Source organism: Bubalus bubalis, chromosome 9 (genome assembly GCF_019923935.1).
Source record: "Bubalus bubalis isolate 160015118507 breed Murrah chromosome 9, NDDB_SH_1, whole genome shotgun sequence".
Taxonomy (NCBI): domain Eukaryota; kingdom Metazoa; phylum Chordata; class Mammalia; order Artiodactyla; family Bovidae; genus Bubalus; species Bubalus bubalis.
The window spans coordinates 99,861,108-99,979,671 of NC_059165.1; the positions used below are offsets into that span (position 1 = coordinate 99,861,108).

At 43.6% G+C, this 118,564-nt stretch overlaps 2 protein-coding genes and 2 pseudogenes across 10 annotated transcripts; 2 read left to right on the forward strand and 2 right to left on the reverse strand.

Annotated features, from left to right (window-relative positions):
- The first annotated feature begins 6,957 nt into the window (after positions 1–6,957).
- CLEC17A (C-type lectin domain containing 17A) lies at positions 6,958–27,306 on the forward strand. Its single transcript, XM_045161891.1, has 12 exons — positions 6,958–7,335; positions 7,475–7,549; positions 10,425–10,457; positions 10,540–10,590; positions 10,674–10,715; positions 11,246–11,327; positions 12,398–12,654; positions 12,836–12,898; positions 15,138–15,233; positions 15,462–15,613; positions 21,114–21,223; positions 26,637–27,306. Exons 1-12 carry the CDS (start codon positions 7,293–7,295, stop codon positions 26,770–26,772), a joined length of 1,140 nt encoding a protein of 379 aa, XP_045017826.1. The 5' UTR covers positions 6,958–7,292; the 3' UTR covers positions 26,773–27,306.
- A 9,558-nt stretch (positions 27,307–36,864) lies between these two features.
- Positions 36,865–38,546, reverse strand: LOC102398629 (annotated as a pseudogene).
- A 2,843-nt stretch (positions 38,547–41,389) lies between these two features.
- ADGRE3 (adhesion G protein-coupled receptor E3) lies at positions 41,390–101,487 on the reverse strand. Of its 9 annotated transcripts, XR_003111547.3 has the most exons (17): positions 101,208–101,483; positions 92,427–92,477; positions 90,249–90,371; positions 86,822–86,977; positions 83,174–83,211; positions 74,939–75,116; positions 69,175–69,291; positions 57,748–57,932; positions 53,585–53,752; positions 51,956–52,153; positions 51,451–51,686; positions 50,673–50,739; positions 50,166–50,257; positions 49,982–50,075; positions 47,109–47,277; positions 44,980–45,075; positions 41,390–41,591 (listed from the first exon to the last, which is right to left on the reverse strand). XR_003111547.3 is itself a non-coding variant. In XM_025293687.3 (16 exons), exons 1-16 carry the CDS (start codon positions 101,230–101,232, stop codon positions 41,583–41,585), a joined length of 1,908 nt encoding a protein of 635 aa, XP_025149472.3. In that variant the 5' UTR covers positions 101,233–101,475; the 3' UTR covers positions 41,390–41,582. The 9 variants fall into 9 exon arrangements, 4 of the variants coding, with proteins under 4 accessions (XP_025149472.3, XP_025149473.3, XP_044804182.2 ...); XM_025293687.3 differs by lacking the exon at positions 49,982–50,075 and having other exon boundaries at positions 101,208–101,475; XR_006553551.2 differs by lacking the exon at positions 86,822–86,977 and having other exon boundaries at positions 101,208–101,485.
- A 12,477-nt stretch (positions 101,488–113,964) lies between these two features.
- Positions 113,965–114,525, forward strand: LOC102403178 (annotated as a pseudogene).
- The last annotated feature ends 4,039 nt before the right edge of the window (positions 114,526–118,564 follow it).

A 118,564-nucleotide genomic window follows, 5' to 3' on the forward strand; every position in this document is an offset into this window, starting at 1 on the left:
CGGTCCGCTGGATGGGAGTTCGGAAGCTCTGGGTAATTCAGTTCCGGAGGAGGAGGCGAAATAAGTCAGCGTGTCCTAGACAGTCCCTGGGGAAGACCTCGCCTCAGTTTGATGGGTGCGTGAAAAGCGCTTCCTGCCAGGCACCGAGGAGACGCCCAAGACCGACCAGATGGGCGCCTGTAATTGTAGCCAAATAAGGGCAGAGCATCCGGTCCCATCGCTCCCCATCACTTCATGGCAAATAGACGGGGGAAAAGTGGAAACAGTGACAGATTTTACTTTCTTGGGCTCCAAAATCACTGTGGATGGTGACTGCAACCACAAAATTAAAAGACACTTGCTCCTTGGAAGAAAAGCTATGACAAACCTAGACAGCGTATTTAATGCAGAGACATCACTTTGTTGACAAAAATCCGTGTAGTCCAAGCTATTGTTTTTCCAGTAGTCATGTATGGTTGTGAGAATTGGACAATATAGAAGGCTGAACGCTGAAAAATTGATGCTTTCGAACTGTGGTGCTGGAGAAGACTCTTGAGGGTAACTTGGACAGCAAGGAAATCAAACCAGTCAGTCCTAAAGGAAATTAACCCTGAATATTCATTGGAAGGACTCATGCTGAAGCTGAAACTCCAATACTTAGGCCACCTGATTCGAAGAGCCAACTCAGTGGAAAAGACCCTGATTCTGGGAAAGATTGAGGGAGGGAGGAGAAGAGGGCGATGGAGGATGAGATGGTTGGATGGCATCACTGACTCAATGAGCATGGGTTTGAGCAAACTCCGGGAGACAGTGGAGGGACAGAGGAGCCTGGTGTGCTACAGTCCATGGGGTTGCAAAGAGTCAGACACAACTTAGGAACTGAACATCAACAACAGTTGTAGCATGAGCTGCCCTGGAATTCTGTTGCCTACGTGGAAGGAGGCTGGCTGGTAGTGGAGAAATCAGTGAGTCCGGAGGGGCCTGACTTTAGTCAGGGCTTGGTAGGCTGGACTGTCACTCATTCATTCAACAGTCATCTTATTGGACACCTAATGTGTGACAAGATGGTGATAACTGTTGAGGAAAAACATAATGAGTGGAGTGTATGGAAAAGGGCAGTCTTGGAACTTGAGTTTTATAAAGTCTCACTGAGAAGGAGACATTGGATCTCAGACTTCCAGTTTCTGCAGGACACCAGGAGCTTGCTGTCCTCAGGGCCTTTGCACAGACTTGAATGCTTTTTCTCCACATATTTACAGGGCCTTCCCCCCACCTCCTTCTGTGGATTTCAATTGCCAGGTGTTTCCTGATCAGCTTCTCTTCCCCTCCTTCTCACCACTTCCTCCTCCTCTTTCTCCTCCCCCTCCTCCCTTCTTCTTCTTTATAAACTGAGATATAATTGACATGGGCTTCCCAGGTGGTGAAGTGGTGAAGAATCTGCCTGCCATTGCTGGGGACACAGGAGACAGGGATTCGATCCCTGGCTTGGGAAGCTCACCTATAGAAGGAAATGGCAACCCACTCCAGTATTCTTGCCTGGGATAATCCCATGGACAGAGGAACCTGGTGTGCTACAGTCCATGGGGTTGCAAAGAGTCAGACACAACTTAGGAACTGAACATCAACAACAGTTGTAGCATGAGCTGCCCTGGAATTCTGTTGCCTACGTGGAAGGAGGCTGGCTGGTAGTGGAGAAATCAGTGAGTCCGGAGGGGCCTGACTTTAGTCAGGGCTTGGTAGGCTGGACGGTCACTCATTCATTCAACAGTCATCTTATTGGACACCTAATGTGTGACAAGATGGTGATAACTGTTGAGGAAAAACATAATGAGTGGAGTGTATGGAAAAGGGCAGTCTTGGAACTTGAGTTTTATAAAGTCTCACTGAGAAGGAGACATTGGATCTCAGACTTCCAGTTTCTGCAGGACACCAGGAGCTTGCTGTCCTCAGGGCCTTTGCACAGACTTGAATGCTTTTTCTCCACATATTTACAGGGCCTTCCCCCCACCTCCTTCTGTGGATTTCAATTGCCAGGTGTTTCCTGATCAGCTTCTCTTCCCCTCCTTCTCACCACTTCCTCCTCCTCTTTCTCCTCCCCCTCCTCCCTTCTTCTTCTTTATAAACTGAGATATAATTGACATGGGCTTCCCAGGTGGTGAAGTGGTGAAGAATCTGCCTGCCATTGCTGGGGACACAGGAGACAGGGATTCGATCCCTGGCTTGGGAAGCTCACCTATAGAAGGAAATGGCAACCCACTCCAGTATTCTTGCCTGGGATAATCCCATGGACAGAGGAGCCTGGTGGGCTATAGTCCGTAGGGTCTTAAAGAGTCCAACACAAATGAGCGATTGAGCATGCACATGTAACTGACATATGATAGTATATTAGTTTTTTGTATAAACATAATGATGTGATATTTGTATATACTGTGAAATGATCACTGCATAAAGTCTAATTAACATCCATCCATAACAGCACATAGCTACACTTCTTATTTTCTTGTAATGAGAACTTTTAAGAACTGCTTACTCAATGAAAGTGATATTATTTCAAGGCATGGATGTGCTATACTGTAATACACATATAGACACGTAAAAAATGTGGTTCTAAGAGTGCTAATTGTTCAGCAAGATTAGAAGGGCGTTACATCAGTAAATGATGTGCTGACCATTTTTTATTGCATGGAGAAATAAAGTGAAAAAAAATGTTAGTCACTCGTCATGCCTGACTCTTTGAGGCCCCATGGACTGTAGCCCACCAGGCTCCTCTGTCCATGGAATTTTCCAGGCAAGAATACTGGAGTGGGTAGCCATTCCCTTCTGCAGTGGATCTTCCTGTCACAGGGATCAAACCCAGGTCTCCTGCATTGCAGATGGATTCTTTATCTTCTGAGCCACCAGGGAAGCCCATTGCTTGTAGAAGTATATTTAAAAACTCATGTATAAAAATGTATTTGGGGGGCGGACTTTCCTGGTGGACCAGTGGTTAAGACTGCAAACTTCCAATGCGGGAGGCACAAGTTCGATCCCTGGTGAGGGAACTAAGATCCCACATGCCACATGGTGTGTCCAAAAACAAATAATCAAAAACCATGTTTTTTGAGTGTTCCTTGCTCATCCAGTTGTAAACAGTTTTACTTTAGTGAATGGATATGTAGATAATTCTGTAATGCATGTAGAGAAATGTCTAGAAATGCAGGTGAAAAAAGATGTTCCTATGAGTGTTACTTGAGGAAAAAAAGAAAAGAAAAAACATCTACTCTTTTACCAACTTTCAGATATACCCAGTCACCACCTTCTACTTCTTTCTTCTTCTCCTTTTTTCTGTGCCATGCACCTTGTGGGATCTTTGTTCCCTGACCAGGGATTGAACTTCGGCCATGGCAGTTGGAGTCCTAACCACTGGACTGCCAGGGAACGCCCCCAATTAAGAAGGAACACCTTAAACATGTGTATAATTCCCTACCTTTCCCTTAGCACTGCTTTAGTTATATCCCACATGTTTTTGTATGGTATGTTTCCACTTTTATTTAATTAAAGATATTTTCAAGTTTTGACTTTCTGTTTGACTCTGTGGGTGAGATTTAATTTCCACTTACTTGTGGATTTTCCAGTTCTTGTTCTGTGATTTCTAGTGTAGTTTGGTTGTGGTCCAAGACCATGTTTTGTGTGATCTATATTCTGTGATCTTCCTTACTATTGCCATGCGCCCCACCACTATGCACACTCGATTCCTCTTGCCTGCTTTATTTTTCTTCTTTTTTCTGCTTATGCCTATCTAACAACATTTCTAAGATATATTTTTTATTGAAGTATAGATGGTTCACAATATTATACAAACTTCAAGTGTGCAACATAGTGACTCAACATTTTTATAGATTATACTCCATTTAACAGAACTTCCCTGGTGGTCTAGTGGCTAAGAATTCGCCTACCAATGCCGGGGACATAGGTTCGATCCCTGGTCTGGTAAGATCCCACATGCCTCGGGGCCACTAAGCCCGAGTGCCACACTACTGAGCCTGAGCTCTAGAGCCCTTGAACTGCCGCTCCTGAGCCCAGGCGCTGGAACTTCTGAAGTCCGTGCGGCTAGAGCCTGTGCGTCACAAGAGAAGTCACCGCAATGAGAAGCCTGCGAACCATGAGGAAGAGTAGCCCCTGCTTGCTGTCATTAGAGAAAAGTTCAAGCAACAACAAAGATTCAGTGCAGCCAAAAAAAAAAAAAAAAAAAAAAAAAAAAGAGACAAAATACTGGCTGTATTTCCTGATGCTGTACAATATATACTTGTTGCTAATTTATTTTATTCATAGTAGTTTCTATCTCTTAATCACCTACCCCATCTTGACCCTCTTCTCTTCCCTCTCCCTGCTGGTGACCACTAGTTTGTTCTCGATACAAGATATCTTATTAATTTATTTTATTCATTATCTCTACTCCCAAGACTCTTGAGAGTCCCTTGGACTGCAAGGAGATCAAACCAATCAGTCCCCAAAGAAATCAACCCTGAATATTCATTGGAAGGACTGATGCTGAAGCTGAAACTCCAATACTTTGGCCACATGATTCGAAGAGATGAGTCACTGATTCATGACTCCCAGCATAAGTCAATGCGCTGATTCACTGACATGCTGGGAAGGGTTGAAGGCAGGAAGAGAAGGGGGTGGCAGAGGATGAGATGGTTGGATGGCATCACTGAAGGGAAGTTACATGGCTCGAAATAGCCTGGAGCTGAAACCCCCCTCCAGGTCCTCCCCACCATTCTAAGCAAAACAAAGACCTCTCTCACCCGAAGGAAGAAAAAAAAAAGGACATTAAGGTTGATTACACCCAGCTCCCAGCCAGTCCAGCCTCTGGCCGATGTCCAGAATTCCTTGCCCCAGCCCTTTAAGAGATAACTACTCCGAGCAACCTTGGAGAAGAACAGGCTCCCTTAAGACAGTAGCTTTCCACGTATATGCCTATATATACTTACTCTTTTCTTGGGTTAGTGCAACAGCTCACTAATCTGACTGCTGCCCCTTCTCGCCTCATTAAAGGTGATCTGTTCCCGTAAAGTGCCGGTCTCGTTCTTTTTCCGAACCTTGTCTTCTCTAACTCCCTTACCCTACATTTACCAACTCAATGGACATGAGTTTGAGCAAACTCTGGGAGATAGAGAAGGACAGGGAAGCCTGGCGTCCCACAGTCCATGGGGTTGCAAAGAGTCAGAACAACAACAACTCCTCCCAAGGGTAGGGATTTTTGTTGTTATTGTTGTTCACCAATGTCTCCCTAGTTCCTAGAAGAGAGCCTAATATGTAGTAGGTGGTCAGTACACATCTGTTGAATGGATAAATGAATGGATAAATGTTGAATGGATAAATGTTCCCAATTTCCATTGGACATATCAGGAGACCTTTGCTCAGAGAGATGTTGTTCTACTCCCCTGAAGTCACACAGCAAGAGGGACAGAGCTGGGTCAGCCTGAGCCCATGGCTTTACATTATACCCAGTTGATAGGACTGGATTTCACTACCAGTTCCTGCATAGCTTCTGTGTGTCAAGTCTCAAGGCAGGACCTTGGCTTGTATGTCTCCTCACATAGTGAGACCATCCAGCCTTCACCTTATTTACCTTCCCCAGGCTCACACTCCTTAAAGGATGCTCTTGATGGCCAGAGATTCTCGCTGTCCTCTTGGCTGGTGCCTCCAGCCATCCCTTCCTTACCCCTCCTCCCTGACCCCCCATATCCATCTGGAATCTGATACTCATTGCTCAGTGGGTATTTGCTGGGCAGACAGGGTCTTCCTTCTCAGGTGAACCTCCATTTCCCCATCCGTAGAATGGGAACAGCCCACCTACACCTCAGGTAGATGGGAGAGGTTCTGTGTGTGACATCATGGAAATGGGAAAGTCCAGCCCCTGGGGTGAGCTTTCTTTGGAGAGGGGGGCCGCTCGGCTGCCGCCCTCCCACCTCAAGTAGGGCTGGGGCCATCCCCCTGTGCATGTGCTGGTGAGGAGTTTCCGCTGGCGGAGACTGTGAATTGCTTATTCTGAGACCGTGAGGTGAGAAGTAAATTCCACCTCATTTAAGTCACCTTTTTGTTCTGAATCTCTGTTATGACCACCCAGCCCAATATTCTAACATGTACAAGGATGTGACCGACGGGGTTTCCTTGTTGTTTAAGCCAATCTGAGTTGCATTTCCTTTAACTTTTAGTGGAAAGCCCCTCAAAAGAGGAATTGGGGTCTTGCCCTCTGGGGTATGTAATATGCTATGCCTACTGAAACAAATCATCACAAATGTAGTGGTTTAAAACAATGAAAATGAATTCTTTTATAGTTCTGGAGGTCAGAAGTTCAAAATTGGTTCATGTGGCTGAGACCAAGGGGTCAGCAGGACCACTGTCTGTCTGAGGCTTCAGTGGGGACATCTTTTTCTTTCTTTTTTTTTTTTGCCTTTTTAAAAAAATTATTTATTTTTGGCTGTGTTGGGTCTTCATTGCTGTGCTGGGCTTTCTCTAGTTGTGGCAAATGGGGGGGGTACCCTAGTTGCTGTTCAAGGGTTTCTCTTGTTGCGGAGCATGGGCTCTAGGGCATGCTGGATCAGTAGTTGTGGTACACGGGCTTAGTTGCTCCACATCATGTAGGATCTTGGACCAGGGATCGAACCTGTGTCTCCTGCATTGGCAGGTGGATTCCACTGAGTCACCAGGGAAGCCCAGTCATGAAGTTTTGGGGGTTATGTCTTATGTAGCAATAGGGAGCCTAGAACTTCACTGTGGAATGTGGGAGTACTTAGCACCAATCACTTTAACAACTTGTTGCAAATGTCACTGCTTCCGGGAGGCCTTCCCTGATCACCTCTCTACTTTAGCCCCCATTCCATCCCTTTACCCTGTTTTATCTTATTTTAAAATAATACTTTGTTACTACTGGAAATAAAATGAAAAAACAAACTGTATCGCTTATTTCTGTATTTCTTTACAGGTGTATCGTCTTTCCTGTCTCAACTGATGTTCCGTGAAGAAAGGAGCTTCTCCATCTTTTTCACCCAGGGCTTGGTGCTCTGTGGGAACTCAAATGCAGGGGCTGTTGTCATTGTTACTTCTATGCATGAATTCAAACTGGGGGGAAATACAAGTGTGTGTGTGTGTGTGTGTGTGTGTGTGGTCAGGGGTGTTTCCCTCCAGATGGATTTGCATGTTCTTGACTATTAAAGAAAAAGAAAAAAGGAACTGAGAAAAGCCCCAGACACCTGAGCTGGGGACACAAGGAGCAGAAGCTGTCAGGCTCTGCCTGCTCCGTCAGGCTCCTGGCGCTAGCTGTAGCCATGTGCGCCCTGTATACTAATGCCGGGTGCCGAGACCTGCCGGGTAGGGCCCTGGCCAGGCGTGGAGTGGGGGCCGGGGGTGGTCAGGACCCAGGTTGCAGTGTCCCCACCTTGGGGCTGGAGACCAGGGTGTGAGGGACAGAGGAGAGGGTGGGCTGGGCTCTCACATGCCTTTCCTCTAGAAGGGTCCAGGGAAGAGGATGATGATGACTACGAGAACATGACGCCACCCTACAAGGACCTTCCTCCCAAGCCAGGTAAGAGGACCTCTCTGAGGCCGGCTGAAGAGATGAGCAGCCTGAGGGATGAAGGGTGGGGAGCAGACTCCCCAGGGGGAGTTAGCTGGGCATAGCAGACACACACAGTCAGCCTGCTCATGCTGGGCACTGCAATGGTGGGAGCGTCCATGCCTCCATCTTGAGGGTCTCTCAGTCTGACAGGGGAGGCAGTTCTGTGCACAGGGGCCTCCCTGGTGGCTCAGAGGGTAAAGAATCTGCCTGCAGTGCGGGAGACCTGGGTTCTATCCCTGGGCGAGGAAGATCCCCTGAAGAAGGGAATGGCAACCTACTCCAGTATTCTTGCCTGGAGAATTCCATGGACAGAGGAGCCTGGTGGGCTACAGTCCATGGGGTCGCTGAGCAACTAACACACACACACTCAGTTCTGTGTACAGTCTTGGGTGAGCAAGTCAGAGAGGGGAGGGAGTAGGAAATTGGGGAAATCCTAAGGGTAATTGAGGGCTCTGCCTGCATTAGTGGGAGGATTGGGGGTCAGACGAGGGTCATTGGAGTGAGACTTGAGTGAATAGGAGTTTGTTAAGGAAAGAAGCTCCCAAAAGAACTGGTGTATGCAAAGCTCTGAGACCTGAGTGACAGGGTTTTAGAAGCTGTGCAGGGATCAGTATTTCTCCAATCTCTTTCCATTCGCACCCAGGACCCAAATTAGACTTGAGTGATCCACGCCCGGCTGGGGATTCAACATGAATCTGATAAGTGTATATAAAAGTGGAGGCTTTAGGAATTCCCTGGCAGTCTGGTGGTAAGGACTTGGTGCTTTGGCCTGGGTTCAATTCCTGGTTGGGAAACTAAGATCCTGACAGCTACGCGTACGTGTGCTCAGTTGCTCAGTCGTGTCTGACTCTGTGCAACCCCACAGACTGTAGCCTGCCAGGCTCCTCTGTCCATGTATTTTCCCAGGCAAGAATACTGAGGAGGGTTGCCATTTCCTTCTCTAAGGTATCTTCCCAACTCAGGGATTGAACCTGCATCTCCTGCATTGGCAGATGAATTCTTTACTGATGAGCCACCAGGGAAGCCCTGAAGGCTACGTGGTGCAGCCAAAAAAAAAAAAAAAGAAGTGGAGGCTTTGAGGTTTCCCTGAACCAACTCCCACCAGGGCCCCTGAATGTCCTTGGATGGGGTTGAGGGGGGGCGCGGCTGGCATTCCAGGTGGATCCATGTCCCCGACTTATGAGTCCAGAGAGGAGTCAGCCTGGGAGATCCCAGAGCACCATGGGCTCAGTAGGAGTTGGGAGGTGCCCTGGGCTTGGCTCTTTACTGTCTGTCTTCAACTCCAGCCTGGTCCCAAGATGATTCCCAAGCCCAACTCCATGCCCCCCAACCCATACGTGTCTTTTTTTAAATTAAAAAATGCGTTTATTTGTTTTGGCTGTGCCACGTGGCATACGGGGTCTTAGTTCCCTGACCAGGGATTGAACCCTCACCCCCTGCAGTGGAAGTGCAGAATTGCAGTCAATGGACTGCCAGGGAAGTCCTTGTTTTCAGGGTCACCCCTTCCCCAGATTTAGACCCCATCATCTCCAAATTCAGGCCTGGTTCCGTCCCATCTCTATGTCGAGATCCAAAGCCGTCACCAGGCCCCACACAACTACAAACCAGCTTCAGCTTCTCTCCCATCCCCAAATGCAGCTACAACTGCATTCTTCCCCCAACCACATCCTGAATCATCACCCTACTCCCATGAGCCTTCTTTCAGCCCCATCCTCATTTCAATCCAAACCCTCATCTCAATCCTAACCTTTTTAATTTTTTAATTAATTTATTTGGCCAAGATGGGTCTTAGTTGAGGCATGTGGGTCTCTTCCTTTTGGTGCTCAGGCTCTAGAATCTGTGGGCTTAGCTGCCCCATGTGGGATCTCAGTTCCCTGACCAGGGATCTAACCTGTATCCCCTGCATTGGGAGGCAGATTCTCAACCACTGGACCTCCAGGGAAGACCCCTAACCTTAACAAAATTATTTATCTATTTGGCTGCAGTAGGTCTTAGTTGCAGCACATGGGATCTTGAGTTCCGGCATGTGACAGTTAGCTGTGGCATGCAGAATCTAGTTCCCGGACCAGGGATTGAACCTTGGGCCCCTGCATTGGGAGCATGGAGTCTTAGCTGTTGGACCAAGGAAGACCCCCAAGTTTAAGCTCACTCTATTCCCATATTCAACCTCACTTGTGTCTTTAACTTAAGAGTAATCAACTGTCCCAGTTTATCCAGGGATGAAAGATTTCCTGGAATCTGGGACTTCCAGCTTTAAAATTAGGAATGTCCTAGTAATTCAGGATGGCTGGTCATTGTATCTTTTTCTTTTTTTTTGGCTCCACCAGGTCTTAATTGTGGCACAGGGGATCTTTCTTTAGTTTCATCAAGCCAAATCTTTGTGGGTTCCCCTGGTGCCTCAGACAGTAAAGAATTCGCCTTCAATGTAGGAGACTCGAGTTCAATCTCTTGGTCAGGAAGATCCGCTGGGGAAGGGGATGGCTACCCACTCCAGTATTCTTGCCTGGAGAATTCCATGGACAGAAGAGCCTGGTGGGCTACAGTCCATGGGGTCTCAAGAGTCAGACACGACTGATCAACTAACACTTTCACCTTTTTCTTTCTTTTATGGGATCTATTTTCCTGACCAGGAATCGAACTCGGGCCCCCTGCATTGGGAGGACCACAAAGGAAGTCCCTGGTCACTGCATCTTAACCCTGTCCCCATCCCTAAGTCCAGAGCCATTCTCATGCACAACCCCATCCCTAACCCTCCACTGCAATCTCACTCCTGTTTGCATCACTGACTTCCACCCCATTCCCATCCTTGGACCAGCCCTGACTCTGAGCTTCTCTTCTCCAGGTTGGATGGCTCCACCAAGACCTCCCAGGGCAGGTGAGCTGGGGCTGGGGGTATCAGAGACCCAGTGCTGGCTTGGTCCTGCTCTGAGCCTGAGCAACCATTCCTCCCTCCTCAGGAAAGAAATCGGAGAGACCCCCACTTCCCTGTAAGCTCCCGAAGAACACGGGTGAGGATCCAGGGCCGGGAGCATCCTGTTCCCTTGGCTGAGATCCTGCTATGCCTGACTGCTGTCTTTCTGATCCCTTCCAGGCCTGAATGCCACCCCTGTCACCAGCTTGACTCCTCATCTGGGTAAGCCCATTACGATGTCCTAGAGGGGGACTTGGAAGTCCTTACTCCAGCCCCCAGTTCTGACCAGAGAACAGATCAGAGGGCTTCGGGGGGAGGCTGTTGATCTTGGAAGACAAAGTCTTTCAGCTGGGTCTTTTTTGCTGCCCAGGCTTTTCTCTAGTTGCGGCGAGCGGGCGCTACTCTCTAGTTGGGATGGGTGGGCTTCTCTTGTTGCCCTGGAGCATGGACTCCAGGGTGCGTGGGCTTCAGGAGCTGGCACACTCAAACTCAATAGTTGTGGCTCCTGGGCTCTAGAGCATGGGCTCAGTAGTTGTGGTGCACGAGGCATGTGGGATCTTCCCAGACCAGGGATAGAACCCATGTCCCCTGCATTGGCAGCCGGATTCTCAACCACTGTGCCACCAGGGAACTCCCCTCCATTCCCCAATTCTAACCAAAGAGCAAATCAGAGGGCTTCGGGGAGGTTGTTAATCTTGGAAGACAAAGTCTTTCAGTAACTTCTGAATAAACGTCTCTTGCCTTTCTCCTAGGCACTGATCCGATACATCCTGCATCCCAGCCGCCCATAGCCAGTAAGTACTTTGGGGATGTGCCTCTGTCTCCCCTCCCACGGTGGCCAGTGTGTGTGAGCTCTGGAGTAAGACCCTTGGAGAGAAACATTTCCTCTCTGAAGCGCCGCCTTTTTGAGTCTAGACCAGACCCATAGGGACCCAGGATGGCTATCAGGTACTCCTCAAGCCCTACCTCCTGTTTACATGTAAGTTAGGGGATGCAAGTGTCCATAGTTTGGGCCCCTGCAGAGCAACTTGGGTGGGGGGCTGCTGGAGCATAAAAGATGATACATCCTAAATGTTAAAGAGAAGAGCTGGGTACTATTTACAATAACCAGGACATGGAAGCAACCTAAATGTCCATCAACAGATGAATGGATAATGCAGGTGTGGTACATATATATCCTGGAATATTACTCAGCCATAAAAAGGAATGAAACTGGGTCATCTGTAGTGATGTGGATGGAGCTAGGGTCTGTCATACAGAGTGAAGTAAATCAGAAAGAGAAGGACAAATACTGCATATTAACACATATACATGGAATCTAGAAAAATGGTACAGATATATACAGGGCAAGAATAAAGACGCAGGCGTAGAAGATGGATATGTGGACACAGTGGAGGAAGGAGAGGGTGGGATGAATTGAGCGATAGCATTGCTGTGTATACACCACCCTGTGTAAAATAGACAGCTAGTGGGAAGCTGCTGTATAGCACAGGGAGCTCGGCCTGGTGCTCTGTGATGACCTAGAGGGGTGGGGATGGGGGGTGGGGGGGTCCTCAAGAGAAGGGAGATGTATACTGTACATATACTGATCTGTGTGTATAGCTGATTCACTTCACTGTACAGCAGAAACTAACACAACATTGTAAAGCAGTTATACCCCAATTAAAAAAAAGGATGAAAAAGAGAAGAACTGGGTCCAGGTTATGCACAACGTCTCTAAGCCTTCAGTTTACTTATTTGCAAAATGGGAACAATTAAACCTCTGTCATAAGGGTGAGGATTCAAGAAGATAGTAAGGGTGTGACAGAATGCTGGGCCCATAGGATGTATTCCACAAATGTTCCGGGCTTCTTCAGGGTTTGCTGTGTTTGACATTCTCTTGCTGACCCCACCTGATGATATAGTCATGACCCTAATCCTTTGCCCCCCTACACCCCATCCCCACTCTTGGAGAAAAGTTCAAGGGTCCTTTCCTCAATGACGTACCAGCGTCAGTGTCTCTGTCCCTGTCTTCACCCCGCAGCAACTCCAGTGCCCTGGATCAGTCAGAAGTTCGGAGGTCCTAGGTGTTACCAGGAGAGACTGATGGTGTGCCTGTGTCTGCTGGTGGTGGTGTCACTGCTCATGGGCTGCACCGGTCTGGTTGTGACCCTGATCAAGTGTGAGTAAGGCGAGAAAGGGGCTTGCAGAGAAACCGGGAAAGGGGTATGGGAGGACCTGGGGGCCACAGTCCATGGGGTTGCAAAAGAGTCGGACACGACTTAGTGACTAAATAAGAACAACAACAACAAATGGGAGGATATGTAGTCCAACCTGGCCTCAAGCTGGACTCCTTCTCATAGACCAGGAGGTGGTGGAAGAGCTGAGGATGTTGACCTTTCAGCAGATGGCATGGCGAGCGAACGGTGAGTGGTGTCAATCATCCCTTCAAGCCACGTTGAGCACCAACATGACTGTCAAATCCAGCTTCATCACCAACCCCAACCCCATGTTTGCCAGGCACTGTGCTAGGTCCCAGGGTGGGGGACAGGTGCATAGAGGGGTGAACACAACAGACAGAGTCCCTGTCCCTGTGGAGTGTGTGTGTGTGCATGTACATGCGTGTATATAGACCTCCACTGTTTCTCAGTATGGTGGCCAAGAGTCACTGTGGTTGTCAAGTGCTGGAAATGTGGTCATTTTTCTGGGGGGTGGTTGCAAAGAAACATGGATTTTATTTCCTCCCAGCGTTGTCACTTATAATCCCAGCAAATCTACAAGGAAGGAATTCAGAACAGTTCAGCATGGTATATCCACTCTTTATGGGGTGAGCTGGGGTCATTGGGTAGCTGGGCTGGGCTGGAAGGTCCCAGAAAGCTTCACTCACATGGCTGGTGCCTGGGGGCACCTCTATCCACATGCGTAACTTGAGCTTCCTCATAGCATGGTGGTGTTAGGGCCCAGCTTCAGAAATTACACAGCCACAGGTTCACTGCACTCTGTTGGTCAGAACTAGTCACAGGACCAGCCTAGATTCAGAAGGAGAGTAGGTAATCCTGCCACCCCTTGGGGGAAGGGCAAAGAATTTGCAGCCCTCTTTAACTCACCATAGCGAGGGCAGCCTTTCCACGCCTCCAGCTGAGGCTCAGACCCTGTTATGGTCTCTCCTTGCCTCTTGAATTTCTGTTTCGTGACATTTATCATAAGTTAGTTATGTGATGAACTGTCTGCTTCATCAGGAACCTTATGGCCAATGAGGGCAGGGAATGCAGTGAATCTGTTAGACTCAGGAAATGTGGAATTAACTAGGTAAGGAGTTGAGAGTCTCAGGCATGTGCAGAGGTCCTGTAGTAGGAGGCAACATTTAAGTACAAGGGAGGAGGATGGGTAGTTGAGAGAGAATGGTTGCTTAGCTGAGGGTTGTGGCTGTAAAAGTCAAGGGGTTGAAGAGAAGTAGGTAGAGTAGAAAGGTTTAGGAGGTAAAATTGACTGACCCTGGGGATGGGTGAGTGGGAATGGTGGTGGGTGAGAGGAAAGAGTGTCAAGGATAACATGTATGTTATCTGTCTGTCTGTCTACTATTATCTATCTGTCAATCATCTATCTATTATCTGTTTATCAATTGTCTATCATCTACTTATCTAGTTTTCTCTCATCAATTATTTCTTCATCAATCATCTATCTATCTATTGATGATGAAGAAATAGATAATTGACGATAGAAAACTAGATAGGTAGATGATAGACAATTGATAAATAGATAATAGATAGATGATCGACAGATAGATTATTGGAGAAGGAAATGGCAACCCACTCCAGTGTTCTTGCCTGGAGAATCCCAGGGATGGGGAAGCCTGGTGGGCTGCCATCCATTGGGTCGCACAGAGTCGGACACGACTGAAGCGACTTAGCAGCAGCATCTATCTATTACCTATTTATCAATCATCTATAGATCATCTATCTACCTACCTATTGAGTTATCTATCTAATATTTCTATTTTGTCTAATTGAAGCATCATCTGTTGATGGCCCTGGGGAGTATTGGCGGAGGGCCAATTTGTTGAGAGTAGTGGGAACACATTAGTTGTAGAAGAGGCCTTCACTATGATTGGTGATATCTGAAAGTTGCTCCATTCCACACTCCCTCACCCCACACTTCAGACCAAGCCACTCTTACACTCAGAAACCATCAGCTTCTCACTGCCCAGAGTCCAGTGCAAAACTTTTGGCTTGGCATTCAAGGACCCAGATACCAGACTTCATCCCACTTGGAGCTCAAGCTCCTGTGAGATTCTCCTTGACTTTTACTGCATGAGCCTTTCCCAACATGCTTGCCTCTGGATCTTTGCTTCCAAGGTGGCAAGGTGACCCCTGACTGTTGAGCCTCCTCACTAATACAGAACCACCATTTCCCTTTAAAACCCATCTGCTCCAGGAAGTCCACCATCTCTACTCTCCCTCAAGCCTCAGGAATTAATCTCTCCTCTGAGTAACTCTAGGACTCCTCTTGGGCACTGACCATGTTTTTTTGAGTTTCACCCACTAGAACATGGGTGTGGTGGGGAGCAAAACTCTTGCCTCTGTCTGGTGTGTCTGTAGTCAGTAATTGGTAGGTGGGTAGATGGGGGTTTGGGTCTCTAACCATTCAGCCCGTTCCTGCTAACAGTGACTGGCATGATGGGGTTAGCTGGCCTGAAGAAGGACATTGAGCGCATAAGAGCTGACACCAACAAGTCCGTGCTGGAACTTCGGGGCTTATTAGGTAAGTGGGACTTGGGGAACTTCCCTGAGTTGTGGGGGGGGGGTGCGTGGTGGAGCCGGTACAGAGCACAAATCCTTGGGAGTGATTCTCAGTGCAATCTATGTGCGTGGTTCCCTCCCAACCCCCTCTAGAGTTGAGCAGTGCCCAGCCTGAACACCTGTACATGGCATACCATGTACATTACTCTGGTTCTGGGGCCACTCTGACAGAATCCTATCCTGTCCCCAGACTGTACCAGGGTCACCTGCCCTGAAGGCTGGCTCCCTTTTCAGGGTAAGTGTTACTACTTCTCTCCAAGCACCAAGTCATGGGATGAAGCCCGGAAGTTCTGCCAGGAGAATTACTCTCACTTGGTCATCATCAGTAACTCTGATGAACAGGTGAGCTGTCCCTTCCACATCCTTGAGAACCAGCAGGGCCAGCCTGCCTCTGTCCTAGGATTTACACATCCTTCCCTGGCCTGAATGTAAAGAAACTGGAATTGCTTTTGAATCACTAGACCTTTTAGTATTGAGGTTACTGCTTGAGTTCAAATCTCGATTGTGCTGACTTATCTAATCTGAGCCTCAGTTTCCTCTCTAACATGGAGGTATAATAATGGCTATCTCTTTGGTAGCACTTTCTATTCTCTAGGCTGTATTCCAGATATTTTACACGCATTAACATAATTCTAACAACAGACCTATAAATTAGGTGAGAGTCAGGAGAGGTTATGCTATGTTAAAATGACAGCCAGTCCCTATAGCTCAATGGTGGAAGTGTATGAGGCAAAATTTCTACCTACATGCACTCACAAAGAAAGTCACATGGGCACTCTTACGTTTTAAGGTGATAGAAAGAGACAGTTTCATCTGTGTGTATGTACGAGGAGAATTGAAATAAGTGTAGATAACTTTAATGACTTAATACTACCAAAGCTGTGCATATCATTACCTATCAGCACTTCACAGAGGACAAAGCTGAGGCTTGTTTCACTCAAGCAGCTTGCTTGTTACAACTAGTAAATGTCAGAGCTGGGGTTGGAGCCCAGGAAGCTAGTTTTGTTCTTGACCATAAAACTCACAGCACTATTTGATTATTAGTGTTTGCCAGGTTTATTTTCCCCCATCCTTTTAATTTCAACCTATGTCATTATTTTAAGATTTCTTGTTGACAGCATATAGTGGGGTCTTATTTTTTTTTTAATTCAATCTTTGAATCTCTGGCTTTTAATTGGTATTATAAGATCATTTACAATTTTTTAAAAATTTGTTAATTAGAAGATAATTGCTTTACAATGTTGTGTTGGTTCTGTAGGGATCGAACCCAGGTCTCCCACATTGCAGGCGTATTCTTTACCAACTGAGCTATCAGAGCAGCCCAGATCAGTCATAACTATATGAATATATCCCTCCCTCTTGGGCCTTGCTCCCCCTTCCCATCCTACCCCTCTCGGTTGTCACAGAGCTCTAGGTTGGACTCCCTGTGTTACACAGCAACTTCTCACTAACTGTCTTACATGCGATAGTGTATATATGAAAATGCTACTTTCTCCGTTTGTCCTACCCTCTGCTCCCCAGCTGTGTCCACAGTCCATTCTCTACATTTATGTCTCCATTCCTTCCTTGCAAATAGGCTCATCAGTACCATTTTTCTAGAGTCCATATATATGCATTAATATACGATATTTATTTTTCTCTTTCTGACTTACTTCACTCTTTGTTCATCCACCTCACTGCAACTGACTCAAATTCATTCTTTTTATGGCTGAGTCATATTCTATTGTACATATGTACTACATTGTCTTTATCCATTTATCTACAATGTTGATGCAAGTGTAAACTGATACAACCACTATGGAGAATAGTATGGCAATTCCCAGGTGGCTCAGTGGTTTAAAAAAAAAAAAAAAATCCGCCTGCCAATGCAGGAGGCATAGGAGATGCAGGTTTGATCCCTGGGTCGGGAAGATCCCCTGGAGTAGGAAACGGTAACCTGCTCCAGTATTCTTGCCTGGGAAATCCCATGGACAGAGGAGCCTGGCAGGCTACAGTCCATGGGGTTGCAAAGAGTTGGACACGCCTGAGCATTCACACGCATGGCAATTCCTTAAAAAGCTAGGAATAAAACTACCATATGGGAACTTCTACCCACTCCAGTATTCTTGGGCTTCCCGGGTGGCTCAGCTGGTAAAGAATCTGACTGCAAAGAGGGAGACCTGGATTTGATCTCTGGGTTGGGAAGATCCCCTGGAGAAGGGAAAGGTTACCCACTCCAGTATTCTGGCCTGGAGAATTCCACGGACTGTATAGTCCATGGGGTCACAAAGAGTCAGACATGACTTGAGCGACTTTCACTTTCCTGGTGGTACAGTGGCTAAGCCTCCATGCTATCAATGGAGCGGGCCTGGGTTCAAGCCCTGGTCTGGGAACTGGATCCCGCATGCTGCAACTGGAGATTCCCACATGGCACAACTGCGATCTGGCACAGCCAAATAAATAAATAAAAATAGTAAATATTAAAAAAAAGAGAAAAAAGGGAAAACTGCCATATGACCCAGCAAAAGATCATTTAAATTTAATGTAATTATTGATTTGGTTAGATTTAGGCTACCATCTTATTTTTTCCCTCTATATCTTCTCTGTTTTAAAAAAATTCCTTCTGTTTCATAGCATCATTTGTATTGAGTAATTAATACAGGGTTTTTTTTTTTTGGAGATTAGATTAGATGATGTGAATGGGGCAGGTGTAAGTCATATTCCAACTAAACAACAGCTAAACTCAGATAGTTAAGAAATATAACTTTGCTTTAAATAACTCATTTCCTTCCTCTTTGCGCTCCTATCATACCAAGGTGGTGGAGATTTCATCTCAATCAGTTGGGATTATCTGTTTTTCTTCTGAATAGGGATGGCTTATATGGGGTCAAGGTGGAGGGGAGTGCATATCTGGTCCTCAATATCTTTGTTCCAAGCTGGTATCCACTGGGACATCCATTGGGTGAATGATCCTGGACAAATTACTTAACTGCTCTGTGCCTCAATTTTCCCATCTGTAAAATGGGGTTAACAATCCTTGCTTCAGTGAGTTACCATGAAGATCAAATGAGATAACCTGTGCAAAGTGTGTAGCTCACTTTTTTAGTCATTAAGTCATGTCCAACTCTTTTGTGACCCCATGGATTGTAGCCTACCAGGTTCCTTTGTCTATGGGATTTTCCAGGCAAGAATACTGGAGAGAGTTGCCATTTCCTTTTCCAGGGTATCTTCTTGACTTAGGGATTGAATCTGTGTTTCCTGCATTTGCAGGTGGATCCTTTACTGCTGAGCCACCTGGGAAGCTTGTGTAGCTCACTTATTAACTTGTTATTTCAATCAACATTTTTTGAACACCTCCTATGTGCTAGGTGTCATTGTTATCTTGTCACTAAGTCACGTCCAACTCTTTGTGACCTCATGGACTGCAGCACGCCAGGCTCCTCTGTCCTCCACTACCTCCCGGAGTTTACTCAAACTCATGTCCATTGAGTCGGTGATGCCATCCAACCATCGCGTCCTCTGCTGCCCCCTTCTCCCCTTGCCCTCAATCCGTCCCAGCATCAGGGTCTTTTTCAACGAGCTGGCTCTTCACATCAGGTGGCCAAAGTATTGGAGCTTCAGCTTCAGGGCACTATGATGATTTGATGGGCTGAGCAGCACTTTGCTCTTTCTGATTTCCTGATACTTCTCTGGGGTTTTACCCAAGAAACAAGGTCCATAGTCCCTCTACTTTTTAGAGTTTTCATATCCATCTGGGGTTTTGGCTATCACCTCGGGCTTTACCAGAGAATGAAATGCAGAGCCTTCTTCCTGGCACCCACCATGTCTACATTTCCATAGCTTCTTTCCCATTGCCATCTTTTGTCTTTACCTTTTAGGAAATCTTGGTCTTGAATAAGATTGAGTGAGTGAGATATGATTTGCATGGAGTAAAATGCACAGATCTTAAGTGTACATTCACTGAGTTTTGGCATATGTAGGCATCTGTGTAACTGTCAACCCAGCCAAGATTTAGAATGTTTCCACAGCCCAGGGAGTTCTCTCATGCCATCTTCCAGTCACCCCCACCCACCCCAGGAAACTACACATCTGGTTTCCTTACCATAGATCAGTTTACCTGGAGAGGATTGCTTTATTTTTCAATTTTTATTTATTTATTTTTGGCTATGTTGGTTCTCTTCAAAAAATTTATTGATTTATTTCAAACCTTAAATTTTTTATTTTGTATTGGGGTATAACCAATTAGCAATGGCATGATAATTTCAGGTGCAAGGAACAGTGAGAGGACTCAGCCATACGTATACATGTGTCCATTCTCCCCCAAACCCCTCTTCCATCCAGGCTGGCACATGACATCGAGTAGAGGTCCCTGTGCTATGCAATAGGTCCTTGTTGATTATCCACTTTAAATATAGCAAGGTGTACATCACCTTCCCAAACTCCTGAACCGTCACTTCCCTTTGGCAACCATGAGTTCCTTTTCTAAGTCTGTGCGTCTCTTGTTTTGTAAGTTCAGTTGTGTCATTTCTTTCCAGATTCCATGTATAAGAGATGTCATACGATCTTGCTCCTTTTCTGTCTGACTTCACTCAGTATGGCACTCTCTAGGTCCATCCACTTTGCTGCAAATGGCAGCATGTGGGGTTTCTCTGGTTCCATTGAGCAGGGGCCACTCTTCGTTGAGACGTTTGGGCTTCTCATCGCGGGAGCTTCTCTTGTTGTGGAGCACGGGCTCTGTGTGCATGGGTTTCTGTAGTTGCAGCATGCAGGCTCAGTAGTTGTGGCACAGGGGCTTTAGCTGCTCTGCGGCAGATGGGGCCTTCCTGGATCAGGGATCGAACTGTGTCCCTTATGTTGTCAGGTGGGTTCTTATCCACTGTACCATCAGGAACTCCAGGAGTTGCTTTAAATCATGATGTTTTCTTCTCATCTTTGATCCAAGTCCTTTCTTTCTTCCCAAAGGCCTGGGCTTATGAAATCCAAAGCTGGGAATCTCCTATTTCTCCCCTCCCCCACGTTCTTTTTCTGAAGCAATGAATTCCTTTTCTGCCTGGATGTCGCTTAGGACTGCAGGGGTTGGGAGTGTGAAAGTACCAGGAAATCCAAGATATCAGTTATTATTGTTAGAATTGTTCCTTAAATTATACGTTAAATGTTAAGATGTTGCAGTACTGTATGGAATACAGAAAAATAGTAGTGACAAACCTATTTGCAGGGCAAGAACAGAGATGGAGACATAGAGAATGGACTTGTGGTCACAGGGTGGGGAGGAGAGGGTGCGATGAACTGAGAACGTAGCATTGACATATATACACCCCCGTGTGTAAAATAGCTAGCTAGTGGGAAGCTGCTGTACAGCACAGGGAGCCCAGGGGGCTCAGCTCACTGCTCTGTGAAGGGTGGGATGGAGGTGGTGGGAGGGAGGCTCAAGAGGGAAGGGATATATGTATACATATAGTTGATTCACTTTGTTGTACAGGAGAAACTAACACAATGTTGAACATATTCTATACTCCCATGAAATAGGATGTCACAGGACTTGCAGCATGTCAGACACTGTTTTGAATTCTTTATGCATATTAATCCATTCAATCCTGTCAATAACTCTATAAGGAGGTAGCTACTATTATCCCATTTTACAGAGGTGGAAACTGAGGCACAGAGTGGCTCATAGGTTTTTCGAGAAAGCAGCATGACTATTCCCACTGCAGGTGCTCAAGTGGGAGGAAGGTTTTGATCTTGTTCTGTATGCCATGGAGATTTGGGATGGGTACTGGGGTGGCATTCACAAGCCCTGAATATATGTGAGACAAGCAGGGTATATGTAGAAGAACTGACGGCTGAATGATATTTGTACTTGCAGGACTTTGTGGCCAAGGCTCACGGATCTCCACGGGTGTACTGGCTGGGGCTGAATGACAGAAATGTCGAAGGGGACTGGAGGTGGCTGGATGGGTCACCCGTCACACTGAGGCAAGTATCCAGGGCTTATTGGGTCTCTCTTCCTTGTAGGTCTTTGTGAAGTCCAAACCAGCAGATTCTTTAGAATTCCAGGTTGAATAAAAAGGAATGAAATTGGGTCATTTGTAGAGATGTGGACGGACCTAGAGACTGTCATACAGAGTGAAGTAAGTCAGAAAGAGAAAAACAAATTCATATGTTAATGCATTTATGTGGAATCTGAAAAAATGAATATAGATTATCTTATTTACAGAGCAGAAATAGAGACACAAATGTAGAGAACAAATGTACGGATACCAAGGGGGAAAGGGGTCGTGGGATGAACTGGGAGATTGGGATTGATATTATGTATAACATCGATAACTAATGAGAACCTACTTCATAGTACAGGGAACTCAGTGCTCTGTGGTGACCTCATGGGAAAGAAATCCAAAAAAGGGGGGTATATGTATAGCTGATTTACTTTGCTATACAGCAGAAACTAACACAACATTGTAAAGCAACTACACTAAATAAAAATTGTGGTACATATACACAGTGGAATATTACTCAGCCATAAGAAAGGACATATCTGAGCCAGTCCTAATGAGGTGGACGAACCTAGAGTCTGTTATACTGAGTGAAGTAAGTCAGAAAGAGAAAACCAAATTTCATGTATCAATGCATATATATGGAATCTAGAGAGATGGAACTGATGAACCTATCTGCAGGGCGGCAATGGAGATGCAGACATAGCGAACAGACTTGAAGAGGCAGTGGGGGATGGAGAGGGTGGGTTGAACTGAGAGATCAGAGTAGAAACATATACATTACCGTATGTAAGATAGCTAGCCAGTGGGAATTTGCTCTGTGACTCAGGGAACTCAGACCTGGTGCCCTGTGACAACCTAGAGGAGTGGGATGGGGCGGGAGGTGGGAGGGAGGTTCAAGAGGGAGGGGACATATGTATGCCTGTGGCTTATTCATGCTGATATATGGCAGAGACCAACACAATATTGTAAAGCAATTATCTTCCAATTAAAAATAAATTAAAAAATTAAAACAGTAAACAAAAGCAATCACACACACACACACACACACACACACACACACACACACATCCCAGGCAGAGCTGGACAAGGGAAGCACAAGGGTGCTTTTTTTCTGATAGGGTTTCTGGTGCCTGAACATTTTTTTCCTCCTTAAAACATCTCAGCCTTTTAGCACAACTGCTCAAACATATCGAGTCCCCAGACCAATGGTTGAGGGGAAAAAAAGAGAGAAAAGATGCCATGGCTATAGGGCAAGAGGAAGAGGAAGATTATTTTTTTTAAAGATGCATGCTTTTTAATTTTATTTTAAAGATCTTTTATTTATTTATTTTTGGCTATGCCACATGGCATTTGGAGTCTTAGTTCCCCGGCCAAGGACCAAACCCGTGCTCCCTGCCGTGGAAGCTCAGAGTCTTGACCACTGGAGAAGTCCCAAGAGGAAGATTTTTGATTTGCCAAAAGAATGAGCAGGATCTCATTTGGGGAAGCATTCTTTGTATTAACTGATTTATTTAATTTTCTTAGTAATTCTATAAGGAAAGTACTGTTATCCTCTCCATTTAAAGACATGGAGACAGAGGCACAGACAGGTTACGTGATCGTCCCAAGGTCAGACACCTGGCAGGTGGTAGTGCCATACACCCGGGCTTCAGAGTCCATGCTGTCAGCCACCATGCTCTATCTTCTTAAGGAGAATATGTATTTGTACTTAATTTTATTTATTAAAATAATTTAATTGATTAACAAATTAATTTTTGGCTGTGCTGGATCTTTGTTGCTGCCTGTGGGATTTCTCTAGTTGTGGCAAGTGGGGGCTATTCTCTAGCTGCAGTCCGCCAGCTTCTTATTGTGCTGGCTTCTTTCGTTTCGGAGCACAGGCTCTGGGGGTGAGGGCTTCAGTAGTTGCGGCTCCTGGACTCTAGAACACAGGCTCAGTAGGCGTGGTGCACGGGCTTAGCTGCTCCCCAACATGTGGGATCTTTCTAGACCAGGGACCGAACCCATGTGTCCTTCACTGGCAAGCAGATTCTTTACCACTGAGCCACCAGGGAAAATTTGTATTTATTTATACTGTATGTATTAAATTTGTATTTATTTAAAATACAAATACAGCCATGTCTGTATTTGTATTTTAAGTAAATATTAACAAATTGTCCCCCATATGATTATACCAATTTATTCTCTCACCAGCTTGACTTACATTTTTTTTTTCCCCAAATGCTCATCAAACTTTTGGAATTTTGTTGTTTTAATCATAGGTGAAAAATGGAATACTAATGTAGTATTTTTTAAAATTAATTTTTATTGGAGTATAGTTGATTTACAATGTTGTGTTAGTTTCTGCTGTACAGCAAAGTGAATCAGTTATACATTTACGTATATTCACTCTTTTTAAGATTCTTTTCCCATATTGGTCATTATAGGGTACTGAGAGGCCAATGTAGTATTAATTTGCATTTCTGTTATGCTTGAGGTTGAATGTCTTTTCATATGTTTGATAGCCATATGTATTAACTTTTCTGTGAATTATCTATTCATATCTTTTGTGTATTTTAAATAAATATTTATTTATTGGTCTGTGTTGAGTCTTAGTTGTGGCACATGGGATCTTTCCTTGCAGCACATGGAAAGGTTTTTGTGTGTTTTTTATATTGGAGTTTTGGTCTTTTTCTTATTGATTTTGGGGAACTCTTTATATATTAGAGATATTAGTGTTTTGTCTGCGGGTTTTATTTTTTTATTGAAGATTCCTGGAGGGAGGTAGAATTCTGTAAATAGAGATGGCATGGGATGGTGTGTCACTGCAGGTCCTCAGCTCAGATCCCTTTTGGGGGCTGGTGCAGGCACCCCCCAGCAGGGGGCATTGGCTGCTAAAGGCTCACAGTTACGCTTTCTCCAGAGAGGTGACCTCAGCTGAATGGAAGCCTGTTCAGCTAGGAGGTTACTCCACTCCCACTGAAGTCATGCCACAGACAATGACAGGCTACGAGCTGCCTGGACCCCTTGTTTCAAGTTGGAAAAACTCTGTTGTGCTATTTAAATTCCAGAGCTCCCTGTGGGTTCAGGCTGAGTCTAGACCAGGCTAAACCCATATCCTTGCTCACTTCTATCCCCTGCCTCATCCTTCTTCTTTCCATCCCCCTCTCCTGAGAACACCCTTTAATAAATCCCATGCACCTGAATTGCCAAATTTGGCTCTGTGGACACAGTGGTGGTTGAGGGGAAGGGGAGGGTGGAACAAATTGTGAGATAAAAGCAGAACAAAACAAACCAGACAAATGACATGTATACACTGGCACGTGTAAAACAGATAGCTAGTGGGAACTTGCTATAAAGCACAGGAAGCTCTGCTGTGTGCCCTCTGATGACCTGAAAGAGTGGGACGGGGGATAGGGTGGGAGGAAGGTCCAAGAGGGAGGGGATATATGTATACATATAACTGGTTGACTTCACTGTACAGCAGAAACAACACAGCACTGTAAAGCAATCATACCCCAATTAAAAAAAAAAGGGAACATGACCTAAAACACTACATCACTTGGAAGGTTGAGAGGGATGTGGTTTAACAAAAGTGTTCTTTGGAAGAGAACAGAAACTGACCAGATGCAGGAAACTGATTCAGGAACCTGGAGAATTCCTGGTGAACAGGGACATGGGGCTGCGTTAGCACAGACAAGCTGCTGGGGTGACGGGGACAACACAACATTTTCATGTAATTCTGAAAGGCTGAAGGAATGATTCAGGTGGAAGAAAGAGCCCTGAGCCATGAAGGCTTTTCTTGTTCTTTTTTCTGGTATTTTTTTTTAAATTAATAGACTTTATTTTTCCTTTTATCATTATTTTTAAGTTGAAGTATAGTTGATAAACAGTATTATATGTCACAGGTGTACAACATAGTGATTTGCAATTATTAAAGTTATACTTCATTTAAAGTTATAAAATATTGGATATATTCCCTATGTTGTACAATATATCCTTAAAGCTTATTTTTAAATTTTATTATTTTAAAAATTGTTTACTTTTAAAAAGTAATTTTTATTTAATTTTAATGATTTTTTTTGGTGTGGATCATTTGTGAAGTCTTTATTGAACTTGTTACAATATTGCTTCTGTTTTGTGTTTTGGCCACTGAGGCATGTGGCCTCTTAGCTTCCTGACCAGGGATCGAACCCACACTCCCTGAATTGGAAGGTGAATTCTTAACCACTGGACTGCCAGGGAAGTCCCCAATAACTTTTATTTTATATTGGAGTATAGTTGCTTTACATTTGCTTTCCAGGTGTATCACAAAGTGGTTCAGTTATACATATAAGTATACCTATTCTTTTTAAAATTCTTTTCTCATTTAGATTATTACAGAATATTGAGGAGGGTTCCCTGTGCTACCAACAAGGACCTTGTACCTTATTTTATACTTAATACTTTCCACCACTTTCTCCCCTAACCCTATGTCTCCCCTCTCTCCTTTCCTCTCCCCACTGGTAACCGCTAGTTTGTTCTCTACATCTGTGAGTCTGCCTCTTTGTTGCTGTAGTCACTATTTTGTTGTATTTTTTAGTATTGTTTCTGTTTTTTTATGTTTTGGTTTTTTGGCTAAGAGGCATGTGGGATCTTAGTCCCTGACCAGGGATCAAACCTGCACCCCTTGCCATTGGGAGGCACAGTCTTATCCACTGGACCAGGAGGGAAGTCCCTATTTTGCTGTATTTTTTAGATTCCACATGTAAGTGATATCGTATAGTATTTGTCTTTCTCTGACTTACTTCACTTAGCATAATATCCTCCAAGTCCACCCGTGTGGTTGCAAATGGCAAAATTTCATTCTTTTTATGGCTGAGTAGTGCGTTATTTAGAAAATTGAGCAGAAGGTACAGAGCGCTGTTTCCCACATCCCTTTTCTCCTGCACACATTTTCCCCCCATTATTAACATCTTGCATTAGCATGGTTTTGTTACAATTGATGAACCAATATAGACACATTATTATGAACCTAAGTCCATAGGTCAGATTAAGGTTCACACTTAGTGCTGTAAAATTCTATGCTTGCTTAGTAGTGTCTGACTCTTTGGAACCCTCTGGACTGTAGCCCACCAGTCTCCTCTGTCCATGGCATTTTTCAGGCAAGAATACTGGAGTGGGTTGCCCATACCTCCTCCAAGGGATTTTCCTGACTCAGGGATCGAACCCATGTCTCCTGCAGCTCCTGCAGTGCAGGTGGATTCTTTACCTGCTGAACCATTGGACCTTCCCAAAATTCTATGGGTTTTGACAAACTCATGATGTCATGTATCTACCATCACAGTATTGTATAGAACTGCAGTTTCACTGCCTTGAAAAATCCGCTGTGCTCCATTTATTCACCTCACCCTATATCCACTTTCTCCTTTATCCAGCTTTTGGGACCCACAGGAGCCCAACAACCTCTATAATAATGAGAACTGTGCCAGCATGAACAAAGGTGGCACCTGGAATGACCTCTCCTGCGACAAAACTACGTATTGGATTTGTGAGCGGAAATGTTCCTGTTGAACCCAGAGTTGAGGCTGGGTGGAGGTCCATCCGTACACCATGCCCCTCGGCTCTTGGAGGTGAGAACCTCCTGCCCTTCTGATGTGAACGGTGGGAACTGACAGCACCCAAGGTGGAACCAGCAGCCTGGACGCAGCAAGGTCTCTGGGGTGTGAGTCAGATCATTTCTGGGGTGAGGACTTGGGGGCGTGTTCAGTTGCATTGTGTTAGTCTGTTCAGGCTGCTGTTACAAAATATTGTACACTGGATGGCTTATACATAACAGACATTTTTTTTTTCTCAAAGTTTTGGAAGCTGACAAGCCCAGGATCAAGGCTCAGGGAGATACAGTGTTTAGTGATGACCTGTTTCCTGGCTCACAGATGTCATCTTCTCACTGTGTCCTCACATGCTGGGAGGGGTGAGAACTCTCTGGGGTCCATTTTTATTTTTTAAAGACTTTTTATTTTGTATTGGGGTATAGCCGATTAACAATGCTGTGATAGTTTCAGGTGAACAGTGAAGGGACTCAGCCACACAGACACTTGTATCCATTCTCCCCCAAACTCCCCTCCCATCCAGGCTGCCACATAACATTGAGCAGAGTTCCCTGTGCTCTACAGTAGGTCCTTGTTGGTTATCCATTTTAAATAGAGCAAAGTGTACACGTCCATCCCAAACTCCCTAACTCTCCCTCCCCTGCATCCTTCCCCCCGGGCAGCCTTAAGGTCATTCTCTAAGTCTGTGAGTCTCTTCCTGTTCTGTAAGTTCATTTGCATCATTTCTTATTAGATTCTGCATACAAGGGCTGTCATATCATATTGAGGTCCCTTTTATAAAGACACTAATCCCTTTCATGAAGGCTCCACCCACCCCAAGACCTAATCACCCCTAAGGCCCTACATCCTAATAGGGCCTAATTGGGGTTTGGGATTTAACATGGAAGTTTTTTTTTGGGGGGGGGCGGGGTTGGTGGGACACAACTCAGTCCAGAGTAGATGAGCAGGAGGGACACCAGGTCTTAGTAATTGTCTCCCAGTTCTGGGATCTGGAGGGAACTCACTGGGTCCCTGATCATGGCTCTTAGGAAACCATATGGACTTCAGGAGCTCCAGGTCTGACATTATTTGTGCTGGGACTGAAAGCACTATGGCTCCTTTGGACCATGATCATAATGTGATGGGACTCGGACCCTTTGCTGTCTACCTGATGTGAACCAACTTCTGGGAAGCTGTGCCATGCTCAATGCTCAGTCGTGTCTTACTCTGCAACCCCATGGACTGTAGCCCACCAGAATACCCTGTCCATGGGATTCTCCAGGCAAGAGTACTGGACTGGTTTACCATTTCCCACTGGGAAGCATAAGGGCAATAATTCCTGACATGCAGCTGTTTCCATGTCCTGGATGAGGTTTGCCCAACCTAGTTGGTGGAATCAGACTTCTGCCAAGACTTGAGCTGTGGAACTTCTAGAAAGGCAGACCAGCTGAAAGTCAAAATTCCTCACCCAGGCCAGGCCATGACTTTGTGAGATCCTCAGGACAATAATGGAGACATCTTCCTACCCTCGTGTGCCTTTAGGTGGTTTGTGAAGCTCTTTGATGTAGTAATTCATTTTACTATGGATGGATCTTCTTGGACTATTATCTCTTAAAAAATTATTTATTTTTAATTGAAGGATAATTGCTTTATAATATTGTGTTGGTTTCTGCCATATATCAACATGAATCAGCCATAGGCATATATATTTCCCCTCCTTCACGGCCCTCCCTCCCACCTCCTACCTCATCCCACCCCTGGTGTCCCAGAGCACCAGCATCATACAGCAAATTCCTGCTGGCATATTTTACATATGGGAATATATATGTTTCCATGCTACTGTCTCCAATAGCTCTTGCAATGTTGTTGTGTAGTTGCTAAGTCATCTCTGACTCTTTGTGACCCTATGGATTGTAGGCCACCAGACTCCTCTGTCCATGGGATTTCCCAGGCAAGAATACTGGAGTGGGTTGCCATTTCCTTCTCCAGGGGATCTTCCCAATCCAGGGATTGAACCCGAATCTCCTGCATTGGCAGGTGGATTCTTTCCCACTGAGTCACCAGGGAAGCCCTCTTGCAGTGTTAGATCTTTTCAAAATATCAGTTCATTGTGTGGTCCTTGCCTACTGTGTCAGTTTGCTGGGACTGTCATAATAAAGTGTCATAAACTGACTTAAACAACAGAAATGTATTTTATTTTTAAAAATCTTTGGCTGCACTGGGTCTTCGTTGCTGAGTGTGGGCATCTCTCGTTGCAATGTACTAGCTCTAGAGTGTGCAGGCTCAGTCAGACTTAGTAGCCCAGAGGCATGTGGGATCTTAGTTCCCTGACCAGGGATTGAACCCGAGTCTCCTGCATTGGAAGGTGGATTCTTAACCACTGGACCACCAGGGAAGTTCCACAGTTGTGGAGCCTGGAAGTCTGAGATCAAGGTGTTGGCATGGTTGATTTCTGGTGAGCCCTCTCTCCATGGCTGGTCTGTGGCTGTCTTCTGTGTCTTCAGGAGGTCTTCCCTTTATAAATTCTGTGTCATAATCTCTTCTTCCTTTAAGGACCCCAGTCATACTGGATTAGAACACACCCTGATGACTTCTTTTAATTTGATTATCTCTTTGAACACTATCTCCAATGTCTTAACATTCTGACATGTCAGGGGTTGGGACTTTAACAAGTGAATTTGGAGTGACCCAATTCAGCCTGTGACACCTATTAAATTCCAGAGGTGCCCCTCCTAGTCACTGTGGCAATCAGCCCCCCTCCACCAGAGAGCTGGTACTACCCCCAGCTGAGCACAGCTCAATACATCAATCTCTTCAGATAGTCCCTGCATTGGGGTGGGTATAAACCAATCAATGTATTGATCAACAAGTGCCCTGAGTTAGCACAATCATTCCTGTTATGACTCAGAGCAAGTGATTAAGGCAAGCAGATTCTGAGCAGGGGAAGTAGTGGGTAGGGGATTGGCATTCACTTCACTTCCTATTCCCTCTGTACTTGTCTCCTCCCATTTCCACACCTGCCCCTAGCTCATCAGTATCAAAATTAATGCTCTACACAGCCCTTAGAGTTGGACCATTAAAAAGGCTGAGGGCCAAAGAATTGATACTTTCGAACTGTGATGCTGGAGAAGACTCTTGAGTCCCTTGGACTACAAGGAGATCAAACCAGTCAATCCTAAAGGAAATCAACCCTGAATATTCATTGGAAGGACTGTTGCTGAAGCTGAAGCTCCAATACTTTGGCCACCTGATACAAAAAGTGACTTATTGGAAAAGACCCCGATGTGGGGAAAGACTGAAGACAAAAGGAAAAGAGGGCGGGAGAGGATGAGATGGTTAGATAGCATCACCAACTCAGTGGACGTGAACTTGAACTCCAGGAGACAGTGGAGGACAGGGAAGCCTGGCGTGCTGCAGTCCATGGGGTTGTAAAGAGTCAGACACACCTTAGCGACTGAACAACAACAACAGCCCAGAGACTTCAGAGTGGGTGGGCATCCTGTTCTAAGCTCTCCACCCTGGGGACCATCGGCCCAAGCAACTGTTTACCTGGGGTCAGGGAAAGTTCGCCCATCTCAGAAGAGGAAGTTCCAGTTTCTTCCAAAACGTGTGTTGAGAAATGGGGAAGCAAGGGGGCTGTGGTCACTTTTCTGAGTCACACTGTGGGGGAGTGGTTCACAGTGGAACTATCTCCCTTCTGCATCTCTCACCATTGTCCAATTTCAGGTAGTGAGGAAAACATGAAGGAGGTCTTCTTTAACACTTTGGGTCCAGGGGACCAAAGGTTGGGCATTCTTGGTGGTTAAAAAAAAGCCACAATTAAAACAAAATTATTTATTTTAAAATTGAAGGATAATTGCTTTACAGAATTTTGTTGTTTTCTGTCAAACATCAACATGAATAAGCCATAGGTTTTAATTGGAGGCAGATTGCTTCATAGTATTGTGTTGGTTTCTGCCACACAAAAATGCAAACCAGCCATAAAAAAGCCATGATTTATCAAGCATATATTGTGCACTAGATAGATGCAGTAGCTTTCATTTAATCTTCATGATGGTTCTTTGAGTTTGGAAAAATCACCAGCCCTATTTTATAGCAGGGAAAACTGAGGCTCAGAGGGGCCTCATGGCTTGTCAATCATCATTTAGTGGATAAGGAGCAGAGCTGGGATTTGGATTCTGCGTTTCTTGTTGTTCAGTCACTCAGTCATGTCCGACTCTTTACAACCCCATATACTGCAGCATGCCAGGCTTTCTGTCCTTCAACTATGTCCCAGAGTTTGATCAAATTCATGTTCATTGAGTCTGTGATGCCATCTAACCGTCTCATCCTCTGTTGTCTCCTTCTCCTCCCGCCTTCAATCTTTCCCAGCATCAGGGTCTTTTCCAGTGAGTCAGATCTTCGAATCAGGTGGCCAAAGTATTGGAGCTTCAGCTTCAGCGTCAGTCCTTCCAATGAATATCCAGGGTTGATTTCTTTTAGGATTGACTGGTTTGATCTCCATGTAGTCAAAGAGACTCTCATGAGTCTTCTCTAGCACCATAGTTCGAAAGCATCAATTTTTCAGTGCTCAGCTTTCTTTATGGTCCAACTCTCACATCCATACATGACTACTGGAAAAACTATAGCTTTGACTAGACGGACCTTTGTTGGCAAAGCGATGTGCCTTGCATGGTTGATTTTTTTCTATATCACTTTCTGCCTTTCAAAGGGCTATCTACAAACCTGAATTATCCCTGAAAACTCTAACCTTGTAACTCTTGCCTCAGACTGCAGTTCTAGGAAAGGAACAATGTGATGTGGTAGAACAGACATCCTGGACTGGGGTAGAAGAAAAGGAACTGGGCTCTGGCTCTGTTGATGGTCCTCTGTGGCTCTCCTGGGGCTGTTACAATAATGCGGGTGAGGGGTGATGGGGACCTGGGAGCTAATGGCAAAGGCAGGAAGAACTCTACATCTGAAGATACAGCTAGTGGGATTGGCTGATGAACTGTATGCTCGGTGTGAGAGAAAGAGCAGGGTAAAGAATGACTCCAAGGTTTTCCGCTCAAATCATGGAAAAGAAGGAGTTATTGTTACTAGAGATGGGGAAGAAAAATGCTCATGCAAACAACACATTTACATTTAGGTGGTTTGTGAACTTCTGCCAGATTCTAAGAACTTCTCTTGGGTCAAGGGTAGAATCTTAAAAAAATTTTTTTTAATTTAGATATTTATTTATTTGGCTGTGCTGGATCTTTGTTGCTGTGAGGGCTCTTCTCTAGTTGCAGAGAGCGGGGCATACTCTCTAACTGTTGTGTGCTTTTCTCGTGGTGGTTTTTCTTGTTGTGGAGCATGGACTTTAGGGGGCTCAGGCTTCAGTAGTTGTGGCACATGGGCTCAGCAGTTTCAGCTCCCTGGATCTAGAGCACAGGCTTAGCTGCTCCAGGGCTTGTGGGATCTTCGAGGACCAGGGATGGAGCTTACATCTCCTGCATCAGTGGGGAGATTCTCTACCACTGAGCCACCAGGGAAACCCCAAGGATAGAATCCTGTGTGTAGCAGATGTGGTCACGTCCAGCTTACATCCTTGGTCCTCACATTTTCAGTGACTTCCGATGGCCAGCAGCTGCCACTGGAGTCCTCCTTATTTGGCAGATGGCAGGTGAGAAGTGTCAGGAGGAAAATGCTTCCTGGAACAACCCTCAACCAAAACCTTGAACTTGGTGTACACATGTCCCAGCTCCCTCACCTCTCAGGTGAGATGACTCTGAGATCCTTGTCCCAGTTATTGCCCAGCGGTCCCTGCTGGGATGAAGCTCCCACCTTGTACCTGCTGTCTTTTTTCCCCTGATCCACTTCTTTGCACCCCTGCTGGTATTTCCCAGGATCACCTCCAAAATAAACTACTTGCACTTGAATCCTTGTCTCAGAGTTTTCTCTCGGGGGAGCCCAAACTAAGACACCATGGGGAAGGAGAAAGATGAGTTTGCAACACGTTTCTGGTTTTCCTGGAACTGAGTGCTTTGTGGGATGCAGGACTTTCTGTGCCAGAGGTGGCAAAGTCCTGGGCAAGCTGGGATAGGTTGACCACCATCGTGTTTGGGAAGCCAAGAGAAGAGAGTGCTTCCAGAAGGAAAGGGGGGACTTCCCTGGTGGTCCAGTGGTCGGGAATCTGCCTGCCAATGCAGGGGACATGGGTTTGATCCCTGGTCTGGGAACTAGGATCCCACAAGCTGTGGGACAACTAAATCGGTGTGTCGCAACTACTGAGCCCAAGCTCTACAGCCCAAGAGGCACAATTAATTACTGAAGCCTGTGCACCTAGAGCCTGTGACCTGTACCAAGGGAAGCCACTGAAATGAGAAGCCCATGCACCGCAACGAGAGAGGAGCCCACACTCGTCACAACTAGAGAAAGCCTGTGGGCAGCAACAACAATCCGGCACAGCTGCAAACAAAAGCAAAAAAAAAAAAAAAAAAAAAAGAAAGGGGATAATGCATATATAAATAAATCATCATATTGTACATCTTAAATACATACAAATTTTATTTGTTAATTAAATCTCAATAAAGCTGGAAAAAAACCCCTAAAAATATTTGGTTGTCAAAAAAAAAAAAAAGAAATGAGGGTGAACAGAGTGAAATGTGACCCAAAGGTCAAGTTAGAAAAATTGAGAAGCAGTCAGTGGACTTGGTACTGAGGGAGCATTCGGGACACTGAGCCATTCTTGGATGTATTGGAAACAGAAATCTGACTACAGTGGGCTGAGCAGTGAGGGGGCAGGAGGAAGTGGGGACAGCAGTGTGTAAACAGTTTTTCTAGAATTTTGGCTACGAAGAGAACTAAAATGTTACTGTTAGCAGAGAGAACTTCTGGGGTAGAAGAGACCTGAACTTAGGTGCTCCATACTCTTCCAGCCCCTACCCCCACTTATTCCCATAGCAGATCTCCTGGGTCTTCAAGGCTGATTTTTTTCCCTTCATGGTTTTCATCTTTTGGCATTTTGCTCTGTTTTTTTCTTTCTTTCTTTTTTTTTTTTTTGAGATGCTTCTTCCACATGGTCTTTTAACTCATTAATTTGTCTCTTAACAGTGATCATCTTCTTTGATTCATCCAGTAAAATGACTCTTTTTATTTATTCTATTTATTTCCATAGAACATTTGGTGCTGAACTTGAATCTCTTTGCATTCTTCTTTTTTATCATTCTTTTTTTAAAAAATAATTTGATTCATTTATATATTTTATTTTTGCCTGTGCTGGGTCTTTGTTGCTGCTCAGACTTTTCTCTGGTCATGGGGAGCGGGGCCTACTCTCTAGTTGTGGTGCATGGGCTTCCATTGCAGAGGCTTCTCTCTGTGGAGTATGGGCCTAGGCTCTAGGGCACAGGCTCAGGAGTTGTGGTGCTCGGGCTTAGTTGCTCAGCGGCACGTGGGCCTCCCGGGTCAGGGATCAAACCTGTGTCTCCCTAATTGGCAGGTGGATTCTTTACCACTGAACTGCTGCTGCTGCTGTTGCTTCAGTCGTGTCCGACTCTGTGTGACCCATAGACGGCAGCCCACCAGGCTCCCCCGTCCCTGGGATTCTCCAGACAAGAACACTGGAGTGGGTTGCCATTTCCTTCTCCAGGGCATGAAAGTGAAACGTCAAAGTGAAGTTGCTCAGTCGTGTCTGACCCTCAGCGACCCCATGGACTGCAGCCTTCCAGGCTCCTCCGTCCATGGGATTTTCCAGGCAAGAGTACTGGAGTGGGGTGCCATTGCCTTCTCCACTGAACTACTAGGGAAGCCCTATTATTATTTTTTAAAGTTGTTGTCTGTCTACTCCAGCAGCTCAACTTTGCTGGGTGACAATTATGTTGACCATACTCTTTCCACCTGTTGAGTCTTTTCAAGGGCTGTCATTTTTCTTAGCGACTCAGACTTGGGAATTGAGAACTCTGAGTGGTGACAGTTTCCCAAGTGATGAAAGAAGATGGATTCTTCACCCAAGGGGGTCCATATGTGTACTAGGCAGGTGTGCAGAGGCACCTCCATGCTCCCCAATCTCCTTGCTTTCTTCTAGATTCAGGAGCAGAGCTCCTCTTGAAGTTCTTGTGATCCAGATGGATCAGAGATACAAACACACACACACACACACACACACACACACACACACAAATGATGCTGACCTTATCCAGGGGGTTCATGGACCCTGAGGAGTCAAACTCTTCATAGGATGAACTATGTCTAATTTTCACCCAGAGTTCTCTTCAGTTTATCTTGAAACTTTCCACCTGGTGCATGGGGGAGACATTTCAACCCCAGATTTCCCTTTGGGGCTTCCCCCCGAGATATCTCTCTCATGCCCACCCATCCGCTATGGGTCCCAGCAGATTTTGGGTTCAAAGAGGCAGATATATTAAGGTAGAGAGTGAAGGGGAACTGAGACAGGTGCAGGTGGCCATTTTCCTATAATTTGCCATCTTTCTCTCTTTATCATGGGGTCCAGCAAGCTATAGCCTGGGAAAGTGTGAGAGTGAAAACATTAATCACTCAGTCATGTCTGATTCTTTGTGACCCCATGGACTGTAGCCTCTGTCCATGGGATTCTCTAGGCAAGAGTACTGAAATTGGTTGCCATTCCCTTCTCCAGCAGAGAAGGCTATGGCACCCCACTCCAGTACTCTTGCCTGGAAAATCCCATGGACGGAGAAGCCTGGTAGGCTGCAGTCCATGGGGTCACTAAGAGTCAGGCACGACTGAAGCGACTTAGCAGCAGCAGCCCTTCTTCAGGGATCTTTCCGACTCAGGGATTGAACCCAGGTCTCCTGCATTTCAGGCAGATTTTTTACCGTCTGAGCCACCAGGGAAGCCCATAGCTTGGGATGGGGCTGTCAAATCCTTCCAGCAACCTGTTTTTATATGGCCGTTGAGCTAGAGAAAGTCTTTGCATTTCTAAAGAGATGTACACATATAACCCTTTATACATACATCACACAAATGGATCCGTGTCTGTCTATGCTATCATCTGGGCTCCCCCAGTGGCTCAGTGGTAAAGAACCCACCTGCAATGCAGGAAACGCAAGAGACACAGGTCTCTTCCCTGGGTCAAGAAGATCCCCTGGAGGAGGGCATGGCAACCCTCTCCAGTATTCTTGTCTAGAAAATTCCATGGACAGAGGAGCCTGGTGGGCTACAGTCCATAGGGTTGCAAAGAGTCAGACAAGACTGAAGCAACAGAGCACAAGTATATCATCTATCTATCACTGGATTTAGCCTGAAAAATCTAGAAAAAGTTTGCTCATCCATCTTTAGCATGAGCAAAGAGCATCTTTCCTCACCCGAGGAAGGTGAGGATGTGAGAAAGGTGAAAGACTCAGGAGAGAGGGGAGATAATCGGTGGAGAGAGGTTCCCAAAGAGGCATCAGGGGAACAAGGTCCAAAGCACAGAGGGGGAGGTTAGTTTTAAACAAGAGGAGGGACCCCTCTGCCATTGTGGAAGAAGAGAGGAGATGATGAGCATCAATGGGGGAAAGAATCAAAGATGAGTATGGATGTAGGTATATCTGTAAGAGATGTCAGAAGGCTGAGGGAGTTTCCATCAGCTGTTGTTTATTTTCTCTGAGAAGTAGGAAACGAGGTCTCTAACCTTATATAGAGAAAGGGGATGCAGATTGAAGAAAGAACTGAAAAACTGGAACTCCACACATGGGGAAGTTGACTAGGGATAGGAAGAGTGAGTTCCAGGTAGCCTGAGAAGTCTCGTTTAGCCCAGAAAGCACACATTTGTAATGGCTCCTAGATGAATGATTCTGGGATCTCACTGCTTTGATGGAGAGTGGAGAAGAAAAATGGTTGGTTCATAAGGAAAAATGCTTTAGGCTACAAGTAACAGATTACCTGACCCAAAGTGACTTAACAAAAGGAGTTCATTTGTCTTACATATTGAAAAGTTCAAGGGTTGGTTACAGTCATAACCTAACAACATCATAAGGCCCAACTTAATTCTGACTTTTCACTCTTCCATCCTTAGTATTTCCATGCTATCTCCTTTGTAAGCATCATATTATTATATGATAGCAGCTAAAACTAGGTAGTAATTGGCAAGCTCTCCTTGAATTTGTCTTTTTTTTGTAAACTCTGGCAGGGTTGTTATTTCATGACTGGAGAACGAGGAGACAACATTTGGTGACAAAGTTATAAAGGTAGTTGTTGGGGAAGGTGGTGGATGGGAAGGGAGGGCACAGCAGGTGCTCCTGGGGAGACTCAGCAGTCAGTGGTGACGGTGGCCAAGAGCTCCTGGATCTGCCAGGCACTGCAGGTCTTGCACAAGATGTGCCCATCCAGTGGTTAGCAGCCCTGACACTCACCCTCAGAGGACAGCAGCAGCCCACACTCCTCACACTTGTAACAGCCAATGTGAAAACTGAGATCCAGAGCTACGATTCGCAGGGTCTCCTCCTGACCTGGCTCAGGCATGATGGCCCCACCACATACTGAGCATCTTGGGGCAAACTTCCTGTGGAAGTCCTCTATGCAGTGGATCTGGCTCGTGGCATCCACAGTGAAAGGAATGCCGTCCAGGCCGCGGTGGCACACCATACAGGTGAAGCAGCCCGGATGGTAGGCCTTCCCCATAGCCCGCAGAATCTGGTCCAGGATGGGCTGGGAGCACGTGGAGCGCTTCTCCAGGGTGGCCACATAGCAGCTCTCACAATACACCCTCCTCTCCACGGCGTAGAAATGCTGGCCCCCGGAGCTGGGCCCCGCACGCAGAACACACAAAGCAGCCCACGTGGAAGACGCGATCCAGGGCCATGGCCCTGGCCCCCGTCCCCGACCACATCTTCTCCGCAGCCACCACAGCGGCCGAAGTACTCCCAGCTGGGCGGGTGGTTCATGTCGTGCACCAGCTTCTTGGTCAGCCTCTCAAGCTCCTCCTCGGGAAGCTGGCTCAGGGGGACCTGGGACCCATACCCGCCTCCTCTTGCGCCTGCAGGGCCGGAGACCCCCAGGGCCTCCTCCTTAACCCCCCGCCCTGGCTCGCGGTGGCTCCTGTAGCCAGCCCCCCAGACTTCACCTCGGCCTGGGAGAGGAAAATGGGGGCCCGGGGAGGGCCCGGAGGCCTGAGAGGCACCCCGCCTGGGAGGGCCGCAGCCTCTCAGGGGTTGTGCCACTTTCACTTGCACAGGGAAGGCAGGGCCTGCGAGGGTGCTGGCCGTAGCATAGGAGGCCGGAGTGGGGGACCCTGGGAGCGGCGGGGGAGGAAGCGCCCCTCCATTCGGCCTCAAGGGGCCTGACCCTGAGCGGTAGGCAGGGGGCTCAGGGGGCTCGTAAGCCTGCCGTTCAGGCTGCCGCGGGGCGTGACCTCGACCCCCGTCCAACTCAGCCAGCATGCTGGTCAGGGAGTCTATCTCAGCATCCAGACTTCCCGGGCGCAAGCCTCCCCTGTCTGGGAGGAGGCCCTGCGAGTGCTGGGGTGCTCCATGGCACCCCACCCAGGCCAGCCCCCGGTCCTCCGGTCCCCCGGGGGTTTGGTAACACTGCTCAGATGGGAGGGGGCAAAAATTGACCCAGGGGTGTGGCTGGAGCGCTGCTCCGTGGGCGGGGGAGGCCCCGAGGCCCCTCGGGGGAGCGCTCTCCCTGAGGGGCTCGAGCGGGCTCCGGCTGCTTGGGGGGAGCCAGGTGGTCCCGGACATGGTCTGGAAAGGGGGACTCCAGACAGCGGGTCGGGCCCCACGGAGCCCCGGAGCTCTGACTTGGATCCCTTCTTCCGTCCCACACCTTGCTTGGGACTCCAGGAAAGTGTCTTTGTTTTTTATCAAGGAGAAAAAATATGTTCCAGTAGGTGTCTCTTACATTTCAGTGGCTAGAATTGGTCCAAATGGTCCTAAACCAATTTCTAGCAAATGGGAAGATCACTATGGCTAGTTTATACTAGGGTTTCTCAACTTCATCACTGCTGATATTTAGGGATGGATAACTCTGCTGTGTATGTGAGTGCTGTCTAGCAGCTGTTTAGCAGCATCCCTGACATCTATTGCTTAGATGCCCGTATCATCCCCCCTTGCCCAAGTTACTGCAATCAAAAATGTCTCCAGACATTGCCATATGTCGCTAATGGTGGGGATAAATCATCTCCAGTTCAGAATCACTGGGCTGAAATCAATCTCTACTGACCCTTGGGACCAGATATGTTGCTGTCCTAAATATTAAAATAATCAAGGTTCTATTAAAAAGGAACATGTAATGATGGCAATGACTGCTGAGTAGATAATCCACAGTGCCTCCTATGATTGGATCAGTCCTGGATGCAGATGACACCATCCTTATGGCACAAAGTGAAGAGAAAATAGTCTCTTGATGAGGGTGAAAGAGGAGAGTGAAAAAGCTGACTTGAAACTCAGCACTAAAAAACTAAGACCATAGCATCTGGTCCCATTACTTCATGGCAAATAGAAGGGAAAAAAGTGGCAGTAGTGACAGATTTTATTTTCTTGTGCTCCAAAATCACTGCAGATGGTGACTGCACCCATGAAATTAAAAGATGTTTGCTTCTTGGAAGGAAAACTATGACAAAACTAGTTGTTGTTTAGTTGCCAAGTCGTATCCAACTCTTTGTGACCCCACGGACTGCAGCACACCAGGCCTCTCTGTCCCTCACTATCTCCCAGATTTTGCCCAAGTTCATGTCCATTGAATCGGTGATGCCATCCAACCATCTCACCCTCTGTTGTTCTCTTCTCCTTCTGCCTTCAATCTTTCCCAGCATCAGGGTCTTTTACATTAAGTGAGTTGACTGTTCGCATCAGGTGGCCAAAGTATTGGAGTTTCAGCTTCAGCAACAGTCCTTCCAACAAGTATTCACGGTTGATTTCCTTTTAGATGGACAAGGAGCTCTCAGTAGTTTTCTCCAGCACCACAGTTTGAAAACATCAATTCTTCAGTACTCTGCCTCCTTTATGGTCCAACTCTCACATCCATACATGACTACTGGAAAGACCATAGCCTTGACTATGTGGACCTTTGTCGGTAAAGTGAAGTCTTTGCTTTTTAGCAGTCTAGGTTTGTCACAGCTTTCCTTCCAAGAAGGAATTGTCTTCTAATTTCAAGGCTTCAGTCATTATCTGGAGTGGTTTTAGAGCCCCAGAAGAGGAAATCTGTCGCTGCTTCCACCTTCTCCCCTTCTATTTGCCATGAAGTGATGGGACAGGATGCCATGATTTAAGTTTTTAATATTGAGTTTTAAGTCAGCTTTCTCACTCCTTTTTCATCCTCATCAAGAGGCTCTTTAGTTCCTCTTTGCTTTCTGCTGATCGTGTGGTATCATCTGCATATCTAAGGTTATTGATATTTCTCCTGGCAATCTTGATTCCAGCTCTTAGCTCATCCAGCCTAGCATTTTGCATGATGTGTTCCTTGTATAAGTTTAAATAAACAAAATGACAGCATACAGCCTTGTCATACTCCTTTCTCAATTTTGAACCAGTCAGTTGTCCCATATAAGATTCTAACTGTTGCTTCTTGACCAGCATACAGGTTTCTCAGGAGACAGGTAAGATGGTCTGGTATTCCCATCTCTTTAACAGTTTTCCACAGTTTATTATGAGCTACACAGTCAAAGGCTTTTGCATAGTCAATGACACAGAGGTAGATGTTTTTCTGGAATTCCCTTGCTTTCTTTATGATCCAGCGAATGTTGGTAATTTGGTTACTCTGCCTTTTCTAAACCCAGCTTGTATATCTGAAAGTTCTTGGTTCATCTACTGCTGAGACCTAGCTTGAAGGATTTTGACCATAACTTTACTATCATGGGAAGTGAGTGCAATTGTCTGGTAGTTTGAACATTCTTTAGACAGTGTGTTAAAAAGCAGAGACATCACTTTACCGACAAAGGTACATATAGTCAAAGCTATGGTTTTTCCAGTAGTCATGTATGGATATGAGAGTTGGACCATAAAGAAAGCTGAGTGCTGAAAAATTGATGCTTTTGAACTATGGTGCTAGAGAAGACTCATGAGAGTCTCTTCGACTACATGGAGATCAAACCAGTCAATCCTAAAAGAAATCAACCCTGGATATTCATTGGAAGGACTGATGATGAAGCTCCAATACTTTGGCTACTTGATGTGAAGATCTGATTCATTGGAAAAGACCCTGATGCTGGGAAAGTTTGAAGACAAATGGAGAAGGGGATGACAGAGAATGAGATGGTTCAGTAGCATCACCAACTCAATGGACATGAATTTGAGCAAACTCCAGGAGACAGTGGAGGACAGAGGAGCCTGGAGTGCTGCAGTCATGGGGTTGCAAAGAGTCAGACACCACTTGGGGACTGAACAGCAAAACTAAGTACGGAATCAGAATGAGGAAGCAAAAGTGTTGAAAGTATGAGGGAGAATCATTCGACTTGGGTGATCGTGAGATTTAGCCTGGATAAGAAAGGAGGTAAAGGTGATAGTTCGGAAGAAGCTGATGGTTTGAGTTTAAAAAGCACGTTTAGGATAAGAGAAAGAACTTGAGAAAAAGGCCTTGACAAGGGCTCCCTCATTCACAAAAAGTCCATGGAGTATTTGCAGTGGTCATGATTTGGGTATCCAGGAATAAGCATTGATTGAAAACATAATAGTGAAGAGAAATCCAATTGAATGCACATTTATTGAGATTCCATTATGCAGAACAAACACTTCAGGAAGTAAAGGTCAAACTTTTCCTCTCCAGTAATGACATGTATAATGATTCTCCTTGTCTGCACCTTCATTCTTCGTGATACCAACCAGATCCACATGCATGACGTGTAGAGCTGAATGTTCTAGTTATAGTATCTTCTCTTCACTTGGCCTAGAAAACATCCACACCAAAGATATTAGATTAAAGCTAGATGTCAGGATAAAAAACAAAGAAATGAACAACAAAACAGACAGGAACAGTTGAAGTGGGTTAAAGCCAGAAAGCTCCATTCAGCAGGCAAGGATGGCTTGAAATCCTAGCATTTTGCACTTCTGAATGATGCTAAAGCTGAAACTCCAGTACTTTGGCCACCTCATGCGAAGAGTTGACACATTGGAAAAGACTCTGATGCTGGGAGGGATTGGGGGCAGGAGAAGGGGACGACAGAGGATGAGATGGCTGGATGGCATCACTGACTCAATGGACGTGAGTCTGAGTGAACTCCGGGAGTTGGTGATGGACAGGGAGGCCTGGCGTGCTGCGATTCATGGGGTCGCAAAGAGTCGGACACGACTGAGCGACTGATCTGATCTGATCTGATCTGATATTATAGTGGGAGGACTTCTGAAAAATCCAGGGTGAAGAATTCTTTTTAAAAATCTTTTACCCAGATTCACTTACTGTTTTTTTTTTTAATTTTAACTTTTCATTTTGTATTGGGGTATAGCTGATTAAAAGTGTTGTGATAGTTTCCAGAGAACAGTGAAGAGACTCAGCCACACATATACATGTATCCATTCTCCCCTAGATTCCCCTTCTACAGGATGAAGAATTCTTTTTTTGGAAAAAAGTGTGGCTATAGTATTCCACTCTAGAATTTCAGCCCCTGGGATGTTGGGTTTTTTGCCCATAAAGAAAGGCTAGACTCTAAGTTCCTTTAAGGCAGCTACTGTGTTGGTATTGTTGAATTTTGTATGTTCCCGGCTTACCATACTGTTGGACCTATTATAGAACTCAATAAATATTCTCTTTGCCACCTACAAGTTGTAGCTTGATTTAGAAGTTTCAGGCTCCACAGAGGAACAAATATCTCCCTACAGCTGCCCATGAAGATAGGAGTTCCTGGCACAGTTATTACAGGAAGTCTGAAGCTATGCCTTTCCTCCTGGTATTTATTGTTCATTCACAGAATTTTTTGTCTTCGAACAAGACTTTTCCCATAAGCAGTATTCCCTGGTTATACAATCGACCTTCCAATGCTATCAAGTTTGTGGGGAGCAGAGCTAGAAAGTTAACCCAAGATCAAGTTTGTCCATAAAGGACAAAGGGTTTTGTTAGCTTTTTACTCATACTCTGTGCATAAAAAAAGGAAAAACTTCAGAAATTCTTCTAATTAAAGCAATTGTATTTCTTAAATGTAGCTACATATAAAATATATCATAAATATATAATATGTAAACATATCATGTATCCTTTCTTTTTTAAAGATACACTCATTCAATTTCCACAGTGTTAAGCAATAATAATAATAATAAAAATGTTTCCTTATTCATTGTGGGAAACTAGTAGTTGGAGTGCTGGCAGCTTTGGGAATTCTTTTGGGTTATCTGGGAAAGATTTCAAAGGTCACAGCCAGTGGTTAGCACCTATAACAATTTTACTCTTATTGAGAATATTAAGCTTAATATTTTTTCTTATGACTTGATTGGCTCTATTCTCTGTAAGCTTAATATTTATAAAAAATTTTTCCAAAAAGAAATGTTCTGATCATTTGACATGCCTGCCCTAACACTTTTTCCTGGTTCCATTTTCTTCTTGGTCCTTTTGGAAAGGTTTAGAATGAATTCCCCTTCCCTTCCCCCAAGAAGGAATTTGGAGGTCACTGTTTCTTCAGTGACCTCAATATTTCCACTGCTGAAGAAAATTCCATATTTTCTCAAGAAATGTAGAAACAGTGTTTCAGAAATTTCTCAATTTTGGTTCGCTTAAAAGTAACACATTCTAAGGCTTTTTGGTTAGCAGATGTGGTAGGCATGTACATGGAAGACATAAAGCCAAATGAGATTGGGAGAATTTTTATGGATTGGAATCTTTGGAGCCTGTCTAGTGACATACCTTCTTACAAGTATGTCCTCTCATTTCTATAAAAGATCAGTTAGGGGACAACTGTGGAGAGAAGTCTCAGGTAGTACTTGGAGCGCATTCCTTGATGCTATCAATCCTGAGTTAGCTCAATGGAAGAACAGACAAAAACAACAACCAAGTTCTAGAGAGGTTTTCTTTCTAACAGGACCATTTCCTCTCCCAGGAAGGTCCCATTATTACATGCACTGCTCCTCTATATTATGTAGAACATCTGGGGTGGGCTTCCTCTTCTGGATCCCTTTCTGTAGTATCCACTACATCCATGGGTCTCAAGTCCACCTCTTTTTGAAACAGCCATATTTCGAGGGACGATGACCACTCTGCTATGTCTGTGATTGTAAGTCTCCCCCTAAAGGAGTCTACTTTAGATGGTAGTGGTGCTGGTGATATGTTTTACCCATACTTAAAAAAAAATTAATTTCTATTGGAATATAGTTCATTTACAATGTTGTGTTTATTTCTCTTGTTCAGCATAATGCATCAGTTATACATATATCCACTTAAAAAAAATTTGGCCATGCCACGTGGCATTCAGGATCTTAGTTCTCTGACCAGGGATCGAATCTGTGGCCTCTGCATTGGAAACACGGAATCTTAACCACTGGACCGCCAGGGAAGTCCCTGTATCCACTGTTTTAGATTCTATTCCCATAAATCATTACAGAGTATTGAGTAGAGTTCCTTGTGCTATACAGCAGGTTCTTATTAGTTATCTATTTTATTTATTTTTAAAGAAGCTTTTAGTTTTATATTGGGGCTTCCCAGGCAGCTCAGTGGTAAAGAATTCACCTGCCAAGCAGGAGACGCAGGTTCAGTCCTTGGGTTGGGAAGATCAACTGGAGAAGGAAAGGGCAATCCACTCCAGTATTCTTGCCTAGGAAATCCCATGGGCAGGGGAGCCTGGCAGTCTAGAGTTCAAGGGCCCACAAAGAGTCGGACATGACTTAGCCCCTAAACCACAACCACTATCATAGTTGATTGTCAATGCTGTGTTAGTTTCAGGGGTACAGCTAAGTGATTCAGTTGCATATACGAATGTATCTATTCTTTTTCAAATCATTTTCCCATTTAGGTTATTACATAACATCGATCAGAGTTCCCTGTATAATAAGTAGATCCTTGTTAGTTATCTGTTTTAAATACAGCAGTGTGTACATGTCAATCTCAAATTCCTTAACTATCCCATACTTGGAATGATGAGAATATATATTAATACAACAGCCAGGTTAGGCACTATTAGTGAGCAAGAAAGAAACAGTGAGAAACAATATGATGGGAATGAGGAATGCAAACCAAGTCATCAGGAAAAGGACTCCTCCCCACATTCGGCATGAAAGGGAGCTTGTTCTAAGACAAGGGAAAGGAAGTTCGGTGTATCAGGGTGTGGCACATTAGAATAAACCCCAAGTCTTACCTCACTGGGTTTTGAGTCAGCACCAAACCTGCTGGAAAGTGTGTAAGCCTCAGACTCAGATTTAGATTTGATGATCTCGCCAAACCACTTTTGGACCTGGAACATCGAAGAAAATACCAGGATTATTTTTGTTAATGTTGGAGAAGAGAAAAGTCAGTGAATTAGGAAGAGGATGGGAACATTATGAAAAACCTTTTCCTGCAAAATGTGATATATGCCTATAATGGAATGTAATTTAGCCTTAAAAAGGAATAAAATTGTGAAACAGGCTACAACATGGATAAACCTTGGAGACATTACACTGAGTGAAATATATGTGTTAAAAAACTGTTAGTCACTCATTTGTGTCTGACTCTTTGAGACCGCATGGACTGTAGCTCGCCAGTCTCCTCTGTCCACGGGATTTTCCAGGCAAGAATACTGGAGTAGGTAGCCATTTCCTTCTCCAGGGGATCTTCCCAACTCATGGGTTGAACCCAGGTCTTCTGCACTGAAGGCAGATTCTTTACCATTTGAGCCATCAGGAAATATATAAGCCAGACACCAAAGGACAACTACTGTATGATTCCACATGTTGAGAACCTGTAATAGTCAAATTAACTGGGACAGAAAGTAGAGTAGTGGTTACCAGGAGCTTGGCAGGGGAGAATACAGCATTATTGTTTAAGGGATATGAGGTTTCAGTTTGGGATGGTCAAAAAGTTCTAGAATGGATGGTGGTGATGGTTGCATGGCAATGTCAATGTACCTAATGCTACTGATCTGTACAATTAACAAGGTTAAAATGACAAATTTTGTTATGTATAATTTACCACAATAATTTTTTTCATATTATAGGATACACATTTGTCATAGAAAATTAACAAAATGTGCATATGCAAAGGAATAAGATAGAAGAAAACTGAGGAAGAAAATTCCTCAATCTAGCTCTCAGGGCTTCCCAGATGGCACTAGTGGTAAAGAATCTACCTGCCGATGCAGGAGACACTAGAGTCACGGGTTTGATTCCTGGATTGGGAAGATCCCCTGGAATAGGAAATGGCAACCTGCTCTAGTATTCTTGCCTGGAAAATCCTATGGACAGAAGAGCCTGGTAGGCTACAGTCCATGGGGTCCCAAAGAGTCAGACACAGCTGAACAACTGAACACGAACACGAACACCCAGAGGAGCTTCCCAGGTGGCTAAGTGGTAAAGAATCCACCTGTCAATGCAGGTTTGATACCTGGGTTGGGAGATCTGCTGGAGGAGTAGATAGCAACTCACTCCAGTATTCTTGCTGGGATAATCCCATGGACAGAGGAACTTGGTGGGCTACTGTCCATGGGGTTGCAAAGAGTCAGACACAACTGAAAAACTGAGCACACAGGTACACCCAAGAAACACCAGTAGATCTGTGCAAAAGTGAGACAGGGAAAGAAAGACAGCTAATAAAAGATGTATAATCCTTCATTCTGTGTTTCCACTGTGGACAGCTGGGGTTCAGTGTCACGGGGGTGGGTGGGGTTCTGGAGAGAGCATAGGACATACTTCAGGGTTATTCACCTCAGAGACAAGGGAGCTGGGGCATCCGTCTACTAGCACCCATCAGTCATTGGTTGAGGCTGCTTTCAAGGGTCACTATTCTCTGAAAATACCAGTTTTCCCTGCACATGAACCAGGCATGTCTTGTGGGCAGTAAGAAGCCCACTGGCACAGAGTCAGAGGTGTTTATAATAAACAACCATGGGCATGTAGAATAGAATGCCAAAGGGCTATGAGGGGGCCATCAGCAGCATCTGCTGGACTTCCCTGGTGGTACAGTGGATGGGAATCCACCTGCCCATACAGGGGACATCAGTTCAATTCCTGGTCTGGGAAGATTTCACGTGCCACGGAGCGACTGAGCCGACGTACTGCAACTACTAAAGCCCGAGCACCCTAGAGCCTGTGCTCCACAATGAGAGACGCCACCGTGATGAGGAACTCCTCCAGTGTAGAGTATGCTCAGCTCTCTGCAACTAGAGAAAGCCCGCACACACACATACACACAAAGCAGTGAAGACCCAATGCAGCCAAAAATAAATAGACTTAAAAAAATGAACAGACAGAACTAATTTATATATATACAAAGAAAGAGGCCACTGTTTACCTGCTGGCTGAGGAGACAGTACACCAGGAAGATGAAGACGCCCTGCAGGCTGTTGATGATGGTGAAGAGGTAGGCCATGACGTGGGCAGCCGGTCCCACCTGCAGGAGTCCCAGAAACCACGTGCATCCCAAGATGAAGAGCTGAGCTGTGGCTTTGAGTGTCAGCATCCTGGGTAGGAATAATTGATAATGTAAAGAAACCTGATAATGATTGTGACCATTCCTACAGCATAGTTGTTAATTGTGAGCAACTCTGGAGCTAGAATGCCTGTGTTTTAAATCCAAGCCAGCACTAACTAACTTTGTGACCTTGGGAAAGTTACTTTCTGGCTTTCTTTCCATCCCTCCAACCTTTTTTTTGGCCATATCATGCAGCTTGGGAGATCTTAGTTCCCTGACCAGGGGTCAAAGCTGGGCCATCGCAGTGAAAGCGATGAGTCCTAACCCCTGCACTGCAGGGGAATTTTCCTACTTTCCTGTAACTCAGTTCTCTAATATTTGTAATAGTCCTATTTCATAGGGTTGCTGAAAATATTGAGACTTAACATATGGGACATATTTAGGACAGCACGTAGAACAAAATTGTGCATGCAAAGTTGCTTCAGTCATGTCCGACTCTTTGTAACCCCATGGACTGTAGCCCATCAGGCTCCTCTGTCCATGGGATTCTCTAGGCAAGAGTATTGGAGTGGGTTACCATTTCCTATTCCAGGGGATCTTCCTGACGCAGGGATCCAATCCGCATCACCCGTGTCTCCTGCATTGGCAGGTGGGTTCTTTACCACTAGCGCCACCCAAATTAGTACCATACACATGCAGAACTTTCTAAAACTATAAAGTTCTTTGTCTCATTCTATCTGTATCACTTATAGATGGGGGAGGTCTTATAGTTTGTTATTCAAGCAGGAAGGCTTTTGAGATCAAAAGGGGTGCAATTCAGGGGAACTATATTCATTATCTTGTAACAATCTATAATAGAAAAGAATCTGAAAAAGAGTATATATATGTGTGTGTGTGTGTGTGTGTAACCAAATCACTTTGTGGTACACATGAAACTAACAGAACATTTTAAATTAACTATGCTTCACTAAAAAAGGGATGTTATTAAAACATATTGCTATTGCTAAGTCACTTCAGTCGTGTCTGACTCTGTGTGACCCCATAGACGGCAGCCCACCAGCCTTCCCCATCCCTGGGATTCTCCAGGCAAGAACACTGGAGTGGGTTGCCATTTCCTTCTCCAATGCATGAAAGTGAAAAGTGAAAGTGAAGCCACTCAGTCATGTTCGACCCTCAGCGACCCCATGGACTGCAGCCTTCCAGGCTCCTCCATCCATGGGATTTTCCAGGCAAGAGTACTGGAGTGGGGTGCCATTGCCTTCTCCGATTAAAACATAATGCATCAGCAAACACAAACTGGGACCATTCCAGGAAAAATGAGATGTAAGGTCACCTTATTTATATATCTATATATCTCTAATTTTAAAATATAGTATGTAACTGAGAAAAGCTAGTTGAGGAAAAATTTGTGTAGTGTGATGCTATTGTATGTATGCTCTGTTCTATAGAAAATGCACAGAAAAAGGCCTGGGAAAATATCAGATACATCATATCATACAGTTTCTTACCTCTGGATTTCCTGGTAGATAAAGTAGTAGGAAAATTGGGAGCAAGGGGCTGTCACTTTTAACTTTATATATTTTGAAAACTTTTGACAAATAATAAAAAAGTAACAAATGTGCTATTTTTGTGATTCCAATGAAAACCTCAGCAAACTACAAGTTCAAATTAAGACGGATGGCGCACACTATTTACAATAGCCAGGACATGGAAGCAACCTGTTGACAGATGGATAGATAAACAATTTGTGGTACATACATAACAAAGGTACAATGAAATATTACTCAGCAAGAAAAAGGAACAAATGAGAGTCAGCTGAACTGAAGTGGATGAACCTAGAGCCTGATATACAGAGTGAAGTAAGTCAGAAAGGGAAAAACAAATAAATAAATAAATATCGTATATTAAGGCATATATATAGAATCTAGAAAAATGGTGCTGATGAACCTATTTGCTGGGCAGGAATAGAGACAGAGACATACAGAATAGATTTGTGGACACAGCAGGGGAAGGAGAGGGTGGGACAAATGAGAGAGTAGCATTGAAACATATACATTACCATGGGTAAGATAGTTAATGGGAAGCTGTTGTATAGCACAGGGAGATCAGCTCAATGTGATGACCTAGAGGGGTGGGATGGGGGGGTTGAGGGAGGTTCAAGAGGGAGGGGATATATGTATATTCATGGCTGATTCACATTGCTGTACGGAAGAAAGCAACACAACACTGTAGAGCAATTGTCTCCACTTAAAAATAAATTAAAAAAAAGATGGATGCTGCAAAATAAAAAAAATACTCATAGTCCCCAATTTTTGGAAATAGTATTATACAAAATATATTTTAACCTAAATCTTTCCTGAACTATTGCCTCTTGTGTTTTGCAGCAGGGAAGTCCCTCCTCTTCTTTTTAGTGTTAGATCTCTTTCCTTTCTGAGATTCATCAAGGACACATGCCTGCCCAGTTAGAAACTACATTTCCCAGCCTCCTTTGCAGCTAGGTGTCACCACATGACCAAAGTCTAACCAATGGGGTATGAGTAAATATGGAACTTGGCAAATTGCATGTCACTTCCTTCCCATGGATGGAATATAACATCCAATGGGCTGGTGGAGCAACAAAAATAGAAAGAGCTTGAGTCCTGGATCACTCTGTGGAGCTCTGTTCTGTGGCATGAGAATAATATAAACTTCTATCTCACTTTTTTTTAATTTATTTTTTTTTAATTTTATAACATGTATAATATCTATCTCACTTTCTTTTTCTGAGTCCCAGCAATTGAATATAGCTTCTCATTGTGGCAGTGGAAGGCGGCAGTGATCCTAGAGGCTGACTGCGCATCTGTGTCTCTGTGGATATGTAGGAGGGACCAGTAAGAAGTGAGTAGAAGAAAAGGGTGTTAGAAAATACCATTTTATTTAGAAAATACCATAACTTACTTTACGTTCCGGATGGTTGACACTTCACTGTTGAGAGAGGAAAGTTTTCTTTTCAAAATCCAAAAGACCATGACAAAAAATACAAAATTCACCTGCAAGAGTGACACAGACCATGGAGAATACAAGTTAAAATGTACTGTGTCTATTCAATTTGTGGTAACATACTGTAGAGCACAATGTGGTCTTCTAAATGGGAGGGAAACCCAAAATGGAAGGGACATATATACATATATGTATGGCTGATTCCTTTTGCTGCACAGTAGAAGTTAACAAAACATTGTAAAGCAACTATACGGAAAAAAAATGGAAAAGCCATTAAACAAAATGTACCATGTCTGCTGTAAATTGCACACGACCCCTACCTCCCAGCACATGGGTTTGAATTGGTAGCAGGTGGAAAAATCAAACCATATAATTGAGAAAATGCGTGTCCCTGTTCTATCCTGCACCCAGCATGTCTGATGCTTCTGCTTAGGTCAGGAACACTGGAGCCACGTATTCACTCACACAGATAATGGCACAGACAGGTCCAAGGAAAGCCCAGATGAATTTCTGGTCCAGGTGAAGCCAGCATCTGGGAACAATGGGAAAAAGAACACGAAGGGAGATCAAAGAAAGCACATGAAATGGACACGAAATGACATCTTTTTCTAACAGAGAACCTTCCCAATGTTTCTTGAAAATGTCAGCTGATGACAATGCAGGCTTTGATTGTTCACTTCCATGTGTTACTGCTACATGAAACAGTTTACAAGCACAGACCTGTTGAATTTTAATACCAGTATTTCGAGGGTGGGAACCATGGAGATGACTATTATCCCTGTTTCACTAACCAGGGCACTGAGACTTGAGGGGGCTTTCCAGGTGGCCCCAGTGGTAAAGAATCCGCCTGCAATGCAGGATACATGGCAGGAGCCATGGGTTTGATCCCTGGGTTGGGAAGATCCCCTGAAGGAGAAAATGCCAACCCACTCCAGTATTGCTGCTTGGGAAATGCCACGGACAGAGGAGCCTGGCAGGCTACAGTTCATGGGATCACAGAGTTGGACATGACTTAGCAACTGAGCATGAGACTTGAGGACTTGAGGTCACAAATTATGGGAAGGATAAAGCTGGGACCTAACTGTAAAATTTTCCACGTCATCTTTCCCTGCCTCACTGGGAAAGAAGTTAGAGCCCTTACACTCAAAGGGAAAGTAGAGTGCATTTGTTGTGTTTATCCGAATCATTGCCAATAACACTGCCCTCAAATCTGTCCATGGCACAAGGTTAGAGTCAATCTTACCGATCAGGTGTTCCATAAAGATGAGGCCTGGAGGCTGCAGAAATGGCCACAATCACAGCTGGGACTCCATAGCCCACTGGGAACATAAGCCACTTCATGAGTCTGTTGATACTGGAGTAGTTGACCACTGTCAGGTTGCGTGCAGTGAGGAAGAGGTACAGACCCTCCAGCAGCATCCAGGTGAAGGAGGCCAGGTAGAGATAGTGTAAGGCACCTGCGATGATGGCGCACAGCACCTGGGGGAGGAGGAAGGTGTCACCAGGAGGGTCTGTTAGGGTGGAGCACGGCCCCAGGACCTCTCCTTAATACTGGCATTGAGTTCAGAAGCACTGCGATTAGATCATGGTCGTTGAAAGTAAAGGTGGTTGATAATGCCAGCACTGCTCACCTCGCCATGCATCCTCCCTCTAGGACCCTAGGCTATATTATTGAGGGGTCAGAGGCAGCATGGCCCCATGAATTCAGGATCCCCTGAGGCAGGCACATTCTGGGACAGTATAAGTACCTTGTTCTCAGTTCTGTCGATGGCTGTGAGGAAGAGCAGGTGGGCCACGAAGAGGCAGAGCGAGAGCTGCAGGTGGAGCGAGGTGCTGGTGTTCTGGATGGCTTTGCACAGCAGGAAGGTGAGGGCCGCCAGGAGGAGGCAGAGCAGGGAGAGGCTCAGCCCCACGTAGGTGATCACAGTCAGTGCGGGATCCTCCTCCTGGGACCCAGCAGAGAGGGGACCACAGTCATGCTTTCCTGCCCTGGGATTATATTCTCCCACCCCTTGGAATTTGGCATCCCAAAATAGGCAGACCACCTGTATCTCTGCAATGAAGGGAGGGGTGCAGACTTCCTGTGTGCTGTCACCCGGCCGATGTCATCAATATGTCCTCTGAACCCACCTTTAGGATATATGTCAATCTGACCTTTTCCCACCAACTCTGCAGCTGCCATCCAAATCCTGAGCACCATCATCTCTCTGCCGGGCTACTTCTGCTGAACCGCTGACCATTCTTGACTCAGGAGCCAGAGATACTTTCTAATAACATAAATCTGTAGCATCCCTGATGCATGTCCTCTATTGTCTCTCCACTGCAATTTGAATGAAATCTAAACTTCTGACTATGGCATTTGTGGTCTGACACTTTTCCTCTGCTCCCTTCTCTCCAAACCTGACTTTTCCCACTTCCCTCTCATTCACTCTATTCTTTCTAGAACCCACTGGGTTTGTGTGCTCTGTCTCATGGATTTGCCTATTCCAAATATTTATTTTTAAAGTTTATTTTATATTTGGCTGTGCTGGGTCTTCATTGCTGCTTGTGGGCTTTCTCTAGTTGTAGCGGGTGGGGGCGACTCTCTTGTTGCTGTGTGAGGGCTTCTTACTGCGGTGGCTTCCCTTGTTGCAGAGCACAGGCTCTAGGGCGAGTCGGCTTTAGTACTCGTGGCACGTGGGCTCAGTAGTTGCGGCTAGTAGGCTCCAGAGCACAAGCTCATGTGTTGTGGTGCACAAGCTCAGTTGCTCCTCAGCATGTGGGATCCTCCCAGACCAGGGATCAATCCCTGTATAAGAGTGTCTTATGCCCAAGGGTGTCCCTTGTATAAGGCAGATCCTTAACCACTGACCACCAGGGAAGGCCAGATTTGCCTATCCTAGACATGTCATGTAAGTGGAACCCTACAGTATATGGTCCTTTGTGTCTAACATCTTTCACTCAGTGTAGTATTTTTGAGATTCATCCACGTTGTAACACTGCTGACTTAATATTCAGATTTCAGCTTGAATAGCTCATTCTCCTCCGATCACTCTATCTAAAGCAGTATGCTTCTCCTATCACTCCAGACTTGATCTGTTAAACTTTTCTTTATAGCAGTGATGGCCACCCAGTAGTGTAGTAGTGTGAGTTGCTCAGCTGTGTCTGACTCTTTGTGATCCTGTGGACTGTAGCCTGCCAGACTCCTCTGTCCATAGGGTTTTCCAGGCAAGAATTGGAATGGGTCGCCATTTCCTTCTCTAGGGGATCTTCCCAACCCAGGGATCAAACCCACGTCTGTTACATCTCCTGCACTGGCAGGCAGGTTCTTTACCATAGGGCCACCTAGCAAGGCCTCAAAAAGGGTTAGCTAGAGGAATTCAATAGTTACATCCTACCTGGCCATGAAAGGCCATGAGAACAGCGAAACTGGACAGGTGAGTGGAGCTGCATATCGTGTGAGTCTTGTTCACTTGTCTCAGAGCACAGCCATCCTTGGACCAGCGGCCGCCCTCCTTTGTGTCTTTCCAGTAGACGCAGAAGGTCTTCTTGACCCTGGGCTTCACCTGAAAATAGAACAGGCTCCTCATGTCATTCCTTGGGAGGGACAACTCTGTGTGTCAGCCTTGGCTGGTGACACCATGGGTTAAAGAGGATCAGCTGATTTCTATTTTAAGTGAAGAAGATGACCACCATATACCTGCCCCCAGAATCCCAGTTCTACTGGGATTCCACATAACAGAAAACAAGCTCATCTCTCTCTCTGGGAGTCAGAATTTTGCAAGATGTTACTGGTTTCAGGACTTTGTCCTCCACCATGGGGGTCAAATAGAAAAAGACTATAAGACCCACCCAAATAGGAAAAGGAGTACGTCAAGGCTGTATATTGTCACCCTGCTTATTTAACTTATATGCAGAGTACATCATGAGAAATGCTGGACTGGAAGAAACACAAGCTGGAATCAAGATTGCCGGGAGAAATATCAATAACCTCAGATATGCAGATGACACCACCCTTATGGCAGAAAGTGATGAGGAACTAAAAAGCCTCTTGATGAAAGTGAAAGTGGAGGGTGAACAAGTTGGCTTAAAGCTCAACATTCAGAAAACGAAGATCATGGCATCCGGTCCCATCACTTCATGGAAAATAGATGGGGAAACAGTGGAAACAGTGTCAGACTTTATTTTTTTGGGCTCTAAAATCACTGCAGATGGTGACTGCAGCCATGAAATTAAAAGATGCTTACTCCTTGGAAGAAAAGTTATGACCAACCTAGATAGCATATTGAAAAGCAGAGACATTACTTTGCCAACAAAGGTCCGTCTAGTCAAGGCTATGGTTTTTCCTGTGGTCATGTATGGATGTGAGAGTTGGACTGTGAAGAAGGCTGAGCGCCGAAGAACTGATGCTTTTGAACTGTGATGTTGGAGAAGACTCTTGAGAGTCCCTTGGACTGCAAAGAGACCCAACCAGTCCATTCTGAAGGAGATCAGCCCTGGGATTTCTTTGGAAGGAATGATGCTAAAGCTGAAACTCCAGTACTTTGGCCACCTCATGTGAAGAGTTGACTCATTGGGAAAGACTCTGATGCTGGGAGGGATTGGGGGCAGGAGGAGAAGGGGACGACAGAGGGTGAGATGGCTGGATGGCATCACTGACTCAATGGACGTGAGTCTGAGTGAACTCCGGGAGCTGGTGATGGACAGGGAGGCCTGGCGTACTGCGATTCATGGGGTTGCAAAGAGTCGGACATGACTGAGCGGCTGAACTGAACTGAACTGCAAGTTTTCTTCCAAGTACTCTCTAAGTCAAATTTCCCTGATTTCTATATCAATTCTGCCTTGACCTCTTACAACACAGTAATTGCTCTTGCGATGACAGGGCTAGTGTAGGGAAGAGACATCACCAGGAGGGAGAAGAAAGTCAGCCTTAAGTTTCTCTCTCTCTTTTTTTGGTCTCAAGGATGTCCAGAGCATCATTTAATTGGGCCAAGGAGATGAGCTAGATGTTCTCCTGTTTGGGGGCCATATCTCCTTTGATAATCCACTGGACCATCCCTAGATGTCTCACTCCATGCCTGCTGTCCCATGCCCTACATCAAAAAATTCATACCTAGATTTCATGCATCAGATGGAGAAAACCTATGTTTCTTCATCTTCCCTCACTTCATTCTTGTTTTCTTAAAATGTAAAAAATATTATTTTTTCTAGTTTTATTGAGATTTGGTATATAGCATTGTATAAGTTTAAGGTATACAATGTAATGATTGATATATGTATCTACTGCAAAATAATTATTGCAATAAGGTAGTTAATGTCCATCACTTCACATAATTACAATTTGCATTTTGTGGTGAGAACTTTTAAAAGCTACTCTCTCAGCAACTTTCAAATATACAATACAGTATTGTTAAATTGGAGTCATCCTTCTTTCCATCACATCCCCAGAACTCATTCATCTATAACTGGAAGCTTGTAACCTTTGATCATTTTTACCTGTTTCTCCCACCTGCCATCCCTGGCAACCACCAATCTGTCCTTTGTTTCTGTGAGCTTGGTTTTCTCAGATTCCACGTATAGATGAGATCATTTGATATTTCTTTCTGTGTCTGACTTACTTCACTTAGCCATAATGCCCTCAAGGTTCATCTATGTTGTGAAACAGTGGCAGGATATCTTGCAACTCTTACTTTCTAAATGGAGTTGGCTATGTCTGGCTATTAACCCTCCTGCCTTTAAGAGTTTGGGCAGAGAATGCAAGAAGGCAATGGATTATATAAAAATTTTCCTTCTAATTGAAATATGTAGTCTTAGTAATTAATTGCATGTGTCTATGCAAGAATAAATACTATGTCTCAATTCAGATTTCACAGACGTAGGAGGTACGTGCAACTAAAATAATTCCATGTACTAAAATGACACTGCACAAGAGAAATATCATGTAAATCACTTATGTATTAATAATTTGAACATTTCTACCACATTAAAAAAGGAAAAGAAACAGATCAAATCAATTTTAGGAACCTATTTTATTTAGCCCTCTATATTCAAAATAGGGGTTTCCAGGTGTCACTAGTGGTAAAGAACCTGCCTGCCAACGCAGGAGACAAAAGAGACACAGGTTTGATCCCTGGGTCGGGAAGATCCCCTGAAGGAGGGCATGGCAACCCACTCCAGTATACTTGCCTGGAGAATCCCATTGACAGAGGAGCCTGGAGGGATACAGTCCATAGTGTCACAAACAGTCAGACATGACTGAAGTGACTTAGCATGCAAGTATGCATATTCAAAATAATATCATTTAGGAAGCAACAGTTAGAACTGGACATGGAACAACAGATTGGTTCCAAATAGGAAAAGGAGTATGTCAAAGCTGTATATTGTCACTCTGCTTATTTAACTTATATGCAGAGTATATCATGAGAAACGCTGGACTGGAAGAAACACAAGCTGGAATCAAGATTGCTGGGAGAAATATCAATAACCTCAGATATGCAGATGACACCACCCTTATGGCAGAAAGTGAAGAGGAACTAAAAAGCCTCTTGATGAAAGTGAAAGTGGAGGGTGAACAAGTTGGCTTAAAGCTCAACATTCAGAAAACAAAGATCATGGCATCCGGTCCCATCACTTCATGGAAAATAGATGGGGAAACAGTGGAAACAGTGTCAGACTTTATTTTTGGGGGCTCTAAAATAACTGCAGATGGTGACTGCAGCCATGAAATTAAAAGATGCTTACTCCTTGTAAGCAAAGTTATGACCAACCTAGACAGCATATTAAAAAGCAGAAACATTACTTTGCCAACAAAGGTCCATCTAGTCAGTGATTTTTCCCGTGGTCATGTATGGATGTGAGAGTTGGACTATAAAGAAAGCTGAACGCCGAAAAATTGATGCTTTTGAACTGTGGTGTTGGAGAAGACTCTTGAGAGTCCCTTGGACTGAAAGGAGATCCAACCAGTCCATCCTAAAGGTGATCAGTCCTGTGTGTTCATTGGAAGGACTGATGTTGAAGCTGATACTCCAATACTTCGGCCACCTGATGCAAAGAGCTGACTCATTTCAAAAGACCCTGATGCTGGGAAAGATTGAGGGCAGGAGGAGAGGGGGACAACAGAGGATGAGATGGTTGGATGGCATCACCGACTCAATGGACATGGGTTTGGGTGGACTCCGGGAGTTAGTGATGGACAGGGAGGCCTGCGTGCTGCGGTTAATGGGGTCGTAAAGAGTCGGACACAACTGAGCGACTGAACTGAACTGAATGTGTCAATATAAATCAATATATGTAATCACTATAAAATTATTGAGATGCTTAACACATTATTTTTCTTACAAAGTCTTCAAAGTCTGGAAATACTAATTCTAAATCTGGAAATGCTAACCCTTCAAAAATCTCAATTCAGACTCACATACTTCAAATGCTCAGTAACTCTAGTTGGCTCCTGGTTATGACACTGGACAGTGCAGGTCCAGAACCATTGACAGGGAGTATATGCAAATTGTTTGGTCTAACATCCATGAAACCCAAGCAAGTACAAATTGCAGCTTTGACTCACCTTCATGTGCTGAAAATTTAGAATCACAGGCTTGGAGAGAGGTGTGTTCTTTTTGGGTTCAATAGCAGCACTTACTACCTGTGAGTTCAGGTAAACTTGATCTTTCTCATTCATCTCTTCAAAAAAAGTTGCATTTATGATGTTTCCAAGAGAAGAGTATGAAATGAAGGCAACTGCACCAGTACCTGAGGAAACAGAATAATGGAGATTGGGATTGACATATACACACTCATGGTGCAGGCTCAGTCGCTCATCTGTGTCTGACTCTTTGTGACCCCATGGACTGTAGCCCACCAGGCTCCTCTGTCCATGGGATTTTCCAGGCAAGAATACTGGAGTGGGTTGCCATTTCCTTCTCCAGGGGATCTTCCTGACCTAGGGATTGAACCTGTGTCTCCTGCATTATAGGCAGGTTCTTTACCACTGAGCCACCAGGGAAGCCCTTGGTCATATTAATACATATATATTTAGTTTGTTGAATTCAATTAATGTGATGTTGAACATCACATTATATGTTATGCTGAAGAGGAAAAGTTAAATTTTGACATAACCTCCTGCTCCTTCTGCCTCTGTAACTCAGCTTGCCCCTTGCAAAGTCTAGGTCAAGTAGGTCACATAGTCTCAGAAAGTGGGGACTGGCAATACTAGGAGCTGGAGTTTGTCTCACTCACCCTTGTCCTGCTGTTTGCAGTTGCCCAGCCCCTGCAAACCTGCTTAATCATGCCTGTCCAGGTCAGGCATCCCCCTCCCCATCGTGACCAATGTTCCTGAGTACACGAAACCCCTTGGTTTAAACCAGCCTATTAACAGCTAGTGTTGCCCACTATAGTCTGTCTATAAAAACTCTGTAATCCGTTTGTTCGGGGCTCAGAGCTTGGAGTTTAACTCCTCTGGGCCCGCCAGCGTAATAAACCTGAACTCTCCAACTCTCCGAGTGTGGTGCTTGGTTTCTCGAGTACTGGTTTCTGCAACAATGCCACAATTTATTTCTTGTAAACATAAATGATGCAATTTTTATGAGAAAAGGACAAAAAAGAAAGTGAAATTTTAATAAAAATACACACCTAGAGATAACTGCTGTTTAAGTTATGGATTTTTTTTCTAGGTATATATATATCTGCATCCAAATACACCTCATGTCCAAGATTTGTTAATGGACAAAATGTTGCAAGGAAGAGCCCATTCTGACTCCAGGTTGGATCTGTTACTTTAACCTTTGCTTCCTGTTGCTTTTGTTCACTGCTTGTACATAATGGCCTGCCACAGGGAACCCTGCCCTACTGCCTGAATATTAAACTAAAGTGTCTTTGTTTAAGACCCTGTCCACCTGTGGATGGCTACACACATCCTCCAGGAGATATTTGCAAGATTAATGGACTTTGTAGGGCTTCCCTGATGACTCAGTGGTAAAAGACTCTGCCTGCATTGCAGGAGACATTGCTTCGATCCCTGGGTTGCGAAGATCCCCTGAAGGAGGAAATGGCAACCCACTCTGGTATTCTTGTCTGGGAAATCCCATGGATAGAGGAGCCTGCACTGAGCATACACACACGCAATGGGCTTTCTTCTTTGCTTCCTTACCCCCCACCCGACATCTCTATTCTATAAAGGAACCTGGAATCTAGACCCTGATAGTTATTTTGGGACATTAGTGTGCCATTTTCTCAATAAACCAGCTTTCAAATAAAGTGATTTTCCTTGTCTCAACACCTCATCTCTCAAATTTATTGGCTGGTTGTGTGGTAAGCAGAGCGAGCCTGGACTCAGTAACAATATGACCGAGTTTCCTTTTATGGAGAGCTGAGTATCAAGGATTATCTGATTCTATGGGGCGTTGAGATTCACCTTTTATGGACTTTCTATTGCCAAGCAATTTCACAACTCTGTAGGCATAGAAGATAACATGAAGAAACTTGATAGTAGTGGAAATGGCTCTTTCCCTAGACAAAGATGCATTTTGTCTGGTAGATATGTAGTTTTCTGTCATAGAAAATATAATTCTGAACATTACATTGTAGTATCGCCCTATAGAATATTAACCAGCTTTTGCGTGAGTTAGCATATCATTTCAGAATTTGTGACTGATTTATATAGCAATATGTTTGTGTACATGTGTATCTGCTCTTTGAATTGCCTCTGAGCATGTCTTAACATTTCATAGATTCCCTCATCAATTAATGAGCTGATGTAAATTTTTTCATGACTTTGAAAAAGTCTTTATTGAATTTGTTACAACATTGTTTCTGTTTTTTATGTTTTGGTCTTTTGGCCATCCCAAGGCATGTGGGATCTCAGCTCGCAGACCAGGGATGGAATCTGCACCCCCTGCATTGGAAGGCGAAGTCTTAACCGCTGGACCACCAGGGATGTCCTATGAGTTCATATGATCTTTGATGTACCTTCATTTATATTTGAAAATGGTATTTACCTTTTCATTATGTATCTCTTTGAAAATGGTATATAGATGTATACACATACACACACAAAAACACAAACGTATATACACGCACATAGGCACACTTACTCACATATATGAGGGTCAAAATAAAAGATTTCAGTGTCTCCTCTCATATTCTGAGGCATACAAAGTATTTCTGGACCTGAATCCTTTGTTGTATTGAATAGGGTAAGACTGGAGGAACAAGAGAAACTGGAAAAACTAAGAGAGGCTAAGCTGATTTACATAAGAAGGGATATAAATCTACCCTTAGGAGAAAAAGATATAAAGGCTGGGCTGTCTATGGCTGATTCCTGTTGATATTTGGTAGAAACCAATGCAATACTGTAAAGCAATTATACTTAAATTAAAAAAAAAATTGTGTTATTGTTGTTTTTCAGCCGCTAAGTGCTGTTTGACTCTCTGCGACCCCATGGACTACAGCACGCCAGGCTCCTCTGTCCTCCACTATCTGGAGGAGGAAATGGCAATCCACTCCAGTATTCCTGCCTGGAGAACTCCATGAACAGTATAACAATTGGGAGAGAGGGGCAGAGAAGAGGCAGGTGGAATTTTGAAGGAGAGGAAAGAGACTGGGTCAGCCATAAAGAGGAAAAGGAAAGTAAAGTTAACCCACTATATCTGCAGGTTCTGTATCCACAGATTCTATGAACCTCGGATTGAAAATATTTTTAAAAATCCCAGGGACTTCCCAGGGAATCCCAGGGTACTTCAGTTGCTAAGACTCTGTGTTCTCAAGGCAGGGAGCCCAGGTTCAATCCCTGATCAGGGAACTAGATCCCACGTGCCGCAACTAAGACCCAGTGCAGCCAAATAAATAAATAAACATAAAAAATTTGAGAAAGTCTCGGGAAGCAAAACTTGAATTTGCTTTGCATCCACAACTATTTTCTTAGCTTTTGCATTCTGTTAGGTATTATAAATAACCTAGAGATGATTTAAAATATAAGGGAGCATGTGCATAAGTTTATATGCACATCTATATCAAATACTACTGATAAACCATTTTATATAGGGACTTGAGCGTTCGTGGATTTTCATGTCTGGAGGGTCCAGGAACCAATCCTTCTTGGAGACTAAAGGACAGCTATAAAAGGGAATTGGGTAAGTCTTGTGTGATATCATTCCACTTCCTCTGCTGTGTCTTGAAGACTTCAGTAATGACTAACTTGTTTTGCAAGACCCTTAGAACTGGTTTTGTGTTTCTTTTGCATGAAACAAAATGTTGAGGCTGGATCCAAGGAAATCCATTTGTAGTTGGTACAAGTATTTCAATCTCTTTAGATAGAAATCTAATTATTTCTTTTCCATATATATTATATATATATAATAAAGTTATAGGAGGAGAAGGGGACGACAGAGAATGAGATGGTTGGATGGCATCATTGACTCAATGGACATGAATTTGAGCAAGCTCTGGGAGTCAGTGATGGATGGGGAAGCCTGGCGTGCTGTGCAGTCCATGGGGTTTCAAAGAGTTGGGCACGACTGAGCGACTGAACTGAACTGGTATATATTATATAGTATAAACCAGATATAGATAACATATAGGGAAATCATTACCTATGTGCTTACTCGCTCTGTTGTGTCCAACTCTTTGTGACCCTATGGACTGTAACCCTCCAGGCTGCTCTGTCCATGGGATTTCCCAGGCAAGAATACTGGCGTGGGTTGCCATTTCCTCCTCCAAGGGCTCTTCCCCACCCTGGGATTGAACCTGTGTCCCCTGCATTGCAGGCAGATTCTTTACCTGCTGAGCCATCAGGGAAGCCCTCTATCTATCTATCTGTTTATCTACTATCCAACTTTTTTTTTTTTTTCTACTGCCTACTGTGTCCAGACATTATTCTGGGGATACAGTGGGGGACAAAATAGCCTGAATTTCTCTTCTTATTGATCTTACTTTCTGGTGCAGGAAACAAACATAAACAAGCAAATAAAGGTGTTAGATAATCGTCGACTGAAGCCACCCACCTTGGCCAGGCATGATGATAACCACTTGGGTGAGTTGTCTCACAACAGGAGGTCCCAATGAGGAACTTGGTACTACCACCTGAAAACTAACTGGGAGAATTTGGGAGGGGCCAAAAGAGGGAGGAGACAACCATCCTCCCAGAATCCTTTGCACTGGAATCCGTCTTGGCTGAGAGATGCTCAGGCCACCAGGAAGGACCCTGACTCAGACTATGGGCCAAGGGTGATGACTGACCAGAGACAACCTAGAAACTAATTGCATTACCATACAACCTGAGACAGTGAGCCATGTGGCAAAGCAGTTTTCCTGCTGCTCTCTGCCTGGGGACCACTTTCCAATAAAGTCTCTTGCTGTCCAAGCACAGGTCTCCTTGGACAATTCATTTCCAAGTGTTGGGAGCCCACTCAACAAAGGTATATATCAAAGACACCTTGCTCTGATATAGGATTAGTGCTCAATTCTATGGAGAAAATTAAGTAAAGTAGGGGACAGTGAGGCTTCCAAGGTGGCCCTAATGGTAAAGAAGCTGCCTGCCAGTGCAGGAGATGAGGGTTTGATCCCTGGGTCAGGAAGATCCCCTGGAGGAGGACATGGCAATCTGCTCCATTATTCTTGCCTGGAAAATCCCATGAACAGAGGAGCCTGGTGGGCTACAGTCTATGGGGTTGCAAAGAGTCAGACATGATTGAAGCGACTTAGCACTCATGCCAGGGGACAGCAAGAGGTGGAGGATGCTGTTTTAGACAGTTTTCTGGCAGCAGGGTGAAAGGAAGGAGGATATCTGAGAGGAGAGTGCTCTAGGAGGAGAAAATAGCAGAGGAAAACCCCCCAGAGACATGACTGTGCCCATCAGCAAGGAGGCCAGTAGGGCTGAAGCAGAGTGAGTGAGGGGGCAGTGGGAGGAAGTGAGGGCATGGTGGGGGTTGACCTTGTAGGGCCTTGGGGAGAATTTTGCTTTTATTTTAAGCCAGTGGGAAAACTGTTGGAGGGTTTTAAGCAAGGGAATGGCATAATTTAACAGTTTGATAGGCTAAAAATATATATGCACATGATATGTTTATATTATACATTTATAATTTTATTACATATTAAGGCATGCACATAACTTACAGTAAGTCCCCTACATATAAACAAGTTCTGTTCGGAGAGCATGTTTGCAAGTCTGATTTGTTCCTAAGTCCAACAAGATTAGCCTAGCTACCCAACTAACACGATCAGCTGCATCATACTGTAATAAGTTTCTAATACTTTTCACATGAATAATACATAAAAAACAAACAGAAAATAAAAGAAACATTTTAAATCTTACAGTATAGTACCTCGAAAAGTAGAGTAGCACAGGACAATAGCTGACATGCGAGGGCTGGCATCGAGTGAACAGGCAAGAAGAGTTACTGACTAGAGGAGGGAGAGGAAGTGAGATGATGGAGCTGAAGGATCTTCAGCAATAGGAGCTGGAGGGCGAGCTGCAGTTTCACTCCTGCCTAATACTGATGGAATGCAGGTCCCACCTTGAAGATTTATATGTAGTGGACATTTTCTATATCAATAGTGTTATGGGCTGAATTGTGTTCCTCCCCAAAATTCATATGTTGAAGTCTTAATGGTACTTCCCAGTGTGACTGTATTCGAAGATAGGGCTTTCAAAGAGGTGATGAAGTTAAAATGAGAATGTTAGGGTGGGCCTTATCCAGCCTCCCTGGTGTCCATATAAGAGAAAATTTGGACGCATGAAAAGAGACTAGGGACCCATGCACACAGAGGAAAGGCCGTATGAGGACATAGTGTGAAGATGGCCATGTTCAAGCCAAGGAGAGAGGCCTCTGGAAAGACCAATCTTGCCAACATCTTCATCTTGTATCTCTAGCCTCTATAATTGTGTGAAAATAATTTTCTATTGTTTAAGCCACCAGTCTGGTATTTTATGACAGCCTAGCATATAACATGGGCTTCCCTGGTAGCTTAGCTGGTAAAGAATCCACCTGCAATGCAGGAGACCTGGGTTTGATCCCTGGGTTGGGAAGATTCCCTGGAGGAGGGCATGGCAACTCACTCCAGTATTCTTGCCTGGAGAATTCCCATGGACAGAGGAGTCTGGAGGGCTACAGTCCATGGGGGTCACAAAGAGCACAATTTAGCTACTGAACAACAATAAGAAACAAGCTGTGTGGTTCATCCTACTGGAATAAATCCCCTAGCAGGTGTCTCTAACCAGGTTTTTCTGGCTTCTCTGGAGGGATGAGAAGTAGGAGATTCACTTCTGCTTCTCTGAGTTGATGGCAGTTTCTGTTCTTTGTTTCAGAAAGAAACAAAGGTGGGTGGTTGGAAGGCATCAGCAGGTGATCAGTCTACCTGATCTGATGCTCGGAAATTGCTTGTTTTTGAGCTGAAATATTCTGGTGTAAGAGCAAATCACAAGTAGAAAAGAAAAGAATGGTTATTGAGGTTTCCAAGGTTGACCTCTGTGGCCAGGGTTTGCTCTCTGAGATAGTTTATAGGGAGAGGAATCATGTGATTCTGTGTCTTGGGTTACCTGTGACAGTACCAGTTCATACCTGGTGTCATGGTGTAACTTAATAGGATCCCTTCTGGTATTAAAATTATCCACCTTTTGGAGATAAATTATAAGGTTGCTTTAGACCAGAGGTTCTCAACTGCAGGCTATCCTGCCCTCTCACCTCAGCTGACACTGGGTGGTGTCCGGAGGAAGTTTTGGTTGTCACAACTGGGGAACTGCTATAGACGTCTAGTCTAAGGCCAGGGATGTTGTTCAACATCCTACTGGGCACAGGATGACTCCCTACAATGAAGAATGATCCAGTCCAAGACAGAACCCGAGGGACACAAAAATGTCCCTTTATGAGTTCGTCATGAATCCATCAATGCGTTCTTTTCTTTCTTTAGGAATGTTCAGTCCTCAACCTAGATGTGGATTTAATTCGATGACCATTTCTGTTCTCCAATTCTCTGCTGGTAAAGGACTGCACAGAGAAATAATTCATGGTTTTCACCCTGAAGGCTTGGTGGTTGTGTGTGTGTGTGGGGGAGGCGGAGTGGGGGAGGGGACATGTCGATGAACAGATGTTAACACATTAGATGCCAGGATAACGTAAGTTCAAAGTGCTGGAGGAGCACAGGAGAGGGAAAGCCTGACTCTAGTGCTGTGATGGAAATAGGCAGTCCTGGGAGGCTTCATGGAGGAGGAAAAAGTTGAGCTGTGTTGAAAGAATAAAAGTCCACCCTGTGGAGTGTTGGTTAACATTACTGGCAGAGGGACAGCCAGTGCAATGCTTCGAGATGAGACCGCAAGGGTCATTAGGAAAGATAAATAGTCTGCTGCTGGGCATGGCTATGGTGCTTCCCTGGTGGCTCAGTGGTAAAGAATCTGCCTGCCAACGCAGGAGACACAGATTTTAACCCTGGGCCTGGAAGATCCCCTGGAGGAGGAAATGGCAACCCACTCCAGTATTCTTGCCTAGGAAATTCCATGGACAGAGGAGGCTTGTGGGCTATAGTCTATAGGGTCACAGAGTCAGACACCACTGAGCATGCACAAATGCACGGGCATGTCTATGCCAAGTGCTCCCCGAGACACATGCATTTACATTATGAGGTGTGCAGTTCCTGTAGACAATTCAGCCTAGACAGTTGTTATGGACTGAGTTCTGTTCTCCTCAAATTCATATGTTCAGTTATGGTTTTCTCAGTGTGTATGTCCAATCATGGAATTGCTGGGTCAGATGGCAGTTCTACGTTTAGTTTTTTTAAGGAACCTCCGTACTGTTCTCCAGAGTGTCTGTACCAGTGTACATTACCGAAAACAGTGTAAGAGAGTTCCCTTTTCTCCACACCCTCTCCAGCATCTGTTGTTTGCAGATTTTTTGTATGGCCATTCTGGCCCGCGTGAGGTCATACCTCTTTGTAGATGAAACTAGAGCCTGTCATACAGAGTGAGGTAAGTCAGAAAGAGAAGACAGATATTGCATATTAAAGCATTTACATGAAGTCTAGAAAAATGGTACAGATGAACAGTTTTGCAGGGCAGGAATAGAGGCACAGAAATAGAGAATAGATGTGTGAACACAGAGTGAAGGAGAGGATGGGACAAATTGAGAGAATAGCACTGAAGCATATACATCAGCATATGTGTAACTAGTGGGAAGCTGCTGTATAGCACAGGGAGCTCAGCTCAGTGCTCTGTGATGACCAAGATGGGTGGGATGCGGGGTGGTGGGTGGGAGGCTTCAGAGGGAGGGGGCATATGTATACAGCTGGTTCATGATGTTGTACAGCAGAGACTAACACAACATTGTAAAGCAATTACATCCTGATAAAAAAATTAAAAAAAATTGTTGACTTCCTAATCCCTAGTACCCCAGAATGTGACCAAGGAACAAACTGGACTGCAGATATGTTTGGAAGCTTGCAGGCTCCCTCTTCACACTGTGAGTAATGGGGGAACCTGGTGAGCACGCAAGCATGAAATCACAGGGTTGGAATTTGGCTTCTATCTTCCTCCTGGCCCATCCTCCAGTGAAGGCAGATTCAAGTTCTCATCTTGGGGGAGGAGAGGAAGTGAGAAACTAATTGCCACATGAGACTTTCTCAGTTCAGCATGTGCTTAGTTGCCTGCATTTTATCATCTTTTCTTTGGAACTTTGGGCGATAGCACAGACCAGCTGTCTGTACAGACCCCACATTCATGTAATTGGATTTTAAGGCCCTCATTTATTGTGCTACAGCAATTGTAACATATGGCAGTTATAACAGAAGTCTTCCTGCCAAATGAAAAAAAATATTGGAGGTGTTCATGCAGGCAACCCAAAGTTTGGTTTCTCTTGAAAAATCAGACAGTCTGGCAATGCTGGGAGAGTTAATAGTAACAATTTCTCTTTCTACACAGGCTGTAGCAGATGCTGTAGGCAGCATAGCTTTATTCCTTTGGCACTTCTGTTTTTTTTTTTTTTTTTTTTTAACATGCTGATGGATTCTACTGCAAGCAGCTGTGACTCTCTGTCTGGGAGCTTTCCCTGGAGTGAACATGTTTGATCTGTACACAGGGCAGGCTGTAAAAGCTTAGACATTCACTTCTGCCTGCAACCCCCAGAAGGGCTCTTAACCAGTGATGGATCAGAGCAGGTGGATAAAGAGCTCAGCTCAGCTCCCTCTCCCTGTTATTATTATTTTAGTTTTGGAATTCGGGATCTTCATTGCAGCATGTGAGATCTAGTTCCATGACTAGGTATCGAACCCAGGTCTCCTGCATTAGTAGTGCAGAGTTGTAGCCACTGGGCCACAAGGGAAGCCCCCTTTATTATAAAAAAATTTTTTTTTTGGACCATGTCGAGTGGCATGTGGGATCTTAGTTCCCCGACCAGGGACTGAACCCCTGCCCCCTGCATTGGAAGTGCAGAATCTTAACCACTGGACCGCCAGGGAAGTCCTCTGGCTACTTCTCTTTGAATGGGGTAACTTAGTGGGATTGAACCCCAGTCACCACCAGCAGTAACCTGCTCACTAACATAATAATCCCTGTATGGGCTGCCCTCTCTTCCTTGTCTCACTTCCTGTTTTCCCTGTTGGGATGATTAATTTTATGTGTCAACTTGGATAGGCTTTAGGACCCAGATATTTGGTCAAAGACCAGTCTGGATATTGCTGTGAGGATATTTTTAGATGAGATTAAATTTAAATCAGTAGATTTTGAATAAAGCAGATTACAGTTCCTAATGTTGGTGGGCCTCATCTAATCAGTGGAAGGTGTTAAGAAAAAGACTGAGCTCCCCCTGAGGAAGAGACTGCCTTTGGACTCAGGAAGAAACAGCTTTTCCCTGGGTCTTTCAGCTTGCTGGCTAGATTTTAGATTTGCTGCCCTCCACAATCGCATGAGCGAAATTCTTCTTAAATCTCTCTCTGTCCCTGCCCATCTCTCTCTATCTCTGTTTCTCTTTCTCTACATATACACAGCCTATTGGTTCTGTTTCTCTGGAGAATCCCAATTAATACACTTACTGATTCTTTCTGGGATCATCTCCCATATAAAATCATCACTCTTGTTCCCCTTACACTTATCCATGCACTACTTCTAAGGGAACCCAAACTGAGAACCAGATAGAACAACCTCTAAATTACAAAGAAGTCTCTCTTTCATGCTGAAGAACAAAAACCCTCCATTTTAGGTAGGAATATGTCTTTTCTGTAATTAAAAAAAAAATTTTTTTTTTTAAGGAAAGACTCAAGTGAAATGGAGCAGAACCCTATAGTTCTTGTTTCCCAAGTCCTCAGCCCACCTTTTGTCTGTGGGAAAACTTTAGCCAAAAGTTAGTTCAATCAGAGAAGTGAGAACATAAAGAAACAAAGGAATATAGTTAAAGGAGATCAAATGATAATAGTTTAGTCAGTAAGCAAAGTCAAGGACCTTTAGTTCCTTCTCAAGGGCTATAGGTAATATTCTGAGCCATATCCTTTGAGCTGTCTTATAGATAGAGACCCCCACCAGGTGGAGAAATTAACTACATGATTACCAGACTGTAGCCATGACTTAAACTGTTGCTGTTCCAAGAACTGGCCTCAAGGAAATGGAAACAAACCAACCCTGGAACCAAGACTAACTGTGCTTAGAACGGACCACCAGTGACCAATTTCAAGATGACTGTCTGAGCTACTGTGCTGTTTCTGCATGTAGCCCTCTCTCTCTGTCTATAAAAGCTCTAGCCCCCGGGTTGTTGGGGTGGGGGCTGTTGGCCTTTGGACAGGTTTGGATGCTAGTGACCCTCCTCCCTGGTCACTAGCATCCAAAATAAAGCAAACTTTCCTTTCCACTAACCTAGCCTCTTTAATGACTTTTGAGCAGCAAGTAGCTGGACCTGGGTTCAGTAACATTAGGGTAACAGACCCATTAGAGAGAAGCCTTCTGGGGACATTTTCCTCACTACTCACACAGTGATGCTGCTCTGCATGTCTTAGGGATTCTGAAAGCAGCCACCCCATGTACCTTGTATGTTTCTCTGGATGACATCATTGCAATGGATTTCCATGGAGTTCACTTGGGCGTTCAAGCTTAAGATGACTCCCTTGGAGCAGTTGTCTGTAACAACTCGAGTTTCAACAGCTGGTAAGAAAAACAAAGGGCAAACTTGCCATTATTATAAGTTTTAAAAATGTGCGTAGTTACATGAACAGCTTAACTTTACTGAGGGTGTAGAATGTGCCAGGCACTGGGCTAAGAGCCTTACATTGATACATTGCCATCTTATAGCAGCCTCATGTAACACAATGAAGGACCTGTCAGAAAAGCAAACTGAAATTCAGAATTTAGGTAGGACTCTAACTCCTGTATACTTGCTGAGAAAATCTCATGACAGAGGAGCCTGGCAGGCTCCATGGGGGTGGCAAAGAATAGGAACTTAATAAACTCTGTGTTCTTTTTTTAAAGACTTCTTTTTTACTGTGGACCATTTTAAAATTCTTTATTGAATTTATTACACTATTGATTCTGTTTTTTATGTTTTTGTTTTTTGGCTGAGAGGCATGTAATATCTTAGTTTCCTGACCAGGGATTGAACCCACAGCCCCTGCATTGGAAGGTGAAGTCTTAACCACTGGACTGCCAAGAACGTCCCCTGAAACTGTATTCTTTTTTTTTTTTTTTTTTTAAGATTTTAAATTTTATTTTATTTTTAAACTTTACATAATCCGCCACAGGTATACATGTGTTCCCCATCCTGAACCCTCCTCCCTCCTCCCTTCCCATTCCATCCCTCAGGTGTGATTTAAAAAGCAAGAGAAACACAAATGATATTAGAAATATCAACTGAAGTGTAGCCACAGACTCTGCTGCTGCTGCTGCTAATTCACTTCAGTTGTGTTCGACTCTGTGCAACCCCATAGATGGCAGCCCACCAGGCTCCCCCGTCCCTGGGATTCTCCAGGTAAGAACACTGGAGTGGGCTGCCATTTCCTTCTCCAATGCATGAAAGTGAAAAGTAAAAGTGAAGCTGCTCAGTCGTGTCCGACTCTTCACGACCCCATGGACTGCAGCCCACCTGGCTCCTCCATTCATGGGATTTTCCAGGCAAGAGTACTGGAGTGGGGTGCCATTGCCTTCTCCGACTGAAACTGTATTCTTAATTAACATTCTTTAGCACATTGTCTTTGAAGCAATGATTCTGTTTCTAGGAATATATTCTTGGAAAACAATAATGACTAAGAGGGCAGAATTGGCTACGAGAAAGTCCATGGCAGTAAAGATGATAAAGGTGAAATGACCTAAAATTTAAGAAGAAATTGGTTAAATAATTTACGGTTTATCTCTGTAATGGGGAACCATGCTTCCAGTAAAAACGAAGTCACAGAATAACAAACCATAAGTTCATGAAAATATTTATCTTAAAAAGTAGAAGATATGAGACTGGTCGTGAGTTGGAAATTATTGAAGGTAGGTGAGGGGTGCAGTAGTCTTATTATGTCTCCTTTTGAGTGTGTTAAAAAAAGTTAAAGAAAGCAATTATAAAGAGCGGAAAGGTATGGCAATTGCCAGCCTCGGTTCTAAGTGCGCTGAGTGCAGCATCACGATCTCGTTTTGCAGGTGAGGTGATGAAAGCTCACTGAGGAAAGGGCGCTTTATATCATTAAACAATGGGGGGGCTGCCCTGGTAGCCCAGTGGTTAAGGCTGCACCCTTCCAATGCAGGGGCTGCAGGTTTGACCCCTGGTCAGGGAGCTAACATCCCACATGACTCCTGGCTTGGCCAAAAACCAAACCAAACCAAAAAATCAATTAGGAATTGGCCAAATCAGAAAATAAAAGAATTACTTGTAACGTGGTTTAATTTTAAATAAAAGTGTCCAGATTCTGGTTTCCTGAGAAGTTTAGGTACTGGATTTTATCTTATTAAAGACTATAAAACATGATTATTTTTATGAAGTATTTTATCATGAAAGTTGGTAAAATGAAATGATTAGTTAGGCACACACAAATACATTAGCATCTCTGAGCTGAATACTAATAAAAAGCACAGTAAACAGCATTTCTGGAGGCCAATATAGCGATATGTATCAAAAGTTCATAGAATGCTTTCTTTCTTTTGATCTAACAATTCCTCTTCTATGAATTTATCCTAAGAAAACATTTAACGAATAGATACAGATAAAACTTTAATGGTAGATTTGGGAGAATGGCATTGAAACATGTAAAATATCATGTATGAAATGAGTTGCCAGTCCAGGTTCGATGCACGATACTGGATGCTTGGGGCTGGTGCACTGGGACGACCCAGAGGGATGGAATGGGGAGGGAGGAGGGAGGAGGGTTCAGGATGGGGAACACATGTAAACCTGTGGCGGATTCATTTTGATATTTGGCAAATCTAATACAGTTATGTAAAGTTTAAAAATAAAATAAAATTAAAAAAAAAAAAAAAAAACTTTAATGGTCTTTGTCACAGGGTTGTTTTGTAACTACCCACATTTCTCAGAATAGGGAAATAAATTATCGTGTAAATAAATTATATGTACAATGCAACTATATAAACCATTGAAGACAATAACATAGCTGATGATATATATGACGTACATGGAAAGATGTTAGTCATGTAATGAGTGAGAAAGCAATTTGGCATGCATATGTAAGCGTAACATACATAACAAATACGTGTCTTTTCATCAGACATGTACCTACATGGGTATTGGATTGGAGCACTGAATTCTGGGCAGATTTGGCCGGTCTCAGTTTAGTTTTGTGTATGTGTTTTTTCCTAATTAAAAATTTAATACTTGGCTTTGCTATGGTATTTTATTTTTTATTTTCAAAAACAAAAATTAAATATATTTAAGGTGTCCAATATGAAGACTTGACACATGTGTGCATGTGTGTGTGTGCTCAGTTGCTCAGTTGTGTCTGACACATATATACATAGTTAAATGATTACTGCAGTCAAGCTAACTGACATATCTGCAGCACATGGATATATAATGACTACATATGACAGGTATAATAAAACTTTTTTGGGGGGATGGCTATGCCACGTGGCTCATGGGATCTTAGTTCCCCAACCAGTAACTGAACCCAGATCCAAGGCAGTGAAAGTGCTGAGCATCAACCACTGGACAGCTAGGGGATTCCTTAATAAAATTATTTCTGTTTTAGAAAGAATTCAGCATGTTTGTTTCACTGTTGCCAGAGCTCTGCTAGCAAAAGTGAAAGTCACTCAGTCATGTCCAACTATTTGTGACCCCATAGCCTATAGTTCCCCAGGGTCCTCTGTCCATGGAATTCTCCATGCAAGAATGCTGAAATGGGTTGCCATTCCCTTCTCCATGGGGTCTTCTGGACCTAGGAATTGAACCTGAGTCTCAGGCAGATTCTTTACTATCTGAATCACCAGAGAGTTGAGCAGCAAATTGAGGCCATGAGTCCAAATGACCATGACCCGAAGAGGTCTTTAAATAAAAGTTTGCTTTCAGTTCCTTAAAAAAAAGTATTTATATTTAAAAAATATGTAGTAAGATGTCCCTTCTGGGGTGGTTTAAGTCACATCACCATGACATGTGCTGTTAGGTTCCGTGAGCACTGAATCATTTAAAAAAAAAAAAAAACTACCTTTAAGCCAGAATCCTAGACTCAGGATTAGAAACCATTGACAATTTTTGTTTATTCATGTATTTATTTGGGCTTCCCAGGTGGCACTGGTGGTAAAGAACCCACCTGCCATGAGAGATGTGGATTTGATCCCTGGGTTGGGAAATTCCCCTGGAGGAGGGCATGGCAACCCACTCCAGTATTCTTGCCTGGAGAATCCCATGGACAGAGGAGCCTGGAGGGCTACAGTCCATAGGGTGACAAAGAGTCAGACATGACTGAAGTGACTTAGCATGCAGGTATTTATTTAATTCTAAATATTATCACAACAAACTGTGGAAAACTCTCCAAGAGTTGGGAATACCAGACCACCTGACCTGCGCCCTGAGAAACCTGTATGCAGGTCAAGAAGCAACGGTTAGAACTGGACATGGAACAACTGACTGGTTCCAAATTGGGAAAGGAGTATGACAAGGCTGTATATTGTCACCCTGCTTATATAACTTATATGCAGAGGACCTCATGAGAAATGCTGGGCTGGGTGAAGCACAAACTGGAATCATGATTGCCAGGAGAAATATCAATAACCTCAGATATGCAGATGACACCACCCTTATGGCAGAAACTGAAGAGGAACTAAAGAGCCTCTTGATGAAAGTGAAAGAGGAGAGTGAAAACACTGGCTTAAAACTCAGCATTCAAAAAACTAAGATCATGGCATCCAGTCCCATCAGTTCAGTTCAGTTCAGTTCAGTTGCTCAATTGTGTCTGACTCTTTGGGACCCCATGGATTGCAGCATGCCACTCCCATCCCCTCATGGTAAATAGATGGGGAAACAATAGAAACAGTGACAGACTAATTTTCTTGGGCTCCAAAATCACTGCAGATGGTGACTTCACCCATGAAATTAGAAGACGCTTGCTCCTTGGAAGAAAAGCTATGACAAATCTAGACAGCATATTAAAAAGCAGAGACATTATTTTGCCAACAAAGGTCCACCTAGTCAAAGCTATGGCTTTTCCAGTAGTCATGTATAGATGTGAGTGTGGACCTTAAAGAAAGTTGATTGCCGAAGAACTGATGCTTTTGAACTGTGGTGTTGGAGAAGACTCTCGAGAGTCCCTTAGACTGCAAGAAGATCAAACCAATAAGTCCTAAAGGAAATCAATCCTGAATATTCCTTGGAAGGACTGATGCTGAAGCTGAAGCTCAAATATTTTGGTCACCTGATTAAAACAGCTGACTCATAAGAAAAGACCCAGAGACTGGGAAAGATTTGAAGGCAGAAGGAGAAGGGGATGACAGAGGATGAGATGGTTCAATGGATTTCATTACTGACTCAATGGACATGAGTTTGAGCAAGCTCTGGGAGACGTTGAAGGACAGGGAAGCCTGGCATGCTGCTGTCCATGGGGTTGCAAAAACTGGGACATGACTGAGTGACTGAACAACAACAAAACATCATTTTTATTTAAAAAATTTTTTGGTCACACCAGGAGGCTTGTGGAATATTAGTTCCCGGACTTGCTCAGACCTCAGCAGTGAAAATGCCAAGTCCTAACCACTGGACCACTAGGGAATTCCCCCATTGGCAATTTTTAAAAATAGCTCTATGCAGGTGTAATTGATGTACAGCAAATCTCACATATTAAAGTGTACAACTGGATGGGTTTCATCGCATGTGTACCTCTGTAAAACCACCACCACAGTCAAGGTAGACAACATTTCTGTTACCACCAACAATTTATCCAGATTTTCTCACATCCCTTTTCCATCCCTTCATTGACTCTACCCTCTGTGTCACTAGAGATTAGTTTGCATTTTCTAGAATTTTATATAAATGGATGTGTTCATGTGCATTCAGTCATTTCGGTCATGTCCGACTCTTGGTGATCCTAAGAACTGTAGCCCCCCAGGCTCCTCTGTCCATGGGGATTCTCCAGGCAAGAATATTGGAGTGGGTTGCCATACCCGCCTCCAGGGGATCTTCTCGACTCAGGGATTGAACCCATGTCTCTTATGTCTCCTGCATTGGCAGGCGGGTTCTTTACCACTAGTGCCACCTGGGAAGCCCTATAAATGGGACAAACAAAGTCCTTATTTACTTCTCTCATTGCTTAACGCGGACCCCAGTTAGTAACCACCCCACTGTGTGTCTCAGGTTTTACTGTCTTCTTACCCACGGTGTTGTATTGGACTTTCTGGATTTTCTGGTCTGGGGCTTTCAAGGCAGTTTTTAGAACATCTGATTCCGTTTTCTGGAGAAAGGCTGTGACCGTGGATGTGACGTTTCTCCCCGCTCCCAATACGGTCTTATCGGTGAGATGAGATTCGATATTCTCAACAACCGATTGCATCTTTGAAGAGAGAAAGAATTAAGAAAAAATCCAATCGATAGGTTCCACATCCCAAGGGTCAGAAGAAAACCCAAGAAAGAAGGCGGTGGGGTCAGACGACTGGTTCAAATACTGACTCCACCTCTCACTGGCTGAGCAACCTTGGGAAAGTCACTCAGTCACTCTGTGCTTCAGGTTCTCCATTTAGGATGAGGATGGTACTAAGACCCCATAAAGTTTGGGGGAAGATTAAATGAACGAAGAGACATTTTATTTTTAGAACAGTGTTAGCCTGGTAAACACCACAGAAACGTTAGTTGCTCAGTTGTGTCTGACTCTTTGCGACCCATGAACTGTAGCCCACAAGGATCCTCTGTCCATGGGATTCTCCAAACAAGAATACTGGCGTGGGTTGCCATTTCCTTCTTCAGGGGATCTTCCTGACCCAGGGATTGAACCTGGGTCTCTTGCATTGCAGGCAGATTCTTTACCACTGAGCCACCAGGGAAGCTCAAACATCATTTAAGTGGTAGTTACTGTGAGCATCTTTCACCAACAGGGAAGTGGTAAGATTTCTAGAAATAGACCAGTGGTTCTCAACTGGGGGCAATGTTCATTCCCCAGATGGGAAGACATTTGGATTGTCACTACTGCGGAGTGCTATTTCTACTGATAATTAGGCCAGATATGTTACTCAACATCGTATAATGCATGTGACAACAGCCCCCACAGCAAAGAATGACCCAGTCTCAAATGTCAATAGGGCCAAAGTTGAGAAATCATTTAGTAGTATCATAGCTCAGAAGGAACTCTAACTGGCCTTTTTGTATCAAGAAATGTATTGTTTTTTAAAAGCTATATTAAACTCATTTTATCTATCTATCCATCTTACTGATTTACTGAAGTATAGTTGATTTACAATACTATATTAGTTTCAGCCATACAATATAGTGGTTCTATGAAAAATAGCAAAAAAGATGGGCCAGTGGCTGAAGAAGACTGAAGGGTCAAGGTGAAGTTTTAAAACTGTTGTTATAGAAAACAAATTCATGGTTACCATAGAGAGAAAGGGCAAGGAGGGATTAATTAGAAATTTGGGATTAACAGATACACATTACTATATATAAAATAGGTAAACAACAGAGACCTACAGTATAGCACAGGAATGTATATTCTCATATCTTGTAATAAATTATAATGGAAAAAATCTGAAAAAGATTATACATAACTGAATCACTTTGCTGTACACCTGAAAGAGTAAAATAACTGTACGTCAAATTGCGAGAGTATCACTGACATATATACCCTACCCCGTGTAAAATAGATGGCTAGTGGGAAGCTGCTGTGTAGCACAGGGAGCTCAGCTTGGTGCCCTGTGATGACCCAGAGGGGTTGGATGGGGGTGGTATGAGGGAAGCTCAAAAGGGAAGGGATATACGTATACTCATAGCTGATTCACGCTGTTGTACAGCAGAAACTAACACTACATTGTAAAGCAATTACACTCTAATTAAAAAAAAACTATTCTTCAATAAAAATTGTAGTATATGTGATTTGAAAAATTATTATTTTGATCTCTACATGCTTTTACTCAAAGTATAGTCCTCAGATAAGCAGTATCAGCATCACATGGGAGCTTATTAGGAATTCAGACTCTTAGGTCCCGGTCCACATATTCTGAATCCAAACCTGCACTTTAACAGGCTTCTAAGGGATTTGTGGTATGTTAAAGTACTAGGGTGGAGAAGGCAATGGCACCCACTCCAGTACTCTTGCCTGGAAAATCCCATGGATGGAGGAGCCTGGAGGGCTGCAGTCCATGGGGTCGCTAGGAGTTGGACATGACCGAGCGACTTCACTTTCACTTTTCCCTTTCATGCGTTGGAGAAGGAAATGGCAACCCACTCCAGTATTCTCGCCTTGAGAATCCCAGGGATGGGGGAGCCTGGTGGGCTGCTGTCTATGAGGTCGTACAGAGTCGGACACGACTGAAGCGACTTAGCAGCAGCAGCAGCAGCAAAGTACTAGGGGACTTTCCTGGTGGTAGGAATGCAGGAGACCCCAATTTGATTCCTGGGTGGGGAAGATCCCCTTGAGAAGATTGACTACCCTTTCCTGTATTCATAGGCTTCCCTAGTGGTTCAGACGGTAAACAATCTGCCTGTAATGTGGGATACCTGGGTTTGATCCCTGGGTTGGGAAGATCCCCTGGAGGAGGGCATGGCAACCCACTCCAGTATTCTTGCCTGGAGAATCCCCATGGACTGAGGAGCCTGGCAGGCTACAGTCCATGGGGTTGCAAAGAGTCAGACATGACTGAATTACTAAGCACAGCACACAAAGTACTAGACAGTAAGTCCCATAGGGATAGGAATTTTGTCTTCACGGCTATTTCCTAGCACCTAGAACAGTCCATGATGAATAGTGCTATGTGGCTTCAGTCGTTTCTGACTCTTTGCGACTCTATGGACTACAGCCCACCAGGCTCCTCTGTCCATGGGATTCTCCAGGCAAGAATATTACAGTGGGTTGCCATGCCCTCCTCCAGGGGATTTTCCTGACCCAGGGATTGAACCAGCATCTCCTGTCTCTCCTGCATTGCAGGCGGATTCTTTACCACTGTGCCACCTGGGAAGCCCCTTTGGTGAATAGCAGGGGCTCAGTAAGTGTTCATGGGTTAAATGAATGTTTTTAATAGGAAAATATCATGCTAAAGAGTTATAAGCAGAGTAATATGCAAAGAAGGATTGGAGGGATTTTCAGAATCAGGTTCAAATAAGCCTTTTTAATGGTCTACTCTTTCAGTCTAACCAGTGTTGGTGGAAATTCTGAGCTGAGTTTTCTAGTGAAAGGGCAGCCGCCTCCTCAGCCACACCTGATGTAAAACGCCTCTCTCTTTTCTAAACGGCAGCAGAAGTCTTCTTGGTTTAAACTCATTTGTACAGAGTAGGTGCCAGAGTATTGGGTCGTCAGAATTGCTGTTTTAGTGTCTGATCTAACGTGATGACTTTGTACCTGTCTTTCTTTGGCAATGCATTTTGTTTTTTTGAAGTGAAATTCACGTAAAATAAAATACATCCTTTTTTTAAAGTAGTTTTTTTTTTTTTTTTTTGCCACATAGGATGTGGGATCTTAGTTCTCCAACCAGGGATCAAACCCACACCCCCTGCAGTTGGAAGCATGGAGTCCTAACCACTGGACCACCAGGGAAGTTCCTCATCCTTTTAAAGTATACAAGTCAGTAATAATTTAGAATGTCCATAATGTTGTATAACATTTCCATCATTTCCAAATAAAACCCATTAAACAGTTACTTCCCATTCTCCACTCCCCCAGCCTCTGGAAAGCACAAATCTGCTTTCTGTTTCCCTGGATTTGCCTATTTTGGACATTTTATGTAAGTTATGTAAGTGGAATCATATACGGTGTAATCTTTTGTGTCTGACTTCTTTCACCGAGCATAATGTTTTTGAGATTCATTCATATTGTACTGGGAATCAGAACTTCATTTTTTATGGCTGAATAATATTCCACTGTATAGGTATACCACATTTTATTCATCCTGTCATCAATTAGTGGACATTTGGGCTGTTTCTGTCTTTTGGCTATTGTGAATAGGACTGTCAAGAGCATAGTTGTACAAGTATATATTTGGGTCCCTCTCTCTCTCTCTTTTTTTAAAAATTTATTTTATTGAAGTAGAGTTGATTTATAGTGTTGTATTAATTTCTGCTGTACAGCAAAGTGATTCAGTTTTGTATACACATTTTCATATTTTTTTCTTCATCACAGGATATTGAATGTAGCTTCCTGTGCTATAAGTAGGACCTTGTTGTTTATCTGGTCTATATATAATAGTTCACATCTGCTAATCCCAAACTCCCAATCCAATCCTCCCTGACCTCTCCCTCCTTGGCAATTACAAGTCTGTTCTCTATGTCTGTGAGCCTGTTTCTGTTTTGTAACTAAGTTCATTTGTGTCATATTTTAGATTTCACATACACAACATTGTATGGCATGTGTCTTTCACTTTCTGACTTACTTAGTATGATAATCTTGAGGTTCATCCATGTTGCTGCAAATGACATTATTTCAACCTTTGTTATGCCTGAATAATATCTCATTGGGCTTCCCAGGTGGTGCTAGTGGTAAAGAACCTGCTTACTAATGCAGGAGACATAAAAGACGAGGATTTAGTCCCTGGGTTGGGAAGATCCCCTGGAGGAGGGCATGGCAACCCATTCCAGTATTCTTGCCTGGAGAATCCCATGGACAGAGGAGCCTGGCAGGCTACAGTCCACTGAGTCACACAGAGTCGGACACAACTAAAGTGACTTAGTAATAGTCCATCATATACACGTACCACATCTTCTTTATCTATTCATCTGTCAATGGACATTTAGGTTGTTACCATGTCTTGGCTATTGTGAACAGTTCTGGTATGAATATAGGGATGCATGTATCTTTTTGAATTCTACTTTTGTCCAGGTATATGTTTGGGTCCCTGCTTTCAATTCTCTTGGGTATATTCCTAGAAGTAGAATTGTAGAAAGTGAAAGAAAGTGAAGTCGCTCAGTCGTATCTGACTCTATGCGACCCCATGGACTATAGGAGCCCACCAGGCTCCTCCGTCCATGGGATTTTCCAAGCAAGAATACTAGAGCGGGCTGCAGTTTCCTTCTCCAGGGGATCTTCCCGACCCAGGGATAGAACCTGGGTCTCCTGTATTGCAGACAGACGCTTTACCATCTGAGCCACCAGGGAAGCTCAGATAATTGTAGAGTCACCTGATAATTTTATGTTTAATTTTTTGAGGAACCTGACAGTGACTTTTATAACGAAATAAATATTACTTTTGATAACACGATTATTTGTTCATTACTGCAATGAACAGATGTTGAACTCCCAAGGCTGACTTGGTCTGATTCCCCTCCTCAAGAAGCTCCCTGTCTAGTGAGTGAGAGCACACCACTTAAATGTCATCAGTCTGGACGAGATAACAATAGATAACGTGGATGCAATGTGTACTCTGGACTCAGCACTGTGCTGAATACTATACATGTATTATCTCATTTAACCTGCTCATTATCCAAGGGTGCCATCACCACCCTCATCTTAAAGATGAGTAAATTGCTCTTAAAAAGTGTGATGGTTAATTTTATGTGTCAGCTAGACTGAGTCATGGGTTACCTAGATGTTTGGCCAAGCGTCATTCTGGGTCTGACATGAAATTAACATCTGAATGGATGGAGGAAGTAAGGCGGCTTGCCCTTCCTAATGTGGTTGGGGCTCATCCAGTCAGTTTGGAGGTCTGATTAGAACAAGAAGTCTGAGTAAGGGGGAATTTCCTCCTGCCTGACTGCCTGTGCCAGCCTTGAGCTGGGACATTGCTTTTTAGCTTTATTTTTTAAAAAAATATTTATTTTAATTGGACATTAATTTTTAAATTTTATTGGAGTGTGATTGCTTTAGAATGTTGTTAGTTGCTGCTGTGCAATGAAGTGAATCAGCTATTTCTAACATATATCCTTTCCTTCTTGAACCTCCCTCCGCCCACCCAACCTACCTGTAGGTTATCACAGAGCACCAAGCTGAGCTCCCTGTGCTGTACAGCAACTTCCCACTAGCTATCTATTTTACACATGGTAGTGTATTTATGCCAAACCTAATCTCCCAATTCATCCCACCCACCCCTTACCCCACTATGTCTGAACGTCTGTTCTCTACATTTGTGTCTCTATTCCTGCCCTGCAAATAGATTCATCGGTATCATTTTGTTTTTAAGATTCCACATATAATACATGAATATTTGTTTTGCTCTTTCTGACTTACTTCACTCTGTATGACTCTTTAAGCCCATCTGCATCTCTACAAAGACCCAATTTTGGGACATTGTTGTTTTCCTTCAAACTCACACTGAAACATCAGCTCTTCCTGGGTTGGTCTCAGATCTCTGGATTCAAATTGGAACTACATCATCAACTCTTCTGGGTCTCCAGCTTGTTGACTGCAGATTTTGGGACCTGTCAGCTAATTCTTTATAACAGCTCTCTTTATAGCTTATCTCCTATTGGTTCTGTTTCTCTGGAGAACCCTAATGCTGTGAGGTCATCATCTTGCCTAAGTCACTTGCCACTGTGGTATTAGGATTTGAAATCCCTACCATAAGAGCATAGTCTGGTGGGGACTTCCCTGGTGGTCCAGTGGCTAAGACTCTGCTCACCCAGTGCAGGGGGTCTGGGTTTGATCCTTGATTAGGGAACTAGATCGCACACGCTGCAACTAAGAGTTCTCTCAACTAAGACTTCACACACCACCACTAAAGATCCTAGCGGCCGCAACTAAGACCCGGTGTGTGTGTGCTCAGCTGCTCAGTTGTGTCTGACTCTTTGTGACCCCGTGAACTGGCCCATTAGCCTCCTCTGTCCATGGAATTTTCCAGGCAAGAATACTGGAGTGGGTTGCCATTTCTTGCCAGTGCAGCCAAATAAATAAATAAATAAGAACATAGTGGGGGGATATTAACTCAGATGGAGGGAGTGACACAGGCCATCCAGAAGGAGGTGACACCTGAACTGGGTCTTGAGTAAAGAAGAGTGGAAGGAGGCAGCCAGGTGAGGAACTGGAAAGAGGAGTTTTAGGTAGAGCGAACGGTGTGTATCTGAGACCTGGAGCTTGGGAGGGCAAGGCATGAAGAGTCCCTTGGGAGTAGAGAAGGGTGAAGTTGGGTAGTGGCAAGAGGGAGGGATGAGCTCATTCTGTTAGACAATAGATCCTGAGAGACATGTATCATTCTCTTTGCTAAAGTTCAGAGTCAATTTACAGACACTAATGATTACTACCTATAATCATTTTCTTGGTCTCTCTTAATTATCCTACAATATCCATTTTCCCTTCCTGCGCTTTTTTTGTTGTTGTTGTACTAGGTCTTCATTGCTGACCTGGGCTTTCTCTAGTTGTAGCAAGTGGGGGGCTACACTCTAGTTGCGGTGTGTGGGCTTCTCATTGGGGGTCACTTCTCTTGCTGTGGAGAATGGGCTCTAAGGCATGCAAGCTTAGTTGTCCCACAGCATGTGGAATCTCCCCAGACCAGGGATAGAAGCCATGTTTCCTACATTGGCAGGTAGACTCTTAACCACTGGATCACCAGGGAAGTTAATTGAATAAATTTCTCAAATTTTATCTGGGCTGTGCCACCCAATCATAGATAGTATTGTCCCAGCTTCCTTTGCAGCTAGGTTTCACTGTGATCTATGCAACTTCTGGATTGTCACCGTAAGACATGTCTCCAAAGAAGTTCTCCTGACCTTATTAGCACTTTATATAGTGAGTAGATGAGGAGAGAGGCCCTCTCTCCACTTTCCCCCTTCACCTTGTACAACATACAGCTTGCCCTGCATTTCCCCTCCCTTCTACCTACCAGTATGAATACAGCATGCAGCAACCCAGCTTTGACTATGCAGTTGAGGACAAGATGCCAGGGGATGGTGGAGCAGCAGTATGGAAAGAACGTGGGTACCCGAATGACCTTATGGAGCAGAATTCCTTCACCAGCTTGGATTGCTCACCTCTGGACTAATAACTCAGAAAGTAATAAACATCCATATTTTTAAAGCCATTGGATATTTGGGTCTCTTTGTTGCAGCAGCTCAGTGAATCCGAATACAGTCTTACTTAGTCTCTTTCTTGGTCTGGGATAGATCCTGTCTTCAGGGGGTAGTACACACACACACACACTCACACACACACCCACATTCATACACACACCCTCATACATACATGCACACTGTATTGATCTATCATTTATCTCTATAGTGAGATATATAGTGATAAACATAGTGATATATATATCAGTTATACAATACATATTATATATCAAAATATAATAGTTTAATAAACATATATCATAGTTAGCATATATTACAATATTTGTCATAATCATATCAAGTATTTTATATTATCATGCATATGATATATGACATATAGCACACATATATAGTATTCACCTCCATTTGCTAGCTTTGAGATTTATAAATATTTGTTACCTGTCTAGGTTCCAGGACTCAGCTTTCACTCACCTCTTTTGTGCTGTTGGTTGTCTTTGACGGGGTGATTTCTGAAAAAGACATCAAGAGAAGTTACTGTTGGAACCAAGAGTGAAAGTGTGGAGAAGTCGGCAGGTAAGGTGGGTAACTTTGCATCTAGAAGGTCTGAAATCATACACTTCATGTTCCCTGATGAGTTCATTTGCTCTTTAGGGGAATCAGAGTCCAAATTCCTTGTTGTCGTGGAGAGCAGTGTTTATCGACTTAGGGTGGTTTTGCCTCCTGGGGACATTGGCAATGGCTGGAGACATTTCTGGAGGTACTCATGACCTTGAGTGGGGATGCTACTGGGATCTAGTGGGTGGATGCTGCTCAATGCCTTTTAATGCAGAGGACAGCTCCTGACCACAAATAATTTTGGGACCCCAAGTGTCAATATTGCTGTGATAGAGATACCATGGCATAGAAGAAGCAGAAAATTGTAAGCTCCAAGCTCTTTCATTCAGATCTGGCTCTGGCTGGGCATTATAACTGAAATGGCTGAGCAAACAGAAGACTAGATACTTGAGGTTTTAAAATTCAGTCTGGTTGGGAATTATAACTGAGACAGGAATGTCAGTTTATAATCATCAGCTGTTTTTTAAAATAAATATTTATTTATTTATTTGGCTGCATTAGGTCTTAGTTGTGGCATGCAGGATCTTCGAAATTCCTTGCAGCATGTGGGATCTTTTTAGTTGCAGCATAAGAACTTGTAGTTGTTGCATGTGGGATCTTAGTTCCCCAACCAGGGATTGAACCCCTGTCCCCTGCATTGGCAGGAAGATTCTTAACCACTGGACTACCACGGAAGTCCACCTGGAAAGTATTCTTAACCATTCTGCTCTATTGTCTCTTGAAGATGTGGCTGCATCTGGCAGAAAAATGCACCATGCACAAAAATCACAGCTACCACTTGCTGAATGCCTCCTCATATGCATCATTTCATTTAATCCTTGAAATAATTCCATGAGTCAGGTTCTGTTATTTAAGCAGATGAGGAAATAGGCACAGGTTGTTAAGGAAATGTCTGTAGTCATGAGGGGGTAAGCAGTAGAGCCCAGATTTAAATCCATACTTGTCTAAGTGCAAAGCTCATTGTGGTGGCTGTTTTTTAGTTGCTAAGTTGTGTCCAACTCTTTGTGGTTCCATGGACTATAGTCTGCCAGGTTCCTCTGTCCATGGAATTCTCCAGGCAAAAATATGGAGTGCGTTGCCATTTCCTTCTCCAGGGTATCTTCCCGACCCAGGGATCAAATCTGCATTTCTTTCATTGCAGGTGGATTTTTACTGCTGAGGCAAGGGGGAAGCAAAGCTCGTACCACTTCACATGTGCAGAGACTGCACACACAAGAATCGGAAGGAGGTGTAAGCAAGTTCAGTCATTCACAGGCACCCTTGATGAAGACGGCTTGTGGCCCCTCCGCTACCTAAGAACCCTGATGTGGAATAGCCAAGCCTCTGTAATTCAGTGCGGGTCTCTGGAAAAGTCATCTCTGTACCTGTGGGGGCCTTTGTACCACCGTTCCTTTCCAGTTTGATCTTGGAATCATGTTTTAATCTTTTTAAAGGGAGTTTGGGTCTTAGGTCCCTGAATAGTCCTGCTCCCCCTTTTAAAGAATTAATTAATTTATTTATTAATGTTTGCGCCGGGTCTTTGTTGTTGCACGGGGGCTTTCTCTAGTTAAGGCAGTGTGCAGGCTTGTTGTGGTGCTTCTTTTGTTGCGGAGCACAGGCTCTAGGGCTAGTGGGCGTTTGGTAGTTGTGGCTCGCTTCCCTTTGGCATAATTTTTTGTTCTGAGACTCAGTTTTGTGGAAGGATCGTGAGGTCCTGGACCCTTCCATTGGAAGGAATCTCAGAACTGACCTGGTATGAATCCTTTTGGTATAAAGATGGCCCGATAATTCTGATATGAGATTTCCTGATATCAAAGCTGAAGGCTTGTGCTTCTCATGACCCCGAGCTCCTTAGGGGATCTTGCGGGGCGAGTGGGATACAATGACCCTTGTTAGTCTTCCTCTAAGCTCTTTCTACTGTGGAGTCTCCAGCCTCATGGCTTTAATGCTGGATGGGCAGGAGCACAAGTTACTTATATCTTGGGTGCTTCGGTTTTTTTATCTGTAATAACAGTGCTTACCTCATGCAATTATTGTAAATGGAACAAAGAATGTAAAGTACTTAGTGCAGTACCTGGTACATGTGTGTTTGTGCTCAGTTGTGTCTGACCCTTTGTGACCCCACGGACTGTAGCCCGTCAGGCTCTTCTGTTCTGGCACATCGTACAATTGAAATAAATATTGTCTATCAGTATTATTTGGAGAAGGCAATGGCACCCCACTCCAGTACTCTTGCTTGGAGAATCCCATGGATGGAGGAGCCTGGTAGGCTGCAGTCCATGGGGTCGCTACGAGTTGGACACGACTGCGCGACTTCACTTTCACCTTTCACTTTCATGCCTCGGAGAAGAAAATGGCAACCCACTCCAGTGTTCTTGTCTGGAGAATCCCAGGGACGGGGGAGCCTGGTAGGCTGCCGTCTATGGGGTCGCACAGAGTCGGACACGACTGAAGCGACTTAGTAGCAGCATCAGTATTATTGCTTGGTGGCTCAGTGGTAAAGAATCTGCCTGCAATGCAGGAGGCACAAGAGAGGCGGATTCAATCCCTGGGTCAGAAAGATCCCCTGGAGTAGGAAATGGCAACTCACTCCAATATTATTGGCTAGAAAATTCCATGTACAGAGGAGCAGAGGAAGCAGAGAAACCAGTTTGCAAGGGGAAGAGAAGAAGTGGATTCAGAGTATGAGAGACGGGGGTGCCGTGACAGTGTTGGGTCCCCAACTTCAGTTCATTCCAGTACCCAGCTGTATTCTTACCCAAGACATATCCATGCATCTCATCACACGTGTGTGTGCGTGCTCAGTGATCTGTCACGTCCAACATTTTGTGACCCCATGGACTGTAGTCTGCCAGGCTCCTCTGTCCATGGAATTCTCCAGGCAAGAATACTGGAGTGGGTTGCCATTTCCTCCTCCAGATGATCTTCCCAACCCAGGGATTGAACCTGTGTTTCCTGCATTGGCAGACGGATTCTTTACCACTGAGCCATCAGGAAAGCCCCTGAATCTTATCATAAACTCATATTTTCCCTTAAGTTAACCTGAGTGGGTTTCTCTATTTTGCAATTCAAAGAATCCTTTCCTAACCATCATCCTGTGATCTGTGACATCACCTCCAAAGTTCACTTGCATTCTTAACCCCATCATTTATCTAAATTTCCTACTTTTCTTTTCACCTCCTCTTTACATCATCCATTTCCTTCCAGAGAATAGATATTCACTGGCCCCACCACAAATATATATTTTCTGACTTCCCAGGTGATACAGTGGTAAAAAAAAATCCGGCTGCCAATGCAGGAGATGCAAAAGACCTGGGTTCGATCTCTGGGTTGGGAAGATCCCCTGGAGGAGGAAATGGCAACTCACTCTAGTATTCTTGCCTGGAAAATTCCATGGACAGAGGAGCCTGGTGGGCTATAATCCATGGGGTCACAAAAAATTAGAAATGACTGAGCACACACATGCTCGTGTTAGACTCACTTAAAAATTAGGAGGGGAGATAAGAAAACAAAAATTTTTCTTACTCTGACAAGTGTTCTCATTGGAATTGTTGAATTGTGCTTTCCCAGAGAGGAGTTTATATCCAGCAATACAGTGACAGTAGAAACTTCCAATGATGTTCTGACACTCAGCATTCACTCCACAATATACACTAAAGGGTGGTTTACATTCATCAACATCTGGAACACATAGGAGAAAACTGGTCATTTGTTTGATAAAGATTTATTGAGCATCTAATATATGTCAGAAGCTGTATCCTTTCCACCAGTCTATCCTGGCTTTTCAAAACAACTTGGTTAAGGTAATGCTTGTCTTTGTTCTTTCCTTTCTTTGCTGACTTTGGTTGGGTTCTCCAGGAAGTGGACTTTGAGACAAGGATTCTAGTGCAAGTATTTTATTTAGGAAATGATCCTAGAAATCACTGGAAGGGAAATGGTGAAATGAAACAGAGAGGGGAAGGCAGAAAATAAAGGGGGTATTATCTAGCAAATTTCTACTGTGGACAACTGAGGCTCAATTCCTCTGGGAACCTCTGGGAGGCAATGTAGAGCAGGCACTTCAAGTGACACTGAGAGGTGAGGGAGTTTAGTTCAGTTCAGTTCAGTCGCTCAGTTGTGTCCGACTCTTTGCGACCCCATGAATAGCAGCACACCAGGCCTCCCTGTCCATCACCAACTCCCAGAGTTCACTCAGACTCACGTCCATTGAGTCAGTGATGCCATCCAGCCATCTCATCCTCTGTTGTCCCCTTCTCCTCCTGCCCGCAATCCCTCCCAGCATCAGAGTCTTTTCCAATGAGTCAACTCTTCGCATGAGGTGGCCAAAGTACTGGAGTTTCAACTTTATCATCATTCCTTCCAAAGAAATCCCAGGGCTGCTCTCCTTCAGAATGAAAGAGAGGTGAGGGAACCGGGGTATTTATCCACTTAATCTTATCACTTATTGGTGGAGGAATGTTTACAGGTAGTATAAACTCCCCATTACTTCTATTTGTCCTGAGTGTGGACTGAGTGGTCTCCAGGAGCCAGAGAAAGCCTCAGACTTCATGTACAAAGGAATGGAAAATGCCAAGGACATTAAATGGGATACTGACTGTGTTTGCACCACCCAGCAGCCTGCCCTGGCCAGTTCATATGCTGAAGCCCTAACTCCAACTGTGGCTGTATTTGGACATGGGGCCTCTTGGGAGGACATGGAAACACAAAGGAATGGATAAAAAATGTGGTACATACATATAATGGAATATTAGTCATAAAAAAGAACAAAATAATGCCACTTGCAGAAACATGGATGGACCTAGAGATTGTCATACTGAGTTGAAGTAAATCAGACACAGAAAGACAAGTACCATATGATATTGTTTATATGTGGAATCTAAAAAATGGTATTTAAAATCTAAAAAAAATGTATTCTTATCTACAAAACAGAAGTAGAGTCATGAATGTAGAAAACAAGCTTATGGTTACCAGAGGATAGGGAGGGGAGGGGTAAACTGGGAGACTGGGATTAATATGTACCCATTCAGTTCAGTTCAGTTCAGTTGAGTCACTCAGTCGTGTCCGACTCTTTGCAACCCCATGAATTGCAGCACGCCAGGCCTCCCTGTCCATCACCAACTCCCAGAGTTCACTCAGACTCACGTCCATCGAGTCAGTGATGCCATCCAGCCATCTCATCCTCTGTCATCCCCTTCTCCTCCTGCCCCCAATCCCTCCCAGCATCAGAGTCTTTTCCAATGAGTCTACTCTTCGCATGAGGTGGCCAAAGTATTGGAGTTTCAGCTTTAGCATCGGTCCTTCCAAAGAACACCCAGGACTGATCTCCTTCAGAATGGACTGGTTGGCTCCTTGCAGTCCAAGGGACTCTCAAGAGTCTTCTTCAACACCACTGTTCAAAAGCATCAATTCTTTGGTGCTCAGCTTTCTTCACAGTCCAACTCTCACATCCATACATGACCACTGGAAAAACCATAGCCTTGACCAGATGGACCTTTGTTGGCAAAGTAATGTCTCTGCTTTTCAATATGCTATCTAGGTTGATCATAATTTTTCTTCCAAGGAGTAAGCATCTTTTAATACACAGCAGGTTTTTATTAGTTATCTACTTTATATCTAGTAATGTACACATTATTAGATATAAAGTAGATAACTAATAAAAACCTTCTGTGTAGCACAAGGACCTCTACTCAGTACTCTATAATGACCTATATGGGAAAAGAATATAAAAAAGAGAGGCTATATGTATATGCGAGACTGATTCACTTTGCTGTACAACAGAAAGTAACACAACATTGTATCTTTTTGTGACACAACATTGTAAGTCAATAAAAATAAAAATTTTCAAATTAAGAATATATAATTAAAACATGTACAAAAAAGTCTTAACTGTTTGTAAATTAGGAAGCACCTCCCATATAATTCTTGGAGTGACAAAACATCAAAAGAAAATTACAAACCATTCACAGATTAATAAAAATAATATTTCTTCCTGTAGAATATATCTGAACCTGTACCACAGGAAAAGTTATGGCCTTAAATGTCTTTATTTTGAAGAAAGATGAAAAATAAAGTGCCTAGGTATTTATTTTAAGAACTTGGAAAAAAGAAATTAGGGAGATATTAGAGCTGAAATCAATAAAATAGAAAACAAGGGCCTTCCTGATGGCTCAGTGGTAAAAAAGCTGGGTGCAGGTTTGATCTCTGATTGGGGAACTAATATCCCACATGCTGTGCTGTGCAGCCAAGAAAATGTTTTAAAAATTGCACAAAAAATTGCACTGTGCTTTGTAATTCATGAAGTATGGTCACATTAAGTACCTTATTCAATTCCCCTTCCACCCTCATGAGGTCAGCATTATTATCCCCACAATATGGAGGAAAAAAGCGAGACCTAGTTAAATTGTGGAAGGGGGCTTCTCCGGTGGCTCAGCAGTGAAGAATCCACCTGCAATGCAGGAGCTACAGGAGATGCAGGTTTGATCCCTGGGTCAAGAATATTCCCTGGAGGAAGAAATGGCAACTCACTCCAGTATTCTTGCTGCAAAATCCCATGGACAGAGGAGCCTGGCACGCTATAGTCCTTGGGGTCACAAAGAGTCGGACACATGCAAGTTCTGGAAAAGCCCACTTTTCTGACACCATGAAAGCATTTTTCTTGGTGAAGGTTGAGTTGGCAGAGTTTTCAGCATTGCATATTATAGTTACTTCCTCACAGCCTTTATGCTTCCACATCCACCTCTGGGTGATTTGAAAATTACCCTTGGTGTTCCCTGGTAGTCCAGTGACTAAGACTCTGAGCTCCCAATGCAGGAGGCCTGGGTTCGACCCCTGGTCAGGGAACTAAGAGTTTGCATTCTGCAACTAAAAAGTTCTGCCTGTTGCAATTAAGGCCCAGCACAGCCAAAAAAAACAAAAAAACAAAAAAACAAAGAAAAGAAAATTACTCCTTTACCTTCACATCTCTCAAAGCGGTAGCTGAAGTATTTCTCCTTGGATTCAGAATTGTATCCATGGTTGCAGGTACAGTGAGTAGCATTGACACAGAAAGCATTCTGGGGGCAATGGGTACAGGTCCCTGCAAGGAAAAGAGAGTTAGGTCAGATGTCATTTGAGTCAAACCTGATGCTGGGAAAGATTGAAGGCAGGAGGAGAAGGAGACAACAGAGGATGAGATGGTTGGATGGCATCACCAACTTGATGGACATGAGTTTGAGGAAGCTCTGGAAGTTGGTGATGGACAAGGAGGCCTGGAGTGCTACAGTCCATGGGGTCGAAAAAGAGTTAGACACGACTGAGCAACTGAACTACGTTTTGAGTCAAAACCCCTCCTGTTATTATTTGGTTTTGTCTTTGAGCCAGGGCCTCTCAAGGGTGAGGAAGCTGCACCCTTTTCCTTTTGTGAAATGCTAGTACATTAAAGAATGAAAGACACCAAACGCAAACTATGCACATGCGATTCTTGTGCATGATAAAAGACTGGGGTTGGCATTAAAACAGTTAATTTTTGACACAAACATTTCAGTGCAATATAACTATGCTATTCTCAAGATCATTGCAGAACATAGAAAAGGGGGATGAGCTGGTTAAGAGCTTGGACAATGGATTTGATTCTGGCTCCACCTCTTCCTACCTGTGTGTCTTTGCACAAGTGTCCTAACCTCTCTGTGCCTCAATTTCCTCATCTGTAAAATGGGTTATTGTGGGGATTAATCCATATAAAATGTTTTGGGCAGTGCCTGGCACATGACCGGTGTCAGCTGTGATTACAAAAATTTGAATTTGTAGGGTACCACAGAAGGTATATTCTGATAAGTGTGCATGTTATATTTGTAACCCTATGTATAACTTCATTTCGATGGAGATCGCTAAGGATCTTATTTGTGGCCCATTGAAAATGAGTGGAGGGGGCCTTCCTAGTGGCTTAGTGGTAAAGAATCCATCTGTCGATGCAGGAGATACGGGTTCAATTTCTGGTCTGGGAAGATCCCATATGCTGAGGAGCGACTAAGCCCTGTGACACAACTACTGAGCCTGGGCCCTAGAGCCTGTGAGCCACAACTACTGAAGGACTTAGAGCCCGTGCTCTGCAACCAGAGAAGCCACTGCAACGAGAAGCCCGCGTACCTACAACTAGACAGTAATCCCCACTGGCCAAAACTAGAGAAAAGCGTGTGCAGCAACAAAGACCCAGCACAGCCCAAAATGAATACAATAGTTATTTTTGAAAAAGAAAAAGATCTTAAAAAAAGAAAATGAATGGGAATAATGAAGCTGAGGAAGTATCTCAAGCTGTAGGTCTAGTGGAGAAATCTGGGAGCTTGCCAGGGTTCATGGGGAGTGGAGGCTGGGAATATGACGGAGGACAACGTGCAGTCTTTACTCAGAATGCATCCTCTGTCTTTTGGCTAGAAATGCAGAATCTCAGGCCACACCCTAGACTTGGTGACTCAGAATCTAGGGAGTCGGCCTAGGGATTAAAGTTAACCCGAAATGACCTTGCTCATTTTTTGTTGACTTGCTTATGAATGGGATGAAATGATTATTATCATGCTCTGTCTCTCCCCACCAGAATGCTCACTTCATGAGACTTGTGTGTTTGATTCACTGTTCTACTTCTACCTTGGGCACATAGTAGTAAAATAAAAAAGATAACTGAGGACTTCCCTGGTGGTTTAGTGGTTAAGAATCCACTTGTCAATGCAGGGGACCCGGGTTTGATACCTGGTCTGGGAAGCTTCCACATGCTACAGAGCAACTAAGCCCATGCACTACAACTACTGAGCCTGTGCTCTAGAGCTCAGGAACCACATCTGCTGAAGCTCATGCTCTGCAACAAGAGAAGCCACTACAATGAGAAGCCCATGCATCACAACTAGAGAGCAGCTCCTGCTCACCACAACTTGAGAAAGCTCTTGGGCAGCAATAAAGACCCAGTGCAGCCAAAAAAAGATACCTAAATTTGATGAAATGTTGAATTAAAAAGAGTTACAGGAGTGAGGCTCCAAGTTCTGTTCCCAGAAGCAGCCCCCTTTCTCTATCCTGATGGAAGATGTGAGTGGCCTCAGGTGCATCATTGGTATGCACACTCACTGATCTCTGGCTATGGAAGAGTAAGGCTTCGAGCACTCACCTTTAGTTTTCTGAGCCATGACTCCTGAAAGGCTTAGCAGTAAGCAGAGTCCTGGAACAGCGAAACATAAGGGAGACACGTGAAATGGTTGAGGAAAGATTCCAGGATATTCCCCAAGGGCTGGGTATCAGTTATCGATTGCTGAATAATGATAATTATTTCTTTAAAAAACAACATTCTCATCATCAAAAAACTATGAACATTAAATGATGGAGAGGATGTGGAGAAAAGGAACACTTTTGCACTGTTGGTGGGAATGTAAATGGATATAGTCAGTATGGAGAACAGTAGGGAGATTCCTTAGAAAACTAGGAATAAATTTATTGTATGACCCAGAAATCCCACCCTGAGAAAAACTATAATTCAAAAAGTCACATGTACATCAATGTTCATTGCAGTAGTGTTTACAAAAGCCAGGGCATGGAAGTAACCTAGATGTCCATCAACAAATGAATGGATAAAGAAGTTGTGGTACATATATACAATGGAATATTACTCATCCATAAAAAGGAATGAAATTGGGTCTTTTGTAGTGATGTGGATGAACCTAGAGTCTGTCATACAGAGTGAAGTAAGACAAAAAGAGAAAAATATTGTATATTAACACATATATATGGAATCTTAAAAAATGGTACTGATGAACCTGTTTGCAGGGCAGGAATAGAGGTGCTGACTTACGGAATGGACTTGTGGACACAGCAGGGGAAAGAAAAGGGAGGATAAACTGAGAAAGTAGCATTGATATATATACACTACCATGTGTAAAATAGATGGCTTGCGGGAAGATGCTGTGTAGCACAGAGAGCTCAGCTGGTGCTCTGTGATGACCTAGGGGGGTCAAATGCAAGGACGGAGAGAGAGGCTCAAGAGGGAAGGGATATATGTATACATATAGCTGATTCAGGACTTCCCCAATGGTTTAGTGGTGAAGAATCTGCCTGCAATGCAGGAGCCATGCATTCCATCTCTGGATCAGGAAGATCCCCTGGAGGAGGGCATTGCAATACCCCCTCCAGTATTCTTGCCTGGAGAATCTCATGGACATAGGAACCTGGAGGGCTGTAGTCCAAAGGGTTGCAAAGAGTCGGACATAACTGAAGCAACTTAGCATGCTTGCATAGTTGAGTCACATTGTTGTATGGCAGAAACTAACACAATACTGTAAAGCAACTGTCCTCCAATTTAAAAAAAATATCCTATGATAAACCATAATGGCAAAGAATATTAAGCAAAGAATGTATATAAAAAGCAACATTTATTCTATTATCTCTCATGATTTCTGTGATTTGGGAAACTGGGAAAGACTCAGCTGAGCGTTTGTAGCTTGAGGTTTTTTTAGGCAGTTGCTGCTAGACTGTGAATGGGTTGAAGCAGCTGGGAACTGGCAGAGGATTGCTGTCCCTTGTAATCTCAGGGCCTTGGGCTTCCTCCCATCGTGGCAGCATTGGTCGGGCAGCTCCCATGGTGCTTCAGCGCTCTAAGCATGAGAGCTCATATCCTCTCAAGATTCAGTCCAGAAAGTCATGCAGCTCCATTCCACCATATTCTCTTGGTTACAAGCAAGCCATATGTCCACCCAGATTCCTGTGGACCAGAACCAGAGTCTTCCTTTTGATGGAGGATTGGCAAGATTCCAGAAATGTGTCTTGAAAGGGAAGTGTTGTTTCTGCCTGTTTGGAAAATAAAGGCTGCTTCTATGTGAAGTCTGCTTCTACTGTGGCTGCTAAAGTGCAGTTTTTTCTTCCCCAAACCTTCCAAGCATCTGGTGGTGTCATCAGTCATGTTCCTGCTTCTGCAAAGACCTGAAGGAACTGGATGGCTAGGCGGGTTTTTTCTTCCTTTCTTAATAAATCTTACACCATTCTCGTCGTTAGTTCTCCCCTTACCTCCTTTTCATTCTCTTATCATATACTAATGTCTACAATAATTTTCCATTTGCAAGTACAATATATTTTACACCATTCTCATCGTTAGATCTCCCCTTACCTCCTTTTCATTCCCTTATCATATACTAATGTCTAGAATAATTTTCCATTTGCAAGTACAATATATTTAACAACTGGTATGACTGGAAAAGGTAAGTTTTCATTTCAATACCAAACAAAGGCAATGCCAAAGAATGTTCAAACTACCATTCAATTGCTCTCATTTCATATGCTAGCAAAGCAATACTCAAAATCCTTCAAGCTGGGCTTCAGTAGTATGTGAACCAAGAACTTCCAGATGTACAAGCTGGATATAGAAAAGGTAGAGATACCAGAGGTCAAATTGTCAACATTTGTTAGATCATAGAAAAAGCAAGGGAATTCTAGAAAAGCATCTACTTCTGGTTCATTGACTATGCAAAAACCCTGGACTGTGTGGATCACAAAGAACTGTGTGAAATTCTTAAAGGGATGGGAATACCAAACCACCTTACCTGTCTCCTAAGAAACCTGTGTGCAGGTCAAGAAGCAGCAGTTAGAAATGGACATGGAAAAAAAAACTTACTGTTTTTTTTTTTTTTTTTTTTTTTTTTTACTGGGAATACATCAAGGCTTTATATTGTTACCTGCTTATTTAACGTACATGCAGAGTACATCATGCAAAATGCCAGGCTGGATGAATCACAAGTTGGAATAAAGATTTCCAGGAGAAATATCAACCTCAGATATGCAGATGATACCACTCTAATGGCAGAAATTAAAGAAGAACTAAAAACCCCTTTGATAAAGTTAAAACAGGAGAGTGAAAAAACTGGCTTAAAACTCAACATTCAAAAAAACTAAGATCATGGGATCCAGTCCCATCACTTCATGGCAAATAGAAGGGGGAAAAGTAGAAACAGTGACAGATTTTATTTTCTTAGTCTCCAAAATCACTGTGGACAGTGACTGTAGCCATGAAATTAAAAAATGCTTGCTCCTTGGAAGAAAAGCTGTGGCAAACCTAGACAGAATATTAAAAAGCAGAGACATCACTTTGCTGACAAAGGTCCGTATAGTGAAAGCTATGTTTTTTCCAGAGTCATGTATGGATGTGAGAATTGGATCATAAAGAAGGCTGAGCACCGAAGAATGGATGCTTTTGAATTGTGGTGTTGGAGAAGACTCTTGAGAGTCCCTTGAATTGCAAGGAGATCAAACCAGTCAATCCTAAAAGAAATCAACCCTGAATTGGAAGGACTGGTGCTGAAGCTGAAGCTCCCATAGTTTGGCTACCTGATGGGAAGAGGTGACTCATTGGAAAAGACCCTCATGTTGAGAAAGATTGAGGGCAGGAAGAGAAGGGGACGACAGAGGATGAGATGGCTGGATGGTATTACCGACACAATGGACATGAGTTTGAGCAAACTCTGGGAGATAGTAATGGACAGGGAAGACTGATATGCTGCAGTCTATGGGGTCGCAAAGATTTAGTGAGCAAACAAAAATAACAATGGTTCAGAAACCAACCAAGTAGAATGGACATTGGAGACTCTCTCTGAGATAGCAGGTGTCAATCTTTCAGCTGTTGAACTATGAGGCATTTGGTGAGTTCCCAGGGCATGTTCTGAGCTGATAAGAGTGTCCTGGGAGTTGGTTTGGGGACATGTTTATTTATAAATGATGTGGAGACATTTCAATATGAACAACCAGTGTGGCTCTTCTAGTGTGCACCTGTTGAAATTCAAGTCCCAGGACTTCCCTGGTGGTCTAAAAGTTAAGACTTCACCTTCCGATGCAGGAGGTGTAGGTTTGATCCCTGGTTGTGGAGCTAGGATCCCATATGCCTCATGACCAAGAAAACAAAAAAATAAAGCAGCAGCAATATTGCAACAAATTCAATAAAGACTTTAAAAATGGTTCACTTAAAACATTTTTAAATAATAATAATAAAAAAATTCAGGTCCAGTGACTAGTAACTTTATTGGCAACTTTAGTTATCCCCTAAGAAAGTGGGTCCTGCAGATTAATGGATAAAAGATGGTAAACACACACACACACATACACACATATATATACACATACATCATATGCACACACTGGAATGTTATTCAACCTTAAAAATAAGGCAGTCCTGCCATTTGCCACAACATAGATGAACCTAGAGGATATCATGCTAAGTGAAATTAAGCATAATACATACTGTGTGATTTCACTTATATGAAGTATCTGAAGTAGTCAAATTCACAGAAGCAGAGGATATACAGGTGGTTATCAGGGAATTGTTTTTCTATAGGTACACTACTTTTGCTATACAAGATAAATACGTTCTAGAGATATGCTGTAAAACATAACATTCCCAGTTTTGTACACTTTAAAATTCAGTGTGGTACACATAATAACATATTTAAAATATGCTAAAAGGATAGATCTCATGTTAATCATTCTTAAAAAAAAGAAAGAAGAAAAACATTTCCACCAAAGAATATAATGAACGTTTTAGGACTTCCCTGGTGGTTAAGAATCTGCCTGCCAATGCTGGGGACACAGGTTTGATCCCTGGTCTGGGAAGATCCCACATGCCGCAGAGCAATGAAGCCCATGCACCACAATTAGGAACTCATGCTCTGGAGCCTGAGAGCCGCAGCTACTGAAGCTCATGCGCCTAGAGCCTGTGCTCTGCCACAAGAGAAGCCACCAGCTGTGAGAAGCCTGTGTGCTGTAACTAAAGAGTAGCTCTCATTCACAACAACAACAACAAACAACACTAATGTCACATCTGCCGCAGTGGCGACTGTAGCTTGCAGAGGCAGCTAGTCAAACACGTGGCTGGACAGCATTTCCTGGTTCCTAAAATGCAGGCAGCCTGGGCACCATCAAGTTTCCTCAAGACTAGTCTTCAAGGGTCTCCTTTCAGCCCAGCCGGCAATCCTATGCTCAATAATATGCACATGAGACTTAGAGTTCTCAAAGAGCTGTTAGCATGTCAGAATCCCAGAATTCTAGGAGACTTTAGAAATCTTCAGCTGACTCTTTCTGTTCATGAAGAAACAGGTCCCCTAGGGGTCAAGTACTTCTGACACCAGTTGTGCAAATTTGAGCAAGTTGTTTAACTTCTCCAAGATTCCATATATGGAACAGGGTGACAGAGTTGCCTGTCTCCTGGGCTTGGGGTGATGACATAAACGAGGGAATGTGTAAAGCACAATGTTTGGCTGAAATCACTCCATAAAGTCTAGCTGCCTCCATTACCATTTTATTTGCAATAGATTTCTATTTCTTACCTTTTATTTTATATAGGAGCAGAGTTGATTAACAACATTGTGACAGTTTCAGGTGGACAGCAAAGGGACTCAGCCAAACATATACATGTCTCCATTCTCCCCCAAACTCCGCTCCCATCCAGGCTGCCACATAACACTGAGCAGAGTTTCCTGTGCTCTACAGTAGGACCCTGTTATAACTGTGTACATGTCCATCCCAAACTCCCCAACTACACAATTCCTCCCATCCTTCCCCCTGGTAACTGTAAGTGTAGAATTCTATTTTAATTCTTCACTTGCTGCTCATTCTATTACCCTGCCTGTTTCATCTAGGGATGAGGGCAGAGAGTTCATGGATAACTGACATTCATAAATGATCCATCTCAGGAGTTTCCAGAACTCTGCCTGCAGTTGCTGCAAAGCAGGAAACACCTTGTTTGAACTTCTCTCATTAAAATAACTTTTAAACTTTTCTAGGCATAATTGATGGGCTTCCCAGGTGGTGCTAGTGGTAAAGGATCCTTCTGAAATACAAGAGCTTTAGGAGACTCGAGTTTGATATGTGGATTGGGATGAGCACCTGGAGGAGGAAATGGCAACCCATTCTAGTATTCTTGTCTGGAGAATGCCATGAACAGAGGAGACTCGCGGGCTACGGTCCATGGGGCCGCCAAGAGTCAGACGTGACTGAAACAACTTAGGAAGCATGCATGCAGGCATAATTGATATATAAAAAACTGTACACTCTTTCACTTAAATTTGACTCCACAGATATATACCAGATACCTCTTACATGGAAGATGGTGCAGAAGGGGCTGCAAGGGTAAGGAGGCCTGACATTTCCCTTCAAGTAGCTTATATTAATATTACACTATTTTGATAGACTTTATGGTCTGTTACCTGCCTCTGCAACTAAATAACTGTGAGATTTTGAGCAACCTCCCTGTGGTGCCACTTTGTATGTATAATATGGAGGTACTGTGTGATAATGAATATAGAACAATCGTAGCCTGATACCAGCCTAAAGTAGGTGTTCAAATATATGTTAGTTTGGGCTGATATTGCAGCTATTGATATTTTTATTTGAAGTTGGAGAACCATCTGCAGAGGTCAAGTCAAGGAGTATTGAGATACCTCTAGAGAGAAAGAGTAGAAAAAGAGAGAGAGAGAAAAAAAACAACCAAAGGCATATTAACAAAAATCTGGAGTGAGGTGGCTTGGGTTCAAAACCTAGTTCTGTCATTTACAAGCTGTGTGACGTTGGACAATTACCATAACCTCTCTGTGCTCCAGTTTTCTTATTGACAAGATGGAAATAGTATTTACCTAATAAGCCCATTAGGGGGGTTAATGGGTGCAGAGTGAGTACTTGAAAATGTTGGTTATTATTGTTAATATTCAGGAAAAGGGAAAAGGAAGAGGGAAAAAGAATACCAGGAGAGGCAGAGGAAATGTCAGGGCAGTGCTGGGTCACAGAAATTATCACGGAGGTGGTGGTGGTGGTTGTTGTTTAGTTGCTAAGTCATGTCCAACTCTTTTGCAACCCCATGGACTATAGCCCGCCAGGCTCCTCTGTCCATGGGATTTCCCAGACAAGAATACTGGAGTGGGTTGTCATTTCCTGCTCCAGGGAATCTTCCCGACCCAGGGATTGAACTTGGGTCTCCTGCATTGGCAGGAGGATTCTTTCCAATGAACCACCTGGAATGCCCTATCAAGGAGGCTATTGTTGTTCAGTTGCTCAGTTGTGTCTGACTCTTTGTGACCCCATGGACTGCAGCATGCCAGGCTTCCTTGTCCTTCACCATCCTCCAGAGTTCTCCAAAAGTAGGAAGTCAAGAGATACCTGGAGTAACAGGCAAGTTTGACCTTGGAGTACAAAATGAAGCAGGGCAAAGGCTAACAGAGTTTTGCCAAGAGAATGCACTGGTCATAGGAAACACCATTTTCCAGCAACACAAGAGACAACTCTACACATGAACATCACCAGATGGTCAATACCGAAATCAAATTGATTATATTCTTTGCAGCCAAAGGTGGAGAAGCTCTATACAGTCAGCAAAAACAAGACCAGGAGCTGACTGTGGCTCAGATCATGAACTTCTTGTTGCCAAATTCAGACTTAAATTGAAGAAAGTAAGGAAAACTACTAGGCCTTTCAGATATGACCTAAATCAAATCCCTTACAATTATACAGTGCAAGTGACAAATAGATTCACGGGATTAGATCTGATAGAGTGCCTGAAGAACTATGGATGGAGGTTCGTGACATTGTACAGGGGGTGGTGATCAAAACCATCCCCAAGAAAAAGATGCAAAAAGATAAAATGGCTGTCTGGAGAGGCATTACAAATAGCTGAGAAAAGAAGAGAAGCAAAAGGCAAAGGAGAAAAGGAAAGATATACCCATTTGAATGCAGAGTTCCAAAGAATAGCAGGGAGAGATAAGAAAGCCTTCCTCAGTGGTCAGTGCAAAGAAATAGAGGAAAACAATAGAATGGGAAAGACTAGAGATTTCTTCAAGAAAATTAGAGATACCAAGGGAACATTTCATGCAAAGATGGGCACAATAAAGGACAGAAATGGTATGGACCTAACAGAAGCAGAAGATATTAAGAAGAGGTGGCAAGAATACACAAAAGAACTACACACAAAAAGATTTTAAATGACCAGGATAACCACAATGGTGTGATCACTAACCTAGAGCCAGACATCCTAGAGTGTGAAGTCAAGTGGACCTTAGAATGCATCACTATGAACAAAGCTAGTGGAGGTGATGGAATTCCAGTTGAGCTATTTCAAATCCTGAAAGATGATGCTGTGAAAGTGCTGCACTCAACATGCCAGCAAATTTGGAAAACTCAGCAGTGGCCACAGGACTGGAAGAGGTCAGTTTTCTTTCAATCCCAAAGAAAGGCAATGCCAAAGAATGTTCAAACTACTGCACAATTGCATTCATTTCACATGCTAGTAAGGTCATGTTCAAAATCCTTCAAACTAGATTTCAATAGTATGGGGAACAGAGAACAGAGAATTTAGAAAAAGCAGAGGAACCAAGGATCAAATTGCCAGAATTCACTGGATCATAGAGAAAGCAAGAGAATTCCAGAAAAGCATCTACTTCTGCTTCATTGACTATACTAAAGCCTTTGACTGTGTGGATCACAAAAAACTGTGGAAAATTCTTAAAGAGATGGAAATACTAGACCACCTTACCTGCCTCCTGAGAAACCTCTATGCAGGTCAAGAAGCAACAGTTAGAACTGGACATGGAACAAGGGACTGGTTCCAAATTAGGAAAGCAGTATGTCAAGGCTGTATATTGTCACCTGTTTATTTAACTTATGAAGGAGGAGAGGATATCAGTTAGAAAATAAGACCCATGAAGAGGAAGATGAGCAATTCACTGGACTGGACCATAAGGAAAATTTTAGGGATATTTGAGAGTATAGTTTGAATAGGGTGGTGAAGAAGAAAACCATAATCTAAGGGGGAAAGAAGAGTGTTCAAAGAGAACAGAAGATAAAGGAGAAGGAAAAGACAACTAATTATTCAACTAAGGAGCCCCTGATATGGGGCAGGTTAAGGTACGGTCATTGTCAAGGTTACACATACCTGGAAGAAGCGATGACCCTCGCATTCCTGTGTGCAGGTAACCCTCACCACGGCTCTCGAAGTTCCCTACTGGGCTCTCGATACTTTTCCTATTTCAAGGAAATTTCATGAGTCTTGACACATATCTTATGTCAGCTGACTTAGGAAACCACTATCAGAAAAGTGAACTTCTTCTGTCTTTCACCATCAGACTCATGGTTCTGCTTTTCATCTGTTTATTTTATATACCTTTTCTTCACCTTTATATACATTTTCATATGCTCTCTGTGTAGTAGATTTTCCTAGCTATTGTTAATCATCTTTGGGATTACAGAATCAACTGACCCTAGGAAAGGTATGCCCTTTAGTTACAGAGCATCATCTGAGGAGCAGGAAGTGACTTTGGTGTCAAAATAAACTTTAAATAACCCTGTGGTTTTGAGCTGGATAAACCAGAATTTAGAGTGTCTCTATTGTTACCTAAAGTTTCTGAGTCATTTTTTCCTAGCTTAATGCAGCTAAAGTGTATTTCTTTTTTTTTTTTTAATTTAAGTTGGAGGAATTGCTTTACAGTGTTGTCTTGGTTTCTGCTGTATAACAATGTGAAATCAGCCATAAGTATACGTATATCTCCTCCCTGTTGAACTTCCTTCCCATCCCCTGATCCCACCCTTTTGTTGCTGCTGCTGCTAAGTTGCTTCAGTCGTGTCCTACTCTGTGCCACCTCATAGACGGCAGCCCACCAGGCTCCTCTGTCCCTGGGATTCTCCAGGCAAGAACACTGGAGTGGGTTGCCATTTCCTTCTCCAATGCATGAAGGTGAAAAGTGAAAGTGAAGCCACTCAGTCGTGTCCGACTCTTAGTCACCCCATGGACTGCAGCCTACCAGGCTCCTCCGTCCATGGGATTTTCCAGGCAAGAGTACTGGAGTGGTCCCACACCTCTAGGTCATCACAAAGCACCAGGTTGAGGTCCCTGTGTTATATAGTAACTCCCCACTGGCTATCTATTTTACATATGGTAGTGTGTATGTTTGCACGCTACTCTCTCAGTTTGTCCCACCCTCTTCTTCCCCCGTTGTGTCCACAACTCTGTTCTCTCTCTGTGTTTTTATTCCTGCCCTGCAAATAGTTTCATCAGTACCATTTTTCTAGATTTCATATATATATATGTATACACATTAATATACCATATTTGTTGTTCTATTTCTGACTTACTTCATTCTGTATAATAGGCTCTAGGTTCATCTACTTCAGTTTAACTGACTCAGATTTGTTCCTTTTATGGTCGAGTAATATTTCATTGTATACATGTATCACAAATTCTTTGTCCATTCATCTGTTGATGGACAACTAGGTTGCTATTGTAAGTAGTGCTGCGATGAACATTGGGGTACATGTGTCTTTTTGAATTATGGTTAACTCAGGGTATATACCCAATAGTGGGATTGCTGGGTCATATGGTATTTTTATTCCTAGATTTTTAAGGAATCTACAAGAACATCACCATGTTCTTGATAGTGGCTGTATCAATATGCAATCCCACCAATAGTGCAAGAGGGTTTTCTTTTTTTTCTACACCCTCTCCAGCACTAATTGTTCGCAGATTTTTCCATATATTTACTTTTTATTGAATTTGTTAATGACAGAGAGTATTTGCACTGCCAAACCATGCCTAAGAATTCAAAGAAATAGTACAATGGACAGCCTCATCCACCCATCATACAGCACCTTGAAACTTGATTCTTATGCATTTTGATAATTCTACACTCTTTAAAAAAGTTATAACAAGGGTTGGAATTTTTAAGTCTCCTGCAGGTCTTCAGATTTTTATGCCATTAAGTAACATATTCATCTCAGTTCTTTAATGAAATAATCCCTGACAAAATTTTGCTGGAAAAGAAATGCACTTTTCAGGGGAAATATGTGGCTCAAGATCCAAGAGATTATTTGTTAAAAGATTTCTGGTTGCCAAATTAAGTCTTTAGATTAACCAAGAATCCTTTGTTTCTCAATCATCTGACTTCTCCTTGGCTTGACACGCTCTACTTACCCAAGCACATCAGAACATAGACATCTGCCTGCCACCTCAAATAACCCCAACATTGTTGCTCAGATACAGTTTGCAGGTCCCATCAGGTGATTCCGTAAGCCTCCCAGGAGTAGGATTCCTGCATTGACACTTTTATCAAGACTCAACTCCTAGAGGGAGATACTCCCGCATCAGGATAGTTTACTCACCCATCTGCTTCATGCTTGCTAGTAGCCAGTTGGCAACTCCTACATTTAGCAAAGGGTTTCTTTATAGAGAAACCCAGACTCTGCATCAAGTGGTCACATGCCAGTTTGAAATGTTTCTACTGAACTGAAGCTACAAAACTAGGAAATTACCAGATTATACAAAACCAGGAAATTACCAGATAGAAAGACTTTTCAGTAATCCTGAGCGGCGTCCTGGTGTCCCTTTTCAGGACTAAAAATTACTGGATAGTTGAAGCTGTAATTATTAAAGACAGAAGTGCTACATCACCTGCCTTTCACCCCTGATTCTCCAAATGAACTATGTAAAGACATCCCAGAAAGCTGATAACAAAGCTAGTCTAGGACAACCACTGCATCTACAGAATACCTAATACCGTAAATGTTTGGGTATAAATGTATCCGGAATTCTTGTCAAAGATCATTCAAGATCTGTGAAACTTAAGTGTGTTTTAAGTTGAGGTTCTGCTCTCACTGTTTTGAATTTGAACACAGGTCAGTGTGTTCCTTTGGCCTGAGCAGAAGTTATACAAACTCTTTGCACCAGTTTACTATGCAGTTTAGACCTGATTAAGGGAGGCTTTAGCAGCACCTGAACTAGAGCCCCCTTCATTTACTGCCCTTTATGTTAAAGCCATTTGGTTCCTCTCTGCTGCTGCTGCTATGTCACTTCAGTCGTGTCCGACTGTGTGTGGCCCCATAGACAGCAGCCCACTAGGCTCTGCTGTCCCCGGGGTTCTCCAGGTGAGAACACTGGAGCGGGCTGCCACTTCTCTAGGGATCTGCAAATTCACGAGACATTTCGTAATTCCAATGCATACTTCAGGTTATTTAGCTAAGCGATACGCTCTGTCAAAGAACTATTCCAAGTGATAGCCAAACAAACAAACAAACAAACAAAAAAAACACCAACAACAACACAAAAACAAAACACTTTAATATGGAACACAGAAGAAGCACTACCCAAATAAAATATTACTAAAAGAAATAAGATTATTCCCTCCTATGCCTTTCGCCACTTGATGACCCAAGTTTGGTTGAATTCAATTTGTGGTTACCTCAGGATACAACTCAAAGTTTAAATTATAAATCAGAACCCTCCACAGATTATCCAAACACATCAGTTCTTTTGAGAGTGGAATGTTCCAGGAAGTCTAATCCAGCCACAACCTACTACAGAGAATTTCTTATGGATGGGGCACAGGACAGGTTAATTACAGTCACTTAAATCTTCATCTTTTATAGCAGATCAGAACCCAAATGGCCTACTTTCTGCAAGATTTCTGATAGGAATTCTGTAGAGCTGACTTCTAGTTTCACATCGACACTTAATATCTGCAATCTTTTTATCCAGAAGCTGTGATCCACATGAAACCCAGGAGTGCAGCAAATCTGAGGTAGTCAACCCTTACGAAGTCTCGGTATTTCCTGCTTTCTACATGCTTGGCAGTGGACTGCAGGGATGGGAACGCTGTATCCCTGTAGATTTCTGGTGGTCCTTGTGGTGCTTTCCTTGCTGTGGTCATCCTGGCCCCAGGAGGCCTAGACACACCACCAGTCATTGTCCGTTCCGTTTGCAGACGGTGGCTGTTCTGACTGATGTGTCACGTTACTTCATTGTAGTTTTAATTTGCATTTCTCTAACAATCACTGATGTTTAGCATCTTTTCTTATATTTACCAGTCATCTGTATGTTTTCTTTGGAGAAATGTCTGTTTAGGTGTTCTGCCCATTTTTTGATTGGGTCATTGTTTTTCTGATATTGAGCTGCATGAACTGCTTGTATATTTTGGAGATGAATCCTTTGTCAGTTACTTAGTTTGCAGTTGTTTTCTTCCATTCTGAGGGTTGTCTTTTCATCTTGTTATAGTTTCCTTTTGCCCTGTGAAAGCTTTTAAGCTTAATTAGGTCTCATTTGTCTATTTTTGTTTTTACTTCCATTAAAACAAACGACCCAGGAAGTAGGTCAAAGAGGATCTTACTGTGATTTATGTCCAAAATGTTCTACCTATGTTTTCCTCTAAGAATTTTTATAGTTTCTGGTCTTATATTTAGGTCTTTAATCCATTTGAACTTATCTATAAACATGATGTTAAGAAGTGTTCTAATTTCATTTTTTTACATGTAGCTGTCCAGATTTCCCAGCACCACTTATTGAAGAGGCTGTCTTTTCTCCATTGTATATTCTTTTCTCCTTTGTCAAAGATGAGGTGCCCAAAGGTGTGTGGGTTTATCTTTGTGCTTTCTGTCTTGTTCCACTGATCTATATTTCTATTTTTGTGCCAGTATTGTACTGTCTTGATTACTGTAGCTTTGCAGTAGAGTCTTAAGTCAGGAAGGTTGATTCTTCCAGCTACATTCTTCTTTCTCAAGATTACTTTAGCTATTTGGCATCTTTTGGGTTTCAATACAAATTGTAAAATTTTTTGTTCTGGTTTTGTGAAAAATGTCTTTGGTAATTTTATAGAAATTGATTGAATCTGTAGATTGGGTAGTATAGTCATTTTTATAATACTGATTTGGAAGAGTCATTTTAAAATTTTTTAATTATTTAAAAAAACTTTATATTGGAGTATAGCTGATTAAAGATCTCAACGTAAGACCAGAAACTATAAAACTCCTAGAGGAGAACATAGGCAAAACACTCTCTGACATACATCACAGCAGGATCCTCTATGACCCACCTCCCAGAATATTGGAAATAAAAGCAAAAATAAACAAATGGGACCTAATTAACCTTAAAAGCTTCTGCACATCAAAGGAAACTATTAGCAAGGTGAAAAGACAGCCTTCAGAATGGGAGAAAATAATAGCAAATGAAGCAACTGACAAACAACTAATCTCAAGAATATACAAGCAACTCCTACAGCTCAACTCCAGAAAAATAAATGACCCAATCAAAAAATGGGCCAAAGAACTAAATAGACATTTCTCCAAAGAAGACATACAGATGGCTAACAAACACATGAAAAGATGCTCAACATCACTCATTATCAGAGAAATGCAAATCAAAACCACTATGAGGTACCATTTCACACCAGTCAGAATGGCTGTGATCCAAAAGTCTACAAGTAATAAATGCTGGAGAGGGTGTGGAGAAAAGGGAACCCTCTTGCACTGTTGGTGGGAATGCAAACTAGTACAGCCACTATGGAGAACAGTGTGGAGATTCCTTAAAAAACTGGAAATAGACCTGCCTTATGATCCAGCAATCCCACTGCTGGGCGTACACACTGAGGAAACCAGAAGGGAAAGAGACATGTGTACCCCAATGTTCATCGCAGCACTGTTTATAATAGCCAGGACATGGAAGCAACCTAGATGTCCATCAGCAGATGAATGGATAAGAAAGCTGTGGTACATATACACAATGGAGTATTACTCAGCCATTCAAAAGAATACATTTGAATCCGTTCTAATGAGGTGGATGAAACTGGAGCCTATTATACAGAGTGAAGTAAGCCAGAAAGAAAAACACCAATACAGTATACTAACGCATATATATGGAATTTAGAAAGATGGTAACAATAACCCTGTATACGAGACAGCAAAAGAGACACTGATGTATAGAACAGTCTTATGGACTCTGTGAGAGAGGGAGAGGGTGGGAAGATTTGGGAGAATGGCATTGAAACATGTAAAATATCATGTATGAAACAAGTTGCCAGTCCAGGTTCGATGCAGGATACTGGATGCTTGGGGCTGGTGCACTGGGACGACCCAGAGGGATGGAATGGGGAGGGAGGAGGGAGGAGGGTTCAGGATGGGGAACACATGTATACCTGTGGCGGATTCATTTTGATATTTGGCAAAACTAATACAATTATGTAAAGTTTAAAAATAAAAAAAAATTAAAAAAAAAAAAACAAAAAAACAATGCCGTGATATTTTCATGTGGACAGCAAATGGACTCAGCAATACGTATACACGTATCCATTTCCTCTCAGCCTCCCCTTCCATCCAGGCTGCTACATAACACAGAACAGAGTAGAACAGTATTTTTAAATGATGAAAGAAGAGACTGTCAACTCAGAATTTTATATCTGGTGAAAATATCATTGAGGAATGAAGGTTAAACAAAGATGTATCCTTATAAAGAAAAACTAAAATTAGTTGATCACAGAGATCCATGAAAAAAAATTAAAGAAGGAAGTTTCTTAGACAGAAGTGAAATTGTGCCAGAGGGAAATCTGGTGGAAGAGTCTTTTTTTTTTTTTTTTTTTACAAATCTGAGGATTCCCCTTCTCCCTCAGATGACAGCACTCATCAGATCTGGCTGGAGTCTCAAAGTATAGTAGAAGGTGATGAATTATTTGGTCTTTTGGGGCTGTCTAGACCAATGTAGGATTTGGGAATCATTCCCTCTCTCAGCAAATGTTTATTAGGGTGAATATTTTTATTATTTTTTATTTGTTTGTCTGCGCCGGGTCTTGGATCTTTCGTTGGGGCCTGGAGAATCTAGTTCCCTGAGTAGGCATTGAACCCTGGCTCCCGGCAGGGAGAGAGTGGAGTCTTAGCCACTGGACCACCAAGGAAATGCCTAAGATGAACATTATTGAATGTCAGGATCTGTGCTACTTTCTAGGGATATAGCAGTGAACAAAATTAGCACAATAATTTCTATATAGAACTATAGAGAAAGGATACATTTGAGGAAAAGCAGGTTTGGGGGGAGAGGTAGAATTGAGCTTTGGATAAGTTGATTTTGAGGTGTTGTGATTTCAATATACATTGTATATGTAATCTAGATCACAAAATGGAGGGTTTTCCCCTTCCACTCCTGGCCAATAGATGGTAATTATAACCATGAAAGTGAAAGTGTTAGTCGCTCAGTTGTGTCCGACTCTTTGCCACCTCATGGACTGTAGTCCTCCAGGCTCCTCCGTCCATGGATTCTCCAGGCAAGAATACTGAAGTGGTTTGCCAGGCTGTCCTCCAGGGGATGTTCCCAACCCAGGGATTGAACCCAGGTCTCCCGCATTGCAGGCAGATTCTTTATCGACTGAGCCACCAGGGAAGCCCAATTATAGCCATGATAATAGATTAAATCATTGAGAGAGTGACTGTAGACTGAGAATAGAGTCCTGAGCATTTTAAAAATCAAGGAGTGAAGGGACTTCCCAGGTGGTCCAGTGGTTAAGAATCTGCCTGCCAAAGCAGGGGACCCAGGTTCAATCTCTGGCCGGGGAGGATCCCACATGCTGTAGAGCAACTAAGGCAACGTGTTTTAAGTACTGAAGCCCTTGTGCTCTGGAGGCTGTGCTCCATAACAAGAAAAGCCATCGCAGTGAGAACTCTGGGTGCTGAAATGAAGAATAGCCACTGCTCTCTGCAACTAGAGAAAGTCTGCAAGCAGTGATGAAGATCCAGCTCAGCCACAGCCCCCTCCCCCCAAAAATCAGGGAGTGGAGGAGCTGTTAATAGACAAAACAGGGCAAGAATGGCCAGATAGATGGGGAGAGATGAGTAGAGTACAGTTTCATGGAGGACCAAGGAAAGAGACCAAAGTGAATTGACTGAAAGCATTCACAGCACAGAGCAGTAAGGAGGCTGTTCTATTCCTGGGAAGAGCAGCTCCGGCGATGAGGATGATAGTGGCGATGAGGATACTGGTGGAGAGAGATATGACAAGTGGTGGCGGAGGTGATGGTGGCAGCGGGGACAGTTGTATTGGTGGTGCTGGTGGTGATAATGTTACTGAAAGGAGTGTGGGTCCGGCTGCTCGCTGCTCAAAAGCCAATAAACAGGCCAGGTTGGTGGAAAGGGAAGTTTGCTTTATTTCAGATGCTGGCCACTGGGGCCGGGGGGAGGATGGCCGACATCTCTCCAAAGGCCTGTCCCACCCATGCTGAGAGGCAGGGAGTGAGAGCATTATAGCGTCCAGGGGTGGTGGGGGGTGGTGGCGGGGGCTCCATGCAGAAACAGCATAGTAATCTCTAACAGTTATCTTTAAATTGGTCATCAGTTGGTCCGACCAGCATCATCTTGGTTGTTTTAGATGTAGTTATCTTCAATTCTAGGGTACACTTGTTCCCATTTCTTTGCAGTCAGTTCTCAGAATTGTGGCAGCTCAAGTCCTGGGTACAGTCTGGTCATCATGTAGTTAACTTCTCCACCTCGTGTTTCAGTATCTATAAGACACTGATATGGCTCACAGGATATTGCTCAGAATATTATCTACAGCCCTTGAGAAAGAACAAAAGGTCATTGACTGTACTTAATCACTACATTATTATTATTTAGTCTCCTTTGACTGTTTTCCTTTGTTTCCACATTTCTCACTTCTCTAATTAAACATATTCTTTGACTAAAGTTTATCACAGGCAAAAGGCAGGGAGAGGACACGTTGGGGGTGGGGGGCAAGGACCATGGGGTCCTGCTTCATTTCAGTAAAGGTGGAGGTTGTGATGGTGATGGTACTGATAACAGTGGAGGTTGGTGGCAGAGATCATGGCGATGGAGGTGATGATGGAGGCCAGAATGGAGTAGATTGAGGAAAAAATGGAAGGTGAAGAAGTGGAGACACCAAGTACAGTCAACATTAACTCTAGAGAGAGTTGGAGACTAGTGTGTGAATGAGAGAAGATGAAGAGGGACTTCCTTGGGTGGTTGGAGCTTGGTGGAATTAGCCAGCTCTTGGGGTTGACTTCCCTGGTGGCTCGGATAATAAAGAATCTGCCTGCAATGCAGGAGACCTGGGTTCGATCCCTGGGTCAGGAAGATCCCCTGGAGAAGGGAAGGGCTACTGACTCCAGTATTCTTGCCTGAAGAATCCCATGGATGGAGGAGCCTGGCTGGTGGCAGTCCCTGGAGTGATAAAGAGTTGGACACGACTGAGTGACTAACACTTTCACTTTTTCACTTGGGGTCGACAAGGCCGTGAATCTTGCACAGTAAGACTGTTGGGTTCCCAACGTCTCACTGGCTCAGCAGCCATGAGGTGGGCCTTCTTGTTCTTTCTCCCTAGTGGCCCTCTGGAGGTGAAGAGAGAGTCGGAGGCAAGAGTTGATTAAGAAGGACAGACAGTGCCACCTAATGGTCAGGCCAATGTTGTTGCAGAGTGGTAGTTCTAGAGCCAGACAGTCTAGCTTCAAATCTTGGCTTGGCCAGTTACTAGCTATGTGACTTCACGAAAATTACTCCACTTTTCTGTCCCTCAGACATCTCTGATCTGGAATGACTTTAACAGTCTTCAGAATGGTTGTTCTTTCATACCATTCTTTGTCCTGCAGCTGAGAGAGCTTTCAGAAACATGAATCTGAGCCCATCACAACCCTGCCTCACAGCCCCACAGATACTTTGCAGGCTAAATGTGCATCATAGGCATATAAGTCCCACTCAGTCTGGCCCCAGTTCACCTCTCCAGCCTCATTTCCCAGTCTTCTCCCTCAGGCTGCCCACCTTTCCTGAGCAACTTTGCTTAGGCACCCTCTGCCACATTCGTGGCCCAGCCTCCGTGTGGTCACTTCCACCTGGAATTTCCCTTTTTCCTCCACTGCTCTGCCCCTGGCCACAACTTCCATGTATGCATTTTTTTTTATACATCCTTCCTTGACTCCCAAAGTAGATCCCCCAGAGCTCTACTCTGCCCTCTTCCCTACTCTAAGGTAGAGTTAACATTTTACCTCTCTATGCATTCTATATGTAAGCAAACCCAAAGCATTATTAACTTTCAGGGGCACCATTATTTTGTCGTTTGATCACTATGTCATGTCAGACTCTTTGTGACCCCATGGACTGTAGCCCACCAGGCTCCTCTGTTCATAGAATTCTCTAGGCAAGAATACTGGAGTGGGTTGCCATTCCCTTCTCCAGGGGATCTTCCTGACCCAGGGATCGAACCCAGGTTTCTAGCATTGCAGGTGTATTCTTTACCATCTGAACCACCAGGGAAGCCACCATTATTTTACATACCACCAAATGTAATATTTAAACTATGACATAATGCCTTTCTCATTCTTTATAGTTTTCATTTTATTTTTATTGAACAAGCTATTATAGATTTATTTGGAAATAAGGTTTTATAATATATCACTTTTGCATATATGAAAAGGAATCCAAGTCTCCTGCTTTACAGGTGGATTCTTTACCAGCTGAGCCACAAGGGAAGCCCAACAATACTGGAGTGAGTAGCCTATCCCTTCTCCAGCAGATCATCCTGACCCAGGAATTGAACTGGGGTCTCCTGCATTGCAAGTGGATTCTTTACTGACTGAGCTATCAGGAAAGCCTAATATACAGAGCAATCTGCTTATTTACTTTATTTACTTATGAATGAATTAGTAAATATTTATTTATTTGGCTGTGCCAGGTCTTAAGTTCTGGCATGTGGGATCTTTAGTTGCAGCATGCAAATTCTTAATTGCTGCAAGTGGGATATAGTTCCTTGACCAGGAATCAAACCTGGGCTCCCTTCATTGGGAATGCAGAGTCTTAGTCACTGGACCACCAGGGAAGTTTCTTACTTGATTTATTTTGCTTATTGTCTCTCTCCACTACTGGAATGCCAATTCCACAGTGCAAGGGTTTTTGTTTAGCTTATGCATTGCTATAATCTTTGCACTTCCCTTGGGGTCTAGCACACAGTAGGTATTCAATAAATATTTATTTAAATGAATGCATGAACATAAAGATTTGCAGAAAGTCGTTATCAGCTGCTTCAGAGAAGTCTAGCTCCCGAGAGGTCTCCTGGTGGTAGAGGCCAGTAACTCCCAACAATGTAGATCTCTGGGCATCTACATATCGTAGAGTCCAGGCTCAACCTCCAGCCTCACCCTAGAGGACACTCTCCATTCTCAGGTCCAAGGGATAAAACTGAACAAAGTCCCCCATTCTCATAGAGTCTTTTTGCACATGATATTCCCACTATCTGAAATTCCGTTTCTCTCTCTTCCAACTCCCCTTCCAACTCTCAGACCCAGGAAAGATATTTCCTCTCAGGAAGCCTTCATAATAGCTCCCAAAGTAGCCTCTGCTAATTGATAGAAATCCTTTCATAAGGTGGTCATCTTAGGCCAGTTGCCTTTCAGCAGATCTTGATACAGGAATTAAGACGCCCATGCTTTGTTGGGGGAGGGAGGTTAAGAGCTCAGATGTACATAATTTGTCAGAGGTGCTAGGGTTGTGATCACATGACTTGTTGGGATAGTAAGGGTTAGGAAGACATAATTTGTTGGACGGTTAAGTGTTGGCATACAAATGATCTTTTTTTGTTGTTTTTGAGTAAGGATTAGAATGCACATGCTGTGTTGAGGGGAGTAATGGTTAGCATGCAAATAATTTGTTGAGGGTATCTTGGGATATATATGGTTTGTTCGGGGGAGGAGGGGTTGGGATGTACATTTTTTTTTTAGGGAGGCTAGGGGTCACCGCAGCTAATTCTGTGGGGGAGCTCTGGAGTATGTACTGAATACCATGGAGATGATCTGTCTTGAGGTGGGGCCTTTTTATCCCCCTGTGTCAGTCATTGACTGTGGGCTGCCCCTGGCGTGGGGTGGGGACATAACCTGACAGGGAAAGTGATGGATGGGATCTGGGCAGAGCATCAGGGGTGTCCACTACTCTGATCAAACCTATGTCTGGTTATGTTTGCCCACTGCCTCAAAAGTTGCTACACAGAATATGAATGTCATTTCCTCTTTCATTACATTTAAATTAAAAAAATTTTCTTGAAAAAATTGGCCTATGTATTCATTTATTTATTTTTAGCTGTGCTCAGTCTCCATTGCTGTGCATGGGCTTTCTCTAATTGTGGTGTGCAGGCTTCTCACCGCAGTGACTTCTCTTGTTGCAGAGCACAGGCTCAGTAGTTGTTGGTGCTCCGGCTTAGTTGCTCCACAGCATGTGGTATCTTCCAAGAAGAGGGATCAAATTTGTGTCTCCTGTGTTGACAGGTGGATTCTTTATCACTGAGCCACCAGGGAAGCCACAAGGTGATTTTGACTCTGGCTGAACCTACATCTTTGCTCCATTCCTTCATCCTGTTTTCCTTCTCTCTGTCTCCTGGTAGCATTCCCAACAAATCCCAACCACTCAGCCCCCCACTACAGGAACCTGACCTAACACAATCTCTCCCTTATTTGGTTATGTCATCAAAGCAGGAAAACAGAATTCAAAATTTCCAGCTCTTTCTGGTTTTATTCTGAAACAGAATTTAGAAATACTGTACAGTGAGATCGCCTCCCTGGTGGAAGCCCAGTGGAGGTGGTGAGGACCAGTCTCCAGCCAGGAAGGACACATGGATGTGGATCAAAGATCCCACATGCCACTGCAGGAGACATAAGAGACCTGGGTTCGATCCCTGTTTTAGAAGATCTCCTGGAGAAGGGCATGGCAACCCACTCCAGCTTTCATGCCTGGAGAATCTCCTGGACAAAGGAAACTGGCGGGCTATGATCCATAGGGTTGCAAAGAGTCAGAAACGACTGAAGTGACTCGGCATGTGTGCACAAAGTCATTGAACCCAGTTTGGGGCTGCTACTGAGGGCGGCCTGGGGGCTCCGGGGAGGGGCACCCACCTTATGGGCTCTGGGGACCCGTGGGGTTCTGCGCTGCACCGATGGCCTTTGCCTCCCACCCTCCTCATCCCTCTCCTGACCACAGCTTTCAGGTGCCAGGAGCAGGCCCAGGCTACTGACTGGAGGGCTACCTTGCAGACTAACCAGAAGGGAATTCACAAGACAGACAAATGCGTGAACGCCATCTTGAACTTCCTGGGAGGTGAGCACCAGCTTTGCAAGTATAAATGAGGGGATGGATCTAAGCCTTTCCCATGTTATGATGATAAATCCTCCCCGCCAAACGGGTATGGCTCTTCACTGTTTGGTGTCCATCTGAATATTAGCTTTCCTTCCCTGACAAAGTGCTGCAGCCAATGTGGCAGGTGCTATGGGATTTGTGGCAAAATTAAAAAGGACTGTGATGAGGAGTACCAGTATTGTTCCTTCAAGATCTGTTGAGGTGTGCAGACAACTCTGGGACCAACTCAGCATGCTCATGAAACCACAGTTGACCTCTTCACTGTCAGTGTTATACATTTAGGCTGCAAAGCATACCTGGATAGCCAAGGAGCCTCCACGTAGCTCTCCATACCAAAGAAAAAAAGATCTTTAAAGAAGATGCTAGGGACTTCCCTGGTGGTTCAGTGGCTAAGACTCCCGGTGCTGGGGGCCTGGCTTTGATCCCTGGTAGGGGAACTCGATCCCACATGCTGCAACTAAGAGTTCACATGTGGGGGAAAAAAACAACAACAAAAAACCCAAAACCCTATGTGCTGCAATTAAGACCAGGGTGGTCAAATAAATAAATAAATACATAAAAATTAAAAGATGATGCTGACAGGTGGTGACAGCAGAACATACATGAAAACAGATGAACCTTTGACAAAGAACTAATGTTTTTACAGCATAAAGCTACCTTATTTTTGTGAAAGGGTTATTTTAAGGCCTTATTTTGACATTAAAATTTCAAACTCAAGAAAAAAAAAGGTTATCTTTCTGAATATTGCTGTTGTAATGTGTCTAATTGTCTTGACAAGTTTCAGAAAAGATGCATGTTAAGGGAAGAATTTTTTTTTTTTAAAGACTGTAACTCAATTTTCACAACTGTTGTTAAAAAAAAAATAAGGTCAAATGTGAAATTCATTATAAGGTATCTTCAACATTATCTTATTTTGGAAGTATGGGGGAAACTTCACTTAGAAGTATGTGACTTCACTTAGAAGTCCCAACAGGGGACTTCCCTAGTGGACCAGTGGAGACTCCATGCTTCCAATGTAGGGGGTGCAAGTTTGATACTTGGTTGGGGAACTGAGATCCCACATGCCATGTAGCAAGGCCAAAAAAAAAAAAAAAAAAGAAAAAAGAAAAAAAAGATCAAATAAAATAGAATTTAGTGAAAGTCACTCAGTTGTGTCCCACTCTTTGTGACCCCATGGACTATCAGTTCAGTTCAGTTCAGGCACTCAGTAGTGTCTGACTCTTTGCGACCCCATGAATCACAGCACACCAGGCCTCCCTGTCCATCACCAACTCCTGGAGTTCACCCAAACTCATGTCCATTGAGTCGGTGATGCCATCCAGCCATCTCATCCTCTGTCGTCCCCTTCTCCTCCTGCCCCCAATCCCTCCCTGCATCAGAGTCTTTCCCAATGAGTCAACTCTTCACATGAGGTGGCCAAAGTACTGGAGTTTCAGCTTTAGCATCATTCCTTCCAAAGAAATCCCAGGACTGATCTCCTAAAGGAGATCCAACCAGAATGGACTGGTTGGATCTCCTTGCAGTCCAAGGGACTCTGAAGAGTCTTCTCCAACACCACAGTTCAAAAGCATCAATTCTTCGGCTCTCAGCTTTCTTTATAGTCCAACTCTCACATCCATACATGACCACAGGAAAAACCATAGCCTTGACTAGACGGACCTTTGTTGGCAAAGTAATGTCTCTGCTTTTGAAAATGCTATCTAGGTTGGTTAACTTTCCATGGACTATACAATCCATGGAATTCTCCAGGCCAGAATACTGGAGGGGGTAGCCTTTCCCTTCTCCAGGGAATCTTCCCAACCCTGGAATTGAACCCAGGTCTCCCACATCGCAGGTGGATTCTTTACCAGCTGAGCCACAAGGGAAGCCCAAGAATACTGGAGTGGGTAGCCTATCCCTTCTCCAGGGGATCTTCCTGACCCAGGATCGAACTGGAGTCTCCTGCATTGCAGGTGGATTCTTTACCAAATGAGCTATCAGGGAACGCCAAAAATAGAATTTGACTGCCTTCCAAAAAAGGAAGTCAGTTCATTTACTGTAAAAATTTTAATATACATTTATGCCTGGAAAAAAGAAATACTGTACTTGGATTACGGCAGGGTGCAAATAAGATCCCTTGTTATCTGTGTATGTGCTCAGTCGCTAAGTCATATCAGACTCTTTGCCACTACCATGGACTACAGTCTGCCAGGCTCCTCTGTCTGTGGGATTTTCCAGGCAAGAATACTGGAGTGGGTTGCCATTTCCTCCTCTAAGGGATCTTCCCAACCCAGGGGTTGAACCCATGTCTCTTGCATTGGCAGACAGATTATTTACCACTGAGTCACCTGGGAAAACCCTCCCTTGTTATTAATATTATTTTATTGATAAGAATGATGGTTGAATCCTATTTGGACATTAATACTTAAGATTCTTTAGTCTGAGCCACCGGAGAAGCCCACTTAGTCTTTACACCCTACTGCCATCTTCTGGGGAAACTAAGGAATAAGAAATTCAAAGCAGCTGCGTTTATGAAGCAGGATTGAGGTATGAAAGATCTAAATCTTGGGGTATAAGGAACTGAAGAAAATCCTACAGATATATTAACTGGTTCCTTTGGGTTTCCCTGGTAGCTCAGATGGCAAAGAATCCTCCTGCAATGCGGGAGACCTGGGTTCAATCTTTGGATTGGGAAGATCCCTTGGTGAAGGAAATGGCTACCAACTCCAGTATTTTGGCCTGGAGAATCCCAAGGACAGAGGAGCCTGGTGGGCTACAGTCCTTGGGGCTGTAAAGAGTCAGATACGACTGAGCGACTTTCACATCATTTAAAATCTGCTAATATATTCTTATTGCCCTTGAAAATCCAGGTCTAAGGATACTCATTAATAAGCTAATTTTTGTAACAAGTGCATTAAAATGGGATTTAGGAACCTGGTCATCACATTAATTTATCCCTCCACCTATCCACTCATCATCCATCCATCCATCCATCTATCCATGCATCATCCACTCATCTAAAACCCACACACCTATCTGTCCATGCATCATTTACCCACCAGCCCATCCATTCACCCATCATCTTCTCATCCATCCAACAAATGGTTAAGAAATACCTTCTCTGTGCTCAGTGATTTTATGTCATGGTGGTTGATTTTATTCACTCTCAATTTTATCACATTTCAAGTGAGGTTAATCTTGCCAAATCATTTACTCTTTAGGGGAAAGAAATATGTTTATGGCACTAACAAAATTTGATTATGTTAAAAAATATTTTTTTCATGCAAATAATTCTAGGCAATAAAATCAGATGGTGCAGATTAAATTTGGGAATAGATAAACACCACAGGATTAAAATAAAGATGTTGTTGTGTAGTTAACTCATAACACCGAGATACTTTGAGTAGCTATTGTAAACTACATACCACTTAAACTTTAATGACTTCACCACATTGCACTGTATGGAATTATTTATTCAATGTGCAATAACATGAACAAAGATTACAAACATGATGTTGAGCCAAAGAAATCAAAGAAAAAAGAATTCATATAGTGTGAGTTTATTTATATAAAATATTAAAATAGACAAAGCCAACCTATAGAAGTAGAAATCAGGATAGTGATTTTCCTTTGAGGAAGCAGACAGTAAATGAAACAGTGTTTCACTTTGTGAAAATTCTTTGAGCTATGTCGATTTCTGTATATTCCTGTATGTACACTGCAAAGCAATTTTCTATATGTATGTTACAGATCAATAAAAAGGTTAAAAAAAACTAAAAGAATTGAAGTTAAGAAAAACAATAAATGATTTTTGCTAGTAAGCCAAAATTGCTTTGGAAGAAATGATACAATTCAAAACAGGTATTAAGTGATTATAATACATAGTTTGGGTTTTTTTTCCACAAGTTTTTTTTCAGTTAGTCTGTTTTTCTTTTGTAATGTGGAGGAAAAAAAAAGGCAAATATATGTTTCATTTAGATACCAAATTCTAGTGATGAGACTCAATAAAACTTGCTCAACTAAAAAACAAATACGTGTTTGTGCTTCTGTATCAAAGGAATATTTGCTTCATTGGTTGATAACCTTGGAGGAAATAATGAGACGTGTACACATAATATTAACTGTGCTGCTACTGCTGCTAAGTCGCTTCAGTCCTGTCTGACTCTGTGCGACCCCATAGAAGGCAGCCCATCAGGCTCCACCGTCCCTAGGATTCTCCAGGCAAGAACACTGGAGCGGGTTGCCATTTCCTTCTCCAATGCATGAAAGTGAAAAGTGAAAGTGAAGTCGCTCAGTTGTGTCCGACTCTTAGCGACCCCATGGACTGCAGCCTACCAGGCTCTTCGGTCCATGGGATTTTCCAGGCAAGAGTACTGGAGTGGG

Coding starts and splice junctions, on each gene's coding strand:
- CLEC17A (XM_045161891.1), top strand. CDS start 7,293: ATGTGCGCCCTGTATACTAATGCCGGGTGCCGAGACCTGCCGG. Junction 10,458..10,539: donor ACCAAGACCTCCCAGGGCAG/GTGAGCTGGGGC, acceptor CTCCCTCCTCAG/GAAAGAAATCGGAGAGACCC. Junction 12,899..15,137: donor GATGGCATGGCGAGCGAACG/GTGAGTGGTGTC, acceptor TCCTGCTAACAG/TGACTGGCATGATGGGGTTA.
- ADGRE3 (XM_025293687.3), bottom strand. CDS start 101,232: ATGCGAGGGTCATCGCTTCTTCCAG. Junction 51,687..51,955: donor TCGACAGAACTGAGAACAAG/GTACTTATACTG, acceptor CTCCTCCCCCAG/GTGCTGTGCGCCATCATCGC. Junction 50,258..50,672: donor CTGTCTGTGCCATTATCTGT/GTGAGTGAATAC, acceptor TCACTCTTGCAG/GTGAATTTTGTATTTTTTGT.